A 121,612-nucleotide genomic window follows, 5' to 3' on the forward strand; every position below is an offset into this window, starting at 1 on the left:
TTATTAAGGATGTAGCCTTCATTGAAAATACTAGGATCAACATTAGCTCTATTAGGGACACTAGATCCAAGAAGGGTTTCAAAATTCTACAAGATCTCTTCTTTTATCATTTTTGGATGGATCATGACAGTAGTTGTCATCATTAACCTTTACGGAAATGATCTTTTTCCTAGACACCTTTGCTTCATACACCTATACAAGAATTTAGTGTATTGATCACCAAAATTAAGCTTGTGGAGAGGCATACTGCAAGCTCTTTCCTCATCTTGCAACACAGAATTGAAAGGATGCACCAACAGAAAAGACCGAAGAGCATCTCTTTGGCCTTAAAAACTTTTAAAGAGATACTGCAGATTCCGCTAGTCCAAATATATTATATCCAACATTGGAGATAAAAAAAACTTCGAAATTTTATTTAAAGTTCTAAGGGTACTAGGATTGTCACAAAGGTGAAAGGTCTGTTGAAGTAATTTACAAGATACATGCCATCACAGAGTAGGGTAACCAATTGTTAATTCTAGAATTTAAGCACACGAGCAAAATTAAATGTAACAATTAAATTATAATAACCTATGGGCTCTTTTAAAAAGCTACCATCTTCTGTTTCTCCTGCTCTAAATAATAGATCTTGTCATTCATACCTTCCTTCTTGTAAGCTTCCACCATGATAGAGTAAGTTGTTGAATCTGGTTGGCAATGATTATCTTTCATCCGATTCAAAACTCTCTCCATCTCCATTAAATCCTCCGCCTTTGCACACGCGGAGATGATTGCATTATAGAATGTGGTATTCTCAGGTATTTCAAATTTGGCAGCCAACTGCACACTGCTGATCACTTTATGGAAGAGACCTGCATTGGCATATCCGTCGATGAGGCAGCAAAATGTTTTGGTGTCTGCTTTCATGCCCTCTGCTCGCATCTGATCGAATGTGTACTCCATGTGCTTGGCGTCCCCCACCTCCGCAAACACTTCGATAACATTGTTGTAAGTTGAGGTCGTCCAAGGAAACTGAAGTTTGCGCATATACTCCATTACAGATGACATCTTATCATACATCCGTTTCTTCCCATAAGCACCAATCAAAATATTAAAAGTACGAGTCTCTGGTTCAATCCCAAAGTTACGAAACTTCTCATACCATTTCTCCATCAATTCAATCTGACCCCTATTACCAAACACACTGAGAATAATGTTCATGGTCCAAACATCAGGTTTACACTCAGTGCTCTCCAACATCCCGGTAAGCACCCGCTCCATGTGGTCATACATGCTAGCCTTCCCATAACCACTCAACACTATATTTTGAGTAACTGTATTAGGAGTAATCAACCTTTCATCCATCTCTCGATATAAAATCTCAACAAGATCAAATCTCGCAGCATCAACACAAGCCTTGAGCAAGGTGCTGTAAGTGTAAACATCAGGCAAGCAATGAGGAATATTCTTCATCTGGTGAAGAACGGCGAAACCCTCGTCGACAAGATGGCTACGGCAATAAGCAGCAAGCAATGCAGTGTAGAGCTCAGGAGTGGCGGGGATCCCTTGTTCAAGCATTTCGTCGAACAGTTGGTGTGCGCGTTGGGCTTGGCCGGTTCTGCCCAAAAGAATCAGGAGTTTCATGTAAGTTCCTTCTTTAGGGTGATAGAACGGCTGTTCTTTAAGCATCTCAAACACCTAGAAATTAAAAACAGAGCTCGTCAAGTAAAATTCATTTATATTTTATCCATTAAAACAGAGAAATGCGTGGAGAAATTATTAACCTCGAGAGCTTGAAACCACTGCTTCTTGAGAATGCGGTCAGATAATTCTTCAGTGACAGTGTTAACCCAGGCCTTGGCGTTGTTCTTGCGGTCTAATTTCTTCTTGATATTTTTGATGGGAGTTCTTCTGGGTGCTGAAGTTTCGGTAACTCCGGGGAATTCGCCGCGTTTCCAGTGTCTTTTTCTGTCAGGTGGAGCGGCGGCGGCAGCGGAATAAGCTTGGCATCGGAGAAGATAAAGAAGAAGGGAAGAGTGGTGTTTGGGTTTAGGTAGAAAATTGGTGGGTTTGTGGGAAATGCTGCGGTGGTTGTTTTGAGGGAGAGGAGAGGAGAGAAATGAGGAGGAAGATGAAGAGAACGAGAGAGACATTGACGATGATGATGATGCCATTTTTTGAAAATCTAGTTTTTTTCTCGTCTCAGACGGATAATACTAATCATATCTCCATTGTTGGCGAAATATACAATTGGGTTCCTAAACTCTTACATTTTGATCAATTGGATCCTCAAAGTTTAAATTTATATAATTTAACCTTTAAATCTCTTATACATTGTCTATTGTCCATTTTTTTTTTACTTTAGTTTTGTTTCAATAAATTGTTACGTTTTGGAGATTTATTGATTTTTTTTATGTGTTTTGCAATGCGTTTTAATGATTTCCATTAGTGTTGGATGAGTCGATCCTTAACATGATTAAGGCTCTCTAGCGTTTATTTAAGCTTTAGCTTCAAGTTTTTTGACAAATTGATGTTGTGGTCCACTTTTTGAAGGCTAATAATCACCCATGGCACCTCAACTTTAAGGGTACGGGCGCTAAACCCCCTGATGTTTAAAAACGGGCGCTAAACCCCCTGATCTTTGTGGCGGCGCTCACTAAACCCCTTTTGGACGAAATATGACCAAAATACCCCTGGCGCCGTTTTTCCTGGTCAACTGACTTTTTTTCAAAAAAAAAAAATAAATAGTGCTGCCACGTCAGCTGCCACGTCACCAAACTACCCTAAAAAATTAAAACACCTAAAATACCCCTAAAACACCCAACCCAATCAAATCAACCCAATAACATCCAACCAAATCACTTTCACCCGAACCACCACCCCACCGCTCTCCGGCCACCACGTCCGACCACCGCCATGGACGAAACATTTTCCGGCCGGTCTGTTCTTCGTGGAAGAACAGATCCCAGGCCTGTTCTTCCACGAAGAACAGACCTTGGATCTGTTCTTCGTGGAAGAACAGATCCGTCGTTCTTCCACGATGACCGGAAAATTTTCCGGTCATCTCGAAGAAGATGACCGGAAAATTTTCCGGCGGTGGTCGGGTGGCGGGCGGGGTGGTGGTTGGGTCGGTTTTTGGGTTGATAGATTGGTTTATATTAAATTGGGTTGGTTTGATTTTTTTTTTAAAATTAAATTAGGGGTATTTTGGGTTTTTCAAATTTTTAAGATATATTTCTGACGTGTCAGATGATATGACAGTGTCAGATTTTTTTTTTTAAAATGTCAGTTGACTGAAAAAACGGCGCCAGGGGTATTTTGGTCATATTTCGTCCAAAGGGGTTTTGTGAGCGCCGACACAAAGCTTAGGGGGTTTAGCGCCCGTTTTTAAACATCAGGGGGTTTAGCGCCCGTACCCCTAAAGTTGAGGGGTCATGGGTGATTATTAGCCCTTTTTGAAGTACATGTAAAACATGTTTAAAATGAAAGTATTAAGAGTGTAATTAGTATCGGAAATTCTCAACACTTGAATCTTTAAATTATAACGCCCACCTAATTTCATTTTTGGATTCTATTTTTTTGTTCATTTTGATTAAAATTGATATATTGTTTGTTTTTCTTTTTACATATATTGTTAAAGTTAGATTTAATAATATAGTTTAATGATTATCTTAATTATTTTTTATCTTTTAAAAAGAACTACGTATTAAATTTTTAAAGTGTTTTAAAAATTTAAAATTCATTTTTTTTGCCGGAATTAAAATTCATTAAAATTCACGATTTAAGTAATGTTTTACAATATTCCCTTATGAAATGTCTATTTATTTTAGTCTTTCCTCATTTATTATTATGAAAAAAAATTAATTAATATATCATATGATTAAGATACATGCATTGCACATGAATCATGTAAACTAGTATTTGAATACATACATATACACTAACATAAAGTTGATTGATTGCTACTCGTGCCTTATTATTAAACTTTTCTGCGAAAATATCAACTTGACCCATACTTCAACAGCTCCCATCTGAAGGGCTGGAACACATAAAGAACTTGAGGAGAACTCTTAAAGAGCAGAGCCACGCAAACACAGACAGCAGCAATGGCCACCATCGACAGCATTGCCGGTCTGTACACCAGAGACCTTCTATTTCGCCCACATCCCCAATTCCGTTCGCATAGCCTGCATTGCGTCGTCTTCATTTCCAACTTGCTGATTTGCAATGATTTGATCCCATCTCTCTGTTTGGTGTTGCAATCTTGTAGGGTGTTAGGGATATCAAGCACCACTTGCCCGTTTTCTGATTTCTTATTCGTCTTTTTCTGGATCATATGGATGTAAGAATAGTATCCTCTCAGGCATGCATAATCGTTGGGTGTCAAGCCTGTACTGTCGCGAGCTCTACTCCACGCTTCGATTCCCACCTGTAAAAGCCGATACCAATATCAGCAGTGCATAACAAGAGAATATGAAAATTTAATGCGTAATGCAGAGACAAGGAGATACCATTTCAGGATCATCTGTCAAGGCGTCCAACACATTTTCTGATCCGTCTCTGCTGCCTGCAACATGAAGAGGAGTCAACCCGCCAGGCCCAACCGCATCAGGTTTAAAAATGTGTCGCTTTTGTTCTGGTCCTGCTACATCCTGTTTTATATGTGGTATGTATCTTAATAGCAACTCAACCATAGATCTGCAATTTCTCTGTACTGCTCGATGAAGCAGACACATATCTAGCAATGCAAGCTCGATTGATGTATAGTCTCCTGCATCTACATTTCCATCAAACAGAATGGCTAGGAGTTTCTTCACAACGGCACACCAATCGTGATCCATGGAGAATTCTATAAGCCACGTGTATCGTTTGAGAGGGAAAAGGTTTAAGTTGTGATCCATGTGACTCGGTTTAGATTTCAAGCCAGTTCTATGTAGAAGCCAGCCCATTTCATGTACAAAATCCAATGCTCGATTCTTAGCTTCTATTCTCTCAGCATTTTCGTGTCTATCATCAGCAGTTTCAGGTACCTCAATTGCTTCCTCCAGCATACAGATCTCTAAACATACTTCTTTCTCTGCAACTATAAATGGAAAGAAGCTGCTGTTGAAACCATGGTCTTCAACCTGACACAAACCAATAACAAAATTCTTAATATAAACACAAAGACACACTCGTGAATGATCAAAAGCGATGTACATTTATGTCTCTTGTTCTATTTAGATATTTAGGCCTCTTTTATGGCAAATACAGGGATAGTATGTTGAAAATTAAATTTAGTATTTGATTTAGAACAGTCTGTTGAATAACTTTTTGTATTTTATGTGATAGATTACAGAAAAAAATTGTAATTATCACCATGATTAAGCTTTTAACCCTTTACAAAAAATATTTAGGAACCTGGAATTGCAAGCTGAAACAACTACACAAAAACATTAAATTTAGCATGTGAATAAGGCAACAAGTTAAATGATAACAGGAAAAACTTTTATACAGAACCACCCATCAGTTCACTCATGGGAAACAAAATGATGCAAAATCACACCTCAATGAAGCCTCTCCCGGTTATGTTTGGTATAGAGCACAAAAAGCTCAAGCATTGAAGCCTGTGTTCATTGGTTGTATCAGCACCATCCACCAAGTCATGAGAAGTTTCCTGCACCAGATATTTCCCTTCTAGTGCACATAGTAACCTGCAACCAAAGGTGTTTGTGTTATTTTATTTGCATAGCAACGTCATAGTTTAAAGAATTTCTGTTAAGAAACTCGAGTCTAGTTTTTCCTCATTTTCAGATAGAAAAAAAAATGCTTCTAAGATAAACAAGAAAAAGTCCTTTTTTTTAGAAAGTTAAGAAATAGAAGTGCACAAAGAAGATTACAACACCTGGTGGTAGGCCGTGAAATATTGAAACCCTGGACTACAAAGCGAGTTCTCTCGGATAAAGTCACTGCAACAGGTTTGATGCTTAAAATCCTGCAGTTTTTATTGCTCTTTAGAGGCAAGGGTGTGTTTAAAACAACTTGACCTGCACACAAATGCAGCAAATAAAATTGTTTCTCTTCCATCTCAAATGTCACACACCATAAACACAAGGACTGAGAGAGGAGGAACAAACCATTATAAATAAAGGATACGCAATTCCGGACTCTAGCATAAATCCATCCAGTTCTCCAAAAAGAGTCAGCAGATGCATCAAGAAGCTTACTCAAACTATCTCCCAGATCATGGCATATCTATATGTGAAAACCATTACTTAGAAAAATAATAACTCCTAGGTCATGATTTAGCAATTAGTAAACTAGTATCGGCACAAAACATCTGCAAAGAGAAAGAAAACTAGAGATTTCTTCTGGTAGTAGCATGGAAGCATACCTCGTCCCACTGAGGCTTTCCCAATCGAAGATAGATTGTTAGTATGATACACCCGGGCCTTATATAGCTCTCTATGTCATTGGGACTATGTGATAACCAATCAAGTATCTGGCACAAGACACAAAAGTAAAACATATGAGAGAAAGACTATAGGTAGAATTTAGCATCTAAATAGTAGTCCAGAAAATACCTGAGTGCGCAAGGTAATAGGAAAATCATTTGGGTCTTTCCCAAAGAGTTTAAAAACGATTTTGTCTGTGCGACTCTGACAATAAGAAAGAGAAATCAAATGAGTAAATTCTTTCAAAGCCTATGTAACAACAACAGCAGCAAGCTTCACCAGTCATTGATATTTCTGTGTCAAACACCTGTTTCCTGTATAACCCGGTGCATCCACTTAGACATTTAGACAGGAAACTTAAAAAAAAAAGACAGCTATTTTAAATTTTTTATACTTCACTAACAATGATAGTATGAAGTAGAAACTTCCAAAGATAGTTTAGCAAATTCAGATTCATAGAAGTCCCTGACAATTTCTAAATGGCTTTAGTTAAGTTGGCAGAAAAAGAAAATAATGGACAAAAGAAAGCAGAATTTTGGCTATTTATTGTACTATGTTTACTTCCGTATTTGTTTCATGTAATCAAGAAAAACTCGAGATGCATATATAAAAGGGATCAAAAACAGTAGAAACATGAGCCCGTCAATGTAATTATGTAATTAAACCACCACAAAAGAGGAACTGTGTATGCGTCAGGAACACGCAATCACTGCAAGGTTCAAGCAAGACAACAAAAAGATCCAGAAAGTTTATATGCCAAAGATGTGAATTATCATAACAGGAAACATACCTGAGCATCTCCACTGGAACTAGATGGTGACTGGGAAGAAGTTGAATCCGAGTTTCCGCTCATCTGTGGTGAACTTTTCTTGTGAAAGCCCGACTGCATCCATAAAGGGCAACTGATAGACCCTGTCCCAGGAATTATTGGGGAAAGAGAAAAATGTAGGTTCTCAGCGGCATCTTGTGTACCGTCATATGCATTATTCAAGTCAATATTGGTGCACTTTATCCTTTGAATGGCAGCCTCTGATTCATTTATTTTGGCTAGAAGGTTGCATTTTGATGGTTTCAATGCTGTAGACTGTGAACCGGATGGAGTTTGCAGTATTGCATCCTGGGCATTTTCCTGTGCCGAATTAGCAATAGGTACGGCCCCATTTTGGTCCAAAGGCCTCATAGTGTCTACAGAACCAGCACAGGCATCTTTTCTAATAGCTGATGTAGAAGGCTCAGAAAATTTACAAACGCTTGAAATCGTGTCTGGCCCCTTTTTAAGAGTCCCAGCAGTTGTCCCAGCATTTACCAAAGCTTGAGACCCTTGCAGTAAATCAGATATGCTCCCTCCACTAGATGTACCAGCAATATTGGCCAGATTCCTTAATAGATGAGAAAGCAGATCCTGGTCCTTTTCTTGATCGGAGCTGTTTGCTGCAATTCATAAAAGAAACGATCTGTGGAATCAGAAGATAAGTGACTTCAACAATTATGACGACAATACGAAGAAATGGAAAACCTTGTATAGAATTTAAACGACTAAACTAAAGTGTAATTTAATCACACAGTGCCAAATGTAATCACTCTTATGGTTTCAAGATCGAAATCCCATAATTGTATAGTGAAAAGATAACTCGAAGACCGAGAATTTCTCCATTGACCAACAAGAAATACAAGAGATATATAAACAGTAACATGCAAAATATGCGGTCAACTTTCCTGGGACATCATTCCCCCCTTCCTCATATCAACATGGCCAGGTGGCAAGAGAGCAGATAACTCCCTATTTCTTCTAAAGCAAACAACCAAAAGAAGCAAAATAACTCCCCAATACATACACAAACACATTGATCAACAGTTCCCCTAAGATTCAGCACACCAACATCCAAACAAAATTTACTTGACTAAAAGGTAGATACATCACTGTAAATTACATCCTCAAACCACTGTATAATGGCCATGATTGATCATGCAGCATTTGTTAAAAAATAAATAAAACAAATGTACTATGCTACCTTTTCATTTTTATTATGGAGATGAAAAAGTTGATTATTTACATTTTATCGCTTGCAAAGCAAAAAAAGCTGTTAGCTGTCCAAGGACCTACGGCATCATGCTGTTTTGCCAATAGACATGTCCATCAATCAAATAGTGAACCAAAAAGATCATGACAAACTAATTTCTTATATAATAAAATTTAATTTCAAGAAGAAAAGCACAAAGAATTAATACCAATTACTTGTTCGAAGTCCTATCTAAGGAAATGGCTACTTCAAGTTCATTATCTTAGTAAAACAGCCAAGTAAATAAACTTTGAAAGAGGTGTACTTACTATGCAAATTGGAAAGGATCCTTAGAAGACTTATCAACAGATAGCTACTACCCTTTTCATCATTTAAGGAACCTCCATTTGCTAAATTTTCAGGATGTGTCTTCCTCCTCCTTTTGTTGTGGCCAGCCAAACGCCTACGACAGCTTCTTTTCCCTTCATCAAACTCTTGAAGAAGATGAAACCTGCTCATATGTATAAAATTGTTGCATCTAACTTGGAGAAGAAAGGCACACTCTTTTAACATAACATACTCATACACCAAAGGGCAGCTACTATTAAGCATCAAAAACAAATCAAGACCAACAAATCGAGACATCATTCTTTGAAGAAAATGAATTAATAGCCCATAAGCATAAAGTATGTGCACCTGACTGGAGGACATACTTATAACCCCCAAAGGGAATCTAGCAATAACAGTGCATACGTCCCAAAGGGAAACTACTAGTAATAACAAATCGAGACTATTTACGGGCATTATAATGTACAATTTGTTTGCCTTCTAACATGTTTGTAACTAACTATACTAATTTGATTCCAGATCAACAGGATTCTAAAAGGTTTACTGGGAAAAAAAAAAGGGTAATTATATGCTTTATCAACTGACCTACTACATTGCTGGCAAAACCGCTGCATAGCCTTCCCCACCAACACTCGACTCGCCTTGGAATGCGTGTCACAAACCTTATGCCGTCGGTGATAATCCTTGGCATTACTGAGATCAGCCCTACAATCCTCCACCTGACAAACAGCAGGAGTTGAACCATTCCCAATAAACTTTGTCTTCTTCCCACATTTGACATCTTCATCCATAATTGGATAAGCTTGACCACCAAGCTTCAATTTAAGGGACCCAGCCTGGTCAGAAGGCAACTCTTCATCTTCAACAATCACAGCCCTCCTCCTCTTTTCCAATTCTCTCTTCCCTTTCTCATCTCCTAGTAAATTATTATCCTTGGCAGAAGGAAATTCAGGTCCAATAGGAAACAACTGTCTACTCCTACAATCTGATGGTACAGAATTCAATGGAGTAGCAATAAAAAGATCCCCATCCCATTTCCAGTCATTCAAATCCCATTCCAAACTCTTTTTCCCAGCTGCCTTCATATCTGACACCACTGACTCATACAAATGATGAGACTTTTCTCTTATTTTAGCATTCATATGTATCAAATAACCAAACCCCGGAAAATTTACATTAGAAGCTGGAGATAAAATAAAACCAACAACACAATTCAACTAAATAAACAGTAGAGAATTCCAATTTGAAGACTTCAACTTAAATTCCCAGTAAAACCGAATCTCAAAAACACTCTCAGAACATAAAAGATAATCCATGGATCTAACCAAGAGATGCCCACAAGAGAACAACCCCTGAATTACCTTCTTAACACCTCAAAATCAACGAAAAATGCGAACTTTACAGTTCAAGAAACATCACCAAACCAGACAGAGATGACAACTTACAAGTGCAAAACATATATAGCATGAAATTAGAAAGAAAAAAAAAGTGGAGAAATTAGAGAGGGTGAGTTTAGTCCTGAAGATTGCGTATGGGGGCAAGAATTTAAAGAGGAGATTAGGGAAAAGTTAGGAAACAGAGAGTAATGTGATGTGTGAAATGAATGCATTGTTTGTTTGTTTTTTGTCTTTTAAAAATGTTAAAATGAGTTAACACTTTTTTTACTAATTTTTTTGACTTTCATCAGGGGAGGGAATCTAGTAAACCCCCACACCCGTGTCTGTTGCTCTCACTGTAACAATCCCACCATTTTTGGTCTTTTGTTTAGTTATGTGTCAAGAATCTATTCGTTCTCTTCTGTCTCTTTTCTCTTACTGGTTCCCATGCATGTTCAAGATATGCCAGATACATGAGATTTTTTGAACGGGTCCGATCTATAAAACGGCTATTTATATGAGTACAGTTTGAATATGCGACCCGACTCAAATTAAGAGAACGCTTTAAGAATTCACCTCCGCCCGGCTTTTTTTACAGTTCACAGCGCAAAAAGCCCACAGAATAGTGATGTGTACTAAGTTATCTTAATCTTCAACCAATTCAATCAGAGAGCGTCGGATGGGATAGGGATCAGTACAATGCGATTAAGACAACTCGATTAGACATGTCTTCTGATTAGTAATTAAGTTCGTGTTAAGTGGGTCCTTTTGATTTTCTGTTACTATGATGGACTATGTAATACTAAATCACAAAGTTTTGAAATTTGGGTAAAGTATTTCAGTTTCAACTAATGCAGAAAGAAACATGGAATTTCAGGAAGAAGGTGGTTGTAGTATACGGTAAAAAGAGTCTTTTTAGTGAATTTCATCTGAAAATTGGGAGCTTTTGTTAGAGCAGATATTGTGTCTCGAGATCAAATAAATCATTTCTAATTTTTTTAGTCAATTAGATCGAAAAACTTGTGTTATAGTCAAATAAGTCAGCGTTTGAGCATGCAGACCGGGGGTTATTTGACCCCGAGATATGAGTTTTGGAATTTAAAAATTAAAGGTGACTTATTTGATTCCAAAACACAAATTCAAAAGCCCGGTCGACCCTTTGCTCAATAAAATATGAACGCAGAAATCATCTTTACCAATTATGCATCTCTACAACCCGAAAAAATAAGGAACAAATAAACATATACATGTATAACAAAATCACCAAGATCTGTACACACCGCTCCTGGTTAGGGTGTCCTTTTGACAAGCCAACTTTCAGACACAAACCAATAATCTTCTCTACCTACAAGTAAAGTAATCACTATTGCATGTAAATAGATATATATTGTTCAGGATATAATCCTCCCTCAGCTCAGCTGCAGCTTTAGAACACCGGAGCCGTCGACTCTTTGGATGGTCAAATAAATTGTGTGTTTCAATTTGCTTTTGTGCAGATTCTAAGATATTAAAAATGATTCACATCCACATGTCTATGCCTGTTGGCTGCTTCTTCCACCTGTCCGAATGTCGCTCTTTTCAGTGTCAGAATTCTCCCTCAGAGGCTCTGTCTCGGTCTCTGTTATGGAGGCCCGACTCCGTCGTCGTCTTCGATCCTGAAGCCAGTTTAAGGTAACATTATTAACACATCATCAGTTTCAACTTCTATTTTACTAACAATTATGTAGAATATCCACATTGGACAAGACTTCAAAATACCCAAGTAATAAAAGCTGCTTCATTTACTTCTCTATAAGTAAAAATAAACTTGAATTTGGTTTGACTAAAGTGGATCTCAGAATCAAACCTCTCTGGGTATGGGATATTCCTCTGATTCAAGCATTCGAACTACTTGACTCATCTTTGGTCTTTTTCCGCCATCTGGATCAACGCATCTTAAAGCAGTTAGAAGAGCTCGCTTAAGGGCACTTGTTGATGGTCTTGTCTCAATCACTGGGTCTACAACGTCTTCTGATTGCCTTCTTGCAACCATCATCTTCAACCACTCTACCAGATTAACCTGAAAGATCCGCTCAATAGTATCATTTCAAGAAATCAAACAAACTCTGCAGCTGTTGTACACGTTTCGTGTACATAAATAAGCTGCAGAACAAACTGCTGCAATTTCCCCACACTGCAAAGGATGCTTTGGCTTACAAATGCATTGAAAGTAAAATCTAAAAGTCATAACACTTAGTCGAGCAAAGCTGATAGATAAGCTGCAGCTCATACTACTGGAAGATTAAGGAAATGGAATTTCCTGACACTATAGAGCATCCTTTGGCTAACAGTGCAATACAAAATTTGCAACACTTAGACGAGCAAAGCTGATATGAAGTCCAAAAGTTCAATATGTCAAACATGTAAACTGCTGCTCAAAAGAAGAGTTGGTCTATATGGGGATTTTTATTGCTTAACAGCAAGAAGGTTTAATAAAATACCTCATTCTCAGGACGAGAATAGTCCACTGGATCTCTTCCGGTGATTGCTTCTAATAACACGACTCCGAAGCTGTAAACATCACTTTTCTCATTCAAAAGACCAGAATTCGCATATTCTGGGGCAACATATCTGAATTATGTGTAAGAGAAAAATCATTAGCATATAAAAGACTACATGTAGGTAACTAGAAAACAAAGTTAATTGTCAATAGTGGCTGACTCGTTCAGTTATGTAACCAACTTTAGATATGACAGCAGACATAAAAGGAACAACACAGAGGTGCACAATTAAAAACTCGTGGAGAAAAAGTACTTACCCAAATGTACCCATGACTCTAGTCGTAATATGACTTTTTCCAGCACCCAACAATTTGGCCAGACCAAAATCAGATATCTTGGCTTCAAAATTATCGTTGATTAATATGTTGCTTGATTTTACGTCACGGTGCACCACCTTTGGTTCAATGGCTTCATGCAAATAAGCCAGCCTGGAGCACATAATCACCTATGAGAATGGATGCAAAGCAGCAACCTCAATTGTAAACCATTCAGCTAATTTAGATGACTTACGCCTTAGCAGTGCCGAGTAAAATGTTCATGCGAGCCTCCCAACTTAAATGACCATGTTGGCGCATGCCCCCATGGAGCCATTGCTCTAAATTGCCATTATTGACATACTCGTATACCAACATCCTGAAATTTATAGCAGAAGGAAAACATATGAGCAAATGCAAAGCATAAAAGCATGGCGCGCACAGAAATTTCTTCCAGCCTGATTTCTTAAACTATGTATCATTATAATAGACACTTCATAGGAACTTTAACGGTTAGATGCATGTCCTTGTAAGGGTTTACGCACAAGGAGATCATTGGCAGATTAAAAACCCATGATAAATAATATGATAAAACAATAACAAACAACAAAATGAAATCAGACCTTTGGGTTCCTTCAATGCAATACCCCAAAAGTCGAACGAGGTTCTTATGCCTGACATGACCGATGGCCTCCACTTCAACTCTAACATCCTTATCAGCTTGTCCTCTGCAAAAACACAATACAAGAAAGAAACTTTCTGATAAAACATTTTGTCATGCGCAAATGGTATATAATCAGAAGTCTATTACATTAAGATACTCTACAGCTTCAAGATAAACTTTAATACTACAACTTACGGATTATTCAAGAGCTTCTTAACAGCTACAGGAGTACCATTAATCAAATGACCCTGATACACAACTCCATATCCACCATCTCCAATAATATTATCCTTGGAAAACTGATTAGTTGCAACTTGCAGATCCCTAAGGGTAAACCAATGACCCCAACCCAAATGCGAAAACTCGGGCAGGCCAGAGAGCGGCGAAGGAGGACTCAAGGGATGCGAAGAAGGTCTGTAATCAGAACCTATCCGTTTAGCTCCCTCTTCGCCTAATTGAAACCCGACGCCATCCTTGTCAACGAAAGAACCCGAGTGGCCGCTATCATCCCCATTTCCTAACAGAATCAACCCTTTCTCCGATTCTTTATCGCTAAACTTATCATGAACGCCTCCATTAGCTGAATTATGATCAACACCAATCTCTTTAATTTCCTCAGAAAGACGGGGTCTTTGAGTTACAGGAAGTGTACTGTCTCTCCTAGTTTTCTTTCTGAAAGAGATCCATAACGAAACCACCATGATCACTACACAAACTAAACATAAACAAATAACAATTATCACCCACAACTGTACACCACCGTATGGTTTAGTTAGACTTTTCTTAAGCTGGGATTCCATTGTCGTAAGCAATTCAGAGTTTTATGAATTCATATGAAAATGATGAGCGCCGACAGTCAGCAAAAATGTAAAACAGAAGACAAAGCAGAGAGTGAAGCAGAGGTTTATCCTAGGCAGAGTAAGCCAGCTGATGAAAGCCACATTGTAAGTAAAGTTGTAGGGTTTGGATTTCTGGGTTGTGAAAAATGGGGAAGAAGAGGTGGAGTTGTCAGTGGTTGGTGAAAAGCAAAGACATGCTTTACATTACATAAACCTGCTAGGCGCTAGCTATTATTATTAGCATTTTTTTCTATTTATTGAAACTGAAGCATCATCAACTGCTGTTTACAAGCTTTCCTTGTTACTTCTTCTTCTTACTTTTTTTATTAATTTTAAATCCTAATCAAATAAAGGTATCAAATAATCAAATTTTTGTTGTTTAGTAAAAAGGATATGGATTATAGGTGGTTTTGCTACTGAATTTTAGGTGATTTTGCGCTTACAGTCCCTCAATTTTATTATCTTTCTTACTACAATGTTTTTCTTTTATTTATAACAATAAACTTTAAAGTATATTAATATCACAAACGATGTGGCACTAATGTAGTGACGTGTGATTTTAATAGATAACTTGATGTTATATAATGTAAAATTTAATTTTATTATTTGTATAGACGTGAAGTTCATTGCCACCTCATTTAAAATTGATTGAAATTGAATCAAATTAACTAATGGCTGAAATTTATAGTGTGATGAAAATATGATTTTAATGTTTTAAGTTAAATAAAATGGATTATTGCTGAAGAGAAAATAAAGTTGTGTGACCATTAGTGCAAATTATTGTAAACCTTTTATTGTGTTCCCACACCTTTATTTTAGGTTGGATTAAAATATTGACTAATGAAATGGGATAAATTAACATTTTAAGAAATTATAATTATGTATCACCTTGTGTAAAATAGTTAATTTAAATTAAATAAAAAGATTCTAAATATTATTTCAAAATTCTAAATTATAATAAGATAAGAAAATGTTATACAAATATTTAAAGGGATAATCTATGATACTAGTGAAGAAAATAAATAGAGTGTGCCTTAAGTTTTTACAAACAAAAATTCAAAATTTAATATAAATGTTTGAGATTTTTTATTTATATACATATAAATTTAGATAAATGCAATAATAAAATAGTTTTTCTCCATCGACCAAATTGATGGGTTGACCATTGAGCCTCCAAAATCTATACTTCATAATAAGAACATTCTTTTCAAATACTATAAAGTTTAAATCTTTGCAACTCTTATTTGCATTATATCTGACCCCAATCCAAATAAACATTAAAATGTTTATTTGATCCATAATAGCATTTTAATGTTTATTTGATCCATTCAAATTACCGTATTTAATGTTTAGGTTGAGGAAAAGGGTTTTACGCAATGCTTTTGACTTTCCCCAAACACACGTCATCGAAGCATATCACAATGTTTCCAATTTTCTAATAAAATAGATTTAATCGGAGATTTTATATATTTGGTACATAAATGAGGTGTTCCCCCCGTATGGGTTTGGTTTAATGATTTAAGTCTCACCCATCTGGACACTAAAAGTCGTGGGTTCAAATTCCGGCTACGTCCTTTTTTAATATAGAGTGGTTGAGGTTGGGTTGCTGGCCATTATAGCCCGAATTTACCAGATATGTGGGCTTGCGGGCGGTCCACATCTCGGGATTTGACAATAATATTAAATTTCAGCTCAGTAGAGTGAGTCCTCGTCACCAAAATGAGGTGTTCAAAATGTGCAAAATTTGTTCACATTCATATGAACTTTAAATTCTTTAAAAAAAAATATGAGCTTTAAATGAGGTCGCTATTTTTTTTATAATAGTGTAACACATTTATATGAGCTTTAAATGTACGAAAGGAGAAAAGGTTATTATTTTTATTTGTAAATTTATCTTTTAATAATTTCATTGTAATTTTATTTAAATTTTATTTAATCTATTTAATTATGTCTATCTTTCGTCTCACTGCAATATACATTTGCATTCTTTTATTTATTTTGAGCTTTTATATTTTTAACTTTAATCACTGAAAAATAAAAATTAAAATTTTGCTGTTATTTTTAAAAAATTTAAATTAAGAGTTAACTTTTACAATTTTCAAAAACATATTTTGCTAATTAAGAAGTTAGTAAGGAATTTCAATTAAAAGTTGAGACAATTAAATAGATTGAAAAAATTTAGATATAATATAACGAATTATCAAATTGTAACAAATTTATAAACTTTACAAAGTTTGGATTAATTTGTAGAAACTCAAACGTTTTTCCTAAGCACCATTAAATCATTATATAATTAGTTTTTAAGTAAATAAAACCTCAAACACATTTATTAAAAGAAGAAATTAGCAACTACAGTATTAACAAAACAATGATGTTTTAGCCTTACCCGCTGCAATTAAATAAGAATAAAAGCTTAAGATTAGGATGTCTCTCAACACATTGACATGGTCACAAATTAATTATTAATTAATTATGAATCAAACTATTTGTATAAACCAACTAACCAAACCAACCACAGACTATATCAACATAAATAATCAAAATTACTAGTATTATTTTACATAACTAAACCTGTTTTATTTTTTGTAGTTGTTGTTAGACATTCAATTCATTTTATGCTATTAGTTAGCAGAAGCAAACATTTTAATTAATATATATAAATTAATGATTCTGTCTATTTCCTGATTTTAATGTCAAATTCTGTTTGAGATCACACAATAGTATATTATACGTTGTTGTTAGGTGGTCGTTGTAAAACGCGGTCCCGTTAACACCTAGTATGTTGGTTTTGCCCGTATAAAATTTTATAAATATATTATTCCTTTCTTATTTTTGACATATTCTTAGTCATCTTGCACGAGTTGTTAAATTAATTGGTGTAAACAAAAAGACTTATTGTTTTCATAAATTTGATTAAAAAATTTATATAATTAAAAAGTTTCGAATTAATTCTAGTTTAAGTTTACTAGTTGTTCAATTTGATGTGATTTAATGGGTTCAAATTAATATATTTTAATGATGGATTGGTTAAATATTTTTAATCCTACTACTATAATTCTTTAGCTATACACATTTGAATTTTAAAAATTATAAACTATCTCACATATTAATTAAATAGTTTTAAAATTCGAACACTTTCATTTTTTATTAACTATTGATGGATACAGAATCTTATCATAAGTACTGTGCAACCGAGTCGCAGGAGATCCATCTTCAGAAGATGTCGGACTCTCGTCCAAAGGGCTAAATCCGATAACAACTGAATCCGTGTGATTCACCTTGACTGGAATAATACTTCAATCCACAAAGATAAGATTGAATCCCTTAAAGACTAGGACAAAGCGCGTCGACTTAGGGATTCGGCCAAATGACCAGATCCACGAAGATCTTTCCTATTTGGATACAAACTCCAACGAAGGAAGATAAACTCCAATTGAAAAAGATGAAACTATTTAGGAAGATATTCTTAAATAGGACTCTCATCCGAATAAAAAACTACACTCTTAATTAGGGTTAAGCCTACTAAATAAGATTCACTTTCCTATTTCAAGACTACAAGATATACATTTAACTACTATATAAAAAATTTGAGGTGTGCCTAAATACATAACTATATTCATATACTCAAAATGCTATTCAAAACACTATACTGACTTTAGCATCGGAGAGTCAATCGGATCACCACCGTCCGGTTAGCTTCTACCCTATTTTGCAGTATAATCCACCGGATTAGAAGGCAGACTCCATCAATTGGCGCTGTCTGTGGGAAAAAGCTCCAAAACTTCGAACGAGAAGAAGTTTTTTCTGAACTCAGTATAAAATTTATTGAAGAAGATGACTTTTGATGGATCAAACCTCAAGAACAAGCTGATCATCGCACAGCGTTGCCCGCCGGAGAAAAAACGAAAAACACAGGAATCTAGAATACTATCAGTAACCTTCGACGATGAGAATTTTAGAAGGATCAATCAGACCCATAATGAGGCTATGGTTGTGGCCATGATCATTGAGCACTGGAATTTGGAAAGGATACTGATCGATGAAGAAAGCGCAATTAACCTAATGACAAGAAAAGCCTACAAAAGCTTAGGAGAGAGTTCTTGCGGAATTGAAAAAAAGACGTCGTCGGATTCGGCGGGTCCCCCATCAAACCAATAGGAACAATCATTCTGGACGTCAAACTAGGAAGAGAGAGGAAAGATGAAGAGCTACCTACGTGATTTAGCATCGTGGATATTGATCTATCATATAACGCGATCCTGAGGAGACCATTCCTCCATGACTAATGAACTGTAACATGCATAAAAGCCCTCACAATGAAAATACCTACCATAAAAGGGATTGTCACGGTGTAAGGCAAACAAATCAGCGCAAAAGAATGCTATGACAAAGCGGTAAGAGAATCTGTTGAAACTTTACCGATTGAAGTGATCTTGAACCATGACATCGAAGAAAAAGAAACCGCCCCTGAGGGCGAGATGAAAAAGCTGGAATTAGATGAGGAGAAAAGAGTAAATTTGGGATTAGGCATAAACTCTAAGTATGAAGAGGAGATCGTGACTATGCTAAAAAAGAATATCGGAACATTCGCCTTAAAGGTTTCGGAGATTGTGAAAGTAGACCCGCACGTGATTACCCACAAACTAATCTTATCATAAATACTATGGAGTCGAGTCGCGGGAGATCAATCATACTACAAGTACAATCTCACATGTTAATTAAAAAGTTATAAAATTGGAACATTTTTATTTTTTATAAACTAAGATCAAACATTTATTTTTCATAATTATATCAATTTATATTAAATATTGCAGTTATGTCTAAAACATCGAATTTTATTTTTTAAATCCAATTTTTGGTATCTTTTTCGATTACGATTAAATTTTAAAATATTGTATAACTTTTAAAAAGAATTCCTATAGAAATTTGATCCCAATTGATAAAAAAACGCAAAATATTGAATATAAAAATATAATTCAAAATTTTGGATATACCTACAAATAAAATCTTTCAGATTGGAAAGAATTATAAATATTAAAAGGTTCACCGTTAAATTGATGCTAGATGAGATTTGACCGGTCTGATTTTAAACCGGTTCACGATTCAAACCCCATACCGCCCTCTAGAGGTCAAATAGCTCTAGAGAGCTTTATACGCATGAAAATGGCCCAAGCTGGGCATCAAAGTTTCTTTTCTAGAGCACCATGGGGAAAAATACCCTCAATTTTAACTAAACTTATCAATGCTTGAGTCGAGTCTATATTTTCAATAAATCATCAGTCTCTCAATTTATTGATCTTAATCACACTTAACTAAAAATATAGGTAAGAGTCATCCAACCAATATATTAAAAATCAAACCGGTGGCTAAACTGGAGATTGTTATTTTTATTTTTTTAATATTATTTCATCACAATACATTTATAGTACAAGTTTTTAGTTTTTAAATTAGAGAAGCTTTCTTTCAATCTTTATAATATTTTTACTTTTTAGGAAATTTGTTTAAAGAACTTGTAGATTTTTTATTTCCTTTAAAAATCATTCACAGTTGCTTGATTATTTTTTAAAATCTTATCTTGAAGTATATCCCTCTAGCACGGTCACACACTCAAAGGCACCAACCGTTTTTTTAAAAACACAGAAAACACCATCATATGTAAAAAAATGATGAATTTTAATTCTTCTATCAAATAAAGAATTTGGACGATGGTGGATTGTGACAGTTCATAAATACTCATCACTTTTTATTATATCAAATAGTGGATTTTGTTTAAATCCATGGGTTGATCAAAATTCATGCATTCGTGTTTCCTCAATACAAACGGTGTCATAATATTTTTTTTATCTTTAAATTAATTAATTTATAAATATTATAAAATAAATGAATTTAAAAACCGCAACAATCCAATTTAGAATTGATTAATATAAAAGTAAAATGTATAGTAATTCTTAAATAATTTGAAAATAAAACAATTAAACGAGAATCAATCATTAATAACATGGAAATTAGAAAATCGCAAAAACCATTTGTTCATAAACTATTATCCCACTGTGGATGTGGGATAATTTATTGTCTAGAGGCTAAAAATCTTCTCTGTTTATTTACAGTTGCAGACTGAGAGTGTGACTAATACATAAATACATTTCTTCCGATTGAATCAAAGATCGCCCCAATCGATTCTTCTTCAGGTAAATCATTTCATTCTAATTATTTCTATATTTTCATTTTTCATCTTTACAGATCCGATCACTAACCCTGACATTTTAGGGGTTTTTGCTTTAATAAATTATTGGATTTGCTTTGCTCGCATTGTCGGTGATTCGGTTTTCTGATTTCCTTTTGCAGGTGTCGTTTCGAGGACTGAACTGTGGCCATTGGGTATTTGTGAATCCAAATGTGTGTTGTAAAAGAGAAGATTTATACACACTAGTATAGCATTATACACATAATTTCATTTTGCTGGGTGTGGAGGTAAATTAGAAGCAATCAAAATGATCCTAAGCAAGCCGCTTGTTTTGACTTACCTCTACCTTTTAGTCTACATTCTGCTCTCTTCCGGTGTTATTTTGTATAACAAGGTGCTTCCTTCTTTCCCCGTCCTCTTTATTGCGCGCCTTTTTGGTTCTATGAGCAATTTTAGCACTTGTGTATGAACTGTAAAACTGAATGTTCAGCTAGTTTCTTACACTACACACAATCTACTTTCATAATTAGCCAGAATTTGAGCTACATTTATGTCAGCTTATTGCTAGCAGTGCTTGTATGTTTGGCTTACAGCAGAATCTTATTTCAGCTGTATGGTTGTTATGTCGGCTTTACGATATTATGTTTACTTTTATTCTCACCCATCTAATAATTATTTTTGTTCTATTGTTGGAGCTTTATACTTGTCAAACTATGCTAGTCTGGTGCCGAGTGATTACTGGTTCACTATGCAAAAGTTCCCATATATGATCCTTGCTTAAATACGATGCTAATTAATTCTAATTTTCCATTATTCACTTCTTTACTTAGTTTTATACTTTTCTATGTGGTATGGTGGTTCATATGGTAACATGCTAGTTAAAGCTGTAACTTGTATGCGTGGTATTGGAAAATGGAAAGTGTTTTATCTCATGACATATGGCTTTCTGGTTTTGTTGCAGTGGGTTCTTTCTCCAAAATATTTCAACTTTCCTTTACCCATTACTCTTACAATGATCCATATGGCATTTTCTGGGATGGTAGCCTTTGTTCTTGTTCGTGTATTCAAGGTTTGGCTTCCTTATTTGTTTTAATTTCATTTTACATATGCATACAATTCCTTTTATTGCACAAGTAATTTTCAGTTAAATAAATTTCTTTCGCTGGGTTCGTTTCAAATAAATTGATTTTCTTAATCACCATTGTGCCTAGTTGCTCGTCATTTTGGTTTCTATTACTTTTTGATAGATTTATATCTTTTAAATGCTAAAAAGAAAAAGTAAATAGTGGGATTTGTCCTGCGAAGTACAATGGCTTATAATTATATTTCCTCCATGAGATTACTACTGAGCAGATGAAAGCCTCTCATATTTTCTTTTTATTGTGTTCCTAAAATATTATTTTGAGAATTAATTTCTATGAATTTCTGGGAGTCTTAGTTATTTATGCCATTAGAGATTATACATGGCTTAGAATGTTAGATTAAAATATTCTCGACTTAGAATATGAACTAATGCTGCCATTATTATAGATTATACATGACTCGGAATAGATTATCTATGTTGAACAATAATTTTCCGTTGCATGACCAGAGTAAAATTTTCAAAGCTCTCTGTTTCCTCTGAGTTTTTTTTGCTGTTTCCTTTATGCCTCTTATGCATACTGAAGGTTACCCTTTTATGGCAGGTTGTTTCTCCGGTGAATATGACTTTTGAAATGTAAGTGATGAGTCATTTCCAGTAAAAATTGTTTAAATTTCTTTGTCCTGTTGTAAGTTTGATTTGTTCAATCTCTCTTTCCTTAAAAGCTTTTTCTGATGTTGCAGATATGCAACATGTGTAGTACCAATAAGTGCCTTCTTTGCTGCAAGTCTTTGGTAAGAACTAAGTGCTATATATGTGAAACTCATCTTCTTTAAATATAACTTTGCATTATTATTGAAACAAAAGCATGAAATACCTGTAATTGGCATTTTCATGTTCGGATATCGAGTCCTGCCATTTCTAGTTAGTTCCGATGATTAGTGAGTCAATTTATTTCCTATATATGGGCTCGCAGTTATGCATGTGTAACTGGCAAACAGTTATATATTGCAATTGCATATTCTCTGATGTTATTTTGGGAAAATATTTTTTGTTTTACATTGCTATCAAGCCTGCATGTCTGCTTGGATTCCTTGGGGGTGTTAATTTGGGCAGCTTAAAAATGCTGAATTTCTGGATTATCTTTTATGGTTAATACAGTAATTTTATGTGTTGAAATATGGTTTAGGCAGATGACATTGTTATGGCAACTCGATGCTTCATTTGATTGTAGATAAATAGATAAGATCTGGTGGACAGTTAGTGGTTCATACCAGTTTGTTTGGAGCTGCACCAAGCTCATTTAGTCTCCAGTTCAACTCAAGATTGTTCTTCAAGAGCATCTGTGAAGAATGCCATTGCTGAACAATGATTACAGCATCTGTTTATCAAAATCCAAAGGCTCCAGCCTTTTGACATTCTATGATTTATAGGCTTTTAACAATATATATTACTTGTCTTTACAGGTTTGGGAATACTGCTTATTTGTATATTTCGGTGGCCTTCATCCAGATGCTTAAAGCTCTAAGTATGTCTACAGCAGAGTAGTTTTTTGTTTTTTATTAGCTCCTTAAATCTTCTGAGTAGGTATGTATGGCTAATGGTTTGGATTTTACAGTGCCAGTGGCGACTTTTATCATGGCTGTTATGTGTGGCATTGATAGAGCAAGATGTGACGTGTTCTCCAACATGTTGCTGGTCAGTGTTGGAGTTGTCATCTCCTCATATGGGGAAATTCATTTTAATGTCGTCGGGACAGTTTACCAAGTCACTGGCATCTTTGCAGAAGCACTAAGGCTGGTTTTGACCCAAGTTCTTCTTCAGAAAAAGGGCTTGTCCTTAAATCCTGTTACCAGCTTATACTACATAGCTCCATGCAGGTAATGTGCAATTGGTGCTATTTTTATTTTTATAACTCTAACTATTTTATAGTCCTTATGTCCTATTGAGGTGCATAATTACAATTTTGTTCTCTTTAGCCGTGCGATGATATGTTGATGCTATTGTTGGCTCTTCGAACATCATATGTTCTTGAACCAATAGTTCAGCGTCTTCTCAACTCAAATATTATTATTTTTCTCGTCGTGCAGCTTTGTCTTTTTGTTTGTGCCTTGGTATTTACTGGAGAAGTCTGAGATGGAGGTTTCACAGATTCAGTTCAATTTTTGGATCTTCTTCTCCAATGCTCTTGCTGCATTAGCTTTGAACTTCTCGATATTTTTGGTTATTGGTAGAACAGGAGCAGTCACCATTAGGGTTGCTGGTGTCCTAAAAGACTGGATACTGATAGCCCTTTCGACCGTCATATTTCCTGAGTCCACAATAACCGGGCTGAATATAATTGGTTATGCAATTGGTATTTTTCTTCCCATTTAAAGTTTAAAAGCCTTTCATCCAATTCAGAAAGTTTAGTTTAACATTCTTCTCTTGTTTTGCAGCACTTTGTGGTGTTGTCATGTACAATTACTTGAAGGTCAGGGATGTACGTGCCTCTCAGCTGTCTGAAACTTTGCCTGAAAGACTAGCAAAGGTCAATGTTCTTGCTAGTCCGCAATGTTTTGAGGCATATTTATACTCATTTCATTCAGTTTTGAAACTCGCTTTGTTTTAACTCATTTAGAAATTGCATAAAATTGCAAAAATGCATCACTGCCCTGCTCATTAAATTTCCAATCAATTTATTCTTGCAGTGGCTTCACTATAAAGTGTGTGATACCATTAAGGATGAATTATTTCCATAACATATACACATTGGTTGTGACAGGATTGGAAGTTGGAGAAGAAGTCATCTGATTTATTCACACCCAACAACAACGGTGATAATAATGGAACAGGTAGCGGAGGTGGCATTTCTTCTGATTTGAAGACCGACGAAGAAGCTCCTCTAATTTCATCGAGGCTATCGCACATAGGTCGGTCACAACTTGGCAACCACGCTGCATGATTATTTTTTGATGCTGTTCAACCGTAGTTTTTGGAAATTTTACATCCTGAAAGAGAAGGAGAAGAGGAAGGCGACAAAGCGCATCTTGCGATGCCCAGAGAAGTAAATGTTTTTTGTATTAGTTGTCTTCTTGATTGACCCTGCAAATTGAATGGGCAAAAGTAACTGTACCTACATCCCTTGGCATCAATGTCTTGCCAAAACTGGGCAAAATCATTTATATTTTATCTTTTTGGCTAATAGTTTATATCTCCATTTGAATCAGCGTTGGCTGGTCGTAGCAGCAGTGGCTTAATGCTATTTAGTAAATTAAATCAATCAAAATATTAATGCTCAGGCCACCCAGCAGCCGAACCTAGAACTGGAATGAATCAAACTTCAGACAGTGGTATTTATAAACTTTAACTTGAAACACAGCAGGTCAAAATGACAAGTTAGACATTGGAACAGTTTAACAATAAGATTCAAACCAATGCAAAAAGCCAGATTTACAATGACAAACACAATCAGGATATGCACATCTCAGTTGAGAAACAAATCACGAGGACAGAGATAGAAAAGAGAAAATACAACCCTTCCCCCACTACTCTCAACAGAAAACCATAAAAATTGAGTGGGAAAATTGTGAAAAGAATTAATTCAATGCAAAATGTTCTGGATCCCTAATATACAACAGCCTTCTTGCCGGAGCTGGAGGTGCCAATCCAGGAATGTCCCTTATATCTTTGTTCTTGGGGTCGACAATCTGAACAATTACATTACTGGAATTAGATAAAGGAGTTTCGGACATTCACATAATATAATTGCATATTAACAAATAATAGTAAACTGCATATTCTCGACGGCAATATCAGCAGTGGAGTCAACATGCAGTTGACTGTGAAAGACGAACTTTTCTAGTCTTATACTCAAAAACTGAGGTGCTTGTAAAGAGGGATACATGGCCAGAAAGCAACAAATGGGTTTCGTTTCGTCAGCACACAAAAGACACTAAACTCTTATGATCATTTATTTGTTTTGAAGTCTAAAACGTTTTTTAGATACTTCGCTATGAGTGAAATGATGTACAAATAAGGGTGCCTTCCACCTCACTTGAGAAAAGCTAAAGTCTGGTCCAAAAAGTGATGAGTTCAGGAAAATGTAAAGGCTTAATGGAACTTATAAATGAAGCCAAGAGGATGGATACCTTCACAACGATGATGGCAATCACACCGCAGACAATGAGAAACAGAAACATCATTATACATTTATCAGTGGCCACCTGAAGAAAAAGAACCCACAAAACAAAAAGTAAGCGACCGATAAAAATAAGAGAGAAGAAACCTTGAGAGGATTGCTAAGATCCCTAACCTGCCTCCCAATTTCCTTCACTAGCTGTGATGCCTTCTTAATTGAGAACTGAATTGTATCCAGCTCATTAACAATACGCCCCATTTGTTCAGTCTGCAGAGTTTTGAATTAGCACGATGAGACCAACATTCACAATGAAGAAAAGAAAAGAAAGAGTAAGAAACTCTGATTACTGTATATCATACTTACTTGGCCTTTCATGGTAACAGCGGTTTGAGTTCCTACTTCAATAGTTTGTTGAACAGTCTGCATGCAAAACCTTAAGTACACAATATTGGTAACTTAATTGCTTCACGGAAAAGAGTATGAAGCTAGTACCTTTTTAGAGCGTTCAATGGCTTGATCTGTCTCATCCATTGTCTTCATGCCAGCATCGACAAGTTCTTGATTTGACATTGCTAATAGGAAAAAATATAATTAATACTATGAGGTCAAATCTAAACTTTTATTACTAACTATGTGAAACTGAGTACAAAATAAAAATACATGTAATAGATATATCATATAAGATTGATAAATTCTCCGTGCAGCGCATTCTCATATTTTTGTGGATCAGTTTCATATGAGTACTAAGGTGCAACAATTTTTTTATTTCTGTGATTATCCTTTTCCTTTCTTGCAGTAACCAGCAGAATAAAAAATATAGCTCTCTTTGGTAAAGTAATATCCAACCAGACTAACAAATATAACTCTCTTTGGTAAAGAAATATCGAACCAGCCACCATGCTCCCTATCTACAACTTTGGGCAATTATTTCAATAAAAAGGTGCGTCTGAAACACACTGGATGGATTTAACAATCAGATTCAAGAGCAATCCAAATTAATAGCAAACTGATTGGAAAGAGATATATAAAGGCCGGAATCAAATAACAGTTGCAAACAACTATAAAAAAAAGAATGTAACCTGATGCCATTTGAACATTTTCTTCAGCTAAAGGTTCACTGCCCCCTGCTCCCATATCAAAAAGTTCAACTCTCTTGTTTCCGAGGGTATTCATATAGCTGCAGGTCCAAAATATAGAGTCAGAAGTTCGAAGTCCAAAAGTAATAACAAGACTAATAAAATTACAAGCCCATTCAGTTTCTCTTTCTCTCTCTCTATTTGTTTTTTGGTTTGAGAAGTCCGTACAATTTTGTGGATCAAGTTGCATATGTCACTAATTTATTCATCCTAGGCATGTTTTGGCCAAAGTGATTGTAGCCTTTCAAATGAAAGGCTGACATTATCACAAAATGCAACTGAATTCCATACAGTCTAATTCTAACAGGCGAACTTACGTTTTCCTCAGAGCCACGTATGAATTCAGCTCTTTTATCTGCATAAAAAAAGAATCACTATTGAATTTACAAACTTATACATGTAGAGATAAGTAACTAAAGTAACGAGTTCACACCATAATGGAGAAAAATAAGTTATAAAAGAACTGACCATAGATTGCTTCTCATCATTGAGTTGCTTATTTACATCAGGAGGATTTCTACTCTCGTCATCTTTGACTCCACGATCAAACTCTTTAATCAATCTGAAACGGTTTATCGAAATGATACACCCCAATTTCATTAAGTCATTCAAAAACACAAAGAAGAAGGGCTTAGTTACATATGATTCAAATCAATACTCTGCCTGTTCTTTTTCTTGAAACCCAACTACTAACCAACGACTAGCTTTTCCAAACAGTAATACATTGAACAACAGATATTAAAATCCAACTATGATCCATTTCTCCAACTAATTTTATCCCTCAAGTTGTTAAGCACTAAAAGTCACATACATTGGCTATTCGAACAAGAATTTACCGAGTTCACGTTAAAAATACGAATCAACAAATAATGTGGATGTCGAGTTGTCGAGTGTGTGAACATAAGGCTGTCTATACCTTTTACATTCCCTCATCCTGCCAGTAAGTTCCTCGAGCTGCTTACTTTGTCTGCTGGAATCCTTGACTTTATCCAGCTTTTGAAATCCATTTCTGCAACACATAAGCATCAAATCATAGTGTAAACACAAATGAAAACAATCAGATAATAAAAAAAACATCGGAGATACGAAATGCAGTTGAATTGCAGATGAACACAAATAAATAAAAAGAAAAAAGGGAGTTACGAAAGAGCGCGAAAATTGTCCTTAATTTCGCCGTGGATCTGCTCCAACTGAGGGCTCATCATCGGCAACTCCTCCCTTGCCATAATTATTTCTATTTCGGTTATTTGAACAATCAAATAACTGAAAATTAATGGACGGATCTGTGAATTTGATTATGAGCAGAGTGAGCGGAGTGTGAGTTTGAGTAGGGTGTTTCCGGTGAAGGAGCCACCGGCGGGAGAGTGAATTGGGTGAAGCTGAGAGAATCGATAGATTAGGGCAAAAATGAAGAGAATTAAATTTAGGGATTGGAATAGACAGTTTGTTTGGGTTTTGATAAATTAAACAAAACAAATTCTTTGGCACAGCGAATGTTCTTTTTAACTACTGCTATACTATAATTAATTAATTAATTATTAGTATTAATAATGTGGATCTATCCGTCTTATTCTGCCAATACCCAGCTCAGCTGCCTCCTATAAAATTAAACTAACTCTTCAAAAATTTATTATATGAAAACTTAGATATTGATAAATGTTTTCTAATAACAGAAAAAAATTAGTTGTATTTTTATATATCAAAGTTTCTGATGAAAAATATAAATTTCAAAATTTATGTATTTTCAAGTTACTAATTATTTTGAAAATATGTTTAGATTTCATAAATTTTTAATTTGTTTTATTTCTATCTATTTTTTTTATTTTTGTATGGGTTTATTTTTTTTATTTAACTTTTATCTTAATTTCCTTTGTTTTTCATCGTTTTGAATTTTTTTGTTAATATTGAATTTTATATTATCATTTTTATAGTTTTTTTAAAAAAATTATTTGGCTCCTTTTCAAAAACCAATTATCTTTTTTTTTTATCAAAAAAAATATCTCTATTTTTCTATTTTATTTATTTTAGACATATACAGATGAACTTTACTATTGTAGCCTCCAAATAAAATAAGATATTAATAAAAATCTAATAGAAACTCAGTAGGAAAATCAGACACAAATGTAATTTAAATTTAAGATGAATACATAGCACCTATTGTCCATGAGCCAAGTCAAACTAGCTAAAATTCTCATGTGCATTATTAAGGTTTTGGTTTCGCCCTTCAATAAAATCGGTGGTTTAAGGCTAGTTTAAAACTTGAAAATCTAACCATTTTCTACCTCTATCATAGAAAAAAGCAATTTGTTTTTTAATCATTCAAAAGAAAAAACACATGTAGGAAAATTTAATCCTACAACTCCGACAAATATATATCATTTAATCTATAACTCATAACAAAAAAATTTACTTAAAAAATATACAAAAGTTCTTCAACAAACAAATCAATATGTCTAAAGACCTCTTCAATATCAAATTAAATTTTTTTTAATAAGATATTACAAAATAAAATATTTAAAATTTACAAATAAATTATCATGAATTATTATTTATTCAAATGTATTTATATTTATATATCTTTAAAAGCGGTTATTTGATTCAAAAATAGGACATCTTTATATCTCATTATTCATTTGCGATGGTGACGATAATTCTTATTATATTTTTAATTTTGATTTGTACTATTTATTATGGCCGAAATGATAAATATTTAAATAGAGACCGCGTTTGAGATTCAAATAGTATCACATCAACAATAAAAATAGCTTTTCATACAATTCATCGAATAAACCACTTATACTTTAATAGTTTAGTCATGAAATGACGACATCTCCAATTATGTCACTCGTCTAAATTTTAAATAATAATATTAACATTCTAATAATGCACATTAAATTAAAAATAAACACTATCATGCAAAAACATTTGTTTTTTATTGATGTAATTTTTTAAAAAAAAATTCTCGCTTAGAAAAATTGCAGGGCACTCACGCAACCTTCTTTCGGCTAGCTCCGCCCTATATGGATATAGGTTTTATTTTATATTATTCCAAATTTAATTCTCTAAATAATAAAAAAAAAGACTAAGATTATGATTTTAGTAGATTTTGGGTAAAATAGATTATGGTACTAATAATGCAGTCTAAAATTAAATATCAAGATTAAGGTTCTAAAAACAGAAAAATAAAGGCACAAAACCCGAGAAGCGCAAGGACACAATCCGTTGTTATCGACGCCAACCGTTTCAGAGATAACACGTGTCATCATTCTAGTCCATCGTCAACCCCACATCCTCCTCCTCTTCTTAATCTTCCTCCACTGCAATTTCCTCTGCTAATACTAACCTAATCCCTAATTTACTCTCTCTATAACCTAAAAGGCTCGCCTGACTTTACCTTTTCAGGTTTAGAGAGACGGCCGGACCTCTTCAGTCGGCGGATGCTTTAAATTCGATTTATGTTAGTTTTGAAATCATTCTCATTTAAAGCGTGGCGGCGGCGGTGCATGTTTCTGTCGAGGAGGAGAAATGGCCGCTAAGAAGGCGTGTGAGTCGTTCTCGAAGTCTTTTATAGAAGAGGTTCAGAAATGGGGACGTATGAAGCAGACCGGAGTTAGTCTTCGGTACATGATGGAGTTCGGGTCTAAACCTACTGAAAAGAATTTGATGATTTCCGCTCAATTTCTTCACAAGGAATTGCCCATTCGAATCGCTCGCAGAGCCATTGAGCTTCAGTCTCTCCCGTACGGTTTATCTGATAAACCCGCTGTTTTGAAGGTACTCGTTCTTTTTCTAGGGTTTGTATTCAATTAGGGTTGTCATTAAATAGGTTTTCAGAAGTTGACTTAGCGATCTTTATTTTATTTTCATCAATAATTTAATATGTTTGACTTGTGATTTTTATTTCTTTTAAAGAAGAAAAGATTATGCATGTTTAGCATTTTTATTAATTAATTAGTTATTACTTATATTTTGATTGTAAGGTGCGAGATTGGTACCTGGACTCTTTCCGCGATCTTAGATTGTTTCCTGATATCAAGGATTCGAATGATGAGAAGGAATTTACCCAAATGATTAAGGCTATTAAGGTCAGGCATAACAACGTGGTTCCTATGATGGCATTAGGTGTTCAGCAGCTGAAGAAAGGCATTGATCTTAAGATTGTTTATGAAGATCTTCACGAGATTCATAACTTTTTGGATCGTTTTTATATGTCCAGAATTGGAATCAGAATGCTTATTGGTTAGTATGGATTTTTAATTATGGTTATTTATCCGTTTGCGATTTGTACCAACTTACTTGTTCTTATTGGCTGCGTTGTCTGAAATTCCTATAATTTGCTCTCGTTTTGGACAATGCTCAGGGCAGCATGTGGAGTTGCACAATCCCAACCCCCCTCCTCATTGTGTAGGCTATATTCATACGAAGATGTCTCCTGTTGAGGTTGCTCGAAATGCTAGTGAGGATGCCCGTTCCATCTGTTTCAGGGAATACGGGAGTGCTCCTGATGTTAATATATATGGGGATCCCAGCTTCACTTTCCCGTGAGTTGAATTTCCTCATTTAGTTTGAGCTTGTTATTCATAAGTTCCGGTTCTCATTTTCCTTGTATTGGTCTGATTGTGTATCAGGTATGTTCCAGCACACTTGCATCTTATGGTTTTTGAGTTGGTCAAGAATTCCCTGCGTGCTGTTCAAGAGCGCCACTTGGACTCGGATAAAGTGGCACCTTCTGTGCGATTGATTGTTGCTGAAGGAATTGAGGATGTCACTATAAAGGTAAAAATTATTGTGACTTTGAGCTCTTACTGAAAGTTCTTTCTCAATTCTTTATGTGAGCCTTCTTTTCTCATCCTTCTCCTGTTGAGTGTTTTAAATGCTTCTTTTCGCATCCTTCTCATGTTGAGTGTTTTAAATGCTCTATCTAGGGCCTGACCGGCACTTTATTGCAACAAGTTAGATATTAATAAGCTGTTCTTACTGCTAGCGCAGGTATCAGACGAAGGGGGAGGTATTCCACGGAGTGGTCTTTCGAAAATTTTCACTTACCTTTACAGCACTGCTAAAAATCCATTGGATGAGCATGCCGATCTTGGAACAGCGGATACAGTAACCATGGCTGGATACGGATATGGTCTTCCAATTAGCCGCATGTATGCTAGGTATTTTGGAGGCGATCTGCAAGTTATCTCTATGGAAGGATATGGTGAGTTGGTTATCCCTATCAATGCATTGTTATTTGAATGTTTGAATGCTCAGAACCCAGTTTTCTTGAGTTCGTTGTCGAATGGGATATAAGCAATTTGAGGGTATGAGGTCATATTATAGATAATCTCATTAGTCTTGCCTATTACATATCATCTATAAACTCGGTATGGTATTCCATAACTCAATGTTAAGCTACTCCAAAATCTGCTTATATTTATCTTATTTTTCTGTGAGAATTGCTGTCAATTAAGCATTTCCTCATGTTTGTGGTTTATACTTGCAGGCACTGATGCATACCTTCATTTGTTGAGATTGGGAGATTCACAAGAGCCCTTGCCATGAGTGTTCAACTTCAAAACCGAACTTCTTGACGACAATGACATTTGAATCGTAGCATTCACACTTAAAAATTTGTAGAATGCAATACTGTTCAAGTGTTCAGGCTTACAATATGGCCCTATTGGCTCCGGTATTTCTTCATGTTGCTACTTTAGCATGCGCTGCAACAGTAATTCCTTTTAAAAGTGTCATATAAAACAAGCGTTCCTTTCAGAGGTTTGATTACAGCAGCAAAGTTTTAGGCTTAAACAATTAATATTTCTAGACAAACTATAATAAATTGTTATTTAAAGAATATAGTATTACAGATATGATTAACAAAATTAGGCCAATGCCTTGCACGTTATTGTCACCGCTTCAGTACAAGCCATTCCTCATACCACCTCCGATTGTGCTCTAAAAATGTAAAAATCAATCAGTGATCAAACTTTGTTTTCTTACACTTGAAGATTGAAGATTATATGAACAATAAAGCCTATAAACGTCGTTTGTAACATCGTTCTAACATAAGAAATAAAATTTACAACAATGTATTAAAAATGACATAAAAATTGTAATTCATAACTCCTATCTTTGAAATAAAAATGCTCGAATCTCAATATATATTTCATTTGTAAATAATAAAGTCTTTAAAAATACTTGTATACATAGCACCTAATATATTTAAAGATTCAACACATATTTACTTTCAGAAATAGAAAAAAAAAAGATATATTTATGATTTATAAATTCAATATATAATATTTATATTTATATTTACTCTTAATTATGGCTGTATTCACTTAACACATTTAATATTTATTAATTAAGAAAAACAATTAATAAATTTCCAGAATAACAAATTAAGAAAAACAGTCTTAAAAGAATAAAATAATTAAATTAAAATTGAGGGAAATAACAGCTGCAAAAGGCCCCTTGCTACTCATGTCTATGAAACTCATCGAATAGCTTTTCTTTATATTCAAATAATTTGGGATAAATTAATAATCTTTTCATATAAATAATTTTATTTAATTGAATTCAACTTCACAAATGAAGTAAACTCACAAAAAAATAAAGAAGAAATAAATTAAAAGTAACAAATTGAGAAGTAAGTTTCTTCAACTAAAACCAGAATGAATTGAATTGAATTGAATATTAGTATCTAAAACCGGAATACAACAACTACATTAACCAAATAAATCAACACTGTCTACAAAATTAGCATCTGCAGAATGAGTTTTACTAAACTATTATACCATAACAGAACATCAGCTCAGATGTGGAGAGGGAGAGTTCTAGTGGCGTTTAAACTACAGTGATGTATTCTTATTAGCACCGTTTTCATTTCTTGACGATCTTTTTTAATGAGTAGCACATAACATGCGGCCGTTGCTATTACCAGTAGGAGCAGTAGCAGAAGCAGAAGAGAGGAAAGCAAACCGTTCGAGAGCATCACGAGCTCTCTTCTTAAAAAATTGATATTTTTAGACAAAATCTAATAAATCCTTAAAAAAACATAGCATTAAATATATGATTAACAAAATCAGGCCAATGCCTTTCATGTTATAATCACTGCAACAGGGGTGCGCTTGTTCTGAATGCATATGAGACAACACTATAATTGATCAAACAATACCTTTTTCCATCAGTTTCAGTACAAGCCATTTCTCATACCACCTGCAATTGTGCTCTAAAAATGTAAAAGCCAATACGGTCAGTGCCTTCTTTCCTTAGCTCGCTTTCTAGATTTACGGCCCTTTATCTTCCAGTTTTCATTTCCGCCTGGATGATTCTGCTCTTGAATCTCTCTAACCTTACGCTTTCTATAACATGAGCAAGTGATTCGTGTTCAATTATGACAAGAGCAAGCTTTCAATTGCCTTAAATACAATAACACTAGCAGTAACTATATTTGCTGCTGGTGCAAGCACTTTATCATTCTTAGTTATAAATAAACTTACAAATGCTGAATTTAGTTCAAAAACAAGTAAAATAAAAATAAGAACTTCCAGTCAAGTTGTGTAGCACACAACACATGGATTATATCTAACCTGTAAGCGGCTAGAGTGGCATCAGAAATGATCTCCTCTGCAAGGGTTGGCTTCCTCTCCTTCTTAGTCAGCCTAGCCGAAAAGAAATCTGTCGGAGACTGTATAACTGTGCCAACCTGACAGAGTTCCAAAAGAAACTAATGAACCACTCGTATCACAAATGTCGCAAATCGTAAACAGATTAAATAGTCATACATGGAAATACTTGGGAAGTCCCTTTGATTTGAGTTCAGATTTCTTGTAATGCCTCTTGGGATCAATAACACTCCTCAGCTACATAATCACAACGAAACAACACAAGTCAATACTAACCGACAGGTTTAACTAAGAAATCAAAGACATGGGTTGGGAGACCAGCCTTAAGGAGCTGAAAATCCTTCTTCAACTCGGGGGTTATCGTGGGAGCCGGCATGTCAAACCTGTGAAAATATTAAACTCAATCAAAATTCTAAAAATATGAAAAACAGAAGACATTTGTATGGAAGAAAAAAGAAAAAAAATTACCAATCCTTGCCGAGAGTATCTTTGGCTTGGGATTTGAGAACTTTGTTGAGCTTGCGAGGATCGGTTGGAGGCACAAATAAGCCGTCGATTAGCTCTGAATTGGATCTCCAGAGTGCACCGGAGCTTTTAGTATTGGACTCTGTTCTAGTATTATTGGAGGAAGACGAAGACGAAAACGGCGGCAACTTTGGCTCCCATGATAATCCAATCACCGGCTTCTTTTCTCCCATTTCGATTCTGAAGTAAAGTAGAAAGATTGAGAGAAAATTAGGGTTCAAAGGTAGAAAACCTTGTTCCTGGTAATATCAATTGGGTTACAAAACCCTGCTGAGGTAAACCCTAATTAAATAAATACTCTGACGCCCATTTCCATCAGCTATTGCTCTTAGTTGAGTTGGTCAAATATCAATTGTTTAAAGTAAAATTCATTTTAATCCCCAAACTTATTTTTCTATCACATAACTTCAAAAAAATCATAAAATCAAATAAATTTTTAAAAATTATTTATAATTACATATAAAACTATATATATTAATTATTTTTTTATCTTAATTATAAATTGACATGCTTAATTAATAATAAAAATAATAACAATTTTTATTATTAATTTAAGAAAATATAAATAAAAAAATTTCAAATTAACTTTTTATTTAGTATATTGATAATAATTTTTTTCACCAAATAAAATATTTTTAAAAGAATATTTTTTATTTTATGTATTTAACAAAATATACGTTAATAACTTAATTATTTTGCCGGTTACATATCAACTAATAAAACATAATTTTGTCGAGTAAGTATAAAATACGAAATAATATTTTCTATTTGTTTACAAAAAAATTAAAAATATAGCTCAAAGGACCATACGCCTTTTTTTCTCCTCAAGAGTTAGGAAAAAATACAATGATTAATTGGCTAGAAGTTAACTTCAGAGATTGGCTAAGAAGTCAAAAAACCAGAAATATTTCTTCACAAGGATCATAAGACCCAAGTCCAAAAATATTTTGTCAGAAGAATAAAGTTAGAAATCACGTGGTTTTATAAAACAACAATTCATATGACCACGTCTGCAGTTTCTTAGAAAGTGGGGAAGAAAGTGAAAACATGTGCAGTTAAAGATGAGCGACAGTTTTTTAAAGCGCTAAAGGCTATAAATAAAAAAGGAGCAAAAGGATATTAATCCGATCTATCATCCAAAAAACACGCCCAAATGTTAAAACATTTATATTTTCAATTTTCTTCAATTTATAAATACATTTACGGTAGAAATTTAATATTTACATTCAAATTCTTAACAATCTTTTGGAGTGTACTTGTTATAAAGTTAACAAGGCCCCAATTTACGAAGTCAAGTTACACAATTTGAAATCCGCTTCCTGACACACCCGCAATTTTCACACGCCTATTACGGTTATTCACTATAATCGCAAAATACTAACCACACTATTAATAATTTATTAGTACCAGATATATAGGGTTATGAATAGAACTTATATTTGCAGATAGAATTTATTAATAATTATTGATGATATCCTAAAAATCTCACATGTCTATTTTATATCATAAAAACCAACATTATTATTTTATAAGAAAACCAATGCACTATCTTTTCTTCGATTCAAATTGATTTAGTTTTATTTTGTTCGGTTAAAAAAGGTTCAAAAAAATTGTTTAAATATTTCTAATTTCTTTTGAAATATTATTTTATTTTATTTTCAAAATATACTTTGTTAAAAATATATTTTTAAAATAATCATTTATTTAATTTTTTTTCATAATAATTCACACTTTAGTCAATTTCATTTGAACATTAAACGATATGGTCATTCGCTTTTGTTATTGTCAACAGTTTAATCTCTATGTTTATTTTTTTTGTTAGTTAACAAAATTAAAGAACTTAGTGGTAAATTAATTTTCAAATATGAAAGACAAAATCGTTGATAAAAAAAAATAAGGGACAAAATCATTAAAAAAATTGAAAGAGAATGACCATATAGTTTCGTGGACTCGGTTGACCAATACAAAAATAGGCGAAAGGATTAAGCTGTTGACTAAAAAAAAGAGATCATACATTTGATTTTTAAACAAAAATAATTAAAATATGAATTATGACAAATGTGTAGGATGTCATAATAATTTGCCCAATTTATAACAATGTATTATAAATGAGTAAATGACATAAAAATTGTAATTTACGACTCCTTTATCTCTGAAAATAAAAATACTTGTGAAATCTAAGTGAAGTATAGAAAAATCCAATTAGACAACCTTAGAGGGTGTGAATAGATTAAAATTATTTTAAAAATAGAATAAAAATTTAAAAAGAGTTAAAGATTGGAGAGATTGAAAAAAAAAATTAATCGACTACTCAATTAAAAATTGAAATTTATAATCTACTAATCAAGATTCACAAAAGAGTTTTTTAAACTAACTACAAACTTAATATTTTATAGTTGAACACTAACTAATGAATTTTCTCAAAAATAAAAGTTTGGCTTACGAGAAGTGTCCAAAGTTAAAATCCAACTTATAATATAATTTTTTTTAGGCCAATGAAGAACCTATAAATATAGAATTTACAAGTTTACTCCAAAATTACAAAAATAAAAATTAATTTAAATGATGAAGATTTGAAAAATTATTGTTTCAATGTTGTAATTTCTTAGCCTTAAAACGACACAAATAATGGAACTATCAACTCCCATTCTATTGTCAAAAAAAAAAATCAACTCCCGTTCTCATTCTTTTTTTTTTTTACGAACTAAATGGCCCTAAGAATTTTATTTCCTGCAACCATAACTGCACCCCCACAGCCCCCCCCCCCCCACCCCAAATGCAAGACCCCATTGATTTTGACGACCCCCTGTCTGTTTGCACCAGCCATTTTGAGGACAAATCGAGATTTCCTTCTTGGTTTTATCATGCTCATTACCCTTGGCATTTTAAGGGTTTGGTAATCAGAGAGCTTATGATAAGCAAGAGACATCACAAGTATTTCTCATTCAAATAATTTGGTATAAACTACTAATGATCTTTTGACTATGCATATCAATAGTTTTGTTTAATTGCAATTCAACTTCACAAATGATCTAAATTCACAAAAATAAAAGAATAAATCAGAATGAATTGAATTTTAATCTAAAACCAGAATACAATAACAACTACATTGTCTACAAAATTAACATCTTATGCACTTACAGATTCATACCATACCAGATCATCACCTGTGTAGAGGAAGATTTTTAACGGCGTTTAAACTGCGGTGATGATGTATTCTTGTTACCACCATTTCCATTTCTCAACTGCTCTTCATTACCGAGAGCTGCAGACGACAGGAACGCGAATCGTTCGAGAGCATCACGAGCTCTCTTCTTAGCCAAACTCGCCTCCTGCACTCTCCTCTCAGCTTCAACCCTAGCCACCGCCGCAGCTTTCGCCATCGCCACGGCGGAAATCTTGGCTGCGGCGACGAGAGCTCGAGCGGAGTCGATATCAATGGCATTAGAGCTAGGATTGTCATCGAAGAATGAGAAATTAGAGGAAGAACAAGCGGGGCAGAGGAAGAGAAGAGGGTGAGAGGAGGAGGGAGCACAGGCGAGGTGAGAGATGGAAGGGCAGTTCAGGCACATCAGCCGCTCCTCTACAGCCGGAATAACACAGCGTTTGTCATCATCGGAGTATACGTGGAAGCACAAGGGACAGAAGAGGCCTTGGTGCCTCTTTAGCATGCAATCAGTGCAGAGGCGACGGTAAATGCCTCTGTGTCGGACGCTGTGGAGGAGCCACCTCTTCTCTCCGCCGCAGCCGCTGCATTTGGTAGAGTAATAGGATTGGTGGAGTTGCTCGTGCATTGCAGCGATTGGGTTCTCTTCTCAGCCTAAACTAACCTAGACAGACAGATAATTAGGGTTTTAGGGATTGTATTTGGCAATGTGTGTGCATAGATGGAGAAGAATTTAAGAGAAATCTAATAATAGTAATGTAATCATACAGTGGATGTCATTACTTAAATAAGAATTTATTTTTCTCTAATCAGGATTTGTTTTTTCATAATTAATTTTTTTTCAAAAACAAAAAACAAAAATGAGCTACAATCTCTTAGGAGGGGATTATAAATCTTACTAGTGAGTTATAGCTCAAATGGTGTAAACGTTGGGCAATAATATTATCAATGAGTTATAACTCAAATGGTTTAAACGCTAGGAAACAAAACGCTAGGTCATGGATAAAATAGTAACGTATAGATTAAAATCGTCAAAGATTTGATCTCTGAGAAGGGTAAAAATTTCTCAAAAGATTAGAGTGACAGTGTCCAAGTGTAGATCAAGAAACTTCACAGAATGATGAGGGAACAAATTTAGAGTCGGATGACTATGAAAAGGGGTTGAAGCGAATACAATTATGACCCAAAAGCACCATTCACTTTATTGACATGAAACATATTTAGAATTTCAATTTGAGTTCATACATGGGATGACATGGCCAACCAAATTTAGTTGGCTAATTTTAGTTGGCTTCACATGTTAATAAAATGAAAATGATGGAGCAACAACCAAAACTATAACTTTCCCTCTCCGTACAAAATTCCTATCCCTTTTCCATTTCCACTGAATCAAATCAAACACTACATTAATCTGCAGCCATAAAGGGATCAACCTCTCCAAGATCAGCACTCAGAATTTCTGATGTATCATCTTCTTCCTCGTCCTCAGCCCTAAGGTATGTAGGGAATGGCAGTGATGATATATCTGCTTTCTTGTACACCGCGTCTTTTATAAACACAAAACTTCCTTCTGGACCAGGAACCTGTTCATTTTTCCAACCACACTCAACAAACCATACAACACAAAGCTTGATAATCATCAATACTTCATATCCCGAAGTGTTACAATCACATGCATTGCTTCCATTTACATTATAACCATAAGTAAATTTGGTTAAAGAACACATACCTGGCCTCTCACCCACATCAAATTCCTTGCTGGATCTATTTTGTAGACCCATACGTTTTTAACCGTCCTTTGCACCCCACCCATCCGCCCAGCCATCTTTCTACCTTTGAATACCTGTCACAAAGCAACACTACTTTTTAGAAATCAAAAGCAACATTACAACCACATACATAAAATTAGACTCGGACATTATCTACAACAAATCAAAAGGGGTAACATTTTACATAAACTGACTTATGCAATGCATTAGCCACTTCATACTAAAATATAAACATTGGCTAGGATGGGGAGGAAAAATTCATGAGCACAACCACTGGTTAAACCTTGATGCCAAGTTGAAAATAGTAATTCCTGGGCAGTAAGAAAACAAACAAAGAAAAAATATGTGGCAGTAATTTAATTTGATACGGTGGACTCGTGGAAAAAACCAGTGCCGGGAAAAAATCCTGACTTCTAACCATGCTAGTAGTTGGTTCAATACAAACAAGTTAAACAACACACATTTGATATTCAAAGGGAAGAGTATAAGTTCAGTAGTTGTGTTTTAAAAACCGGACCGGACCCCTCGGTTTAACTGGAAACTGAAAGTCAGTTTGGGTTGATTCTTTTCTAAAATCGGAAATACGGTTGAACCTCTTTGAACCAATAGAAACCACCATAATCAAAAGTTATTGAACCAATCAAACTATTAACACTGTCCGGTTCTGTATTTACTAGTTAAAATGTGATTCATTCGCTAGTTTTTTCATTCATATGCTAGTTATATAGAATTCCATGTGTTTTAAATTTCAAACATAATACATGTATATATATAGTAAAAAGACATTAATTTTTTATTTAACTGATTGAAAACCATAAAGTAAAGGTCACACTGGTCCGGTCATCGGTTCGATTTTTTAAAACACCGGTTGTAGAATAGACATTCCCTCTAAATACTGTGATGTTCCATTCCATTCAAGAGTCAAGTAGTTCATCCAACAAAAATTACCAATTTGTTTTCACCAAAATTTCCATTAAAATGTGGAAGACTATGAATAATATAAACACCAGGGGTAAGAGGAGTTTCTGTTCGTGGCTCATGAATTAGGAGAACTATGTAACTGTGGAATGAGCATTCCATATATGACAAGCAAAAAGTTTGCGATTTAAACCAAAGCACCTGTATATCATGAACTTCATGAGAATATTGCTGAACTTTAGAAAAACAAAACCACCTAGTTAAACCTTATCTATAATTTACAAAAGTTCATCAGTCTGTTCCATTAATCTTAACCTACAGAGATAAGATGAGTATAAAATTTTTATGCAGATCATATGATCAGAAAATTCTAGGGTCAACCAGAAAGACATCTGATAGCACTGCATCAATATGATAACAAGCAGCACAAAAATATAAAATTGACTCAACTATATATGAAAAAGATACACACCTTACCAGGGGCATCCCTCTGACCAGTAGAACCACCACTTCGATGAGACAATGATGCACCATGACTTGCTGGCCCTCCTTTAAAATGATGTCTCTTCATAACACCCTGGACATAAAAGAAACGAACAAAGCATCGAATCAGCACTATGAGAGAAAAAATAAAGGACATTGTCCTCGAATCTTTTCTCAGAGGACTAACAATAATTTTCATCAGGATTCAAAGAGAAATGCAAGAAATGACCATATGAATTTTTCAACAGACATAATAAACCAAAATAAAAAGATACATTATATTCAAATGTAAGATAATGGTGAAGTAAACAGCGACCTGAAAACCTTTGCCTTTAGTGATCCCGGCGATATCAACGAATTGACCAGGAACGAAATGACGAACACCAAGGGGAGTACCAACGGGGAGAAGAGCGTCTTCAGAGACAGGGAATTCTCTCAACTTTCTCTTCAAAGGAACATCATGAGCTCTGAAATGACCAACTTCAGGCTTAGTCAAATGTTTCGCCTTCTTGTTCCCATAACCAATCTGACTACCACAAGCAAATAGTACAAAAACAAAACCATGAGAATTCATATTCTAAAACACCAAAAAAACAGAAAACAACAAAAAAATTAGCACCTGTAAAGAAAAATGGCCTTCTTTCTCTACAGTCTTGACCTGAGTAACTATATTATCGTCAACCCAAAGAACAGTGGTGGGAAGCTTCTCGCCCCATTTATCCCAAAGAGCGGTCATTCCACACTTGAGAGCAATAATTCCGGTTCGTTTCGACTGGGGCGTCATGACTCGGGGCTTTGCCTCAATGATCCGACCCGTTTCATGGATCTGGGAGGAGGCATCAACTAAAGAAGAAGAAGTGCTGAATCCCGTCTTGAAGATCAAATAGAAAGATTGAGATGTGGGTTTAGAAGAAGTGTGTGGGAGAAGCTGGTGGAAACGGGAAAAAATGCCTCTCGATGACATTCCCGGCGAATAAAATTAGAAGAAATTACAGTTGCCGGAGAATAACTACGCTAACTTTTTCTCCCTGAAACATAGCAGAGGAAGGAAATGAGAGATTTAGTGTAGGTTTTTAGGGTTTTACAGCTTACAGAGCAGCGGCAAAGAGAAAGGTAAAAACTACGTCGTTTCGGCTCAGTTTTTTTAGCCCTTTAAACGACGTCGTTTGTTAATGCTAATGAAATAAAACTTTAAAGTTTAAACAACGTATAGTAAAAAAACACGTGTCGCTCTTAACTTGACACAACTTTGTTCTGGAGAAATATCTTCTTTATCATTAAACCAAGCTTTATAAAGAACAGAATTAAAAACTTTAATTTATCAATTCAAATCACTCGCTTCAATTTTCAAGTAACATTTAACTCTAGAAATCACCTGAGTTTGCGCCGCCGCCGCCACTTCCGAAAACGTTAGTTCACCGCACGATGGGTCACTGCTTGATGCACCGGTGATAAGGACATGGCGGGTTTTGATTGAACTTTTAAAAGCACGGGGTCTGGAAATTAGGGGTAAGAAAGTGAGAAGAGATAATGCAAGGATTATGAAAAGGGAAATTTAAAGGTATGCATGAATCAGTTTGAGTGATTTGATTTTTTTATTCAGTTCTTTGGTGTGGTAATTTCTAGTTGTAAGAACAAAATTCTCTCAACGGAAGTATAATTTCTAGCTACGTCATTACCTACATTGAATGAAAAGATTAAATTTCAAATTTTGAAAATATAAGGATCATAATTGAAACTTAAGATTATTAAGTGTCAATTTGAGAAATAAGGTAAATATTAAGGTTATGTTTGAAATTTTTTCCAAGATTTTAATGTTGATGAATTGATTCTTTGTTCTAAAGTGAGCAGGCAGACAAAGTCAATCTCCGGTGGATGGAGGTGGTGCTGCCGTATCCTACTCCTTCTCCCCACTTGTCAACGGCAGCGATAAAATGTTCAAAACTTTACTTAGTAGTGAGGCTGTGGAAACAGAGCAGCAGATGGGGCCAGAGACAGAAGAAGGACAAGAATATGATGGTAAAATACAGTGATGGTGGGAAGGAGCTAGGTGGCGGTGAAGGCGGGAAGATGGTGGTGAAACTGGTGGGAGCATTCAAGGAGCTGACAGAGAGAATGAACAGTCAAATGGTTTCCAGCAGCTCTTCACGCTTACTCTTCAAGGCCCTTAAGCTCTCTATTCCCATTCTTCAGAACTTACCTGTCTCTCCCGATGGCCGCTCCCCTCTCTCCAAGGCTTTGTCCCTTGCTCTTCTTCTCGCCGATCTTCAGGTAATTAACTTATTGTATTTTCCTTTTGAAAACCTAGAACATTGCTTTAAGCTCAATATGAAAATATGCAGATGGATGCAGAAGTGATTTCAGCCAGCATTCTGACACAAGTTTTTGAAGAGGGTGCAATATCTTTACATGAAATCAGAGATCGTATAGGCACCGGAACTGCGCTTCTCCTCCATGAAAGTTTACGGGTGAAGAACGTTCCTTCTAGAGTTGAAGTTTTGGATGATGAAGGCGCAGCTGCTTTGAGAAAGTTCTGCCTCACCTACTATGATATTCGAGCTATAATACTTGATTTGGCTCTCAAGCTTGATATGATGAGACATTTAGATTATCTCCCTAGGTACCATCAGCAAATGCTTGCTCTTCAGGTTATGAAAATACATGCCCCCTTGGCTCATGCCATTGGTACCAACTCCTTGTCGTTGGAGCTGGAAGACCTCGCCTTTCATTGCCTCTTCCCGGTTTCCTACCTTTACTTGGATACATGGTTATGCAGCCTTAACACGGGAAGTAATAAGCCTCTTATCGATGTATATACAGAAGAGCTTCATCGAGCTCTTAAAGACGATCCTGTCTTAGCAGACATGGTTGATGGCATCTCAGTTAAAGGGCGGTTTAAAAGTCGGTTCAGCACAATGAAGAAGCTCTTGAAAGATGGTCGGAAGCCGGAGGAAGTTAATGACGTTCTAGGTTTAAGGGTGATATTGAAGCCAAAATCTGGGCAAGATGTGTCGGAAATAATAGGCGAGGAAGCATGCTATAGGGCTCGCGAAATTATCCAATCATTATGGAAAGAAATGCCTCACAGGACAAAGGATTATATTGGCAGGCCGAAAGCTAATGGATATAGGAGTTTGCACATGGCAGTTGATGTGAGTGGGAGTGGGAAGACTAGACCGCCGATGGAAATCCAAATTAGGACTATGGAGATGGATATGCTAGCAGCTGACGGAACAGCGTCTCATTCATTATACAAGGGGGGTCTTACTGATCCTGAAGAGGTGATTATATGGTGGAGAAATGTGTTGTTGCTGCTCAAGTAGATATTCATTCTGGAAGCTGATTTAGTTGTTTGTGGTGTCAGGCAAAGCAGCTGAAGGCTATAATGATGGCAGCAGCTGAATTTGCAGCGTTGCGTCTTAGAGATCACCCATCTTCTAAAAACGTGAAGCTTGACCTGAGAGATCGAGTATTTCAACAGTTTGACAAGAACGGTGATGGGCGTATCAGCATAGAGGAACTTATGGAAGTAATGGAAGAGCTTGGTGCCCCAGGGGAAGATGCACAAGAAATGATGCAGCTTCTTGATTCTAACAGTGATGGTTCTCTAAGCTCTGATGAATTTGATACTTTTCAGAAACAGGTAATATTGGTGATTGTTGCGTTGTGGTCAATGATTATACATAAAATCTGTCATTTAAGTGTATATATTGTTTGCACAGGTAGAATTCATGCGGGCTTTAGAAAACAGAGATGACGAATACAAGCTTATGCTGAATGAGAAACTTAAAATGCTTGGCAGATGAGAGCTTGGCAAAGAAAGAGGTTTGCGTAACAATTATTAAAGTAAATAATTTGTTTTGATAATTAATGTATAGTAAACATTTGTGCAAGCAATGAAACGAGAAATTTGCCTTTATTAAAAAGATAAGAGCATTATTATATTCACTTTCTATATCGTATAAGATTACAGATAGAGATTGCTAAAAAAGAATGCTGAATATATGAACAAGATCTAGATTGGGACTTCTGTGCTCAACACTCCTCCATCTGTGGGAACCCCTAATTCATTTGATAGCTTTTTACACAACTGCATGTTCAAATAGATGTGTGAGGAAACATATCATAAATTTAATCGAGTGCAAATACACTTAACTGTGTGTATCGATCAGTACCATACCTGTCTATAAATCGAAGCATCTCCATATGATTTTTGTAGTTCAACAACATGTAGTGATGGACTTATTTCAAAAACCTGAATCAATTTCAAACAGCTCAAAATCTGCATACAAATTTTCCATTCAACCACTATTATAGAACACAGTCTTTACCTCTGCTGCGACTGATAGACTACCCAAACTTCTCTGCTCTTTGCGCTCTTGTACAACTTTCAACTGAAAATTGATCATACATATTTCTCTATTAACACCATGAGTAATTATGACATCCTACTAAATATAAACAACGTACGTCCCCATTTTCTTTCGCTAACTGCCGTAAGAATATAAAATTAAAAGAGCCGAAAACTAACCCTTCCATTTTTGTTTTGGATCCGAAATCCCATCTCTGTCACAGTATTCTCTATCTTCTCAAGCAAATCCTTCTTAGAATAATGGGACGTGAATCTGACTTTCCTCTCAGAAACATCCTAACAAAATTCAATCCAAATATCCAAGCATAAAACAATCAGATACTTTGTACCATTTTATAGAGTATAATGCTACTGCTCTATTTATTTTAATCACCTCTTTCTCAAAGAAACCAGATAGATCCAGGCAAGATGACATTCCGATCAACTGAAAGGCATTGATGAGTGTTGGTGATCCCGGGCCACTCTCTCCTTCCAGCGGCTATACCAAGAGAAAATCCTTGCTGTTAGAGCTATATGACCAATTGCGCTACTGATTAACTATTAAGGAATTGGTCAAGGTAAATTTTTTTGACAACTGTACCACTTCTTTCATCGAAAAGGCTTCATCGTCATTATGCATATCTTCTTCTTCTTCTGCAGTATCTGCAGGGGTGTAGTCCTGCTTGAACCACTCATCAGCTTTGATATCTGCCATTGTTATTCTGGTAGTTGGATTTGGATCAAGGATCCTCTTTATTATGTTTTTGGCCCCTGGCGACAGCCATTTCGGTATCTGAGCGTCCCCCTTGAATATCTATAACAGAGTTGCAGAAACAATCAAACATGAAGGCTTTTGAGAACCAAAGGCCATGAACATTAGTCCAAGGAGAGAAAGAAATGTGGTTCGTACCTTTTGATATAAAACCGCAAGGTTTCTATCATCAAAAGGGAGATACCCTGTGAGAATTACATATAAAATAACTCCACACGACCATGTATCTGATGTGGCACCATCGTAACCTCTATTTGAGAGAATCTCTGGTGCAACGTAGTTGGGACTTCCGCAGGTAGTATGCAGTAAGCCGTCATTCTGACATGGTTACACAGTTATGAAATAAATCAACAACCAGAATTGCAAAAATTTGAAGTATTTGATCAAGCAAGCATACCCTAAAATGCTGGGGCAGAGCGCTGAGTCCAAAATCAGATATTTTTATGTTTCCCTTTGTATCGATGAGCACGTTCTCTAGCTACAAGTTGAACAGAACTTATTTCTGTTAGAAGGACAAAGAAGCATATCCAAAGCACAACAATTATAAAATGAGAGAATTGAACGTCAGGAATCACTTAAGACTAACCTTAAGATCCCTATGAAAAACTCCTTTACTGTGACAGCAACTGACACCATCAATCAACTGCTGGAAGAGCTTCCTGCCCTGAGCTTCTGGAAGCTTTCCCTTGGATGCCTGCAAAACAAAAGTAGCTCAACAATGTCAGAAACTTAAAATGAATAAATACTTTGTTAATTATGGAGCTTGTCAAAGATAATGGATATAAATACACTCACTATTCTGTCAAACAATTCCCCTCCATTCACATATTCTAAGACCATATAAATCTTTGATTTACTGGCCAAAACCTGCATATTTGCATAAGAAAGAAGAAATTCCAAATGTTAACCAACAGTTTAAAATAAATATACATAAAAAAGTCTTATATAGCAGTTGTAATTTCTAAGAAACAACATCAAAAGAAAAGAGAGAATAGATGACATGGAAATGCCAAAAGAGCTTATAAATTGTTAGCCTCTGACTACTGCAATGGGAGATTAAGTTTTTTCTCATGTTATTAACAAGTCAAGCATTTCATTGAAGTTGTCAAATGCTTATCAACTTTTAGGCCAAATTATTTTTAAAATCCAAACATGTGTGTTTTCAGTTAAGACCAAACCTTCATTTTTATAATTATACCAATTTAAAAAGTTTTTAACAATTATGTTCAAACGTTTGAGTTTTATTTTTTAAATCCGAACCTTTATGTCTTTTATTTACAGCCAAATTTTTCATAGTATTAGACAATAATTTTATACTTTGGTCGCAATTGATAAAAGGCGCAAACCTTTGGATTTAGAAAATAAAACTCAAATTTTTTTAGACAATTGCAACAAACCTTTCAAATTGGATAATAATTTTGAAAATTAAATTTTTTGATCATAATTGATAAAAGATATAAAATTTAAATTTTAAAGTTGATTTTGCCTCAGCTTTATCACATTTAACTAACAGTGCGTTTGTCTCAAATTAATTCTACAATTTTACAGCTAATATTTTGTTTACTTAGAAGTAATTCTATTTTTAAATTTTATAGAATTGATCCTTCATATTAATATTAAATAAAAAACTAAATAAATTCTGTAATAATGAAAGAATTAAATTGCAATGATCAAAACAATTGGCTGCACCATAATGTATTATGTGACATCAACCACTAAAGAAGTTTAAATTATTCAATGGTATGGTTCTTTTATAAAGAAATGAAAGATCCATAATTTGATAAATAGTTACCATCCCACAGATTATTCTCAACTCTTATCCAAAGGCAATTGGATTAGTTGAGTAGATAGATTAGGCAGAAAAGTGAATGAATGGGGAGAATGGGCAGAGACAAAAAATTAATGCAGTGTTTCAATGCATATGCTGAGTGCCATTATAGCCACAAAACATATGAAACACAAGCGATAAAATAAGACAGTCAATTACCATATGGACCCGCAGCATTCAAATTGATGTGAAATAATACAGCAACCAGTCATCAAAAATAATAATAATGCAGCAACCGGAAATGGGTGGGTCAATTCTGACCCAAAGAACGGAGAAAAAATCAAAATAACCATGGGACCCATTATTAAAACTGAATCAAGGGACCATCTCAAACTTCCGGCACATGCACAAGCCACTCCAAACTCTTCAATTTGATTTGAGGTTGTCAGAAAAAGAAAAAACTCATACAAACCAAATGGCAGTGATTGATGACACGTCGGACATGTTTAATTTAATTGCGAAATCATTAGGATATGATTAACGTGATATAGAGGAAAAGAAAAAGTAAGATTCGGCGGAGACAATTTTGCTTTAGGAAAGAGTAACAAAAATCTAGGCATCAAATTATCCAAGAAATGTGGCTATCAAGCAAACAAAATCTACTGAATTCAAAAAAAAAATTATCTATTATAAAAACGGTAGCAAACTGTTAGGCTGTGAGTTCAATTTTTCAGGCAAACGCGATTATATTATACAAAAAAAGAACAGAAACAAAAATCCTCTAACCTCATGTAATCTGACGACGTTGGGATGCTTGAGCAGCTTCAAGGTAGCGATCTCTCTTTTAATCTGCAATTTTCAAAAAAAAATTAAAAACAAAATTGCATGAAAACGAGGCCGGAATACTCGAGGATTAACGGTGACGGACCTGATCGGAGATGTTGAGATGGAGGATGGTGTTCTTGTCGAGAATCTTAACGGCGAAGGGGAGGCCGGAATCGATGTGTTTGGCAAGTTTGACTTTGCCAAAATTGCCTTCTCCTAAGGTCTTTCCGAGCTCGTATTTTTTTCCAAGTCGCATTCCCCGGCTCTTCTCCTCCGGCTGCTGAGCTCTCACCATTCACAGAGCTCCGATTTGTTAGATTTTTTTTGGATTAAAAGATAAAATTTATTGTTAAGAAGTTGAGTTTATAGATGACACAAAATGAGTAGTTGGGACATGTCAGGTATCTCTGTCAATGTACAATATATAGACGGAGGAGAACTAAAACTAAAAATAACTATATTCTTTTTTTTAATAAATTTAAATTATTTTCTGCAGTCATAATCTTTTTAATGTATAATTATATAATTAAACGAAATCACGGACTTTCCTAATTATTTTCTTAGCATTATTAATTGTAGTCTTTTATGAATCATGTTCCCATATCTTAGTTAACACGTCTTTGATTTTTAATTTTTTAATTATTTCTTAAATTTTAATATTTGATTATATTAGTATAAGAGTAGAAAATTAGAAATGGACGGATGGATAATTACTTATTTTAGGTCACACGTCTCCTCCCTTTCGCACGTGTCTGGCTTATTTTATTTATCTTTTTTGTTGTGTTTGGATAAAGGCATTCATTTGAGTTTGGGGTTGGATGATAAATTGTTGGGCATTGTTTATCTTAAACAAATAATGGTTTGACTAGAGCAGCAACCAAACGTGAAAGCAAAAAGAAGAAATTTCGTATACATATAAATTAAATTAAAAAAACTATCAATTCGTTCTTTAAATTTGTATTTTCAAAATTAATTTAATAATTTTTAATTTTTTTAATCAATTAAATTCTTAGATTTATATTTCAGGGTCAAATCGATCACTTTAATCAATTTGATTTTCGAATTTGTGCTTCTAATAAATTACACGTTTGAGGTATACATACATATTAAAGATTACTTGATCCTAATTAAGAGTATTTGTGATCTAATTAATTTATTTGACTTCAAAATTCAAGTTTAAAAATCTAATTAACTAAAAATATCAACACTAATGATTTATTTGATTCCGAAATATAAATCCGAGAGTCGGCTTGGAAATGGAATCTCATCAGCAAAAAATAGTGCGTCATTTTGAAAAGAGGACACTCTTTGCATATCAATGGCCTACTTATCATCAATTAATTAGCCGAAACCGAGTATCTATTTAGAGGGAGAAATTAATTAATTATATGAGAAATGATTGATAATGATATCTCAATTATAGTAATGTTTATTGTTGTTTCTCTACAGTTCCCGCCCGTTGATAGTGGTAAAGAGGTGCCTACTGATCCACCTGTCATGATGGGCCCCAAAATATTTTTATTTTTAACAAATTAGATACCAATATTAATGTGAATCTCTCTTATTTAAAATATACAAGTATTAATCAGAATGAGTGGCTTATATTCTATTGAAATTTATCCCATGTTTTTGGCAATGTTAGTCTGAACCCGCTAATCCCCATACCATATGTGAAGCCAGTTCAAGCCGGATTCACATTCTTTTGAACCGGATTTACTATAGTTAATTCTGATTCCTCAAATTATCTTAGCCGGTGGTCAATATGCACAAGCCAAAAGGAGCCAGGCCGGTGCTGTGAAAACACACTGCATAGAAAAGGGATTGATAACCTTTAAATAGCGAACATATCTTGGTAGTTTTATAGTCTTTAGATCATAGAAAATATATGATTATGAATCATATATGTTCAATGCTTTTTCTGGAGTGCTCGGTCCATGTTTTCACGTCTAGGAGTCAGCAAGGTAGGAAACACCACATCTTAAAATAGATGAGCTAGGGTTCGGAAACTGAAATTTGCCTAGCTCGATCGCTCGGGACTTCAGAATAAGTAGGTCGATAATAATTATTATTCAAAAAATTGAGTTTCTATATATGATTATATTTTAGAGGGTAGGACTTTTTTTATCAATCGGAGGATAAATTTTTAACGCTTGTAGAAGGATTTGATCTCACGACCTTGGGAGAATGTTTAAAGTTTATTGGCTTAAAGTTAGAGGATAAGATCATATAGGTTTAAAATTATCACTCTTCAAGAATAATTACAAAATTTATTACGTAATAATAATTTATAGAATTAGTTATACAAATTCAATTAAATCATAAAATGTTACAATGGCATTCGGGAAATAATATAATAACACATAATTTCTGTGACTGTAATTTCTCTTGAAATATAAATAGTTTATCATATATTTGTTATTTTTGTCTGTGTATATTTAATTATGATTTTTGAAGTTCTGTTAATATTTCATTGAAAATTCGCTATGGCTTTGTCATAATTTCACAATAATATAACAAAATGAATTATATTTAGATAAAAGAGTTATCAACATATATTATATGTATATTTGTCAATTTCAAACGTAGCCTTCATTAAAATTTATTTAAAGATTACACAAATGAAAGTATGAACGAATGGCATAAATTGCAGACCTTGTCAATTTACAAGCAGGTGGAGTGCCGCACACATGATTTTTGCATGCATTTGTTTTCTTTCCAACAATAATGGAAATGAGGGCGTTAAAATATTTAGAATATTGTTTAAATATTTAAAAACAGCAAACAAAATAAATATATGAGGATTGGGAATTAAATTAACGCCAAGTATCTTTACAGATATAGTCAAAGTTAAACCATGTGGCTATGAATCTGGGGGGATATGAATGTTTATTTTTTTCTGAATTAAATATTAATCTTACTCCTCAAATGAATAAACTACTGTTGACCAATAAAAAGGGCATTTTCACGTGAGTTTGTGTAATAATCGTCGGTTCAATAATAGCTTAGAGTAAAATTGATGTTTATTTTAGTTGAATTATGTTAATGTTAGGGAGTTAAGTAATGCCGCCTACAAGTAAGATATGATTTTTATAGTGTATGATGAAATATGCGGATTTAAAAACTGTAGGCATGATTAAAACTTGTAAGCAACGAGTGAAGAAAAGTCAAGATGTTCTTTGTAATTTGGATGGGATGAATGAATATTTTTTAAAAAGAAAAGATTAGTAGAAATGAGGTGTTAATTAATCTCAAGACGTAGATAAATTGTTAAGTTGCTCTTCTGGTTTAAATGAGGTCATTGGTTCGAATGTCAGAATTTTCTCTCCTGCAAGAAACTTATTCGGTTTGAGTGGAGATTAATTTGAATGTAGAAAACTGAGACCCGTTTAATATAACTGATGATATTTTTTATATAAAAGAAAAGGGGTTAATTAATTTGTTTTCTCTACGCTTGATGCTTGGGAGTTGGGATCTTGAAGTGGGACAAGTCATAAAGTAAGGTAGCTAACATACCTAAATTCGACCCACTCATCATAAATTCCAAAATTTGCCCTCATTTTTACCCACTTTTCTTTTTTGCCTCCCTCGTCACAATATCACATCATATTTTACTACTCCCTAGACCTAATCATGGGCTTGAATATCCATCAGATTCCGATCCAAGCCATTTGCCTTAACCCGTCCGGTTCGACCCAATTCAGCCAAGCCCTTCCGCTTTGAGCCAGACATGGTCAGTGCTTTCTGTTTTGGCCCCGACATGTTCCCAACTACAGATTTAGATTATTAAAATAATGCATGTTCTATTGTTATTTTACATAGAAAAAACTATTTATTCAAAATTATGACTGTTTTATGAATAAAGGCCAAAACAACTCCTAAACTTGTAACAAAGTCATTTAATCCAATTTGTACATTTGTACTTTTTTCCTTTAGATTATTCCACAATTATACTTCTAAAACGCATAAAATACAAATTAGGGAGAGATGTTAAAAAAAAAAAATTAGCTGAGTTCCCTAATTGTTTTATTCATTAAATTTAAATCGTCATTCTTAAATAAATAACAATTTATGTTTGTCTATAATAATGAGTAGATATTGCAAAACAATAGAGAACAAACATTTGATGTCAATGTGTTGATACACCCAAACGTTTTCACCAGTTTGATGAATCCTTCCATACTATTTCAGATCACAAAATCTACAGTAGAATTAATATTTTGATTTTATCAGAAACCTTTTGTTTATCATACAAACGTAATTACATCACAAAATACAACCAGGCTGATTTAACACAAAAAGACACAACATTGGAGTTATTATTTAGTTGAAGTAATTCAAAGCTCTTCGTCACTACCAGTTTTCTCCTTCACTTTCTGTTTAGCCCGCTTCATCTCTTCTTCCGCAGTCTCTTTCACCTGCTGTGTTTTTTCCTTGGCCGTCTCTTTTGCTTCCTCGCCCTTTCCGTACGCCTTCTCCTTCGCCTCCGCCGCTTCATCAGACGCCCTTTTCTGGGCTTCGTGCGCCTCCTCTTTCCCTCTTTCTACAGCATCGCTAACTCTGTCGGCTGCTTCCCGCAACTTCTCCTTGGCAGCATTAGTCATTTCAGCTGCCTTGTCTTTAGCCGCTTGGCCCATATCGCTGGCCTTCTTTGCGGCTTCTTTCGCCTTCTCCTTCACGTCTTCGCCTTTTTCTGCACAATCATATTATAATAATTAATGATCATCAGTTCACCAACTAAACTACATCTAATTCCTTCAAACAAATAAATAAACAAAGTAGTTTAGTAACCAGAAGCTTTGTCTTTAGCTGTCTTAGCAGTATCAGCAGTTGCATGAGAAGCTTTGTTAGCAGCATCCATGGCTTCGTCTTGCTTACGCCCTATAGTTTCGGAGATCTTCTCCTTAGCCCATTCGGTCCACGTCTCTGTATTTTCCTTTACCTTATTAAAATCTTCACTTTCCCCGGTTGTGGATGGCATATGGTCCACGCTCGAGCAGCTGCAGCTTATGAATAGCATAACCACCGTCACCACCCCGACCCAAACCAACAACCGCCCAGACTGTCGTTTAGATGCCATTAGCTTTAATAAAATGTGTAATAGTTTACAGATAACTGAAGATGCATATAGAGTAATGAGAAGCTGATCAAGTTAAGGTTTTATAGTAGTGCGTAAGCTAAGTGTAGAGAAGATGAGTACGACAGCTCCAGGCCACGTGTGAGTCGCACGAACGCTTCAGTGTCAGTAGCTAGACATGTGTTGTAATTTTGTAAACATGTGTCAAGTTCCTAATTTATCAATTAACACATCACCGAATCACACTGCTTCTTCTACATTCAAGACTTTGAGCAATTTACTAGAAGAATTATAAGATTGATTAGAATAGGTAAATTAAAGGTGCAATCCTGCTGAGCTAACTCGTCAACTACTCGGATTGACTCGGAAATTACTAAAAGTCGGTTCAAATTAATATCAAGTAATAAAGCTAAAATTTGAACTACTCCAATTAATTATCAAAACAAGATTGAGCTTCAAAATACTTAACCCGATACATTCAGGACCCTAATCAAGCTCTATTTGTTTTACTTTAGAATAGTTTTTTCATTTTTGCACTAAAATTTATTTTTCTTCGTATAAACTTGTAAATTAGATGATACATCAACAGTAAAAAGATAATTTATTAAACAAATAAAAACCAGTTTGTGTACAAAGCTGCAAAGAATTGAGATCCACTATTATTCTCAAGCCTCAACACACTATACAACTAACTAACTAACTAACTACTCATGTTATCACTCTACTGCCTGCCTCTAATTTCCTTCTTCACCATTAATCTATCCAAGTTTCAAAGCACTGCCCTCCTTGATCCTCATCTATTTAATCAAATAGCCTCACTTCTCATCGCCAAATTTTCGAAACCGAATTATACGATTTGTTATCTTCTTCTTACTGCTCACCTCAAAATTGCATCACTTTTTCTGCATAAATATTCAATATCTATATCAGCACATATCATACAATCATACTGCCGATGCATTATAAGATAATGCCACTTAAGATAGCACCTAAAAGGCGCAATGAAGGTTTATCTACACAAACTAATCGCATGCGTCCAACTAGAGGATGATGCTCTTCTGAATGAAATACAAGTAAAATAGTATACAAGTTAAAGAGCAAGAAGCCAAGGAAAACCACATACCTATTTACAATGCCCTATCATCTGCACTAGAAACCTTTGCAAGTCTTCTTGTTATGACCAAGGCCCTTGCACTTGCTACACTGAAGTTGACGCTTAATTATGTCAACGGATTCAGCATGCCTCACCTTTGGTCTACCAGGTGCGCGTTTGGTTGGTGGAGGAGTGACTATAATTTCTACTTCACTTGATCCAACCTGGATCGGCCTGTCTGCATTTGGAACAGGGTGAATTGATCCGGCATATGCGGATCTGTAGGCATCACTTGTAAAGTATCTAGAGCAATAATCATATGGACTTCTGTCCACACATTGGAAAACTGCAATGGCATGGCAGCAAGGCAAACCACTTTGTTGCCACCCCTTGCAGCTACAATCCCACTGATCAATGTCCACACTATCAGCAGATTCACCACGAACCTCAAATACACTACCATGAGAATGCAACACCTGAAGAGAACTTGCTATTGACATCTCCTTTTGTAATTTTTCCTCTTTTGTTGGAGTTAATTTTGTCGTCCATTGATCGGATTCTACCCGACGAATGTAAAATGATTCCATCATTTTTCCTCTTAATGTATCAATCAGTTGCGTTATTGGCAATTCATGTGCTTCTGATACCCAACTGTAGAACTGGTGCCCAAAGTTTGATGTCATGTGGTTATACCTCGCCCCTTCAAAAAAGGCATTTGCCCAGTGCTCCGGTTCACTTTGTATGACCCAGTTATAAGCTTCAGGAGAAATACCTTTTATGTTCTCTACAGAACGCTGGAATCCCTCATGTCTGGGAGCATAGGCAGCAGCATAGAAATCATTTATCATGAAGCGTCTTGCTTCATGAGAAAACTGCCCCTTCAAGTCTCTATTTAGTTTCTCAGCAAGATGACGCAAACAATAGCTGTGGTAGCATTTATCAAATATCTCGGGCAATGATTTCTTTAAACCATTCTGAAAATCTGCAACAAATGTAATCTGGCGAGTCGGAAAGATGGCAGAGTTCAGTTCCATCAAAAACCAATGCCAGTTTTCCTCTGTTTCAGTATCCACTACAGCAAAAGCTACAGGAAAAATACCATCATCCCCATCAACTGAAATAGCAGCCAGCAGCATCCCTTGGTATTTTGAGTTTAACGGAGCACTATCAAGGAAAATGAGAGGCCGGCAACCCTGTTCATAACCAGTGATTGATGCATGAAAAGAGACAAAGAATCGATGGAAACTGGAGTCTTCCTTTGTGGAGAATGTTGCAACACTACCTGGATTAGTTTCCTTTATTTTCTCACAAAAAAAGGGTAACTGATTATATGCCTCTTTGTATGAGCCTTGAAGTTGCTCTCTTGCGATCTCTTTTGCACGCCACGCCTGAGAATAATTCAGTTGTATCCCGTACTCCCTTTTGATGTCATCCGCGATATCTTTTGGCCTATAATTAGGGGATACTTTCAGTTTTTCCTTTATGATGCTTCCCACCCAACCCCTTGTAGACCGATAGCCAGCTTTCACGGCAGCTCCTTCACATGTATGTTCGGCATTCATTTTCTTGATACAAATCAATTGAGTAGTTGACAACCTGGAAGCATATATCCGCCACGGACAGCCTTGAGATTTGCATTTGACAGTAACACGGTGACTGTCATTTTTCTTATATCTATAAACAAATCCATGTGCAATTGAGTACTTATGCAAAGCTTCTCTAAACTCAACAAAACTTTTAAACCTTTGGTCGACACCAGTGATGGCGTTTTCCCACTGTAGTGTCGCCTTACGATGCTTCTCATCATAGGTTGCAATAGGAAAACAGGAGATGGGACTCTCATCAGGGACATCCAAGTCCCGGTCAAGATCAATATGAACATCAACTGGAGCAACATCAACCAGATGAACTCCGGCTTCGGACACAGTTGTCCTGCTCGACCGACTAGCATGCATATTAGAGACATTCCTAGCCGCAGTTTCCTCGGAGAAGACGAAGACATCAGCGGTGGCAGAATCGCCAAGGAAATTAATCATCCGCTGTAAATCCTTGTCTTTAGAGACAGTGATAAGGGTCTTTTTATTTCCGGGGAGGAAGTATTTAATAGACATTGTATCGGCACTACAATTAAACATCTCAGCTACTTCAGACTTGAAATCGGTCAGTTGAGTTTGGTGATCAATGTCAATTGCATAAGCATCACCACCATTATATGACAAGGTACCGTCCTTACCAGTGACGAACTCGCCGCCAGACTGGCAGATAGCTATAATTTTATCGGAAGCCATGAATGGCCTAAGCAGAGAGTAAATGCAAAGAGTTCAGTCTAATTGAGCATAAATAATAACAGAAATCTGATACATAAGCTGCATAAATGTCAAAATTACAGGATGCAATAAAATTGAGGCGCAAGAAAACAGAAATTGATATGAACAAGAAAGAAAACCCTAGCATATATATGTAAATAGCAAGGGATTTGAATAATGAAAATACCTGCTGCTGAAAAAGGATTGGAAGCAAGTGTTGGAGAGTGAGGCAAAAGTAAGGAATTCAACCACTCCCACTCAGCTGTGGGCTGTTTAAAGAGAGAGGCGGAGACGCCTCCCCCGGGATCGGAAGTCGACAGAAGAAACGACTCGTTTTGGGTTTAAGTTTTTATTTGAGTGTTACTGTGCAGTTAGTATATAAAAACTGCTTAATATCTCTTTTAACACCTCAACTTGTACTCATTCTTCCATCTCATCTTTTATCTTTTAATTTAATTCAATTTGTAAATTTTATCTATAACAAAGAATCACTTTACCCCCTCAACTTGTGTCAAAATATCAAAAAAAAGCTGAAAAATTGGATCACTTATATGCAGAATTTGTGTAAACATGTTAAAAAGCCCCTTTTGCTAATGTGACACCTTATAAAACTCATAATTTATTCTAATTAATTATGATTGAATACTAATTAATCATATAATTAAATTCTAATTAAACCTAATTAAAATAAAATAATTAATTCTTTTTAAATTTCAAGTTCCTGCTCCAGTAAGGAGTTGCAACTCCTCGGTTCCGAGGAGCAACAAGGAGCATTTTATCCTGCAAAAACGAGGATCAGTGCTCCTCATAAAGAGCAGATCCACCTGGGTTTATCCTTTCTTAAATTTCAACGTTATTTTATTGTTAGTAAATCAGCTGAAATTTAATTTTCTTTTAAATATTTAAACAAAGGGTCGTGTTGGCGTTTAAATTGGTGTGGCGATATCAAATAAGTCTATTTTAATTTTTTTAGATCAATTAAACCTAAAATTTGTATTTTTGAAATTAAATAGGCTTATAATTTGTATTTTTAAGGTTAAATAAGTCATTTGAGTTGATTAGCCCTGCAAATTTGTGTTTCGTATCAAATTAGTACACATTTAATATGTATAACTTCGGAATCACTTGATCTAAATTAGAAGAGTTTTCTATCTAATTTATTTAAAAAGTTAAATAAATTTATTTGATTTTGAAAATATAAATTTTAAATTTAATTGATTAAAAAATTAAAATAGATTTGTTTAATTATGAGACATCAGTTTGAGAATTGCGTTAAAATTTTGTTCTTAAATTGTTTTGTATCGATTTCTATATTTTTATGGGTCTGTCTATTCTACCTCTGTTTAAACTTTAAGGGTATGTTTGTTTCAAATGAATTTCATAATTTTTATAGAATTCCATTGAATTTTTAGAAGATATGTGTTTGGTTCAAATGAATTTTCACTATTTAAATTTAAATTTATATTTATATTTGAAATATAATATTCCATTTATTTTATTTAATTTAATATTATTTTTATATTTAAAATTCGAAAAATCAGATATAAAAGCGTATTTTTTAAATGATTCCATGTAGAATTCATTAAGAAATGAAATAAATTTTATACTAGAATTATGCAGACATGCCCTAAATAATTAAAAAATTCTCTCAAAAAAAAAAACTCTAATCTGGTGTTGTTGGGAGTGCAGTCACAGGCTTGTCTGAAGTTCCTGAACGACACGCCGTCGTGACATTAACACACACATTATTAGGATTTTGAGTAATTGTTGGCGTGACGTGGAAACGGCAATGAATGGGATAGTAAGGCTTCCTCATCAACATCACCATTCTTTTCCTGTGCGACTGCCGCCTAATAGTTGTCTTTCAATTTCATCATCCACCCACACTTATACTTCCGTAAGACTAAACCCTCGCCACTTAATTGCTCCTCAATCACAATTTACTCTACTTATTTTTTCTGACAGGACACCGGAAATGGCAGCATACAGAGCCTCAAGTCCGCCGGCGTTGATACCTTTAAGTGGCGTCTGGTTATAGCTTATGACGGCACCCGTTATTCCGGTTGGTTCTGTCTGTTTTATTTTTTTTAATGTTTAACATGCTTATCTGGTAATACAGGTCCTCAATAATTCTATGATTGTTTGTTTTTGCCTCTCTCTTGAGTCTTTTTTTTGGCTTTTGAGTGTTGGTTTTTAGTTTTATAAAATTTCATTCATCAAAAAAAAAAAAGAACTGTATATTTCCGTGAATTCGGTTAGTTCATTCAATAAAAATTAAATAAATTATTCATTCTAAAATTTCTGTTAATATCTAAACTTGTATTTTTAAGATTGCAGTTAATTCGATTGGTTTAAGAGAGAAAATTATTTGGTTATTTAGCTAATATGGATTGACTGGTGTTTGGATTTCGGTTGGTTTGATTAAAGAGATAAACTAATTTGGTTAATTCGGTTTTGGTTAAATAAGTTGGTTTTTAACTAAACCGATCGTGGGCTTATACGTTCACTCTTCAGGTTGGCAATTTCAGAGCTCCCCTCCTACGGTTCAGTGCTTTCTGGAAAATGCGTTAGTTGGAGTGACTCATCTAGATCGGAAGGATCTTCTGTTAGTTGGTGCTAGCCGGACTGATGCTGGTGTTCATGCCTTTGGTCAGGTCCAATTTCTCACTCTTTCTTCTCAGACATTATGTTCAGTTTACTTATTATGTTTCCCTTAAACTTTTTCAGGTTGCCCACTTTGTTACACCTTTCAATTACGACACCTTGGATAGCTTCCATGCTGCTCTCAACGGTCTCCTTCCTCCAGATATCCGAATTCGAGAAATCAGCCCTGCACTTCCTCAATTCCATGCTCGATTCTCTGCCATGAGCAAGGTCTATCACTATAAGATTTATAACGATACCTTGATGGATCCGTTTCAACGCCATTACGCATATCATTGCGCTTACAGACTCAATGCTGCTGCTATGAGAGAAGCTGCCGAGCATTTTGTTGGAACCCATGATTTCTCTGCTTTTGCCAATGCTTCCCGAAAGGACGGACTGCCCAATCCAGTGAAGACCATTTTTCGTTTTGATGTTATCCAAATGGTATATTGCAACTCTATTTTTCATCTAAATGGTTGTCGCTACCGGTTGATTACTCATTACTGCAAATTGTTTAGGGAGCCATGATACAGTTAGAAGTTGAAGGCACAGGTTTCTTGTATAGACAAGTGCGCAACATGGTAATACATATTTGTTTTTATTTATTTTCCAAAAAAAAAAACATCAGTTTTGATTCAAAAGCTACTTCTCTATTTGCAGGTTGCTTTGCTTATTCAAATCGGAAAAGAAGCAATTCCTCCAGAAATTGTGCCGATAATTTTGGCAACTCGGGATCGCAGAGAGCTGGCAAAATATGGGTTCTTTATGCCGCCTCATGGCCTCTGCCTTATGAATATAAACTATAATGAAGACCACCTTAAGCTTCCCTCACCTTGTCCTGCTATTAGCTTTGGTAGGTATTATACTATAACCAAATGTAAACTTCCATTTTATTAAGCCGCTATGCTCTCCCTCTTCTATTTCCTTCTTATTGTTACACTTGTGATCATGCATAAAGCTGAGCTCAACAGATGAGAGTTTTTTTTTCCAGTGGAATTGGAATGATAATGAATAGATGCATAGATCCGTCATTCAAATAAGCGTAAAACATTTCCTAATTAGATCAATCGAATCTACAATGCTTGTTTAGATACACAGCAACTTGAATGATGAATTTATTTTGGTATCGACGTGCTCTCTCTTTTCCTCTCAGAACCATCAAATTCATTCAAACTACCAAAAAAGTTGAGGGGCTGTAACCATCTTCACACCCCCAATTCCAATAGGGTGATCTCTCGTAGTAAAATTAACTTTCTCCTCGAATAAATATACAAGAAAAAAATAATCTTCAACTCCTATTCAGCTTTTTAATGTTTTATGTAAAACAAGGTACATAATTTATGTCTCAAAGAATCTTAGTTCTACCATAAATTCTTTTTGCTTTGGGGAGTACCAAGCAATGGCCTTGGCTGAACCAAGGACCTGCAATGCATACTCCAAAGCAAATACTGGATCTCGCACTTGCATTTCCCAATCTTTATTCTTCCACTCAATTGCAACTCCAGAATCAACTCTAAAACTGAAAGGTCCAGCAATCTGCATCCAAGTACAAAAGAACTAAATTTCTAAGATACTAACAAGACCATCAATCATCATTTCTCAAGGTGGCAAAAAAACACCGTCTCATTTATTAGAAAGGATGAACCATTCCTTCATTCTTACTCGATTACTCTCGACATTTTTATTATCAACACAATATGAATTAGGGTCCATATCCAGAGCCTGTTTTTCAGAAAGCACGTACCTGCTGTTGAAGAGAAATCGTCGCATTGGGGCAAATTGCCTTAACTGATTCCATCGATGGCTGTTGAGAATTGAAAAAATCTTGTGCTAATTTAGCAGCATTAGTAATAAATTTTCTCCCATAAGGGACATCCAGACGTGCCTGAAATCGAGTAAGATCCAGAAAGAGTCTTTGAAAGTTACCATGCTGAGCAGTAAGCGAAACGGATGAAAACATATCAGCCAACAAGGAAGACTTTAGAGCAGGAGCATGAAGAGATAAGCCTGTAAAACTCCGAGATTGATCTACTTGTTGGTACCCAACTGAATTATCTCCAATATAAGCAGCCATAGTCGCACCTGCATGTCTTGAAGTGTTAGCCAAGGGCAACGTGCGAAGCAGCTACAACTTTCATAACAAGTGCAAAGTGACATTTGAGTTCAAAAAACAAATAGATAGGGTGTAATCTGCTTAGGCATATTTGTAAGTGGACTTTCACTTTCTGTAGAAATTTTGTCATGCATCAGCAAAGGGATTCAACTTAAAATGTGTAGCAACAGCCAGGGCAGAGTCAGAATATACCAGCCGTAAATAGAAAGAAACACGTGCGGAAGTTTTTAAAATGGCAAGATTACCTACAATAGCCGATGCTGAAATATGAGGATTGGAAAGGAAAATATCAAAGGGCTGGACCATCTTCAGCTTAGGAGCTTTACTTCTCCAAATCTCAACATTATGCTTGAAGGAAAACGAGGATTTGAAAGAGAAACCAGGACGAAGCGCAGCAGGAACAGCCAGGGTATGCCCCCCTCCAAAAAGCTGAGGGTTGCCAGCATTATGATGCATACACAGGTGGTAAGAGAGACCAGCCTCGGAAGGAAGAGAAGCAAGGTCAATGGAGGTGGAGACAGGAACATCCCAATACCTGCCTGAACCGTCAACGAAAAGTCCGGGAGAAACAGCTTGCAGTGTCAGATTGTGATCTGGGAACTGCAAAATAGCAATAAAAACGTGAGTTTACTGCCCAAATGGAACAAAGAAAGGAAAATTAACGTGCCTTGTGATGAAGAATAGCTTTGTTACGGGGAGATTTGGAGGGATGAGCGTAGGCATCAGAAGTGAAAAGAAAAGTGTCATTGGGAGTCAACGAAAGCTCCGAACAAAAACCAAGAGCGTACAGTGATTTATCCCGAAGCTGAGAAGTAATAGTGTGGAAGAGGGACGAAGCGTCAGGCTGAGAGGTGGGGAGAGAGGACACAAACTTCTGGAAATTGAATTGACCTAACACTGTACAGAACCTGCAATTGTTAAGTGATGAGTATTATAAATTGGGGAAATAAAAAGACGGGATGGAAGAGGGTGATTACCAGTTGGGAGATGGGGAGGGGAGAGCGAGGACGCTTTGGAGAGAGAAGCCGTGGGGATGGGAATGGGAGGGGATGAATGGCGAGGACATGAAGCGCTGGAAGAAATGAAGCTGTTTTGGCCGGGAAAGCTTTGTTCCTCGGCATATTCCCAGTGGGAGCGGCTCGCCGGGGACTGGGCGAGCCTCTCCTTCGAGAGTTATTGGGGTGGAAATGTCTTGCTCCCATATTCCTCCTTCATCCGCTGCCCATCTAAGCTTCTTCATTCTTCTTCTTCTTCCTCTTCCTTTTACTGCTGCTACTTTACCTAATTTTTAACAAACCCATCCCTCGCTTTCTCCTTACAATTTCATCATTTTTCAAATAAAAAAGAAAACTTATAAACGATGTCGTTCTATTTGAGTAAACATAGTTGGCATTAACTTCTAATTATATTATATACTCCCTCCGTCCCACTCTAATTGACAAAATATGGAATTTTTGGTGTCCCATTCTAATTGACAAAACTAACATAGCTATAATTTTTTCCTTTAATTTTCCATCTTTACCCTCATTTAAAGTCATGTCTTTTATGGAAAAATGGTGAATATTTAATGAAAATTTAACTAATATACTAATAGCATTAATTAGCTCTATTATCAATAGAAGGGTATACAAGTAACTCTCTATATCATTTATTAGTTTGTATTGGTTATTGTAATTTAGTTATTTTGTCAATTAGAGTGGGACGGAGGGAGTATACCTTAATTTAATTATTTAGTTATTTTAAAGATTACTAGTACTTTTTTTTAAACTAAAGATTACTAGTACTTGTTCTAAAAACACTAATTATTTATGGGACGATGACAAAAGTATCTAAAATTTTAAAAATATTTACAAAAGTACATGTAAACTTTTTTTATTTACAAAAATACTACTGATTTAAAATTAATTACAAAAGTACCAAAAAATAAAAAATTAATTACAAAAGTACGATTTGTATAATTATGGTATAATTTTGGAATATTAAAACTATAAATCAGATAATTTAAAAATAATATTTGGTTTATTATTGGTATAATTTCAGTATATTTTCGGTATATCGATTATAAATTTTTATATATATTTTCTAGTTGATAACATGTATATTTTTTTTATATGTATTTTTCACTATAGTTGGTAATGAGCTAGAGAATTTGTATATTGTTGGTATAATTTTAGTATATTGCTAGGTTAATATTTAGTATGCGATGTGGTGTAATGTTGATGTAATAATAAAATTTCAGTATATTTTGATGTGTACACTCTTGGTATATTGTTGGTATAATTTTGATATATTATTAATTTAATTTTTAGTATACGATTTGATGTAATTTTGGTAAATTTTATTTAATATTAATAAAATCTCAATATATATAATGTTAGTATAATTTTGGTATAATGTTAATATAATGTTGATATAATGTTAGTTTATTAGTATACTGACATTATACTCACAATATACACAGTATGTTTGATATTTTTGTGTACTTTTGTAAATATTATTAAGATTTTTATAAATGAAAAAAAGTCTAACATGTAGTTTTGTAATTATTTTCATTTTTTTGGTAAATGGTGTAATTTCCTCATTATTTATTGAAGTTACGAATAAAGTATATTAAAAAATTACTATTAACTATTTGGAATAAAGACTATTAACAATGATTAATAAAATATACTATTAAAAAGATAAACAATAAAATAAATATTAAAAAACGACTGAAGTTTGTCTACTTTTACTATACATACAAGGCTTAATTCCTTAAAAAAACCCCACCTTGCACTTTTTCTTCGTTTATACCCTGACCTTGTAAAAACACCATTTGTACCCAATTTTGGGTTTTTATGTTTCATCTCTACCCAAAAGCATTAAATTGTACTTTTTTCATTTGGAAAAGAGTTTAAAACATACTTTTTTCTATTTTAAAATATACAAATAAATCCTTAAACTTAAAAAATAATCAAATGCATCCAAATAATTAATTAATTTTTTTTAATTTGATAAAATAATAAAAAATTAAAAAAAATATTATTATTTTTAATTTTTTGTCGGAAATATTTAAAAAAAATTAAAAAAAAATCGAAATATTTTTTAAAAAAATTAAAAAAAATTATTATTATTTTTTAATTTTTTGAAAAAGATGGTATTTTTGTATTATTAATAATATTAATATCTAATTAGTATATAAGTTAAAAATAAAGGATTGTTTTAAACTTTTTTTTCAAATGAAAAGAGTACAATTTAATGTTTTTGGGTAGAGATGAAACATAAAAACTCAAAATTGGGTACAAATGATGTTTTTACAAGGTCAGGGTATAAACGAAAAAAAAATGCAAGGTGGGGTTTTTTTAAGGAATTAAGCCTACATACAAACATTATACATTCATATTTATTAGACATATCTTTATGGACACCCATCCTATAATTCATTGAAAGATTGTTCCAAACTAACTAATACATGTCTTAATACTATCCATTCCTATAAAATGAAATTTTTTTGCTTGCTAAAAAAAATCTAGATTCTCAACACATACTCATTTAAAAAAATCAATATCATTCATTCAAATTCAATAGGACGAATAATGATTCTTTTTTTTTGTATACCCGTAATATCTTCCTATCCCAACTCAATCCTTAATCTCATATCACATCCACCTCCCGGGCTGCCTTCATCAGATCCCGACTCTACTAATCTGCTCATCAAAAACTCTTAAATTTCTAGCCATGTCCCACTGCCTTGCCTTGCAAGTTGCACCAATTTCTGCACACAGTCAAATTCAGAAGCTTTCTCCCTCTTCTTTTTCCATTTGATCGTCTCCCCACATTCAATCAAACAACCCATCAAGCATTGCTTCAGCAGCACATCCTTTTGATTCAAGTATGCTCAGCGTCTCATCTGTTAATGCTGATCTTGAACTTTCAATGATACTAATTCACTCTCGTGCCCTTCATTTCTCGATCTTAAACCATTACGGAACCATCTTCTAACCCTATCAGGCCACAACCTGTAAGGAAAATGCAGACACTATTTACCATATACCTTCAAAATTCATAACCTTAAAAGAACGACATTTTCTTTTCTTCTCTTTTCTCACGCTTATGTGGTGTATGAAGAAGTCCGGGATGCAAACATCACACATGAATTTCCATGTCATGCTTGCATGAAAAATATGGAAATCTGTTTTGGGTGTTTTAGCCAATGCACCACATGATTTGAACAATAAACAAAAATATTAAAATTTAAAATAAAAGAAAAACTAAAACCACCCGCATCATTCATAATGTGGCTTTTGATTCTCCTTCATAATCAAGTAGTACTATAGGAAGGAGTAATAACTCTAACCAAAAGTGCAACATATTTTGTGCATTGTATATATATGTAGTTAAGAGTGTAAAACTATGAAATTCCAGCTTAAGTTTGTGATAAGTGGTTCATACTATAATCACAGTTTCCATACACAAAATTAAGCAGATGATCGCATGGTCCCTGCTAACGACTTCAAATTAATCAAGAAATATCAAGAAAGAAAGATCAGGTTTCTGTGACTTACAGATCTAATCTTTCATGTATCACTCGCCGTACTGACGCGTTAAGCCCATAGGCTATGGAGTTGAAAAGACCCTGAAGCATTAAAAAATGCTAATTAGAATACATTCCTTAACTCAATCCATAAATCAGTCTGTCATGGGAGATAACGGGCATGCTAACTAAAAGCCTTCCATTTGCTTGAGCTTCTAAATTCATATATACCAAGATAATAACATCCATGGTCGTATTTTCTAAAACAATGTGTATCTAATGCCGCTAAAGGGACAATGACAGATAGCCCGTAACATTTTATGGTTACAAAGCACTATAATATTGTCATTCAAACAGGTAAACCTTTTGCATGTAGGTAATTTATTAGGATACGTGCCATCTACCACATGCTGAAGCAAATACATCATAATGCTTATTTCTACTTTTTTTCAAAAAAAAAAAAGTTAAAAAACATTTTTTTTCAGTACCTAGTATCACTAGTCAAAATGAAGAAAATCCAACGATGCATTCAAGTGGTCAACCAGTGTAACCATAATGACTAGGACATTCTAGGGAAAATTTTAGAATTGAATTGAAGTACAATAAAGGTTATAAGAAATACCATGAGTGCAGCTGTCCCAACATCAAGAACTGTGAGCCAAAGGATTTGGTGGCCAGGAGCAATGAAGTCATGAATGCGATTGATTGTGCCAAAAGCCCATGATCCTATTAGGATGAGTGGATAGTATCCCCATCGGTTCAAAGCCTTCACAATTAAAGAAATCAATGCAATGAAATTAATAGGAATAACCTTTTTTACCTTCACCTATCATTTATTTAGCATACATAAGAACTGCAAAATGCTAGCAGAAAGATGTAACAGTTGTAAAAGTGAAATCCTGAGATAGAAAAGTAAATTCCGACAATAGCATAAGAAGCCAAAATAGACAAATAGAAGAGGAGGCCAGAGTCTTTCAATACGCCTGATGGTCTACTGATATATTGACACTAATGAGGATTAAAGAAAAGGAAGTCAAGCATATAAGACAACATGAATGGAAGTTAAAAGGATGTTCGTTGGTGTTATCCAGTACCCTGTTTTCATGAGTGTAAGGATAATAATCCATTAAACTTTCGCAAATAATGTACCTTCATGTCTGGCCTTGCATCCGACTGATATGCACGGTCTGACATGCCTACTGCCATCTGAAATTATTAAAGTGGTGTAAGTTTTCCCTCAACATGCACTCAACCTAACTGACAGCTAAAAATAGATAAAAGTGATTGAAGTTCAATACATACACGAGTTGCATTATTTAGCATGCGTATGACTTGAAAGTATGTAAACCCGTTGTAAAGTATTGCGCCCCAGAGCGGTGCGTAGAATGTTATGAAGTGAACGGCCTGCATAAGTAAATAGAAATACATAAAAATTGCCATTACATCAGAGTCTAAAATTGGCAGGCACTATTTCAAGTTTCTTTGTCCCAAACTATAGGCAGTTATTTATTACTTAAATGATCAAATGATATATGTACCCTCATTAATTATGGTATATTATATTAAAAAAAGAGCAAAAGCCATTAAGAGACAAAGTCAATATTGCATTAAATAAGGGCAAGTGTGGTATGTTTTCATAGAATTACTCATTTTATATTGATTTACTAAATTTCTTAATAGAAAAAAGCTGCTCTTATGTAAACTCACAATCACTGACAATTCTATCAGCATATTATTGGCGATATAAACTCAAACAGAAAGCTGCATTTATTTAAAAGAAAGCATCTCCACCAATATTTAACAAATCTAATAGTATTTATGTTTCCATTCCAGGAAAATTATCACTCCATATGCAAAATTAAGGGCATTACAATGTCCAGTAATATAAGCTCCACTTAAGAAAAGAAGGAATCTTGCATCTTAACTATTTCCTAAAATAGGTGTACAAAAACGATTCCCATGTGTAAGAAAGTAAGATGATCAATTGCAATTGAATTCCAGCAGTTCTCGAGTACATTCTAAAAGAACAATGGAGAGTACAACTCAAACAACTGATTTGTGGCTAAGAATTAGATAGAACTTGCCTTTCTTGTTCTCCCTGTTTCTGTCCAACACCATACACCTAAATGTCCATGGGTGTTGCCAATGGAGCGTATTACAGTCACAAACAATGACGTCCCTGCAGGAAGCGGCCAAAATTTAAGTTCCAGTTCCATAATTTGGAAGTACAAAACAATAAACAAATATCAAGTAGATCAGGACATAAGTCGATATTAAGGGCATGACTTAGAATTTGTGGGATTAGATTGTATCATACCCCAAACATACAAGTGGAAGATGGCCTCGAGGTCTTCGACATCAGTTTTGTGTCGAACAACAGTACGATGAAGGGTGAAAGCAATAGTAGTAGTCCAGAGAAAAGAAGCTACACAGAGGAAATGGGTGGAGTAGCCCTGAGCAATACACATGAATCCTTTCGAAGGGTCCCTGCACCATCACACAACATGATTCCTAAGCAGAACTAAAATATGATAAGAAAAGCAGTAGAAAAAGAACAAGAAACATTACCCAACAATGCTGAAGAAACTGCAAAGCATGTCCTGCACCAACAAAACACTAGGTAAAACAAATTAAACTGCAATTACCAAAGTTAATTGGATAAAGACGGTTGGTAAAGCAAATTAGAATGTGTTAGGTGGTAAGATCCAGTAATTGTCAAGAAAAAAATGGAGTTGGTATAGAGTGAAATTAATAGCACAAAGGAAAGACGGAGCATGGAGGCTATACAGAGAGAGCGAGGTAGAAGACGAGCTTGAAGGAGAACTTGCGGAGCTCTTTGAAGAGAAGATAACACACAACAATGAAGCTCGACCCCAAAAAAGATAGACTCGATGCCCCACCGTTCACCGACCTCAGTAACTGCCGGTCCAGTGCCGTCCAATTACCAGCCACGTGCAGCGTCGCCATTTTTATTAAAAATACAAACGGTTTTCGCCGGAACTAAAAAAAGAGTAGTGATGAAGAAGAGTCGATCCAAGCAAAACGAAAAGAACGCGGTGTTTTTTTAAGTCTGATTGTTTCTTATTTTTTTACTATATTAAAAAAGGAGCAATTAGACGACGTCGCTTTAACAGAGATTAAGCCGTTAGAATCTCAAACTCCGATTCTTTTCTTCTCTCTGTCTATTTACATAATTTTAATTCTTGATCAATTTAAAAGAATTAAATACTCATACAAAAATGAGAAGATAAATGATACTTGACAAAATTTATATATGCATAGTATACGGTTGGATTGGACTGGGTTGGGTTGGATACAACAACAAATAATCACCCAAATCACAGCATTACTAAATACTTGGGTTAATGTGGCTACATCTCAGATATTATTACCATGATCTGCGTCTTTTTTACAATACACAACCTATTGATAAATTTTCAGCAACCCAAATCTACAACATTACAATGTTAGCTGCTCAACAGCAGATGCAGACCCATTGTCCTGTGACTCTGACTGATAGTATGAATATGAATCATGAGCCAACGTCTGCAAAATGAAAACAATATTATTCGATTTCAGCTCAACACTAGATAAAATCCTCACCGATTTAGCTAAACTGAAGGTGTTGTACCTGTTCCTGCGAGTTGAAGTACATGAATGGTGTATAGTTTAGGAAATTCGACACCCTAGAGGTGTATATATCCGCATACCTGCAATTTTACGACACCGCAATTAGCACAATCGAACCAATTAAATATTCAACATTCAATGGAGGAAGAACCGAAAGTGCATACTTCTCAATTTGCCTCATCAAATGGCTTTTGTCCCACAGACCTGCGCGTGAAAGGAACCCCCACCTGATATGATGCAAATGCACAAAAATTCAACGTCGCGTACAATCCATCATCAAATTATCTTAGACTTGCCAACTATAATCACATGTAATATATATTTTCTCCTATATCCATTCTGTTTAGGTCATTGCAGAATCTTCAAGATATCACATCAGATATTTAATCACCTTATTTTAAATAAGCAACTAGTGCCACAGTGCAAGTCCTCTCTCTAGGTTTTACCTCTTACTGAAAAGTTCTCCATCTGCTTCTAGCATGGGGGCAATTTTGTCATCCAGTCTTTGCATGACAATCAAAAGCTTTTTCATGCTTTCTGTGAGTTCTTGATCATCCATGTTAGTTGCAGCAAGGGTCTGAATGATTAAAGACAAACATGAGAACCATTATGATAAGATTCCTTTTAACTCGGTTCAATCATGAGATTTACTGCATAGATGGACAGACTTATGTTTCTTGGTTGCTTTAGGCAGTTGTGCGCACAATGGTACCAGCAAGGAGAAATATGAGGGAGACATAAAAGAAAGTAAAAATCCTAAACATGGTTAGAAGAGCTATTAAAAATTAAAAACTCACTTGAGCCGGGCGCTCTTTAATTCTCCTTTGCAGAGCAAGCCGGAGTTGGTTAAATAGATCCCCTGCAATCTCCTTTTTATTAATAAGCTCAACCAGGGCAGCTCGCGAACCCCGGCTACTAATCAAAGCAGTATACTGCAATTCCAGGATTTAATGCAACAAATTGAGAAATCAAAGCAACCATCAGTCCATCTGAGATTGAAATAAAATCTTATATATAGGTAAATTTACACCTTTTCAGGATAGAATTAAACTATAACAATTAAGCATAGGCTCCATATAAGACTGGTTTGACCATATTTCACCTTTTCTACAGTTTTTTTTAGTGGATTCTTTAAAATTTTCCAATTCGAATACATGCAACTTAACATTTTCTAAAACGTCCATCAAAGATGCATAATGTAAAGCGTGAATCAATCTCCTCACCTCCTCTTCCAATTCTCGACAAATCAATGCAGTTCGCCATCGTAAATGGACTTTTGATTGACTTACATCAGTGTAAATATGATCACCTACATATAGAATTTCATCACCATGGATATTTAAGGAGTTCTCAATCATCTGAGCACTCCCACCTGAGTATAAACCTCCTGCAATGATATAAAGCTTCAGTAATGGGCACCAACTAGTGTAATGTTAATGTCCCGGCAGTGCAATTAAGGATCTGCAAATAATGGACTTTCAAAGGCATAATTTTATGCAGATGTATTTGAGGATAAATTTGTTTCCAACTTCTTTTCTCCAGAATCCTAGTTCCTTGAGACCGCACTTGAGTAATAGACTTTGGCCTTTCTTTTTTCTTTGAAACAAGCTTGTTGAATCATGCAAACAAAAAGCATAGAACTCTGGAACTAGAAGAGGAACAGAAACAAAGCATAGATACAAAACTTAATCACCTGTACAAGCTTTGAAACATGGACGCATTAAGCCCTCACCCGTCACCACCTCATAAAGTGGGTGAGACATTTGAAAGAACTCTGGCTTCCTTGCTGAGACTATTACCTATATAAGTCGAGGAAGACAATATATCAGAATGCGGAGGTAGCGTATTAAAATCAATGTTCTACATGCCACTAAAATGTGGAGTAATTTATAGCGCAAGTCAGGCCAGAATGAGGTTACGACTTATGGCAAGCTAAATGGAGAAAAATGATAACGAGAATTCGAATATGTTTTCGGGATAAAATCTCTGACTAATCTTATTCTCTTTCATGTGATCAGTTAATGAAGCCACAAACAAAACATTGAGCAGACTGGGATGCAGTCAAACAGACAATTGATTTACACTCACCATTTCAAATAAATCACGCCAGTCCATATCATTCGGAAGGAATTTATTAAATGAATGCTTCATCATTTTGTTCGTGTAATGATAATCAGAGTTTGTAATGAGCAGAAGCTTTTTACCAGCCTGCCAATAAAATCACAGCCATATAGATTATAAACATATTGAATATCAGACAACATTACAAATTCAGAGCTCTACCTCCTTTTGATCTAGAAGTGCTAAAGGCAATTCTGGATCTGGCTCCACAAACAGTTCAGGCTTTGACATTATCTCACTCTGTTAAAGAGACAGAAAAAGCACATTATTGCATCCCAAATCCATCAACAAAGTGAAAATCCTAAGGACGAAGTTACCTTAAGCTGGCCTTCTACATGTGCCCGGAATAGAGCTTTACCAACAGCCTGAGAACCATGTTAAGCATCAAAAGAGAAACATACAATACATGATAACTTATTTTTACATAAATATAATCTGCAGAGCATGCCTTGTAAAGCCCTTTGTAGTCAAGTGGACCAAGTTCTGCTGGTATAGCTCCTTCATCCAATCGATCAACCATCTAAAAGTGGAATCAAAAGTAATGATGGATGATTTGAATGGTGTGCAGTACATAGGATAGATCAAGGAGCAGCATATACAAAAATAATAGCATGTAATTATTTTATGACTACTATTATGGCATAGTTTACCTGCATGTAAGCCACAGCTTCTGAAACAGAAAAAAATGTATTCAGGAACTCCCATCGGCTCTCCTTCCGTAGATCTATGGATTCTCTTCCATACATCTCACTTCCTCACATACAAAGGTAAGAGCCACCATAAAAATTGTAACTCTAGAACAGCCGAACACCACAAGAAATTTATTTGCTAGTAGAACTAACATGCGTGTGTCAAGCTACACACGCAACATCAGGCTATATACAGTAATTAAACTAAGGATGAACACATATACATTACGCAATCAATTTTTCTATACTGTATTACTGTGCGACTCTATGATTGCATGCTTGTCCAGAATGGATGTATTAGGGTCACTCTCTTTGCTTCTTCTCTAAACGAGCTCTCAACGCAGATTAATTTACAGCATGAAACTGAGATAGCCTTGAGCTGATTATTTGTAATAAGAAATGAAAACATCCACAGTTTAATCCACACCTGACAGCTTGTGTAGAGAGCATCTGGACGCCGTGCATGGCCCTTGTCACATAACCAAATCGATCAGCTTTAACAAGATTCCCCTTCTCTTTATCTATGACAAGACCTCTAATTACCAGGTCAGGATCAAAAGCAAGTCCATCAACAGGATAACCCATGTTTCTAAGATTATCCAAGCAATAATCATAAGCCCGTCCTTCCCAAGCCTGTGATACTATAAATAATTAGTTCCTAAATCAACAATGTAGTTAAAACACAGTAAAGAAGCAACACATACCATCACATTGTAGTGCATCAAAGTGTAGTCCATGTCATAGCCAATGGCACTAATAGACCGGAGATTCAAAGTCCGGCTACAAAATATACCACGAGGCGAATTCCTCGCCGAAGAAGGACTCTGCACAATTAAGAGAACAGATAACAAAGTATTTAATCAGCTATGAATCACAAATTCATACTCAGTGAGAGAATGAAAATTCAAGCAAGGAATAATAAGAAGATTACCGGAATGCCCAAGTGTGTAAGCAAATTTGCAGCGTCTTGAGCCTCGAGCCTAGCCACCTCCTCAATTGGACCCTGTAAGGTTGACTGCTGATCATCCCCTATGAAGAGAAACGAAATTAAGAGGGCAAAAGGGAGATTTACTTAAGCAGAGGGGAATTAAGAGTTACCAGTGGAATGAAGGAAGTCAAAATTAAGATTCAAATCGCCTTTGGTGCTCTGCCCTAAATAATCAAACTCAAATTGTTTTGAAGAAGTGACTGAGAAGACTTGTTCACTGGGGAGGGTGCAGCAGCGGCATATCATCCTACTGGGAACTGCAATGCTGCTGGCTGGAGTTGGAAACGGAGCTCGTGTGGATGAATTCGTCAAGGGAAATGATGGTTTGCCGAAAAGCTTAGCGGCTGCCATTGACATGGTCTTGGCCCAGTCTCACTGTGTTCTTCAGCTGCGCAATTTAGCGGCAGAGCAACAGAAAGTTATGTTTGGGAGTAGATAAGGAATATAATATAAACTTTTGTCGGAAATTATAGATATTCCATTGTTAATTTATTTAATATATTTTTATTAAGGTTATTTGTAAAATAAATACTGCGTAACTTTTTATTCTGACCAAATTACTCTAAGATTTCTGAGATATAATATAATCAGCAGTTTAGTGTTTCTTATTTTAAAAGTCTACTTAATAGTATCCCAATTTTAAATCCATTAACTATTAGGTCCCTCTGTTAATTTCGACACTTACTTTCAAACAATTTGTTACCCCAAATTTAATTTTATAAACGATTTGGTCCCTCACTTTTAAACAATTTAATACCCGAATTTCAATCCGTTAAACGATTGGTCTCTCAAATTAACAGAAGGATCTCGCAGTTAACAGAATTAAAACTGAGGGACCATTAAGTAGACTTTTGAGACAAGGGGTACCAAACTGTTAGTTATAATATACTTCAGGAGCCTATAAGTAATTTGCTCTTTTATTTTTATAGTCTTAAGGTTCAAAACGTTATAAAATAAATTTCAATTTTTACAATTTTTACAATTTGTAGCCTATTTTTATTTTTCGGTTATTTTTTGTATAAGTAGACTGTCAGAATTATCATCTCACACATTCAATGCCACATCACCCATTTATTAACACATCACTCTAAAAAAGTTAATCAACTCCTTCAATTTTACACACGAATTTAAAAATAAAAGGCGATACTTTTTTTTCTTTTGGACCTTCTATGACTTCAACCACTAGCCTCCAACGTCAAACCACCTCCCTGCCGAACCGCCTCATCTGGTTCAAACGAAGAAGTAAATGTTCTTTGTCTGAATCCAGATGAGGAAGATCAACTTCTTCGTCTAAACTCAGACGAAGAAGATCAACTTCCTCAATTTTAAAATAAAAATATCAATTAATGTATTTATTTTCAATTGTTATCGGTCAATTAGATTATAAAATAATGATGAATAATACATGTTAATCTACTTTATTTATTACATATTTAAATATTTAATAGATTAATTGTTGCAATATTTTAAATTTTTAATAAAATAAATTTTTAAATAAAAATAAAAAAGCGTTAAATATTTTTAGAAAATGTAAAAAGGTTCAGTTATGTCCCTATATAAAACATAAATGAGCGTTAACACCATTTACAAGAGGACAAAAATGTGCTATTGTAATAAATTGAGGGTTAATTTGAGATATAATGTTTTATAGGGACTTATTGTATTCCAATATATATATAGCTTAATTACTTAAAAACCACTCATCTTTAATTTTTTTTCGTTTATACCCCAACTTAGGAAAAAATTCATTTATATCCTAATGTATGTATTTATGTTTCACCTCTACCCCGAGGCACTAAATTAACCTCTTTTCATTTAGAAAAAAATTTCAAATAATTCTTCATTTTTAACCTAAGCTAATTAGAGTTTAATTAGAAATGATTTTTTTTTTAAATGAAGGACTATTTTAAACTTTTTTTTTAAATGAAAAGAGGTTAATTTAGTATCTCCAGGCTAGAGAGTCATGCCATCTCACTCGGCTTAACAGAATTGTATGTTTCAATGCCTAGTTCTAGTAGCTAGTTTCAAAGACTGGTAGCGCAATGAAAGATGTTTTTTTTAAGAAATCGAGATTGTCTTAGTGTTCAGTCAGCTGATTTTGGATGGTAAATATTTCTCAAAACATGAAGTGTGAATCAAACTCATGTTTGAATTGAAATTGAGATACTGATGCAAGTTATTTCCTTCTGAATCAGATAGGTTCATATCCGAAAGAGGTTGACAATAAGTTTTTTCAAAATTGACTATTTTCGGGTAGAGATGAAATATAAACACATATGTCAGGGTATAAATGAATTTTTTCCTAAGTCAGGGTTTAAACGAAAAAAAGTGCAAGGTAGGTGGTTTTTAAGTAATTAAGCTTATATATATATATATATTAGGGTTAAATTTAGACCGTTTAGCTTCTTTTAACACCGACCCCATTTCTTATCGGCGAATTTGTCAATGAAGTCGAGTGATATGCCATCGGCAAGAAGAACTTCGTCGGAGTTGGATCAAATGGAGGAGGAGGTGTTGCGATCGGAGACTACTTTGACGGATTGATTAACGGCTCAATTTGGTTAGAACGATGATGCTGCTATCACAAATTAATTTTAGAGTCTATCTATCAGAAATCTAATTAGACTCAACAGTCAACAGGTGACATATAAGAAGTTGAATCAGTCTTCTTGGTAGTTTCTGTTGGCGGCGGATTTTGGAATTGAGTTATTTGTTTTGCTTGCATTTCTTCAACTATGGCATATAACACAGTGACATTGACAACAAAGAAAAAGAAAACGGACGGTAAATTTGATGATGACAAACAAAAAAGAACAAAGAAAAGGAATCTCATTGTTATGCATGTGACACAAACCAAGAAATTAAAAAGCCAACTGTATAGAAATTGCTTTCTTCTTTTTCTGTTTTTTGTTAAAGAATTAATGGCAAATGTTCTATATCTATCTTGCTCCGCACGCATTGCTATTACCGGCAGCTCTCTCTCTATATATGTTTTGGAACTACAAGCGATCCAAGGATAGTAATTTGAGTATGAAGGAACAAGAAACAGCTTCAGAAGCAGAAGACTACAGCAGTTATAACAAGCTGTTCTCCTTTGCTGGCTCACTAGACATACTATTGATGGTCTTTGGAACTATTGCTGCTTTTGGGAATGGTATTTGTATGCCACTTATGACCATACTCTTAGGCCAGCTAGTCGATTCTATCGGAAAAACTGGAACCACTTCCTCCGCTGTGGCGCATAACGTCGCTGAGGTACTCTCTGTGTAGTGTATCCTTCATTCAACTCTTCAATTTGTTGTCTTCTGATAACTCATCCATCTGCAGGTATCTTTCAGGTTTGTCTATTTGGCATTGGGGTCTGGTCTTGCATCATTTTTTCGTAAGTATATACATCCGGTCCCTTGAAATGCTGGTTCATCTTTCCGAGTGTTTAGTTTAAGGCGATAAGCTCTCTTTAAAATTCCAGAGGTGGCGTGCTGGATGGTCACAGGGGAGAGGCAGGCTGCTCGGATCAAAAGCTTGTACTTGGAAGCCATACTGAGGCAGAACATTGGTTTCTTTGACAAGGAAGCTAATACTGGGGAAATTGTTGAGAGAATGTCTGGTGACACTGTTCTAATTCAGGATGCAATGGGGGAGAAGGTGCTGCTTTTACTATTTAACTACTCCACAGATTGCTACATTCCTGCATTATGACCAAGATTTGAATTATCATTGCAGGTTGGAAATTTTATTCAGACGTTGGCTTCATTTTTTGGCGGCTTTGTAGTAGCCTTTGTTAAGGGGTGGCTTCTCACACTCGTCATGCTTTCTTTAATCCCGCCCATTGTCATCTCCGCTGCAATAACCAATAAGCTTGTAGGCAAACTGGCATCTCGTGGACTAACTTCCTATTCAGTTGGAGCAAATATTGTTGAGCAAACAATTGGCTCAATTAGAACTGTATGATACTTTGGCATTACAAAGCAGAGTTCCCTTCCCATTCTATGGAGTTAATATATAATGACTGTTTTCCATGCAGGTTGCATCTTTTACTGGAGAGAAGCAAGCTGTTGCTAGCTACAACAAGTCCCTAACAAGAGCTTATGAGTCTGGCATACAAGAAGGCTTAGCTGCTGGCATAGGTTTCGGTACGCTGATGTTCATTTTGCTTTGCAGTTATGGATTTGCTGTATGGGTTGGCGGGAGAATGGTTCTTCACAATGGCTACACAGGAGGGAATGTCATCAATGTCATTTTTTCTCTATTGACCGGTTCCTTGTGAGTTCTTTTTTTGTGTGTGTTTTCATTCTATAGTCAAATCTTGATTTAATGGGTTCAATTAGAACTTTTTCAATTGGTAAAACATTTAATGTTGGATGTGCATACCGTACAATGGATGGAAATTCAACTAGCAAACTGTTAGAAGTATATTTTACTTTCCCCTAATAGAACTAATAGCATAGCATTTGGATTTCTTCTAGATCTCTGGGGCAGGCATCTCCATGCATGAGAGCATTTGCTGCTGGACAGGCTGCTGCAGGCAAAATGTTTAAGGTCATCAACACGAAGCCAGAGATTGACACTTATGACACCGACGGACTAAAATTGGAAGAAATCCGTGGAGACATCGAGTTCAAGGATGTATTTTTTAGTTACCCTTCAAGGCCCCATGAGCAAATATTTCGTGATTTCTCTCTTTCAATACCTAGCGGTACAAGCATGGCCTTAGTTGGACAGAGTGGAAGTGGGAAATCAACAGTGATCAGTTTGATAGAGAGGTTTTATGACCCCCAAGGTGGTGAAGTTCTTATAGATGGTATCAATCTGAAGGAGTTCCAAGTAAAATGGATGAGAAAGAATATAGGTCTAGTCAGCCAGGAACCAGTGTTGTTTACTTCGAGCATTAGAGAAAATATAGCCTACGGAAAGGACGCTGCAACTATAGAAGAAATAAGAGCTTCTGCAGAGCTTGCTAATGCTTCTAATTTCATAGATATGCTGCCCCAGGTTTTGGATTTTTCAACTTTAATTATCTGTCGAATGTATGTTTCTATTCTCTGTTAGCAGCAAATCCCTCTTCAGTACATAACACACATATATCCCTGTTTAATCACTCAACTCCTACAAAAAAAAATTCTATTGTGTTTCCAGGGGCTAGACACAATGGTAGGGGAACATGGAATTCAATTATCTGGGGGCCAAAAGCAAAGAATTGCCATAGCCAGAGCAGTTCTGAAGAACCCGAGAATTTTACTTCTAGATGAAGCCACTAGTTCTCTTGACACAGAATCAGAAAGGATGGTACAAGAGGCTCTCGAAAGGATTATGGTCAATCGAACTACTGTCATGGTTGCCCATCGCCTTTCTACAGTGAGAAATGCGGATACTATAGCAGTTATGCAGAAAGGAAAGATTGTTCAGAAAGGTGAAAGATTTCACATCATTGAACCCTAGCAAAATCTAATCAACTATGCTAATATCTATACTATACTTCTAAAGCAAGCATAAAAAATTTCAACAATCATGGTTAGTTTACAATAACTAAGGCACATTAACTCTTCATCTCCCCACCCCATTCCCAGCTAAATTAACATTATTATTACGTTTCTCAAACTTAATTACCTAAATCTCCCAGCTTTTTTCAATTGATCAGGTTCGCATTCTGATTTACTCAAGGATCTCAATGGCGCATACGCACAGCTCATACAGTTTCAAGAATTTGGCAAAGAACCAGCACAAAACATCATAAAGAGTCCAGGCAGTAGCCATCATTCAATGGAGGCATCTCCCGCAATCATCTCTTATGGAAAGGTAGCTGCAAAACCACTTGGGACTGCCATTTCAGAGACATCAAAATTGCCTCGGGAAGATCCTCTTCGCCGCCTTGCCTCTCTTAACCGTCCAGATATCCCCGTATTATTGCTTGGTGGTATAGCTTCTGTGGTAAATGGAATAATATTGCCAATTTTTGGTTTGCTGCTGGCTAATATTATTAAAACCTATTATGAAAAAGAAGATCAGCTCCGTAGAGATTCTAGATTTTGGGCACTTATGTTTGTCGTAGTTGGTTTGGTGTCCTTAGTTGCCACACCAATGAGCACATACTTTTTGGCTGTTGCTGGGTGTAGGTTAATAAAACGAATCAGATCAATGTACTTTGAGAAAGTGGTCAGCATGGAGATAGGCTGGTTTGATGAAGCCGAGCATTCAAGCGGTGCAATCGGTGCAAGCCTCTCAGCAGATGCATCTGCAGTGCGAGGTTTAGTTGGAGGCACATTTTCTTTGCTCATTCAGAACATTGCAACAGGGGTTGCTGGTCTGGTCATTGCATTCCACGCAAACTGGCAAGTAGCTCTTGTAGTCCTGGCTCTATTACCATTGATGGGTCTCAGTGGATATGTTCAGTTGAAGGCCATGGAGGGATTCAATGGAAATTCAAAGGTTATGTTTGATCTATATTAGTAAACGTAATTTAATAGTTGCTTGTTGATAGAAATGTTCGGTCTAAGCAAGGAAAATGCAAGTGACAACGGAAATTCTGAACAATATGAGATTTACATGGGAAAGGGAGTTGAAAAAGGAGAGAAAATCCTGAAGTTATATTAGCATAATTTCTTTCAATCATTTTCTCATGGAGAAAGCTTTGTTTAATTTTTTCTTTTTTCAGAAAATGTATGAGGAAGCAAGTCAAATTGCCACCGATGCTATAAGCAGTATTAGAACAGTTGCCTCTTTCTGTGCTGAAGGAAAGGTGATGGAACTGTATCAGAAGAACTGTGATGGCCCGTTTAAGGCACGAGTAAGGCGAGCATTAATTAGCGGGATAGGACTTGGGCTATCTTTCTTTTTTGTTTTCTTTGTGTATGCAGTGAGTTTTTATGTTGGAGCTCATCTTGTGGATCAAGGCAAGACAACATTCACTGAGGTTTTACAGGTAATTTCCTTGTGCCATATCTCTACTATCTTTATATTTTCGGATTTTGGTTGGTGATTTGGTCGACAGTCGTTTGCACTTTGTAGGTCTTTTTTGCTCTCAGTATGGCAGCACTTGGAATCTCTCAATCCAGCACTCTTGCACCTGATGCAAATAAAGCTAGGAGTTCTGCAGCTTCTATCTTTGCTGTTCTTGACCAGAAATCTAAAATAGACCCCAGTGATCCTTCCGGAACAAGACTTGAAAACTTGAAGGGAGATATTGAGTTTCACCATGTTAGTTTTAAGTATCCTATGAGACCTGAAGTTCAAATATTCCAAGATCTTAACCTAGCTATTCGTTCGAGGAAGGTAAGGAAATGACTTGACCTCACGTCTAATCATTTCTTACTTACTTTAGCGTGTTTAAAATGAAAATATGTGTATCAGGTGGTTGCTCTGGTAGGAGAAAGTGGGAGTGGGAAGTCAACAGTTATCTCTTTACTGCAAAGATTTTACAATCCTGATTCTGGAAAAATTACACTAGATGGAGCTGAGATCCATACGCTGCAGCTGAAATGGTTAAGGCGGCAAATGGGGCTGGTGAGTCAGGAGCCTGCGCTCTTCAATGACAGCATCAGAGCCAACATTGCATACGGAAAGGAAGGAAACGCAACAGAGGCAGAAATTACGGCTGCAGCAGAATCAGCCAATGCTCACAACTTCATCAGTAGTTTACAACAGGTTAGAAAATTACAATCTTATTGGCTGTTACTACGTGTTTATTTGCCAAATTTCTTTAGAAAAAAAAAAAGGAAAAGCACACACAAGAATTCACTGACTATAATAGTCAGAATACAAGATGATGCTTTTGAGTTGGGAGAATGCAGGGGTATGAGACTGTTGTAGGCGAGCGAGGGGTGCAATTGTCTGGTGGACAGAAACAACGAGTAGCAATTGCGCGAGCCATATTGAAGGCTCCTAAAATATTTCTTCTAGATGAAGCAACGAGTGCCTTGGATGCAGAGTCTGAGAGAGTGGTTCAAGAAGCATTAGAAAGAGTGATGGCCGGAAGGAGCACGTTGGTGATTGCTCATCGGTTATCCACAATTAAGGGTGCTGACATGATTGCGGTGCTGAAAGATGGAGTAATAGTTGAGAAAGGAAAACATCCAAAATTAATCAGCTTCAAAAATGGCATTTATGCTTCCTTAATGGCTTCGCAATCAAATGCTTGAATGTAAGTGCTGCAAGTGTGCTCATATTTTTCATTTTTTTCCGAGTGTGTACAATTTATAAGCGGGCAGAATGAGTGTTGCAGAATCAGAACGTATAGTTCAAGATACACCAGATCGAGCTGGGGTGAATAAAACAGCAGTGGTGATTGCCCATCAGTTATCGACGATATATAATGCAGATGTCATTGCAACCTTTAATTAATTAAACATATTGTTGGGTGGCGCCTCACCTTTTGAAAGGGCATCTTTGAGTAGCTTTTTAATCGTTTTTTCATATTGGATATCATTCATCATTATATCAAGGGAAAGGAACAAAAATGACCTTAATATTGTCATTGAGGATTAACTACAATACCAATGATTTTCGAGGCCTAAAAATGACACTAACATTTTGAAAATTGAGATTTAGACCCTTCCATTAGACGAAATTATATTATACCGTTAAACTTGACGTCTTTTTTGCTCATCGAAACTTATTAGGATCATTTTTGGTCTCAACGGCCACTTTATCGTCATTTTTACTCCTTTTGTTAGCGTGTACCGAGAATTTACTATTTTGAACCTCTACTATCAAGTTATCATGTTAATTATTTATTCATTTAAATAACTTTTTTTTCTTTCAAATTCTTCACTTTTATTGTTTTTACTCTAGCTAGCATCTATGCAGTTTATTTTTTTATTGTTATTTGTGTGTTATGTTAAGCATGCTAGCTTGAGGATCTCTTTTATTTTGATGTAGCTTTTCTTTCTCTCACCGCTATATTTCATTTAAAATATTCTGATGTATTAAAATGAGCTATTAGTAGTAATAACAAAAAAACAAATTTACTTTCAGGTTTAATCTTGATAATGAAGTAGAAAAATATAAATTTACGTTACGTGCTCGAGCAAATGACCGAAAATTGGTTTGATTGGTTGCTTGGCACACCCTAACCACTGTTGAATTTGGTAAAGAAAATAAGAACGTGAAAAATTAATGTACTAACAACCATGATTTGGTAAAGAAGCCACTGTTGCTTGGCACACCCTAACCACTGTTGCATATTCAATCTACACCTGCATATCTTTGGAAAATTTTCCGAAGATTTAGTTCATTGTCTAAACAAGAAATGCCTCGAACTTTCCGCACAAACTCTCCAAATGAGATGACATTAGCTAGTTTTGTAATCAAGAAAAGCAACTCGGACGATGATTTCAATGTCAAGAAAAGATATTTGTTTCAATTAATTGAGCCTGATTCCACTATATAAACTCAGTATATTTAGATAGTGCCAATCATAAAGATTAGTCACATGATCCAACACCACAAAAGGAAATACATCAAGCATCAATTCTTTACCAACAACCACTAATTAATGTACTAACAACCACTAATTAATTGTAAAGTTAAACGCCTAGACAGCAAATAAATCCAAGAAAGAACGAAATTCCCATAATTAGTACTCCCTCCGTCCCGTTTAAAAGTCTCATATTCTATTTTGGGATGTCCCATTTAAAAAGTTCCATTACTATTTTTAGAATACTTTTCTATTGAATACCCCATTTTATCCTTATTTTAGTTATCTTAAAAGAGTTTTAGGGAAAATTCCACTACCATTATTAGGGGTAAAACATGAAAAAACATGAAAAGACAAGAATAATTAATGTTTTCTTAATCTGTGTGTAAAGTCAAATGGGACTTCTAAAGTGGGACGGAGGGAGTACTAATTAAACATAAATCGAAATTATCCAAAGAATAACATTAAATCCAAATAAGAAAGTTGGAGTGATGCCAAGTTGCAGCTAACCAACAGCGACCCTTAACCTCACTGCACAGACAACTGCGTAAACAAACAACAAACTAGTTAGGAGGAGACTTAATGTGACTTAGAATCAACAATTTCCACTCACTTAGTTTATCATTAATCCAATCTAACACAACACAACACAACTTTGTCAGTATTAAGACACTCAAACTGTAAATGTATCATTTCCAACTCTAGTGCATCACCCAACATGTCTCGCCCGGGACGACTCAACTCTGCTAAACCAGCTGAACCTCAGGCTGTTGCATCCCTCTCGCCACCAAACCAAGCGAGAGCTAAATCAGTCAGTAATAAGAGGCCACTGGTTACCAACACCAATGCCAGAAGTAAGGCTAACTCTATAGCTAAACCGAAATCCCGAGGAGAAGAGGTTGCTGTTACGCCCGTATCTCGCTCTTCTTCTGTCTCTGCTGTCCATCCATTTGTTAATAGGCTGCCGCCCCGCCCTGTGGCGGGGGATTCGAATTCTGCCAAAATTGGAGACGCGAAGGATATTAGCAAGACGTTTGAATTTCAGGAGAATTTGATTAAGGATTTACAGGCACAAGTTTTGGATTTGAAGTTGGAGCTGCATAAAGCGCATACGTTGAATCAACAGCTTAAGCTTGAACTTTCCTCCAAGGTTTTGCAAACTCAGGTGAGAATTTTTAAGACTCTTTGCAAACTACATGATCATTACATTGCGCACCTTAAAATTAATATTTTATTAATAGTATTATTTTATTAATAGTATAATCTTGACCACCTTATAAAAAGAATTTTTGGTTTTGCCACTGCTCATTTTTTTCCTTTTGTTTAAATTAAGGAATCAACTAATGACAATCAAAGCCATAATTTCAAGGACATTCAGAAACTCATTGCAAACAAATTAGAAAACTCTACAGCTAAAAAGGATGTAATTTCAGTTATCACACCAGGCCCACCACCACCACCAATGCCAATGCATCTCCTGTCCAAAGTAGAAAGAAATTCTCCATCCTGCTCCTTACCTCCACCGCCCCCGCCTCCGCCTCCAATGCGGCCCGTTTCCAGGGCATTATCTGCTCCAAAAACTCCTGCAATTGTAGAATTCTATCACTCCTTGAGAAAGCAGGAGGAGAAGAAGGATGTTCAGGGGCATGGGAATCAGTATAAAGCTACGGCGAAAGAGGCACACAACAGCATAGTTGGAGAGATTCAAAATCGTTCAGCACATCTGTTAGCTGTAAGCACTGCTGTATTCTAATTAAGATGTTGCTATATGATATTTTATTATAATTTTAATTGGTTCTGCTGTTTTAATGATATTTTGGTACTGAACACTTGCAGATAAAATCTGATGTTGAAACAAAAGGTGATTTCATTAATGGACTTATTAAAAAAGTGCTAGCTTTGGCCTACACAGACATTGAAGATGTGATGAATTTTGTGGATTGGCTTGATGGAGAACTCTCGAAACTGGTAACTTTCAAGTGGTTGCATTTGCTATTGAATGAGTCACTGGTAGAGTTGCAAACCTTAGTAAATGTAATTGCTGTTAGAGGATCTGTTAAGTATGTTCGAGTGGCGTTTTGGACCATTCCTTTTATGCATCCATTTGTTTAAACTCCCATTTCATGTAAGAGTTTTGTGATGTTTTGGTTTTCCCTTAGCTCTCTTTCATGATTATTATAACTGATGGCCAAAGCAAAGAGTAGTATTAGCTCTGCAGAAGTTTTTGATGAGTGTCTGCTGAATACCACTTGAGTTTGTGTTTTGTGATAGATAAAATAGGATTTTTTTTAGCCGTTACAGGAATAAGAAAGTTGTAACTTGTAAGTAGGTTCTGCATAACACTCTTGCATGTCCTTTTCGTCAGTAATTAGTCTTTATCCTATTTTGGATAGGCTGATGAGCGGGCTGTCTTAAAGCATTTCAGTTGGCCAGAGCGGAAAGCGGATGCCATTAGAGAAGCTGCTATCGAGTATCGGGAACTAAAACGATTGGAAAATGAGTTGTCTTCCTTTAAAGATGATGCTAGCATTCCATGTGGAACTGCCTTGAAAAAGATGGCCGTCTTATTGGACAAGTAAGGATTATCCGTGAAACATATTTGTTTAGCCGGGCAAACACATGCCATTTATCTTATCACTACGTTCACTCGTTGGTTTATTTTACGAGTAATTGAAGGTCAGAGCAAGGAATCGAAAGGCTCATTAAACTTCGAAACTCAGCTTTACGTTCTTACCAGGACTGGAAAATTCCAACAAATTGGATGCTAGACTCCGGGATGATGAGCAAGGTATGATTTTACTGCAAGCTTTATTATTAAAATGGGAGGAAAGTGATCACAAGAGAGTGATGATGGAGATGCAGATAAAGCAGGGGTCGATGCAGCTAGCGAAGATGTACATGAGGAGAGTCTTAAAGGAGGTGGAATTGGGAAGGAAGTCGGAGAATCAAGAAGCATTAGTACTTCAAGGAGTGGATTTTGCATACAGGGCTCACCAGGTAACTCTATTTAATAAAGAGTTGAGATGATATTGTTTGAATGTATTGCTTTGCTGCTGAATGCTTCATTACATGACTGCAGTTTGCCGGAGGTCTGGATTCTGAAACAATGTGTGCATTTCAAAAGATAAGTGGACACCTAGGACCAGGATCTCGAGCTGCGGTAGCATCATCATGACAAGCTAGGCAGCAAATAATTTACGCAAACTGTAGTTTGTTTAGTTTCTTTGAGTAAGAATATTTGCTTTACCACTGGCTCTACTGAAACTCGAAATCAAGACTAATAAGTTGATATTTTTAAACAAAGATGTGATTAGCTGGGAATTAGCGGAGATTAATTAAAACAGTAGAATACACTTTAAATCAGCTCATTGGCTGACAAAGGCATGGATCGAACCTAGACCTGGCAATTTTAGACACGACACGACACGAAGTTAAACGGGTTTGGGTTTGATGTAAATGGGTATGGATCATAAACGGGTCAACCCGTTTATGACACGATTAATTTTGGGTCTAAATGGGTTATACACACATAACCCGTTTAAACACGGTTAACTATTTTTAATTAAATATTATTTATTTTTATTATTTAAATGTTATTAAATTCTTAATTTTAATTAAATTTTTTATATTATATATAATTAAAATAGTATTTATCTCAAAATATAGTAATAATTTATTTAGTATTATATTAAATAAATTAAAAAAGTAGTTAAATAATTAAACGGGTTTAAACGTGTCACTTTAAACGGGTTGATATATTAACACATTTAAATAAACGTGTTTACACGTGTTGTGTCGTGTAACCCATGTAATATCCGTGACGTGTTTGGGTTTTGTATATCAGACCCGATTAATAATCGTGCCGTGTTCGTGTTTAGCCTAATCGTGTTTGTGTCTAAACGGGTTTGACCCGTTTATGACCCGCAGACACGAATTGTCAGGTCTAATCGAACCTAAAATCTCTGAATAATATCTATCTATTTATACTATATATAAAAGCACGAATGGGGGAAGGACATGCAAATTCACTGAATAATCCTTTTCAGTTTACTACTAAATAAAGGTTTTATGGTCATTAACTAACTAGTTATTTAATTAATCACTATTATAATTAAAGTCCTAATTAGAATAGGTAGCTAAATTATCTCCAATTTAGTTTTTAGTATGTAAAAAATAACTAAATTGTCTCCAAATTAGTAGGAATACCTATCTTTTAGTTTGATTGAACTACAAAATTAAAATAATGTATTTGGTCAATATAATATTATTTAAATTTCTATCTTATTATTTTTAAAGATATTATTACTAAAATTAAGTTAATTATTTAATTATGATTATTATAAAATCAAAAGAATAATAAATTCAGTATGGAAAACAAATTAATAACCGAATATATTATATTTATTTTTACAAAAATTCTTAACTAATTTAATATTAATTATAAATAAAAAATTGATATAATTATAATAAATTTACTAATATATTCATTGACGTTTTTTTTTTGACAATCGAATAATCTTTCATTAATAATAAAGAGCGGTTACAGGTGTAAGAATTCAGAAAGGGTATAGCCGTTTCTAATGACCTGATATGGAACAAGATATAAACCTTGATTCGCAGATCGCCTTACAAAACAAAATCAAAATTACATAACCGCTCTAACACAATAAGATCCAATCATTTTGTCTAACATAAGACTCACAAACTCTTCATAAAAAACAACAAATCTTTCATATAGAAAGAACAGCAAAACTTTCAAAAAAGAAAGACAATCGCTGTAAAATAGTTATCAAAAAAAAATAACTAATATAACCTATAACGATTTCATCTTCAATCTTGAAAGGGCTTGATCCATCTCTGATTTTTCATTTGTATATCTATTGAAATTGATGCGCCTCGTAGAAAGATTTACCAACCAAAATGAAAAAGATAAAAAGGAGTCGGTCATTTATTTTATTTTAAAGCAATAAAAAAGAAATGGCCACCCCCAACGGCAAAAATAAACCATTGACGGCAGCCGAAGCGAAAAATAAAGGAGAAACGCTTGATGGCTTGGGTTTTCTATTTGAGAGAGAGGGGAGAGGAAAAAAAATAATTTTGTATCAATATATTCATTGACAAGTTATGTTACGAGGCACGTGTATATGCGAAACTAGTATAATAAAATTTAGCCATCTATGTTAGAGCTCATTGGGGTAATAAGTTGATTGATCTGTAATTACTATTTTGTGCCTATTAATAGATTAACAATCATCCAAGACTCATGATTTTTGGACCCCTTACAACCCACTTAAACTTTATTTTAGGTCAATAGACTCTCTAAATTTTGGGTTCGTGGCCAGTAAAATTCATATCGTCTATTTGTTTATTAATACCGTTAAAAACTCCTGATGTGACATTTCAAAAAAAATGTATACGCATATAATAAGTTCCACATCACTTGACACGCGATAAATATTTTTATTTATTTGATTGTTACAAATAATTTTTCTATTTAATATTTACCTTTTTTACTCAATGATTTTTTATTCAAATTATAATAACAATTTACCCATATAATTTTTATTGAAAAGTAATTATTTATTTTCATACTCAATTAAACAGATTAAGCATTAGTTGAAGATGCACTGTAATAATTTTTATAAAAGGATAAAATTAAATAATTAATCAATTAATTTTATTAATTTTAAATATTTTAGTAATCTTTTTTAATTTTTTTCTCAAATTATATGTATTGGTGGAAAAAAAACATTTTTTCGAAATTTGAATACAATCTGTTATTTATAATTTAATGGCGTAAAAAATCATAAATTTTAGCGTGTTTTGCAAATTTAACATAAACTTTCAATTTTGACAAATTAATACACAAATTTTTGATTTTTTGTAATTTTAGCACCGATCAATTTTCCTTCAAAAAAATAGAAAAAAATGCTGATGTGGACGTCGGAATAGTGGTTATTCCGGTGTACACATCGGCATTTTTTCCACAAAAAATTGATCGGTGTTAAAATTGCCAAAAATTAAAAATTTGTGTATTAATTTGCCAAAATTGAAATTTTATGTTAAATTTGCAAAACACGCTAAAGTTTATAATTTTTTACGCAATTAAGCCATTAATTAATCATATCCTCTAAAATTATTAGGTAGTCATCTGGATTATTTTTATATTTAAATATAATGTTTGAAGGGAAGTATATTAAAATTTAATAATTATTTTTAAATTTAATAAAAATTTAAATTTTATATAGAATTTATTATTCTAATTAAATAATTTTAAACTAAAGCGCGAATTTCATGAACCAGCCTTAGTTTGCAGTTATTACTTTTAGGACACGTAAGTATTGGCGTGGCAAGCTATTGCTTCGGAATGTAACAGAATTGTTCCATGTGGAAATCCACGTGGCATCAGTAACTTGTAACGTCATCAATCGAACAGCAAAGAATAAAGCAAAACACATGCCTTAAGCAAGACAATGCGTGGGAAACGAATAACGGTCGCGTGCCCGCGTCCACGTCACAGACATCCAATCGCAAAACTCCACGTAAACAATTTTAGTTATTTGGAGGGAGCCGGTGGCTATGCTTGTTCTTGTATCAAAAGGATTCCTCGCAATCTTGAAATTTCATAATTCTCAGCAAATTAAAAAGAGGAATCGCTTCAATTCAATTCCATATTTATAAGATTAACTGTGAAGAAGGAGAATCCAAAGTCCGATCGTTTTCCATGGAGGTCGCCGCTGGTTTAGCCGCTTCTTCTTCTTCATCGTGTTTTCCTCATGTGACGCCGGCGAAGGCGGGAGTTTCTTTCCGGCGAAGAAGAAACGGAAATAATCACCGGTTTGTTGTGGATTCTTCTTCTTATTCGGCGGCTGCTGCTGCTTTAGAGTTCAGAGATAACGGTCATCTTCAGTATTACTATGTGAAGTGCGGCGGCGGAGGCGGAGGGAGTGGTGTTATAAGTAATAACAAGAAGAGCAAGGAGAAACTGTCGATCAAGAAAACTTCGAAATTGATTAAATCTTTATCGAAGGATTTGACCTTGTTTTCTCATAATTCTGATCATAATGGATTACTTGATCATAATCAGGCTACGCTTCTCCAGGTATATAACTTATTCCTTGCTTGTTTTACAAGTCTTTCTAATTTCTATTAGTTTAATAACTCAGTTGTTGTATTTCATTAATTACTTGTCAAGTCATCATAGAATCGTATGTTGTTAAAGATCATCTTGCTAACCCTGTGATTTAATTACAGGAAACTGCACAAGGGTTGATGAATCAGCTGCAAGAGTTGAGAGCTAAGGAAAAGGAATTGAAGATGCAGAAAAAACAAGCCAAGCTTGCTAGTAGGAATAGAGTGAAGATGGATTCTGAATCATCATCGGAATCCTCATCGTCGTCATCGGAATCCAGCAACAGCGACAGGGAGGTCATCAACATGAGGCACTTGAGAAACGGTGCTGTTCCTGTGGCAGAGCCAACGCTACCTGAAATAATCCACCAGCTTACTCACCAACATGTGGAAAATCCACCAAGCACCAGTGATGGGCACCTGAGAAACGGGGCTGTTTCTGTTGCAGATCCAATGCTGCCTGAAATCATCCACCAGCTTACTCACCAACATGTGGACAATCCAGCAAGCACCAGTGAGAGCCACTTAACCAGTGTTTGTTGCGGCGCGGGCACGGGAGGAGGAGGATCATCAACCAAGAGAATAGAGGTGTGCATGGGTGGAAAGTGCAAGAAGTCTGGAGGGGCAGCACTGTTGGAGGAATTTCAGAGAGTTTTGGGCGTGGAGGGAGCAGCAGTAGTTGGGTGCAAGTGCATGGGCAAATGCAGGGATGGTCCTAATGTGAGAGTCGCAAGTTTAGAAGATACAATTGCACCCAAACCTCTCTGCATTGGCGTAGGTTTGGAGGATATAGATGTTATCGTTGCCAAGTTCTTTGGGGAGGATCATAATACCTTGGCTCTGGCTCCCGTCTCTTAACACTGCCTGTGTTCTTTCATATTTTTGTGTGCATTTGTAACTATTAATTAATGGCAAACCTTTGATTAATAATAATGCAGTTTTACTCGAGCTATTACAAACAAATCATTGATGCAAATGAAGACGACTTGTCCCAGTACTTTCTTTCTGTTATAAACTGCATATATTCACATACATTTTTCTAAATATACACTGTACAACTACTTTCATCAAATGCTACTCCTATTGGCTCACAAAAACTGTACCCCCATAAGTCTCCATATCAGTGAACACCAGTCGAATATTAGAGCTCTTCCCCGCCTAAGGAATCGAGGAGAAAACCTCTCCGATGCACACTAACCTTGATAAACTGGTTTTACTTGGTGAATGCTATTCTAGCATATCAAATAAGAACCTTGAAAACTCTCATTGTCTGGGGTATTTGAGCTTGGGCTCATGTTCTAAGTCATCGACTTTATTACACCTTTTCAAAAAAGAGTCGATTGTTTTCTGCTTTGCAGGGCTGCTTCTTTGCTGCCTGGCTGAAACTTCCAACGCTTTCTCATGGCCATCAAGCACCTAATTGGCAAATAGTAGAGATTAATTCATAGGATTAATGACACAATAAAACCCTTACCATATGCTAAGAACCTCTAAATAAGAAAGACCTGCATCTTTTAACGGAAATTACACAATACTGTAGTCCTATTTATTGTTACGTTATATCATTACAACACTTTTTCATTCTTTTGCACCTTTTTCACACACGGAAACACGCACGTTACAAACATGCATGCAATGTAACCCCCTATACAATGCATATTCTTTGTTGTGTATTGGAGGGAGGCAAAGCTATCATATTATTATTCAAGTTGCATTATTATTAATTGAAGTTTGCAAGAGCCTTTTGTTTCAAGTTTTGTTCTCACAATTTACCTGTCTTCTAAAGGGGGTAAAAGTATTTTCCTCCTAGACCTAAAGCAATCTGCCTATTGGTACCTTGTGAATTTTTGAGTTAAAGGCTTATGTTCAAAAATCCTCCTAGAATATGAGAAGGCTATAAATTCCTCGGCTACCTCTATTTTCTCCCAGAGGTACCCTCACACTACACTTTTACATGGTATATTTCTACTTTTAGTGTTTAAATCCCCTGTATCTATCACCACACCATCCTACAAAAAATGCATAGAAACCCCCACTATACTACTTCCAGAAGCGTTCTGTAGAGCTGTGATTGTTTCCAACCAGTAGAAAGTTTTACTAAAGATGGCCTTTATCTAACACGCATGCCCATGCGCAAAGAGAGAGAAGTAATTACCTGTCCCAAGTTTTCCAGCTTACCTTGGACAACATCCCTGCCGGAAAAGAACATATTGAAGTTACAATCTAACTATTATTGTATAGAATGCTCAACCCTCTTCCAAAAACTATTTTCAAGTATTTAACAACCAACAAAAGGATAAAAACCAAAACTAACATACCATATGATGTCATCAACTGTCTCGTTTGCTAAGAGGTAATATATATTGACTGAAGAAACCTAAACGGAAAGGATCAACAAGTCAAACCATTGGATGGTCGGCACAGCTTTGCTATTTGCTCATGAAACAAGTGAACAAAAAAGTTTAAAGCACTGTGTAAGAATAGTGGGGAACTTTAAAAAAAAAAGACCAATCAAGTGATCTATGTATAAGCATGTATATGACAATTAACATGGGGAAGTACATCACAAAAAGAGAAATTTATATAATCTCTACAATGTAATTTTCTATTTACTAATAACTCACCTGGCCAATTCTGTGAGCCCTATCTTCAGCTTGAATTAGGTCACCTGGAGTCCAAGACAACTCCGCAAAAATAACGGTGCTTGCAGCTGTTAAAGTCAATCCAACACCTCCAGCTCTGATAGACAGCTTCAGAAAGATATTTAAAGAAAAGCAACTTAAAGTATTAAACTTAAATCCAAATAGACCACATAAAATTAACATCATACTAACAGCAAAGAAAATGAGAAAATTGAAATGAAAAATAAAAGAATCAAATTGCATACTACTGCTGCCTTTATAGTATCCTTTGCCTGGAAATCAGAAACTAAAGATTCCCTTGATGCTGAAGGGGTGCTACCATCAATGCGAATGCAGCCCACTTTCTTTTTCTGGAAATTGCAAGTTTCTATAAGGATGAGCCAATCTAACAGATGTTTCAAAACAATCTAAGTTGTCTTACAATAAGAAACTTGTGTATGGAGTCGATCATGGATTGATGATGAGCAAAAACAAGAAATTTGCAGCCCGCCTGCAAGAATGCATACAGTGGCTGTTTAGAAAATAACAACAATAATCAGATAAAAACATAAGTTGAGGGGGAAAATGAATAAATAGACATTTCTGACTACTGACCACATAGAGCAATCATGAGAATAAATAAACCTAACTTAAATTTCAACATACAGTATTCCATATTTCAGAAAGCTATTAGTATTACTAATAAGTAATACTCAACTCGTATATGACGTAGAAGATTAATTGATTGAGCAATTTTGATCATAAAGCACATTTTTTTCTCACTTAAATTGCCTTCAAAATGAAACCCTACAGTATAAGCTACATATATATAGCATTCTCATGATTGGATAAAGAATCACATAAGTATTGAACTTACAAGTAAAAAACTTTATAATCAAAGTCTAATATGCCAGCATACAGAGTATAGGTCAGACCACCTCTGGGTTTCCACGTTGAGTTCAATAGAAATGCCACATAGTGAGTCAAGACCAAGATATATGCCTTCTCATAGATATTTTCATGAGTAATGAACTTAATGAGACTATTTTTTCTAATTATTCACTTCATAATTGAAAAACAGATGCAGAACAAAACACAAAGAACTTTAAGCTAAAGAAGAGTGAAGACACATAATAAAAGAAAAGAAGACAAAGAAAGTACCTCAACAACAGTTCCAAGATAATCTAGGACCCCAGGGATCTTGGCTTCTGCGGAGTCTGTATATATCTGGCACCAGATAGAGTGAATAACAAGATGAGGTGGGGAAATTAATAATGATGTGGAGATATCATGATCTTAAAATTTCATCAGAAGCTGGTCCAAAATCTCATAATGAAGTGAAAAAGTTAAATTAAAAATAATAATTATAATTATGATACCAGAAAAAATGTTATGACTTCGATGAATGCATTATGCCCAACTTAGAGGGAGGGGGAAAGAATCAACATGTCACTAACATATGACTGCTCAGCAATCAGCATATATCCCCTAAAAGAGAAATCCGCAAAGGCTGATCATTTCATTTGAGAACACTCGGGTCTGAATCATATTGGAATTGAGATGGCAGTTTATGGGAAAGGGGATACTTATGCACCATTGAGTAGCTAACTGATCAATCATGGATCAAATTAAATAGCCTATTGTTCTGACTCTATACCTTATTAATAAAATTCTTCTCGGTAAATTTTAGTGATTCAACCTCGTCAACAGAGGAGCATGCCTTAATTTTCCCTTTAACTATCTCCAGCTACAAAACAAATGAAATATATCAGATGTATTTTTTTCCTTTTTATCATGCAAACAGCTCAACTGGCTTTATAAAGCAATACCATGACTCAGTTAAGTTACCTCCCGGAATAAAGCATTGATTTTTCTCATGTCCTTTTCTGCCAATTCTAAGAAAACCTGAAAATCAGTTCAGGAGATTACAAAATGTCAATAAACCAAAATTTAAAGGCTTAATCATAAGCAAAGATATGCACATGCATACCACAAATAAATAGAGACATACATGCACACAGAGAAAACACCATAGATGAAACATCCCTAAACTTAATTTCAGTGTCAAGCAGCTTTGTAATGAAAAACAAATGTATGCAGTTGATTTAATGCTAAAATCTGACAAAATCCAAAAGTAAAAACAGCAACTCTTCCAGATTCCGATAAGAACTTAACTCACTAGATAATTATTTGATGTCGAAGAAACTGTACAAAGCCTATGCATAAGAAAATCCTAAGAACTGGGACCTAAACCTCTCCCCTAAGGTGACAATGTGTACCCCGAAAGTGGCTCAATGGTTCTAATAGCCAATAATCAGACTGCAGTCGCCATACATTATATATATAATGTTTATTAGTAAAACTCACAAAACAATCCAACCAACATGGAAGAACAAATTTACTTGTTGTCGACGCTTAACAGGGAGCTCAGAGAGGACATCCCTTTTGAGTCTGCGAATCATGAGTGTTGCCTTCATTAAGTTGTGCAACTCGTCATGGTTACTTGCACCTTGATATTCTCCAAAAGCTCCCTGGACACATAATTTCAGAAACAACAGTGTCACTGACTTTCAACTTTTTTATTTATGAAATAGACTTGCCAGCAGCTTACAAAATAACTTACCCCCCTGCAATAGCGGTTTCCATAATCATGAACATTCTTGTACACATCGGGACATAAAGCTTCCAGCTACAATGCATAAACATGATACAGCATCAATTGACAAAAAAAATCTTACATAAAATGTCATATGTTACTTTCAAGTACCTGTTTGAATAGCTCTATTGGTCTGGATAAAGCGGGGGTTCCGCTAAGCAATACTGCATATTGAGCTTTCTGACATTTAAACCAGTATCAGTTTCATTCGTTAAGAAGCAAACACAACTTGCAGAGACTTTGGTGAATAATGTAGTTATAAAAGTGCACTTGTATTCTAAATGCACGCACATCATGAATGACGTTAACATAAGCAACCAAGGAAGAATTAAAACCTTTAAAACTGGAAGAGAGGCGGTTGTCCTCTTTGCTTGAGCATTTTTCATGAAGTGTGACTCGTCTGCAATTACAACCTAAACAAAAAATAATCAATATGAGGAACAGATGTAACCAACACACTAGATGTGCAGAATAGGAAGTTATAAAGAACCATGCACATCAACGGCAAGCATTAACAAATAGTCAGACAAATACAGACTACTGGATTCAATGTTTAATTAGTTAAGCGATTTAGGTTCAATACATTCAACACTTGTAAAGCCTTTACAACCTAAGATTGGTCTGGAGCATAATCCTAGTTATGATAAGAAAACAGGAATGCAAAAATCAAAACAATTGTGTAGTGTTACTGTGGCAGACAATGTTCAAAAAGTAAATAATTCAAACTTAGTGCTGTACTTACCTTAAACTCCGATGCTATCAAAACATTCTGCATTTTTGGGACCAAATCATAAGAGATGATGTTGAACAGGCCATCAAGATGAATACTGCCTTTGGTATTAGATGATACTATAGTGAATCCACCTCTGTTTGATCCACTACATTGTGATAAAACAACCTGCTAACTTAACTTTTAGTGAAAGGGAAACATAAACAAACATGACTAAGCAAAAAATCCTAGAAAAGCATTGGAAATAAATAGAAAGCAAAAGAGAGCAAGGCATGAAGTAATGAGGCAATATTCTATGGCTTACAATGAAAAAATACATATGTGTAAGAGCTTAAAAGAAAAAAGAAAAAACATACTAGTATATCTATTGAAGGAATTTTTAGCCATTGTTGAATCATCTGCAAAAAAGTAGAAAATACATCCTGTTTTCAGAAAAAAATGACTTAGAATCTGAAATGAGTTTATTAGAAGACTTACGGAAGCCCAATGCAGACGCAGGGAGGATGGAGTAAGTATAAGAACAGGCCAGAAATCCCGTAGGCAAGCAGTTACAGCAATAGCCTGCAAAACCAAGAAAATTTTTCAGTTGCAAGTGCAGAAAAATATTAAATTGAAAAACAAAGTACTAGATCAGTAAGTTCCAGTTAGCAATGGAAATTTATTTCACATAAGCTGGACCTAGTTACCCAAAAATAACCTAGCCAAATAAGACATTTTAGAAGATAGTTTCAGGAAGCTAAAGCTGGTTTGCGCAAAAGCACAATTTTATTTAACTTCAAGGTAAAAAAATAGTATTTGCTTTAAGGAATATAACAATACACGAACACACAAAAAAATGACCTGTAAATGCAGATAACAAATTGCACATCGAACATGCAGAGCTGTTTGAAAATTTCATGGACATAATTATATTATATGATGAAGATCTCAGAGCTGATTACTGTAATCTTACGATAGAATACAACAGCAAACGAGTATTACTTGTTGTGGCCTTAGGTTTCAAGTTTCAACTAACAATGCCAATAGGCAATAAACACTTCAGACAATTCATTAGTACTAATAGCTGTCTAGGATAAAGCTAGATACGACAGTTAGTACAGTATGATACTCTTGTGAAACCTGAAAAGCATCCCATATAAGGTATTGAGAGAATAAACATGAAAAAAGAAAATTGCCTGTATAGTCTTTCCTAGTCCCATTTCATCTGCTATGAGGGCACGACCTCCATGCTGCAACACAAACCTGAAGCATCAGATGGGAACAAAAAAGTATGAAAGGTGAATGATGGATAATTGAGTCTTCCACTTATCCTGCTTAAGAGATAAATAATATATAAAAGTAGAAAAGGAATTCCAAGAAAATTCCCAATAAAATACAAACCTAACACCATCCCGCTGAAAAGGTAGAAGCTTGGACTCGAGATACTCAGGCACCCTACCATACCAGTCTGGAAAGGGAAAAAAAGGAGTAAAAAGCACAAACAAACAATTGCAGTGGAAGAGAGCAGAAGTCTAACTATCAAAGACCATGAAGCCTCATTGCACAGTTGCACCACTTTTCAACGTTCACTTATACATACGTCTATCATTAAAAAGACCCCCACCAAATCCAACATTCAGAATAAAACATATTTTGTAAAACAGAAAAATTACAAAATGATGGCAAAAACATAATACAATGGAAATTCACAAATGCATCTACCACAGCGGCTGCCAAATAAGCTAATCATATAATTTCATTTTAAATAATTAGCATTTACCTTGAAGATCTGGAACAGCAGAGGCAGCTGTAATAGCACGTTGCACCAAGGAATCTAAGTTTTCTACCTTGAAAGTTACAAACATGATGTGCTTGAGTCAAACATGAATTTAATAAAATTGGTTACAAGAAATAAGAGAACAATGTAGTCTAAGTTGAGCGGGCAGGAATAGCTTTAGTAGGGAATAAAGTACATATTCAGTAAATGACAATGTGAAATACGACAGATAGTAGGAGAAGTGCATTCCTAAGTTTTGTTGGTTCATTTCAGCCGTTAAGCACAATACCCAGCTATAAATTATAAAGAGAGGGGGCGAGAAAGCTCAAGCTATTACCTCAACAGTAAAATCAGTTATTTCGGCCAGAACTCTTTCTGCCAAAGACAAAGACGAAACTGGGAAAATCCATAACCTGCAGGTTCAACAATAATGAACCAAGATAAAGGCACAGTCTAAATTAATTCTGAAGTAGTACATAGATGCTGGTGAGAAGTACGTAAAGAGAGAAATAAGGACCTTTCTTTTGCATTCCAAGTGGCTTTAGGGACTTTGCGGATAGCAGCAACTAGCACCTACAAAAAAACGAGCAACGAGAAAGTAATTATTCAGAAAAATGCTCAAACTAAAAACAATAAAAGACGGGGAGGACAATAAGCAAAAACAAAAACGGTAAGGGAGTACCGAGTCATAAGTAAATTTAGCAGCAATATTTCCAGTGGCATGAAGAAAGAATTTAACAGAGCGCTTCGGTGAAGCCTTGGCGCATTGATCTTGGCAATAAGAAGCGCATAACAAGAGAAATGCAAATACATAAGAGCTAGTAAAAGTGAAAAGGAAGGAGAAAAATGATAAATAAAGCAGTCTCACCAGGAGGAGGGTTTAGATTAGTGGGTGTAAATAATGTTCTGCTGGACTGTGAAGAAGATTCCGCCTAAAATTGACAATTAAAAAGCTAAATTAAACTATTTCTCTTACTGTAACTGTAACTGCGTATATAATAATAAGAAACATAAATGGCAATCTTAATTTTGACCTTGTAGGGTAGTTTAGGATGATCGGAAGAAGAGTGGTGGTGGCGTTGTTGTTGTTGTTGTTGAGCGAGTGTACGGTAAGCCTCCTTCTCGAGGGAGTCGAGTTCTTCAACGCTTAATCCCCAGTCGTCGTCGCCGTCGTCTCCCTCACCAAAATGCATACTTCACTTGCCTCTCTCTACAGATTTTCCAATGTCAATTTACTTTTAATTTTACGGAATTTTCTACTCAAAACACTCTCAAGGAAGGAATTTTTCTATTATTTTCTTTTGAATAGGAAATTTTTTAATTATCACTTATTTTTTTTATTTATTAATTTTTCCACATGGTTAGCGTATGATTGGTTTGTTGCACGAATGACAAAACGCAACGATTGTACTCAATAATTATTCTAATCACAATAAAATGTTAAGGGGTCAGTTATAGCTAAACGTTCAAAAATCAGCACAAATAGCCATTTTTTACTATCTCGAATTTTTTTATAGGCATTTGCAAATCAAACCGAATTTTTAGCCACTATGACAGCCATGTCAGCGCCTATTCATCAAAACAACGCCAATGTGGCACATTTGGAACCCAAACCAAGTTACATCATGATCAAATCAAAATCAAACCAAATCTCTAAATTAAACCAAACCCAACATTTGTACAAAATAAAAACGCTGCTGTTTTCACAAACTGCAACGTTCCCTATCCCTACAAACAAACCACCGCCATCATCCATCATCTTTTTTAACAGTGGACTATAATAATTTCTTTCAAATTATCTATTTTAAATAACCCACTTCATATTCTTGAAAATTAAAATTACAAGGATGAAACTCCATTCTCTCTTTCTAATCTTAAACTTCTTGGAAATCATAATTTCTAAGTAATCTTTACAATTGCCACCGCCGCCACAACCATCATAAGTTAGGCGAGCACGAACTAGAATCAAATAAAATAAAAACCTTGTTAGAGCTACATCGTCGGCATAAATGGTGGAGGCTTTTCAGACGGGGAAGTAAAACCTGCCTCTCTTGGTGAATTCCTTGAAATTGAAAGGAGATTTGGTGGCAGAGCTTTCTTTTTTCGTGATGCGACCGAACTTGAAGGTGAGATGGTGGCGCGGGGAGGAAGATGACAACCATATGAGACCTACAGCGAGGAAACCGACGGACGCTGTTGGAGACGATACATTTGCTCGCAACGTTGTAGAAGGTTAGCAGTGGTGGTGGCTGTAGACGATGCTAGAGATGATATGCGGCGGAGGAGGAGAGCAGGCGACGGTGAAATGTGCAGAAGAGTGGAAGTGAAGAGGGTTTTAAGATTTAATTAAGTTTAATTATTTATTAAGGTTTGTTAGGATTTTAAATTAGGTTTGATTAGGTTTATTGGAGGTTTAATTAAGTTTAATTAGAAATTTAGGTTTGATTAGATTAATTGGAAACTTAGGTTTGATTTCACCTTGTTCGAACCGAGTTTGGTCTGGGTTCTAAATGTGCCACGTTGGCGTTGTTTTGATGAATAAGCGCTGACGTGGCTGTCATGGTGTCAAAAAATCCGATTTGGTTTGCAAATGGTTATAAAAGAATCTGAGATAGTAAAAAATGGCTATATGTGCCGATTTTTAAACGTTTGGCTATAACTAACCTCTCACACATACGTTTGGCCTTTTATTATGACTAGTTTCGCATTACGTGCTACGCACGTGGCTCGTAATATGACTCGTCAATTAAATTTATTATAAAATTACATAATTTATTTTATTTATAATCAATATTAAATTAGTTAGCATTTTTTGTTAAAAAGAGTTTTAATTTTTAATTTTAGTATTTTTGTAAAATTCTGATTGGAATCTATTTTATAAATAAATAAATTACATATCTTTAATGATCTATTTTTTTAAAATGAGTAACGGAGCCATAGTTATTGTACGCCCCCACATATACACAGCATTAGTTAAATTTTAGGCCTAATCACTCAAAACCCCCCACCTTTATCTCATTTTACAAATATACCTCAACTTAGAAATTTTTCTAATTTTACCCTAATTTGTCCTTTTATGTTTCAATTCTATACCCTAAAACATTTTTTTTTGAGAGGAGTACCCTAAAATATTAAATCGACCTCTTTTCACTTGAAAATTTTTTTTTTAAAAAAAATTCTTCATTTTTAGCCTATATATCAATTAGACCCTAATATTATTAATAATATAAAAATAAAAGATTATTTTAAACTTTTTTATAAATGAAAAGAAGTCAATTTAATGCTTTAGGGTACAATTGAAACATAAAAAGACAAATTAGGGTAAAATTGGATAAATTTCTAAGTCAGGGTATATTTACGAAAGAGATTAAAGGTGAAGGAGTTTTGAGTGATTAAGCCTAAATTTTATAAAAAAATTATATTAATATGTAATTAACATACTTCAACATTTCGTGTTAGAATGATCTTTATAAATGCATGAATAATTGATTATATATAACAAATTTTTTTCTCACATCTCATGATTATTATATGTAATTAACGTAGGTCAGGGAATATTCAGAATAACATTGCTAACTATTAAAAGTTTATCCAATAATTAATAGTTAATTAAAAATTTATCCACTTTTACTGTCTACAAGAGTGCTATAATCACTAAATCTCAGAAGTATACTCCTTTACGTAATTGTAATAGCTAAAGGAAAATTGTGGTTGTATTAGAAACAAATTATAGAAGATCTATTGTGAGAAAATTACTATTTTGGATATTAATTAAATCCAACTTCGGCAAAAAATTTAGGTGAAGAGAGATTTATTAGTCAACCTATCAAATAATTGTGTTTTAATTAGGACTCTAATTATAACATAATTTTAATAATTAATTAATAAATGACCATTATACCTTTATTTAGTAATAAATTAGAAAGGACGATTCAGTAAATTTGCCTGTCCCCCCATCCGTTCTTTTATATATAATAACTAGTTTTTCGCCACGTGCTACGCACGTGAGCGATATTTATATGACCCGTTAAATATTTAATTTTAGTTAAATTATTAAATAAATTGGTATGGTTGTTAATAAAGTATTGTGAATTATTTTTTTATCGGTATGTGCTACACACATGAGTGATAATTATTTGACCCGTTATTTGATCTCAATATTAATTAAATTATTAAATATAATATTTTAGCTATAAATAAATGATTATAAAATATTTTTTACTAAAATTAAAATTACAGTATGCAAATGATATTTGTATGACTCTTTACATATATGAATTAAGCAGAATACATTTATAGTAATCTCACATTAATTTAAAAATAATATATCTATCAAAATTAAATTATTATTTTTAAGATATTATAAAATAATGAAGAGTTTAACTCAATTAATGAAGCGTTTAACTCCAACTGACATTAGAAAATACCAAATTATCAGGAGCTTTATATCAATAAGATAATAGTAATCTCTAAGAAAAAAATATATAAGTCAAATCACTATATTAACTTTAATTAAAGTATTTAAATTTCACAGTATTCTTTTAGTAGTTAAACGGATATTCTCTGCATAAATATATAGCAACATAAGTCTTCATTTTTTTAATTAAAAAGAACAATATTATAGGAAAAAACTACGACTGGTTACAAACATTACCTTTGGCAAATTGGATTATGAGAAATTATGACTTCTAAAATGATCATTTAAACAATAAATACTGCACAACACATCAAAGAAAAGTTTTCATAGTTATAATGCTATTATAATTGACTGGCTATTAATTAATCAATATTTTCCAAGAACATTCTGAATTTCAAAAATGATAAATAAGATATTAATCTAACATATTTCTTGATTTAAATTAGTTACCGCAAATAACATACAAGAATCTGCTATAGTCTCCAAATTTAGTTTATCCTGCATAAATTTAAAAGGTTCAAATAAGTTATTAAATTGTAAAGCATTCAAGTCTCTTTTTGAGCAACAATTAAATATTGATCCATATGGCATTATGTCAGAGTTAGATAGCACAATCAGAGATATCAAACCATACAAGGACTTCAACCAGATTATAAGAATTTCGAACAGCCGCTTTTTAGAGTGTTTAATACTAACCGAGAAATTTATATTGTTAGTGAATTTATAATAACATGGTGATCTTTTTCATGGCTATCAATTTAATTAGAAGTTTAAAATATATAGTAGTAGTTTATTTTAATTAGAAGTCTAAAGTAGCAATTTACGTTATCTTCATTTGTCAAATTTTTTTATTCATTAATTATTTAATTGTATTTTATAATTAACTATTATTAGCTGGGAGAAATTAGTGTCTTATTAACATTCTTCTTTTAGAAAAAGAATCCTATTAGCTTACTAATCCTTCAAAATTCACGTAGCAATTAAACTTCTTTCCTTTGTAATTAATTAGTTCTATTGTTATTTTAAAAAAAGTCCTATTAGCTTAACAATCCTTCAAAATTCACGTTAATTAAACTTCTTTTCCTTGTTAATGTAAAACTATTAGCTAATTGGTTCTATTATAATTATTAATTTATATGGACTCTAATATCGTAATTTTGCCTGTCCCCCCTCTCCCTTCACATTTATAGTATAGTTATAGATATAGATTAGGCCTTTAAAAAATATCAAATGGATGTTTTTAGAAGATTTTACTGCTACTAATAGTCAAAATATATTTTTCATTTACTAAAATGATTTAACAGATTAGAAACTATGTATACAACAGTTACAAGTAATTAATTTACATTATTTTATCAATATACTAGCTATACTTGGGAAATATATCACTAAAAAAACCCGTCAAATTATGACGAAAAAAGCCCATCAAAGATTCATGACGGATTTATAGAATTGTGACGGAAAAAATCCATCATAAATTTATGACGAAGTTTATAAATTTGTGATGGAAAATTCCTTCACAAATCCTTCCCAAAATTTTATGGCGGAAAAATCCATTACAAATTTGTGAAGAAATTTTTGTCACAAATCCGTCACAATCTTATGACGGGTTTTGAAGGATGTAAAATCGTCATAAATTTATGACGGATTTGTGACACTTTGTAAGGCTCATTTCCGTCTGAATTATGCCATACTGGTACTTGTAGTGGAACTTTGAGGAGCATGAAAAAGTTCAATTAGCCAGTTGATATTGTTGATCTACGGTTGCATTTTATTCCACATATATATAGAAACTGGCAAGTGATAGTACAGGTAAAATGTGCATGGAAATTACATGGTTGCTTCCTCCAAATTAGAGTGTCATATATAGGCCAAATGTAATGGTGCATTTGGGAAATTTCCACCATCTCTTTATATATATATCAGCTTATTCATCTTTATCATTTACTCTCAAACTCCAGCCTAGTTTAGAAGCTCCAGCATGGGGCTAAGATTTGTTATAGTTGCCCTGTGTTTAGGAACTTGGTGGTTTTCCTCTTCCTCTAGTAGCATAGTTAAAATCAGTCTAAAGAAGCGGCGTTTAGACTTGTACAGCGCTAATGCTGCAAGGATTACCAGCACTAGTACTAGTTCAGCTGCAGCTAGCTTGGGATCCGATGTTGTTTACTTAAAGAATTATCTAGATACCCAATACTACGGGGAGGTTTCCATCGGATCACCTCCCCAAACTTTCACTGTCGTCTTCGACACTGGCACCTCCAATCTTTGGGTTCCTTCTTCAAAATGCGTTTTCTCAGTATGTCCTACCTTCTTCTTTCATACGTATTTTAGTACCATGGTCCATAGAAATATAACTAAATTTCCAAACAAATGCAGATTACATGCTATCTCCATTCCAAGTTCAGGGCCAGGATGTCCCGAACTTACACCAAGATCGGTACGAATATTTATTGAACTACATTCATTATTTTGATCTAGAGTTTTATATATGGCTACAAGGTGTGTTGGATTTGTTCTTCAGGTGTACCTTGCGACATTGATTATGGTTCTGGATCCATTTCGGGCTTCTTCGGCCAAGATTACATCAAACTTGGCGACGCTACTGTTAGAGATCAGGAGTTTGTTGAGGTTACAAAACAAGGAGTTTTACCCTTCGTTGGTACGCAGTTTGATGGGATACTTGGACTTGGGTTTCAGGATATTGCTGTTGGCCAAGCTACACCCGTGTGGTCTAATATGGTACGGCAGGGTCAGATTAACCAGAAGCTTTTCTCACTCTGGCTAAATCACGATCCAACCGTGGGAATGGGTGGTGAGATTGTGTTTGGAGGTCTTGATTGGAGGCATTTCAGAGGTGAACATACTTTTGTCCCAATAACACAAAAGGGTTACTGGCAGGTACTGCATTCAATTTCTTCCTCCTATATATTTTCTGATGATCAAACTAACTAACAAATCTTGAATTCCCATGCATGGCCAGATTCAGGTGGGAGATGTGCTTATTGGCAACGGTTCAACAGGAAAATGTAAACATGGGTGTGCTGCCATTGTGGACTCGGGGACTTCATTTCTTGCTGGTCCAACTGTATATATGTACCTTCAATTAATTAACACTACTATTTCTTCCTACAGAACGAACTAAATATTCTCAAATTTCTCACCAGGCTATTGTCACTCAAATAAACCATGCAATCGGAGCACAAGGAATCGCGAGCTTGGAATGTAAAAGTGCTGTCACAAAATATGGCAATTTGATGTGGGAATCTCTAGTATCCGGGGTGCAATACTTTTAATCTCTTCTCTTTAACTACCATTCTTATATAATTACTTTCTTCTCTAACTATCTACACATCAATTTGCAGTTGCGCCCTGAATTTGTATGCGTTGATGTTGGACTCTGCGTATATAACAATGCTTCGAGGTATTTTCTCTAGCAGGCTATATTAATTTAATTATCCATAAAATGAAAAATGTGGTATTGCAGGAGTGGCGTAAGTGGGAGTAATTATAAAACGGCGCCTTTAGAAGAGAATGTGGTATGCACTTTCTGTGAAATGATAGTGTTCTGGATTCAAGTACAACTTAAGCAACAGAAAGCAAAGGAAAAAATATTCAAATACGTGGATGAGGTAGTATAGTATAGGTGGTGAATAATTAGTATACATGATATGAAATGTTGGCTAATTTTGTATGAAAAATGTAGTTGTGCGAGAGGCTTCCAGATCCGTTGGGGAAAGCATTTGTAGACTGCAATGACATCTCAAGCATGCCACATATTACATTCAACATTGGGAATACTTCATTTCCCCTGTCTCCACATCAGGTTTACATTCAACTAGTATCATTCGATCGACGTTTTCTGTTTTGAAAACTTGTTAGAAACTTCGTTTCGGGTATGAAATTTCATTTTTAAATTAAAAAATCTTAAAATAACACTGTTTCGCCGTGTCCAAATCCTCTTGTCCCGTTTTCTGTAACTGTATCCCTACTACATAGACTGCAGGTAATAACTATATATTCATTTTTCTTGGCACAGTACGTAGTTAGAGTGGAGGAGAGGTATGCTACAATCTGCCTCAGCGGGTTTACTGCTTTAGATGTGTCCTCTCCACTAGGTCCCCTGTGGTACGTACCACATTAATTAATTTAACAGCTCAATCAATTTTCATTTTTATTTTTTTTTTGAGAAATCAATTTTCATTTTTTAAGAAGGGAATTGTAAAATTGTAAAATGAAGCACTCTCACTGATATATGAATGGTGGTGCAGGGTTCTTGGAGACATATTCCTGGGAGCATATCATACCGTATTCGACTTTGGTAATCTTCGTATAGGCTTTGCAACAGCTGCCTAATCTCAATAAATTATCCAAACTTGACTTTTCATCCAAGTATTCTTTTTGTTAACATTCAGAACACATATGTGTTACTTATTCGTTGCCCTTTCCTGTAATTCAGATTGAGTACCTTTAGACACCCCATATAAACTGTCCATTTTTGCTAAAAAGAACAACAAAAAAATGGAAAACAAAAAACCCAATTGATGGGGCTTGCACCAGCCGGGAATCGAACCCGGGTCTGTACCGTGGCAGGGTACTATTCTACCACTAGACCACTGGTGCCGATGCTGCTAGAATGCATTTTAACATATTTCACCATTTAATATGTTAATAGATTCATTGTAAAGCAAAAGTAATTAATTACTTCCTCCATACATAAAAACAGAAATTGAAAAAATAAGTAATTAAAATGGTGTAAGCGCTCAGCGGCATTTTAATGAGACTGTGTTCAATTCTTCACACAAACGCTATTCTAGTCAATGATAAAAAAATAAAAAAATTATTATGAATTGGTGGTTTAAAAATTAAAATCACTATATTTAATGATATGACAATATTATAAAGAAATTTTAATAACAACAAAAATATAAATTTGCTTTAATCTTTAAGAGACCGAAAGGAGTATAACTTGATTATAACTTAACACTCCTTTCAAGTTTAAAGTTTGATTAATATGGAGTGGGCGCTCAATTTGGACATCAAGACAAACAACAAAATAAAAAATTGGACAAGATCTACAATATGATATCAAATTAGAATTAATAATGTATCTATAGGGAAGAGAGCCTTTGATTATTACTACTATGATCACTATGTAACCATATAAAAAATTTAATTATTTGGACCACAGTGAACTCTCTATTCAAAGCATTTATATATTCAATTATTAGTTCACATTGATCATTATTATTATGCAAGGCCAAAAGAGCAAGGATTGCTACTAATAATAGCTATAGCTTTAGCATTTGGTTGTATGAAAGAATGAATTTTGCCTTTACCAAATCACATAATAAAAGTGGCGAAGAGAGGCGAGAGCTGCTCATTTTAATTAGTTAGACATGAAATTAGTACATCATTTCATAGTTTGGCATATTTTTTGAGGTTGTGGGCTGCATCTTTAGCGTGGTCTGGGACTGTCATATTGCATAGAAGAGTGACCCTCGCCGATGAAACCAACGATTTGCTCTGCGTGTTTGAAGGATCGACCTTACGGAGTTGCACCTCCCATACCTGTTTACAATTTATATGGATTTAACCCGTCAAAAGGCTCATGTACTTTCAATTTTTTATTTGGTTTTTATTTAATAGATCATTTTATGGACGGAAATTGTGAGCACGTGGCTCATCGCAATTAGGTGATTAATAATTTTTATAACTTGTATTTGGGCGAATTATATAATATAGCAGAAATCCATCTTTAATTTTAAAATTACCTGAATAGTTTTACCAAGACTGAGAGGAAGAGCTTCAGCCAAGATAACGTCGCCAAGCTCGGCGCTTTTTAAATGACTGATGCTGAGGTGAATACCAGCAACTCTTCGGAATCCTGACGCCATGTGAGCCCCCATGCTAGCCAGGGCCTCCGATATAAGGGCCGAAACGCCGCCGTGTAACACCTTGAATGGCTGCTCTTTAAATTTTGTAAACATAATAATTACCAACTGCTAATTTATAGTAATATGACAGCGAGTTCAAGAGAAGAGGAGGAAAAGTTTAAGGACCTGAACGCACTTATCGGAAACAAGGAGGCGGCCGGTGACTTTATGCGGGGTCAATTCTTCAATTTCGAAGCCGAAAGCTTCGAGCGTGGTATCGAGATTTCGGGTTTTGGAGGAGGATGGTTGCTCCATGTAGCTGATCAGATTACAGGATGGGTGGTTAGATTTGGGCTCTGCTACCTTTTAGAAACAAATGTTGATACGTGTCATTCGGGTGCTGGCCGGATGAGCACGATGATGAGATGGGGTAGGTGGGTTTATGGGTTTGGGTTGGTACTTGGTTGATTTGGTGAGTCACATGTAGAAATCCATTTTGGACCTACTCTTCACTTGCATCCTTCTCCATATCCCCAATTGCGAGCGTCGGCCTAGTCTAATTGGTTAAAACGTCTCCAAATGAATTAAAAAATTATGAGTTTTCCGTAACTAACTTCTAACAAATGACACTTTTATAATCGGATACTATTTACATTAAAAAAAATAAAAAAATCCCCAATTCTTATATTTAAAATGTTAGAGGACTTAATATTTGATAATTCACCTTTTTCTAGAAAACAAACTTTACATTAATGATTTATAAATTTATTTGTATAAAAAATTATACTAAACTGATGACATTTTATTTTTATTTTAACAAATTTAATAATTTAATTTAACATAAATGAGATTTTAATATAATCAAACAATTATAGAAATTAATTTTAACAAATTTTATTTTAAAGACATTTTTATTGCTACATGTGTATAGTATAATTTTATATCAATAAATGAAATGTTTAGTACTTTAATTTTAACATAAATGGTTTTCCAACATAAACAAACTATCAAAACGAATTAATTTCAAATTAATTTAAATTTGAAAATACTATAATTTCCATTAGTTTATATACTAATTACTAAAATTTATTTTACATTAACAAAATTAATAAATTTAGTGGCGGTTTTATAAATAGAAAAGCAAAATAATGATTATGTACAGATAAAATTGTAAAAAATAGTAAATATACATTGGTTTTTTTGAAATTAAATATAAAAAATTGAGGCATTTAAATGGAACATATATGAAAATTATAAAAATGGACAACAACACTGATAACGTAGTGATAACACTTCGCAGGGGCGAAACAACCTCGCCGAAAGAAAGTATTACCAAGTCAAACAATTTACCGACCTAGTGTATAGGAGGGTTACCGAGCTACAAGAGACAAGGTCACACCTCGGACTAGTCGGGTGCAAAGGTCACCGGAAAACATCCTCTCGAGTTATGATGATCAACATCATTGTTCGGCCGAACAATACCATTAGGTAGGTTTCTGAAATGTCTCTAAACGAGACTAACACCCGAGATACCTGAAGATCGACACTCACGTATAACTGATTTTGGGGACTACAGAAGATTCTATGACAAGAACAAAAAGAATGTCCCCTACGTCTGACGCACCTAACAAACTGCGCCAAATGCGGTAGAACGCCACATAAGCATAACAGAAAAAAATGGAACACAAGAAAAGGAAGAGGATAACGCAACAAGGTTTGCACGGTAGCTACTATAAAAAAGATCTTACGTGCAAATCCTAGATAATTCTCTTTTTTCTATAATCTTACTTCTTTTTTCTTCTTCTTTTTTCCTTCAGCAAATTATCTTACTTGAGTGTCGGAGCGAACATCCAGTAACCCACCGGAAGTTCTTTCAATGATCAGGTGTTTGGAGCATAGGTGGATTGGCGAACATTTGGTGATTCGTCAAACACTATAAAGCAAGAAGATAAAATAGAAGGATTTATAGGAAAAGTGAAGTTACTATTGTATAATGTTTTTCACTTCTACTTTAAATGTGTTTTATACATATTTATATAATAGCAATAAACCTTCCAATTTTGAATAAAATTATACAGATTAAAATGTTTGGTTGTACTTGATTGTAATACCCCAAAATAATTAATTAGCTAATTGGACCACGTGTCCAATTTTGAGTCGCCAGAGTGGCGACATCGGAAAGTTATCCGATAAAATTAAGATAAATAAGTTTCAAGTAGGTCGGTTTTGGGTTAGTTATGCGGAAATCAAGATTATATTTCAATTCTAAAGTTAGAATTGGAATTAAAAGGAAAAATGTCAAGGAAAGCCCAAAATGAAGTTCAGGGGACCAAAGTGGTAATTTAGCCACTATATCTCAAAAATGGAAATTTATAAGTTTGACGGGAAAGTGTTAATATCGAGCTTCGTATTATTTATCGGATATAAGTAATACGTATAAGTCGTAATAAAAGAGTTTAACGATTTAGCTATGGACTAAATCGTACGAAAGAAAAGTTTAAAGGATAGATTGTATTCATTAAAGAAAACAAGGATGAAAAATAGAATTTAGCCATGATATATAAGGATTTCCTTTGAAATGAAGAAATCAGAAAGAAAGAAGAAGAAGGCTCCAGAAAGTGAAAAGTTCGGCGTCCGTTTCGGACGATTCTCGCGGCAATCTCTTCGGAATTGAATGCTCTACTGATCTTAAGCATCATATCAAGGTAAGATTTCGGTTTTTGGTGGTGAAAATGATGTTTTATAGGCTGTTTTGTTAAGAAATTAAGTTTGAATCGATACGTCAAGAATCAAGTCATTTTTCATCGTTTTTGTAAGGATTCTTGATAGATTTTGTGTATAAATGAAGTGGGTATGAATTGGTACAAGTTTTGGGAGTTTTGGAGCTCCGGAAATGATCCAGGAATGCCGGAAAACGCTGCACACGTCGGTGCACGACGTGCTGCACTTCAGCACGTCGTGCAGGCGCACGACGTGCACCACAAGGGTGCACGACGTGCACCATGAAGGGCACGACGTGCCCTTCACAAAAATTGAAGGGCACGACGTGCCAAGGTGACACGACGTGCCCTAACTCGACCCGGATCTCCGTGGGACTTCCGGGAGTGAAAAGGGACCTCCGATAGCTTGATTTGAGTGTGAAACTCAGTGAAATGTTTTGAAATAGATATAAAACATTATATAAATGAACATTAACATAATAAATAGTCAAGATAAGTACATCGATTAAGTAAGAATCCGATCAAGAAGTTATCAAAATTGAGAGAAACGAATACGAAACGAAAGGGGTGATAACTTAAATCTATAACCTAGGGTTTTAGGTTTTTAAGGTTCACGTTTATGTATTAAACGTGTATTTGATCTATATGTATCAGACGTGTCAGCAAACGGTGGGGTCAACCGACGTGGTCTAGCACGGGCATATTATCATATTGACCTCGTTATTGATTGGATAGCGGTTACTGTGAGTTGTACTTTTACTTTCATGTATTATATATATTGAAATTATTTTTTGAAATTATATACATTGTTTTCACGCATCGCATTATATATATTTGGTTGGATGTTATATGTTTATTTAATTTCTATATGCGAGAACTAGTATGCGATCCGAAGAAACTAGCTACCTATTGGGTGTCAATAGGCTGTGTGATCACCAGTATCGAGTCAGTCTAGTATGTTTGCATTGAGAAATGACTTGACACAGCTGGGAGCTGTTGATGAATATGATATTTACAATTGGGTTATGATTTCGATACGCAGAGTGAACTCGGCTACAGTGTAGCCTGGAAGTCCCCGTATCTAGTGGCTGGGCCACCAGCGAGTTGGACTCGCAATTGATATTTACGATTGGGTTGAATGATATATGATTATTCGAGAGATGTGTCGCATGCTAGGATATTAGTTTCACACGGATCAAATACATGTTTATATGTTTTATATTAATATTTTCTTGAGATGCGATGCTATGTTTTTATATTAATACTGTTAGTAAATGTCAACTCACTCAGTATTTCCCCAAATACTGACCCCTCACCTTTGATGTCTTTCAGGTGCTTAGCTTGTGGACTTAGCTAGAGGCCAATTTTGAAGTCCAGAAGTCAGCTGTATATGTTAGTTTCTGACTTCTGTGAGTGCTGCAGTAGTGGTCCTGTGTCGATAGTATAATAGCCTAGACAGCAGTTCATTTTGATTGTATATATTAACTGATGTTATTGTTTTATATGCATTTTGATAGGCTACGTGTTTAGTATATGATCCACGGCCCCAGGTGCCGGTGAGATGTTTGAAACACTAACTGATGTATATAGTACCGCGAGGCCAGTTCGTACAGGGTACGGTAACTAGAGCCCGCGAGGTTTTGAAACAGTTAGTGTATATGATTGATTATATGATATACATATAAAAGTGTTGCTTTCGTTGTTTAAATGTTAAATGTTTATTGTATTCATTTATTAATTGCGAAAAATAAATTGTGATTTTAGGCTTGCTATGGGTTCCGGAGCTACCACTCCCGTTCCCTAGAGCCGGTTGCGGCTCAATAGTTTTGGGTCGTGACATTGATAAAGCTCGTAAAAATTTAGATTCAAAAAGGAATTCAGTCTTAGTAAAATTAAAAAATTTGTAAAACAATTTACATGTTGGATTAAAATCCTTCTACCATGTCTTAAAAATCGAACCAGAGGTCAAATTGGTGAGCTATCAGTTTCCAATTTAACTATTCAACCAGTTCAATGAAATAAAAAAAATAGAGTTATCTAATGGATTTTAAATATTTAGTGATAAATATTTTCATCGCAAATTCTCGTTGCTGATCAACTAGCGGTTCACTGGTTCAACTATCGACTTAATTATCAATTCCATCCGGTCTAACTCTGTTCAACCAGTATTCCGTTTTTTCGCAATTGTTATCGGACCACTAGCTGATTTCCAGTTCGACCAGCCATTCCGGTTTTTAAAACATTATTTCTACCAACTTAAAAGTTAATTTTTTTTGAACAGATAATGTCTTTAATACCACATTAAATGTCTACATAGTTCAAAACTTTCTCCTCTGTGAATTAGAGATTGATGTTGAGAATTTTCTAGCTCATTTATAGTACTGATTTCAAGTCACACAATCTTGTGAATATGCTACCCTTGATAAACATACATTTTTAAATTCAAGTTGACAAACATCTTCAAGGTATTATATTTATGGTTGAAAAATTAGAAAAACCAATCAATCACTCTCTTTCTTAAATATTTTATTACTACCTGTAAAATGAAGAATGCCAATTACCGGTAAGTGGGACGCATTTCTCTCTATTACATTTACTTAAAGACTTTTTAATTACAGTTTTTATAAATAATGGAACCAAAAAATTAAAAAGAGAAAATTAGAAAAAACTCTCCATTTTTTAAAATAATAGTAAATTATACCTCAAGAATGAAAAGATAGAAAAAATACCTCACCTTTTTAGCACTTTTATTTTTTTACTCTAAAGTCTTTTTTTATTATAATAATATTTATTTTATTATTATTTTTTACTCCAAGCATTTTATTTTTATCTGACATGTGCATCTTTTTTTTTTCCAGATCTCTCTCTCTCTCTCTTCGTCTTCTTTTTCTCCATTTTTTCTTCCTCTCCAGTTTTTTCTTCTTCATTTATTTTTTTTCTTCTTTACCATGCCGCCGCCGTTCTTTCAACGATCCGCCATTACTTTGCCGTTGCTCCACCTTCGTCCCGCCTTCGCTTCGTCTTCACTCCGCCGTCGATTCGCCGTTCTTCCACATTTTAGCGATTTTTTTCTTAATTCGTGGTGATTATTACGATTTATTTTAACTCTCAGATCTAAAAAAATTGTTCTTGAATTTTTTTCAGTTTAAGATCTGCAAATATGCATTAAAAACGATTTTATGATTAAAAAAACGATTTTCTGTAGAAAAACGATTTTCTGCAGAAAACAGCGTCTGATTATCATATCGTTATCACTATGACGTTATCATATCATTATCATAACACTGCAGAGAAAAACGATTTTCTGTCAAGAAAAGTGCTTGATTATCATTTCGGTATCATTAACGTTAGCATATCTGTATCATAATGTTATCATATCAATATCATAATATTATACAGCTATGATAATAATATGATAAGGTTTGTGATAAGATTATGATAATAGTATGACAAGATTATGATATAATTATGATAAAGTACGTCATGATAATGTTATGACAATATTTTTTGACACTGTTATGATAAAGTATATTGTGATAATAGTATGATAAGTTTATGCTAAAAGGTTACGATATGGTTATAATAAAGTACGTCATGATAATATTATGATAATATTTTATGATAGTGTTATGATAAAGTATATTATGATGATGTTATGATAATTTTTATAAAAATAGGTTATGATAATAGTATGATAAAATTAATGATAATTGTATGATAATGTACGAAAAATATTTTTTTGCAGAAAAATTATGATACCGAGATGATAATATCACTGTTGCTTTCATAATAATATTATGAAAAAATTAATTATTTCCAGATCGTTTTTTGTGTGTAAATTTTTAAATCAGAAATTAAAGTAATCATTTTTTAATTAAGTGCAAGCTGAAAATCAACATAAATTATTAAGACTATCTATTTTTGTAGAAAAAAAATATTTTTTTGATGCATAAATCTTTTATTGCCATTTTTTAGATCTAGATCTGAAAAAGAAAAAAGATCAAATTGAGAAAAAATAATAATTCGGAACTGATTGTAATTATTACAAATTAAATTTCAAGATCAAAGATGACATTAAAAAAATGAAAAAAAGGAAAAAGAAGTGCAGAGAAAGAGGAAAATAAAGAGAAGAGAAGTGGAAGGAGAGAGAAAAAGAAAAAGAGAGAAAAGAAAAAAAGTTGGCAGGTCACGTGTTTTGTATGTTGGAGTAAAATCATTAATTTTTTGACACTTGGAGTAAAAACATAAAATCTTAAAAAGGTGATGTAATTTCTTTAACTTTTTTATGTTGAGGTATAAAATTCTATTATTTTTTTATTTTAGGTAAATATATAAATCTCCCCTGTCAAGGACTAAATAAACAAAACAAGCAAAGTATGAAGATTTTAAAATGAATTTTGCCAAAATAAAATAATAAAGGCCTTATTAAGCATGCAAAAGAAATATATTTTCTTCTTTTTGTTATAACCCGTACAAAAAATTATGTTTTTTATTTTGTATTTACTTGATTTATGTTTAAATGTTGTTATAAATAAATACTTGTAGTATTCATTTTGAATTTAATGAATTACTGTACTAGTCACAGTTGTTAAAAGCGCGTCTGAGGCGCGCTAAGGCGCTAGAAAAGCGCATAGCGCAGGGGTGCGCCTCAGAAACACTTGAGGCGACCACCTTCATTCAGGGCGCGCTAAGGCGACGAGGCGATGTCTGCGAGGCGCAAAGCGCAGTTACATAAGCCCTAATTTCTGTTTATATTGGAGTTGCAGAGAAGGAGAAGTTTATTGATAGAAGAAGATGAATAGTAGAATACGAATGGGTTATGTTTGAAAATAAAAAAGAATACGAATGGGTTTTTCTCAATTTAATTAGGGCAGCTTTTAGGGTTCAATTTCTAATACTTGGCAATATTTTTAATGAAAAGAAAACTGTATACCGCTGTTTACAACTATCTTTATTTATTTTTAAGTTATTATTTACCAATTGAATATTAACAAATAGACTTATTATTGATTTATACATATTAAACGGTATTGTATATCTATTATACAAAGATTATATTTTTCGGACTCTATCATTATGAAAATTTTAATACATTTTTCTAGTCTCAACAAAGAATCTACTCTCAAGTTTCAACCCTAATAGCGTTCTTGAACTTCATACATTTAATTTTGGGATAATTTTTGTGTGTAATAATTATTTTAAATTTTGTTACATATACACGCCGAGCTTCGCTCGGGCGTGCGCTATTTTGCACCTTGCGCTTAAAGGTATATAGGACCCTTTGCGCTTCACGTGCGCCTTGTCAACTTGCCGAAATAGTCCGACATTTAAATTTGATTTGAAGTGCATTTCACAATGTGTGTGATGCACGTTTATTCGTTGTCTACAAAAGAACCTAAGAGTTTATATAAATTAAATATTTAAATTATATAAAGTAATTTTTTAAAAATATCTAAAAAAAATTAAAAAGCGGGGGTCTGAATACGGGTTTGCCCTTTTGTACTTTTGCCGAAGAAAGGTGGACAGCTTGAATGCACACAAACAAGCAATTAACCGATGCTTTTTTTTCTCCAATCCATATATTATATGTTTAACAAATTAGTATACAAAAGATGAATGAATAAGAACACTTAATCAATAGTTGGCAACCATAAACATCGCTTTGTTTTATGCTTTTTCTATGCCTCTCGTTGTAAGAGAGGTCTGAAAGTACGTTATAGAGTATAGACCTTTATGTATAATTAATTATGATAAAAATAATCCATTTTTAGGTTCTTAAACTATACTTGTTCTTTTTATCTGGTCCTTAAACTTTTTTTTCGTCCTTATCTAGTCCTTCGAGTTAGCAAAAAATCATATTTGAGTCCTTAACTGACAAAAACGATGCCGTTTAAGGTAACAAATTGCATTTTCGAAAATAACGAAAAAACGTCGTTTTTATCGTTTAGGGACTTGAAAATGATTTTTTGTTAAGTTGAAAGATCAGATAAGAATAAAAAATAGTTTAAGGACCGGATGAATAAAACAAGTACAGTTTAGGGACTTGAAAATGAGTTACCCCATTATGATATGTAAAGATTACAGCTTCTGTAAAGAAAGTGTGATGCTTTATTTTAAATCTTATAATTAATTGTTGCATATCTTATTTTAGTGTAATTTTATATTTCTATTTAAAGTTAGGCGAAAAATACAGTGTTGGTCCAAACGAAAGTGTTGAAAAGTGGTGTTGGGGTCCAATTTGTATGTTCGGCCTTAATTAATTTGAACCATAAGGCAAACACTTTTATATATAAAAGTAAATTAATCTCTGAATCTTATATTGTTTAATTAATATTGCTAGCTATTGGCGATTTGGCACTATAAATTCAAGTGACATCCATGAGATTATTATATAAATCATTCAGATATTTATATCTCTGTATATTGTTGTTAATGGGGAGGCAAAGAAAATGGGCATGCTTCTCAATTGTGAGCATATTCAAGGCTTGCTGTTCAAATTTTGGGAGAGATGATACAAGTGAAGATGGTAATTTCTATGTTACCCGAATATGTCCGAGCGATGAAGACGGAAGACGTTGGATTGCTGATCCATTGATCGATGGCCGAGCCTCTGCATTCATCGCCAGATTCTACGAGACTCGGCATTATGACCAAATTAACTAGTCTCGTTCTCGCTCTTCAATATGATTAATTTCTTCATCACTTTATTATATTAATATTGGATCTACATGTTGCTAGATAATTTCTTTTCGTCCGTTAGAGTTAACTATCTACTTAGATTTGTAGCTTATTAATAATAACTCAACATCTCTATTCAATGTAATTGCCATTTTCTCCTGCTGCTTATATCAATTTTTTTGTTGGATGATCTTAGTAGCCAGCTGTTTTTTCTTATAAAAGTAGAATAGCTAATAAATTCGAATTTAAAATTCTTAAATTCTGATATAACATCCTCATAACGCTTGAAATTTATCTACTAGTTTTAGAGATGCATGGTGAGAATTTACAAAGAAATACATATTGTATTTTGTCGGCTTATTTTATCTGTTTTTTCTTTAATTTTCACATATATTAAAAATAACTAAATATCATAGACACATTTTTTTATATTCACCATTCTTGTCTTGAGAATATAACATAAACAAATACATAATTAAATTTACTCAATAATCTTTCTGATGAATTTTACTCTATAATTTGTATATCAATCTCATTAATATTAAAAATAAAAAATGTAGAATATGTGTTAATAACATAAAAATGATATTCTTTTGAACTTTAAGAAGGATAAAAAATTACAAATAAAATGAAACGGATAGAGTAATATTTTTTAATGATGAAAATATATAGAAAGGCTTATGAGCATTATATAAACAGTCTCTCTATAGCACAATTGATAAGCAGTCTCGCATGCAGTCGGAGAGTGCACATCATATATCAGACATGATTGAAAAGAAAATCAAATTGGCCTTTATGATTATATATTTTTTGATGAATTTCTGATTATATATTAATTAATTAATTTTTGGATTTATTAAAATTATTGTTTTATTTAATATTAATAATTAAATTTTATTCATCAAAATAATAATAATTAAATTTTAGTTCGTCTCTTTTTTATTAAATTTTAATTTTATATTAAAGGGAGACCTTTTTAGGCTAAAATGCAACATATAATTGTTTATAATTATTTTTTGTCTCTGAAAATTTACCACGTATGCAGAATTAAGTCTATTTTTTCTAGATGCCCAAAAATAAATATTTTATAATTATTTTTCAATTTTGAATTATTTTAATCTTTTTTAATTTATTTTATTTTTATAATAAATAACTTATTACATAATAAATTTATAGATCAAAATAGTACGGGTATGAAATAAGTTTAATTAGTACGATATATGTCTATTATGTATACATCAACAACGAAGTTTCATATTAATGCATGTGTTTCCTTCTTCTTTTTCTTCAGACCTCTTTAATATTAGTGGTCAACGAACATTAGCACAGTTAATTATTAGTATTATTAAGAATTTTTTAAACTTAAAAATCACAGTCCGGGGTGAACCACAGCCTCATGCACAAAGAAGAATTTGACCACTCAAACTAGCCTTCGTACTTTATTCTCTATACATTATGAGTTATAAGCTTGGTCTAATTTCTTCAAAATACTAAACTTTTAAATTTGAGATCAATTGTAATCTTTTAAGATTATATTATTTAACCGTTTTTTTTTATAATTCAGAGAAGAGGGAACGCTTCATGAATCATGATCTAACAGACTGCTCAGCACTTATACTTAGGGGTGTTCAAATTCAGTTTGGTTGGGTTATGAACTTATAACCACCCAAACTGAATTTCTAATATTATCTTGGATTATCCAACATGGGTTATATGAGTTATTTAACTTACTATTTTTTGCTTTTTATCACTTTAGATGAAAAATTAAAAACCCAAATTTCCATCTGATTTTTTTTTAAATAATAATAAAAAAAAAATTCCAGGAAAACAAATATTTTCTAGAAAAAAAAATTTAAAATTTTTTTTTCCATAAAAAATATATTTTGATAAAAAAAATTTCAGAAAAAAAATATTTTCAGGAAAAAAATTTAAAAAAAAAAATTAAAAATTTTTTTTCCAGAAAAAATATATTTTGATAAAAAATAATTTTAAAAAAAATAATTTTTTTTTAAAAACATTTTCCAGAATTTTTTTTTAAAATATTGGTCAAAAAATATTTATTTTCATAAAAAAATAATTTTTAAAAAAACTTGGTGAATCAATCAACAAATATATATGCATTTTAAATAATATATAACCCAAACAAATCCAAATAAACCAAGAAACTCTTTTAGTTGGGTTATAAAATTGAGAAAATTAGGATAAATACTCCATTTTTAAAAATAATTTGATTTCCTACCTCAACAAGGAAAAGATAAAGAAAATACCTCACCTTTTTATTTTTTTTATTTTTTTACTCTAACACATGTTTATATTATAATTATGCCTAACTTTTATTATTATTTTACTCTAACTATTTTTCTTTACTTTAAGTGACAACTGTCACTTTTTTCTTTTTTTCTCTTTCTTTCTTTCTTTCTTCTTCTTTTTTTCCTTCTTCTCTGTTTGTTTTTTTTCACCATTTTTTTTTCTTCTTCTTTTCTTCTTCTTTTCTTTTCCATTTTTATTCTATTTTTCTTCGCCGCTCCGCCGCCGCTCAGCCATCGTTCTATTGTCGCTCTCTGTTCGTTTCATATTTGATTTTAATTTTTTTTTTTTAATTCGTGGTGACTAATACGATTTATGTTAACTTTCAGATCTAAATAAATTACTCTTTGATTTTTTCAATTTTAGATCTAAAAATCTGCATGAAAAGGATTTTATGATGAAATAAACAATTTTTTGCACAAAAAACGATTTTCTGCAAACAAAACAGCATCTGATTATCATATGAGTATCACTGCATTATCATCACATTATCATAGCACTGCAGAAAAGATAATTTTTATATAGAAAAACATCCTCTGATTATCATATGAGTATCACTATATTATCATGTAATTATCATAACATTGCAGGAAAAAAATTCTGTAGAAAATAATGTTTGATTATCATATTGTTATCATAATATTATCATATATTGTTATCATAACATTATCATATGATACTTACATGGAAAAAATTTACAGAAATAGTGTCATATGATAACGAGATGATAATATTTATGATACATATATGATAACATCTATGATAATGTATGATAAAATAGTGTTTGATTATCATGTCGTTATCATAACACTGGAGTATGATAATTAGATGATAATGAATTATGATAAGGTTATGATAACTAGATGATAACGTACGTGAAAATAGAATAACAAAAAGATTCATGACACCGGTATGATAACCAGATGATAATAAAAGAATAAAGTTATGATAATAGTATGATAATATGATACATATATGTAAAAAAATTACAGA

At 34.4% G+C, this 121,612-nt stretch overlaps 23 protein-coding genes and 1 non-coding gene across 31 annotated transcripts; 8 read left to right on the plus strand and 16 right to left on the minus strand.

The window, feature by feature from the left end:
• Nucleotides 1-392: 392 nt before the first annotated feature.
• On the minus strand, nucleotides 393-2,178 carry LOC126669349 (pentatricopeptide repeat-containing protein At3g06430, chloroplastic). Its single transcript, XM_050362797.2, has 2 exons — nucleotides 1,764-2,178; nucleotides 393-1,677 (listed from the first exon to the last, which is right to left on the minus strand). The coding sequence occupies exons 1-2, from the start codon at nucleotides 2,151-2,153 to the stop codon at nucleotides 583-585; spliced, it is 1,485 nt and encodes a 494-aa protein (XP_050218754.1). The 5' UTR covers nucleotides 2,154-2,178; the 3' UTR covers nucleotides 393-582.
• Nucleotides 2,179-3,839: 1,661 nt separating this feature from the next.
• On the minus strand, nucleotides 3,840-10,459 carry LOC126669346 (squamosa promoter-binding-like protein 1). The gene is made up of 10 exons (XM_050362793.2): nucleotides 9,347-10,459; nucleotides 8,743-8,924; nucleotides 7,204-7,844; nucleotides 6,543-6,617; nucleotides 6,353-6,460; nucleotides 6,096-6,213; nucleotides 5,864-6,005; nucleotides 5,525-5,672; nucleotides 4,491-5,105; nucleotides 3,840-4,408 (listed from the first exon to the last, which is right to left on the minus strand). The coding sequence occupies exons 1-10, from the start codon at nucleotides 9,901-9,903 to the stop codon at nucleotides 3,980-3,982; spliced, it is 3,015 nt and encodes a 1,004-aa protein (XP_050218750.1). The 5' UTR covers nucleotides 9,904-10,459; the 3' UTR covers nucleotides 3,840-3,979.
• Nucleotides 10,460-11,311: 852 nt separating this feature from the next.
• Nucleotides 11,312-14,673, minus strand: LOC126669350 (probable receptor-like protein kinase At5g18500). The gene is made up of 7 exons (XM_050362798.2): nucleotides 13,791-14,673; nucleotides 13,555-13,659; nucleotides 13,188-13,310; nucleotides 12,935-13,105; nucleotides 12,618-12,747; nucleotides 11,984-12,196; nucleotides 11,312-11,792 (listed from the first exon to the last, which is right to left on the minus strand). Exons 1-7 carry the CDS (start codon nucleotides 14,393-14,395, stop codon nucleotides 11,670-11,672), a joined length of 1,470 nt encoding a protein of 489 aa, XP_050218755.1. The 5' UTR covers nucleotides 14,396-14,673; the 3' UTR covers nucleotides 11,312-11,669.
• Nucleotides 14,674-20,443: 5,770 nt separating this feature from the next.
• LOC126669352 (probable sugar phosphate/phosphate translocator At3g17430) lies at nucleotides 20,444-24,701 on the plus strand. Its single transcript, XM_050362800.2, has 10 exons — nucleotides 20,444-20,622; nucleotides 20,780-21,012; nucleotides 21,580-21,687; nucleotides 22,304-22,335; nucleotides 22,443-22,493; nucleotides 23,166-23,227; nucleotides 23,318-23,579; nucleotides 23,790-24,055; nucleotides 24,138-24,229; nucleotides 24,464-24,701. The coding sequence occupies exons 2-10, from the start codon at nucleotides 20,926-20,928 to the stop codon at nucleotides 24,641-24,643; spliced, it is 1,140 nt and encodes a 379-aa protein (XP_050218757.1). The 5' UTR covers nucleotides 20,444-20,622; nucleotides 20,780-20,925; the 3' UTR covers nucleotides 24,644-24,701.
• Nucleotides 24,702-25,062: 361 nt separating this feature from the next.
• Nucleotides 25,063-28,452, minus strand: LOC126669355 (novel plant SNARE 13). Its single transcript, XM_050362803.2, has 10 exons — nucleotides 28,099-28,452; nucleotides 27,872-27,964; nucleotides 27,424-27,517; nucleotides 27,273-27,310; nucleotides 26,899-26,996; nucleotides 26,312-26,391; nucleotides 26,183-26,239; nucleotides 25,994-26,086; nucleotides 25,830-25,904; nucleotides 25,063-25,388 (listed from the first exon to the last, which is right to left on the minus strand). Exons 1-10 carry the CDS (start codon nucleotides 28,179-28,181, stop codon nucleotides 25,278-25,280), a joined length of 822 nt encoding a protein of 273 aa, XP_050218760.1. The 5' UTR covers nucleotides 28,182-28,452; the 3' UTR covers nucleotides 25,063-25,277.
• A 1,705-nt stretch (nucleotides 28,453-30,157) lies between these two features.
• Nucleotides 30,158-32,712, plus strand: LOC126669353 (pyruvate dehydrogenase (acetyl-transferring) kinase, mitochondrial). Its single transcript, XM_050362801.2, has 6 exons — nucleotides 30,158-30,729; nucleotides 30,936-31,194; nucleotides 31,316-31,496; nucleotides 31,584-31,731; nucleotides 31,945-32,158; nucleotides 32,444-32,712. The coding sequence occupies exons 1-6, from the start codon at nucleotides 30,481-30,483 to the stop codon at nucleotides 32,500-32,502; spliced, it is 1,110 nt and encodes a 369-aa protein (XP_050218758.1). The 5' UTR covers nucleotides 30,158-30,480; the 3' UTR covers nucleotides 32,503-32,712.
• Nucleotides 32,713-32,751: 39 nt separating this feature from the next.
• On the minus strand, nucleotides 32,752-35,391 carry LOC126669359 (rRNA-processing protein fcf2-like). 2 transcript variants are annotated; one of them, XR_007638465.2, is made up of 6 exons: nucleotides 35,037-35,391; nucleotides 34,891-34,951; nucleotides 34,728-34,805; nucleotides 34,533-34,648; nucleotides 34,118-34,304; nucleotides 32,752-32,895 (listed from the first exon to the last, which is right to left on the minus strand). XR_007638465.2 is itself a non-coding variant. In XM_050362806.2 (5 exons), the coding sequence occupies exons 1-5, from the start codon at nucleotides 35,264-35,266 to the stop codon at nucleotides 34,196-34,198; spliced, it is 594 nt and encodes a 197-aa protein (XP_050218763.1). In that variant the 5' UTR covers nucleotides 35,267-35,391; the 3' UTR covers nucleotides 33,952-34,195. The 2 variants fall into 2 exon arrangements, 1 of the variants encoding a protein (XP_050218763.1); XM_050362806.2 differs by lacking the exon at nucleotides 32,752-32,895 and having other exon boundaries at nucleotides 33,952-34,304.
• A 2,749-nt stretch (nucleotides 35,392-38,140) lies between these two features.
• On the minus strand, nucleotides 38,141-39,040 carry LOC126669358 (uncharacterized). Its single transcript, XM_050362805.2, has one exon. It carries the CDS (start codon nucleotides 38,885-38,887, stop codon nucleotides 38,279-38,281), a length of 609 nt encoding a protein of 202 aa, XP_050218762.1. The 5' UTR covers nucleotides 38,888-39,040; the 3' UTR covers nucleotides 38,141-38,278.
• A 395-nt stretch (nucleotides 39,041-39,435) lies between these two features.
• On the minus strand, nucleotides 39,436-42,527 carry LOC126669354 (50S ribosomal protein L3-2, mitochondrial). Its single transcript, XM_050362802.2, has 5 exons — nucleotides 42,049-42,527; nucleotides 41,746-41,955; nucleotides 41,419-41,523; nucleotides 39,989-40,102; nucleotides 39,436-39,842 (listed from the first exon to the last, which is right to left on the minus strand). The coding sequence occupies exons 1-5, from the start codon at nucleotides 42,391-42,393 to the stop codon at nucleotides 39,666-39,668; spliced, it is 951 nt and encodes a 316-aa protein (XP_050218759.1). The 5' UTR covers nucleotides 42,394-42,527; the 3' UTR covers nucleotides 39,436-39,665.
• Nucleotides 42,528-42,721: 194 nt separating this feature from the next.
• Nucleotides 42,722-45,377, plus strand: LOC126669348 (probable GTP diphosphokinase CRSH, chloroplastic). Of its 2 annotated transcripts, none has more exons than XM_050362796.2 (5): nucleotides 42,722-42,990; nucleotides 43,281-43,700; nucleotides 43,772-44,710; nucleotides 44,794-45,072; nucleotides 45,152-45,377. In XM_050362796.2, exons 2-5 carry the CDS (start codon nucleotides 43,305-43,307, stop codon nucleotides 45,233-45,235), a joined length of 1,698 nt encoding a protein of 565 aa, XP_050218753.1. In that variant the 5' UTR covers nucleotides 42,722-42,990; nucleotides 43,281-43,304; the 3' UTR covers nucleotides 45,236-45,377. The 2 variants fall into 2 exon arrangements, with proteins under 2 accessions (XP_050218753.1, XP_050218752.1); XM_050362795.2 differs by having other exon boundaries at nucleotides 42,723-42,990; nucleotides 43,274-43,700.
• Nucleotides 45,327-49,553, minus strand: LOC126669351 (CBL-interacting serine/threonine-protein kinase 1). The gene is made up of 12 exons (XM_050362799.2): nucleotides 49,249-49,553; nucleotides 49,107-49,169; nucleotides 47,348-47,419; nucleotides 47,139-47,246; nucleotides 46,950-47,030; nucleotides 46,691-46,870; nucleotides 46,382-46,594; nucleotides 46,175-46,279; nucleotides 45,961-46,077; nucleotides 45,761-45,823; nucleotides 45,610-45,684; nucleotides 45,327-45,519 (listed from the first exon to the last, which is right to left on the minus strand). The coding sequence occupies exons 1-12, from the start codon at nucleotides 49,438-49,440 to the stop codon at nucleotides 45,445-45,447; spliced, it is 1,344 nt and encodes a 447-aa protein (XP_050218756.1). The 5' UTR covers nucleotides 49,441-49,553; the 3' UTR covers nucleotides 45,327-45,444.
• Nucleotides 49,554-53,240: 3,687 nt separating this feature from the next.
• On the minus strand, nucleotides 53,241-54,691 carry LOC126669357 (late embryogenesis abundant protein D-29). Its single transcript, XM_050362804.2, has 2 exons — nucleotides 53,934-54,691; nucleotides 53,241-53,835 (listed from the first exon to the last, which is right to left on the minus strand). The coding sequence occupies exons 1-2, from the start codon at nucleotides 54,220-54,222 to the stop codon at nucleotides 53,480-53,482; spliced, it is 645 nt and encodes a 214-aa protein (XP_050218761.1). The 5' UTR covers nucleotides 54,223-54,691; the 3' UTR covers nucleotides 53,241-53,479.
• A 110-nt stretch (nucleotides 54,692-54,801) lies between these two features.
• On the minus strand, nucleotides 54,802-57,987 carry LOC126669347 (uncharacterized). Its single transcript, XM_050362794.2, has 3 exons — nucleotides 57,806-57,987; nucleotides 55,343-57,607; nucleotides 54,802-55,121 (listed from the first exon to the last, which is right to left on the minus strand). Exon 2 carries the CDS (start codon nucleotides 57,598-57,600, stop codon nucleotides 55,369-55,371), a length of 2,232 nt encoding a protein of 743 aa, XP_050218751.1. The 5' UTR covers nucleotides 57,601-57,607; nucleotides 57,806-57,987; the 3' UTR covers nucleotides 54,802-55,121; nucleotides 55,343-55,368.
• A 1,375-nt stretch (nucleotides 57,988-59,362) lies between these two features.
• On the plus strand, nucleotides 59,363-61,188 carry LOC126669329 (uncharacterized). Its single transcript, XM_050362776.2, has 6 exons — nucleotides 59,363-59,515; nucleotides 59,584-59,680; nucleotides 60,133-60,272; nucleotides 60,346-60,708; nucleotides 60,783-60,845; nucleotides 60,925-61,188. Exons 1-6 carry the CDS (start codon nucleotides 59,408-59,410, stop codon nucleotides 61,159-61,161), a joined length of 1,008 nt encoding a protein of 335 aa, XP_050218733.1. The 5' UTR covers nucleotides 59,363-59,407; the 3' UTR covers nucleotides 61,162-61,188.
• Nucleotides 61,189-61,533: 345 nt separating this feature from the next.
• LOC126669328 (protein TRIGALACTOSYLDIACYLGLYCEROL 4, chloroplastic) lies at nucleotides 61,534-63,684 on the minus strand. The gene is made up of 5 exons (XM_050362774.2): nucleotides 63,355-63,684; nucleotides 63,045-63,285; nucleotides 62,623-62,977; nucleotides 62,009-62,346; nucleotides 61,534-61,800 (listed from the first exon to the last, which is right to left on the minus strand). The coding sequence occupies exons 1-5, from the start codon at nucleotides 63,615-63,617 to the stop codon at nucleotides 61,603-61,605; spliced, it is 1,395 nt and encodes a 464-aa protein (XP_050218731.1). The 5' UTR covers nucleotides 63,618-63,684; the 3' UTR covers nucleotides 61,534-61,602.
• A 2,162-nt stretch (nucleotides 63,685-65,846) lies between these two features.
• LOC126667706 (G-protein coupled receptor 1) lies at nucleotides 65,847-70,036 on the minus strand. The gene is made up of 9 exons (XM_050360756.2): nucleotides 69,678-70,036; nucleotides 69,459-69,490; nucleotides 69,208-69,377; nucleotides 68,975-69,069; nucleotides 68,193-68,294; nucleotides 68,040-68,096; nucleotides 67,513-67,656; nucleotides 66,922-66,992; nucleotides 65,847-66,375 (listed from the first exon to the last, which is right to left on the minus strand). The coding sequence occupies exons 1-9, from the start codon at nucleotides 69,855-69,857 to the stop codon at nucleotides 66,270-66,272; spliced, it is 957 nt and encodes a 318-aa protein (XP_050216713.1). The 5' UTR covers nucleotides 69,858-70,036; the 3' UTR covers nucleotides 65,847-66,269.
• A 180-nt stretch (nucleotides 70,037-70,216) lies between these two features.
• On the minus strand, nucleotides 70,217-74,773 carry LOC126667705 (uncharacterized). 2 transcript variants are annotated; one of them, XM_050360755.2, is made up of 16 exons: nucleotides 74,429-74,771; nucleotides 74,262-74,359; nucleotides 74,035-74,154; nucleotides 73,758-73,963; nucleotides 73,292-73,391; nucleotides 73,090-73,161; nucleotides 72,959-73,006; nucleotides 72,804-72,881; nucleotides 72,609-72,728; nucleotides 72,214-72,319; nucleotides 71,744-71,907; nucleotides 71,318-71,452; nucleotides 70,967-71,097; nucleotides 70,685-70,747; nucleotides 70,522-70,600; nucleotides 70,217-70,436 (listed from the first exon to the last, which is right to left on the minus strand). In XM_050360755.2, the coding sequence occupies exons 1-16, from the start codon at nucleotides 74,673-74,675 to the stop codon at nucleotides 70,350-70,352; spliced, it is 1,854 nt and encodes a 617-aa protein (XP_050216712.1). In that variant the 5' UTR covers nucleotides 74,676-74,771; the 3' UTR covers nucleotides 70,217-70,349. The 2 variants fall into 2 exon arrangements, 1 of the variants encoding a protein (XP_050216712.1); XR_007638259.2 differs by lacking the exons at nucleotides 70,217-70,436; nucleotides 70,522-70,600 and having other exon boundaries at nucleotides 70,679-70,747; nucleotides 70,912-71,097; nucleotides 74,429-74,773.
• Nucleotides 74,774-76,724: 1,951 nt separating this feature from the next.
• Nucleotides 76,725-82,697, plus strand: LOC126667471 (ABC transporter B family member 21-like). 2 transcript variants are annotated; one of them, XM_050360452.1, is made up of 12 exons: nucleotides 76,725-77,573; nucleotides 77,646-77,700; nucleotides 77,788-77,963; nucleotides 78,042-78,263; nucleotides 78,343-78,581; nucleotides 78,785-79,310; nucleotides 79,455-79,728; nucleotides 79,957-80,744; nucleotides 80,971-81,237; nucleotides 81,324-81,587; nucleotides 81,666-81,959; nucleotides 82,106-82,697. In XM_050360452.1, the coding sequence occupies exons 1-12, from the start codon at nucleotides 77,247-77,249 to the stop codon at nucleotides 82,451-82,453; spliced, it is 3,780 nt and encodes a 1,259-aa protein (XP_050216409.1). In that variant the 5' UTR covers nucleotides 76,725-77,246; the 3' UTR covers nucleotides 82,454-82,697. The 2 variants fall into 2 exon arrangements, with proteins under 2 accessions (XP_050216409.1, XP_050216410.1); XM_050360453.2 differs by lacking the exons at nucleotides 81,666-81,959; nucleotides 82,106-82,697 and having other exon boundaries at nucleotides 81,307-81,581.
• A 1,535-nt stretch (nucleotides 82,698-84,232) lies between these two features.
• LOC126667472 (protein CHUP1, chloroplastic) lies at nucleotides 84,233-86,979 on the plus strand. The gene is made up of 7 exons (XM_050360454.2): nucleotides 84,233-84,895; nucleotides 85,064-85,462; nucleotides 85,567-85,698; nucleotides 86,124-86,305; nucleotides 86,407-86,518; nucleotides 86,593-86,727; nucleotides 86,810-86,979. Exons 1-7 carry the CDS (start codon nucleotides 84,449-84,451, stop codon nucleotides 86,903-86,905), a joined length of 1,503 nt encoding a protein of 500 aa, XP_050216411.1. The 5' UTR covers nucleotides 84,233-84,448; the 3' UTR covers nucleotides 86,906-86,979.
• A 3,344-nt stretch (nucleotides 86,980-90,323) lies between these two features.
• Nucleotides 90,324-91,824, plus strand: LOC126670241 (diacylglycerol O-acyltransferase 3). Its single transcript, XM_050363923.1, has 2 exons — nucleotides 90,324-90,832; nucleotides 90,985-91,824. The coding sequence occupies exons 1-2, from the start codon at nucleotides 90,455-90,457 to the stop codon at nucleotides 91,717-91,719; spliced, it is 1,113 nt and encodes a 370-aa protein (XP_050219880.1). The 5' UTR covers nucleotides 90,324-90,454; the 3' UTR covers nucleotides 91,720-91,824.
• A 3-nt stretch (nucleotides 91,825-91,827) lies between these two features.
• On the minus strand, nucleotides 91,828-99,908 carry LOC126670238 (uncharacterized). 3 transcript variants are annotated; one of them, XM_050363920.2, is made up of 24 exons: nucleotides 99,659-99,908; nucleotides 99,493-99,556; nucleotides 99,307-99,395; nucleotides 99,142-99,197; nucleotides 98,962-99,037; nucleotides 98,628-98,694; nucleotides 98,249-98,315; nucleotides 98,044-98,110; nucleotides 97,346-97,429; nucleotides 97,225-97,266; nucleotides 96,881-97,036; nucleotides 96,474-96,551; nucleotides 96,250-96,318; nucleotides 96,106-96,171; nucleotides 95,885-96,013; nucleotides 95,331-95,387; nucleotides 95,140-95,229; nucleotides 94,644-94,709; nucleotides 93,925-93,993; nucleotides 93,749-93,853; nucleotides 93,486-93,611; nucleotides 93,180-93,238; nucleotides 93,017-93,053; nucleotides 91,828-92,277 (listed from the first exon to the last, which is right to left on the minus strand). In XM_050363920.2, the coding sequence occupies exons 1-24, from the start codon at nucleotides 99,815-99,817 to the stop codon at nucleotides 92,125-92,127; spliced, it is 2,031 nt and encodes a 676-aa protein (XP_050219877.1). In that variant the 5' UTR covers nucleotides 99,818-99,908; the 3' UTR covers nucleotides 91,828-92,124. The 3 variants fall into 3 exon arrangements, 2 of the variants coding, with proteins under 2 accessions (XP_050219877.1, XP_050219876.1); XM_050363919.2 differs by having other exon boundaries at nucleotides 93,925-94,014; XR_007638694.2 differs by lacking the exon at nucleotides 91,828-92,277 and having other exon boundaries at nucleotides 93,180-93,290; nucleotides 93,925-94,014.
• Nucleotides 99,909-104,976: 5,068 nt separating this feature from the next.
• LOC126670239 (aspartic proteinase A1-like) lies at nucleotides 104,977-107,526 on the plus strand. Of its 2 annotated transcripts, none has more exons than XM_050363921.2 (10): nucleotides 104,977-105,337; nucleotides 105,418-105,478; nucleotides 105,563-105,939; nucleotides 106,022-106,126; nucleotides 106,206-106,319; nucleotides 106,404-106,462; nucleotides 106,526-106,670; nucleotides 106,745-106,864; nucleotides 107,078-107,166; nucleotides 107,310-107,526. In XM_050363921.2, exons 1-10 carry the CDS (start codon nucleotides 105,023-105,025, stop codon nucleotides 107,392-107,394), a joined length of 1,470 nt encoding a protein of 489 aa, XP_050219878.1. In that variant the 5' UTR covers nucleotides 104,977-105,022; the 3' UTR covers nucleotides 107,395-107,526. The 2 variants fall into 2 exon arrangements, with proteins under 2 accessions (XP_050219878.1, XP_050219879.1); XM_050363922.2 differs by having other exon boundaries at nucleotides 106,404-106,461; nucleotides 106,531-106,670.
• A 64-nt stretch (nucleotides 107,527-107,590) lies between these two features.
• Nucleotides 107,591-107,661, minus strand: TRNAG-GCC (transfer RNA glycine (anticodon GCC)). Its single transcript has one exon. It is a non-coding gene; the product is annotated as a tRNA-Gly (tRNA).
• Nucleotides 107,662-108,395: 734 nt separating this feature from the next.
• On the minus strand, nucleotides 108,396-109,396 carry LOC126670242 (1,4-dihydroxy-2-naphthoyl-CoA thioesterase 1). The gene is made up of 3 exons (XM_050363924.2): nucleotides 109,101-109,396; nucleotides 108,813-109,004; nucleotides 108,396-108,609 (listed from the first exon to the last, which is right to left on the minus strand). The coding sequence occupies exons 1-3, from the start codon at nucleotides 109,227-109,229 to the stop codon at nucleotides 108,457-108,459; spliced, it is 474 nt and encodes a 157-aa protein (XP_050219881.1). The 5' UTR covers nucleotides 109,230-109,396; the 3' UTR covers nucleotides 108,396-108,456.
• Between the last annotated feature and the right edge of the window lie 12,216 nt (nucleotides 109,397-121,612).

Source organism: Mercurialis annua, linkage group LG2, assembly GCF_937616625.2.
Source record: "Mercurialis annua linkage group LG2, ddMerAnnu1.2, whole genome shotgun sequence".
In the NCBI taxonomy this organism is placed as follows: domain Eukaryota; kingdom Viridiplantae; phylum Streptophyta; class Magnoliopsida; order Malpighiales; family Euphorbiaceae; genus Mercurialis; species Mercurialis annua.

Bases quoted from the DNA above. Each gene is read 5' to 3' on its own strand.
- LOC126669349 (XM_050362797.2), bottom strand. From the start codon at position 2,153: ATGGCATCATCATCATCGTCAATGTCTCTCTCGTTCTCTTCATCTTCC. The intron at 1,678-1,763 runs GTTAATAATTTC...TTTAATTTCTAG, and splicing joins AGTGGTTTCAAGCTCTCGAG to GTGTTTGAGATGCTTAAAGA.
- LOC126669346 (XM_050362793.2), bottom strand. From the start codon at position 9,903: ATGAATGCTAAAATAAGAGAAAAGTCTCATCATTTGTATGAGTCAGTG. The intron at 8,925-9,346 runs GTCAGTTGATAA...ACATATGAGCAG, and splicing joins TTTTGCCAGCAATGTAGTAG to GTTTCATCTTCTTCAAGAGT. The intron at 7,845-8,742 runs GTAAGTACACCT...TATGAATTGCAG, and splicing joins GATCCTTTCCAATTTGCATA to CAAACAGCTCCGATCAAGAA.
- LOC126669350 (XM_050362798.2), bottom strand. From the start codon at position 14,395: ATGGAATCCCAGCTTAAGAAAAGTCTAACTAAACCATACGGTGGTGTA. The intron at 13,106-13,187 runs GTAAGTCATCTA...TATGTGCTCCAG, and splicing joins TTACTCGGCACTGCTAAGGC to GCTGGCTTATTTGCATGAAG. The intron at 12,748-12,934 runs GTAAGTACTTTT...CACATAATTCAG, and splicing joins AGAGTCATGGGTACATTTGG to ATATGTTGCCCCAGAATATG.
- LOC126669352 (XM_050362800.2), top strand. From the start codon at position 20,926: ATGATCCTAAGCAAGCCGCTTGTTTTGACTTACCTCTACCTTTTAGTC. The intron at 23,228-23,317 runs GTATGTCTACAG...TGGATTTTACAG, and splicing joins CCAGATGCTTAAAGCTCTAA to TGCCAGTGGCGACTTTTATC. The intron at 23,580-23,789 runs GTAATGTGCAAT...CTCGTCGTGCAG, and splicing joins TACTACATAGCTCCATGCAG to CTTTGTCTTTTTGTTTGTGC.
- LOC126669355 (XM_050362803.2), bottom strand. From the start codon at position 28,181: ATGGCAAGGGAGGAGTTGCCGATGATGAGCCCTCAGTTGGAGCAGATC. The intron at 27,311-27,423 runs GTCAGTTCTTTT...TTTTTTATGCAG, and splicing joins ATGATGAGAAGCAATCTATG to ATAAAAGAGCTGAATTCATA. The intron at 26,240-26,311 runs GTACTAGCTTCA...TTTTGCATGCAG, and splicing joins CCATTGAACGCTCTAAAAAG to ACTGTTCAACAAACTATTGA.
- LOC126669353 (XM_050362801.2), top strand. From the start codon at position 30,481: ATGGCCGCTAAGAAGGCGTGTGAGTCGTTCTCGAAGTCTTTTATAGAA. The intron at 31,195-31,315 runs GTTAGTATGGAT...GACAATGCTCAG, and splicing joins TGGAATCAGAATGCTTATTG to GGCAGCATGTGGAGTTGCAC. The intron at 32,159-32,443 runs GTGAGTTGGTTA...TTATACTTGCAG, and splicing joins TATCTCTATGGAAGGATATG to GCACTGATGCATACCTTCAT.
- LOC126669359 (XM_050362806.2), bottom strand. From the start codon at position 35,266: ATGGGAGAAAAGAAGCCGGTGATTGGATTATCATGGGAGCCAAAGTTG. The intron at 34,806-34,890 runs GCTGGTCTCCCA...GTGATTATGTAG, and splicing joins AGGATTTTCAGCTCCTTAAG to CTGAGGAGTGTTATTGATCC. The intron at 34,649-34,727 runs GTATGACTATTT...GAACTCTGTCAG, and splicing joins GACTTCCCAAGTATTTCCAT to GTTGGCACAGTTATACAGTC.
- LOC126669358 (XM_050362805.2), bottom strand. From the start codon at position 38,887: ATGCACGAGCAACTCCACCAATCCTATTACTCTACCAAATGCAGCGGC.
- LOC126669354 (XM_050362802.2), bottom strand. From the start codon at position 42,393: ATGTCATCGAGAGGCATTTTTTCCCGTTTCCACCAGCTTCTCCCACAC. The intron at 41,524-41,745 runs GTCGCTGTTTAC...TTTTATGTCCAG, and splicing joins CTAAAGGCAAAGGTTTTCAG to GGTGTTATGAAGAGACATCA. The intron at 39,843-39,988 runs GTATGTGTTCTT...AAAAATGAACAG, and splicing joins TGATGTGGGTGAGAGGCCAG to GTTCCTGGTCCAGAAGGAAG.
- LOC126669348 (XM_050362796.2), top strand. From the start codon at position 43,305: ATGGAGGTGGTGCTGCCGTATCCTACTCCTTCTCCCCACTTGTCAACG. The intron at 44,711-44,793 runs GTGATTATATGG...TTGTGGTGTCAG, and splicing joins GTCTTACTGATCCTGAAGAG to GCAAAGCAGCTGAAGGCTAT. The intron at 45,073-45,151 runs GTAATATTGGTG...TTGTTTGCACAG, and splicing joins TTGATACTTTTCAGAAACAG to GTAGAATTCATGCGGGCTTT.
- LOC126669351 (XM_050362799.2), bottom strand. From the start codon at position 49,440: ATGGTGAGAGCTCAGCAGCCGGAGGAGAAGAGCCGGGGAATGCGACTT. The intron at 47,420-49,106 runs GTTAGAGGATTT...GCAAATATGCAG, and splicing joins ACGTCGTCAGATTACATGAG to GTTTTGGCCAGTAAATCAAA. The intron at 47,247-47,347 runs GTGAGTGTATTT...TTTGTTTTGCAG, and splicing joins GGGAATTGTTTGACAGAATA to GCATCCAAGGGAAAGCTTCC.
- LOC126669357 (XM_050362804.2), bottom strand. From the start codon at position 54,222: ATGGCATCTAAACGACAGTCTGGGCGGTTGTTGGTTTGGGTCGGGGTG. The intron at 53,836-53,933 runs GTTACTAAACTA...ATGATTGTGCAG, and splicing joins AGCTAAAGACAAAGCTTCTG to AAAAAGGCGAAGACGTGAAG.
- LOC126669347 (XM_050362794.2), bottom strand. From the start codon at position 57,600: ATGGCTTCCGATAAAATTATAGCTATCTGCCAGTCTGGCGGCGAGTTC.
- LOC126669329 (XM_050362776.2), top strand. From the start codon at position 59,408: ATGAATGGGATAGTAAGGCTTCCTCATCAACATCACCATTCTTTTCCT. The intron at 59,681-60,132 runs GTTGGTTCTGTC...TTCACTCTTCAG, and splicing joins TGACGGCACCCGTTATTCCG to GTTGGCAATTTCAGAGCTCC. The intron at 60,273-60,345 runs GTCCAATTTCTC...AAACTTTTTCAG, and splicing joins GTGTTCATGCCTTTGGTCAG to GTTGCCCACTTTGTTACACC.
- LOC126669328 (XM_050362774.2), bottom strand. From the start codon at position 63,617: ATGAAGAAGCTTAGATGGGCAGCGGATGAAGGAGGAATATGGGAGCAA. The intron at 63,286-63,354 runs GTAATCACCCTC...TAACAATTGCAG, and splicing joins CCCTCCCCATCTCCCAACTG to GTTCTGTACAGTGTTAGGTC. The intron at 62,978-63,044 runs GCACGTTAATTT...GCTATTTTGCAG, and splicing joins AAGCTATTCTTCATCACAAG to TTCCCAGATCACAATCTGAC.
- LOC126667706 (XM_050360756.2), bottom strand. From the start codon at position 69,857: ATGGCGACGCTGCACGTGGCTGGTAATTGGACGGCACTGGACCGGCAG. The intron at 69,378-69,458 runs GTAATGTTTCTT...GTGATGGTGCAG, and splicing joins AGTTTCTTCAGCATTGTTGG to GGACCCTTCGAAAGGATTCA. The intron at 68,097-68,192 runs GTATGTATTGAA...TAATAATTTCAG, and splicing joins TGCTAAATAATGCAACTCGT to ATGGCAGTAGGCATGTCAGA.
- LOC126667705 (XM_050360755.2), bottom strand. From the start codon at position 74,675: ATGTCAATGGCAGCCGCTAAGCTTTTCGGCAAACCATCATTTCCCTTG. The intron at 73,392-73,757 runs GTGTGGATTAAA...TATGTGAGGAAG, and splicing joins CTCTCTACACAAGCTGTCAG to TGAGATGTATGGAAGAGAAT. The intron at 72,882-72,958 runs GTAACTTCGTCC...TCTCTTTAACAG, and splicing joins ATGTAGAAGGCCAGCTTAAG to AGTGAGATAATGTCAAAGCC.
- LOC126667471 (XM_050360452.1), top strand. From the start codon at position 77,247: ATGTTCTATATCTATCTTGCTCCGCACGCATTGCTATTACCGGCAGCT. The intron at 79,311-79,454 runs GTTTTGGATTTT...TTGTGTTTCCAG, and splicing joins TCATAGATATGCTGCCCCAG to GGGCTAGACACAATGGTAGG. The intron at 79,729-79,956 runs GTGAAAGATTTC...TCAATTGATCAG, and splicing joins AGGAAAGATTGTTCAGAAAG to GTTCGCATTCTGATTTACTC.
- LOC126667472 (XM_050360454.2), top strand. From the start codon at position 84,449: ATGTCTCGCCCGGGACGACTCAACTCTGCTAAACCAGCTGAACCTCAG. The intron at 86,519-86,592 runs GTATGATTTTAC...ATGGAGATGCAG, and splicing joins ACTCCGGGATGATGAGCAAG to ATAAAGCAGGGGTCGATGCA. The intron at 86,728-86,809 runs GTAACTCTATTT...ACATGACTGCAG, and splicing joins TTGCATACAGGGCTCACCAG to TTTGCCGGAGGTCTGGATTC.
- LOC126670241 (XM_050363923.1), top strand. From the start codon at position 90,455: ATGGAGGTCGCCGCTGGTTTAGCCGCTTCTTCTTCTTCATCGTGTTTT. The intron at 90,833-90,984 runs GTATATAACTTA...ATTTAATTACAG, and splicing joins ATCAGGCTACGCTTCTCCAG to GAAACTGCACAAGGGTTGAT.
- LOC126670238 (XM_050363919.2), bottom strand. From the start codon at position 99,817: ATGCATTTTGGTGAGGGAGACGACGGCGACGACGACTGGGGATTAAGC. The intron at 99,038-99,141 runs GTCCTTATTTCT...TTGAACCTGCAG, and splicing joins ACTTGGAATGCAAAAGAAAG to GTTATGGATTTTCCCAGTTT. The intron at 94,015-94,643 runs GTACTTTCTTTG...TTTTCTAAACAG, and splicing joins ATCTTGGAACTGTTGTTGAG to CCACTGTATGCATTCTTGCA.
- LOC126670239 (XM_050363921.2), top strand. From the start codon at position 105,023: ATGGGGCTAAGATTTGTTATAGTTGCCCTGTGTTTAGGAACTTGGTGG. The intron at 105,479-105,562 runs GTACGAATATTT...TTTGTTCTTCAG, and splicing joins CCGAACTTACACCAAGATCG to GTGTACCTTGCGACATTGAT. The intron at 106,320-106,403 runs GTGCAATACTTT...ATCAATTTGCAG, and splicing joins GGGAATCTCTAGTATCCGGG to TTGCGCCCTGAATTTGTATG.
- LOC126670242 (XM_050363924.2), bottom strand. From the start codon at position 109,229: ATGGAGCAACCATCCTCCTCCAAAACCCGAAATCTCGATACCACGCTC. The intron at 109,005-109,100 runs GTCCTTAAACTT...TTTAAAGAGCAG, and splicing joins TTTCCGATAAGTGCGTTCAG to CCATTCAAGGTGTTACACGG. The intron at 108,610-108,812 runs GTAATTTTAAAA...AATTGTAAACAG, and splicing joins GTCTTGGTAAAACTATTCAG to GTATGGGAGGTGCAACTCCG.